Here is a 144,179-nt window from a genome sequence, read left to right on the forward strand (position 1 = left end):
TTCTTTAATACCCACTGTAGATGATTTATCACCTTTTCTGATATTTACAGAAAGTTTTCAACTAATTATCTTCCTTTAAGTTTTTTACACTGTTTCTGTTCAAAACAATTTTTCCTCCTATTTTCTTATATTGTCACATAAAATGTCAACATCAGTAATTGTTTGTTTTTCTATTCCCACATTTTTTTATTTTCATCTTAATTTTTGCAAAACTGAAGAGGAGGAAGGTAAAGATGACTGAACCAACTTCACATTTATTACTCTTCTTTTTCTTTACATTCACACTAATAAGTAAATTGCGTTTCACCCTTAACTTGAAGTCTTTGACCCTGACGCCTGTTATGTTAGCCTGCGCCTGCATCTGTCAGCTTCTCATTTCAGGATTTTCCAGTTAAATTTACAGCATCTTTAGCGTTTTTGAGTTACAGTTCATTACATTTTCTGGCTGTCATCAAAAACTTCCAAGTTGAAGGTGAATCTTGTCTGCTGAGTGATGTTTTGACACATGGTTAAGAAAAACATTAGACCTGTTTCTTTTCTTAACATGTGAAACCTTCACAAAGCCGTCTCTTGTTGCCAGTACTGCTGTCATTGACCTGATTCACACCACGGCCACATTTTAACTGCTGAATGTGGAAAACTACTGGGGAGGAATTTAGAAACCACTGAGGTCAAATTATGAACTGTTTTAACATTTTAAAATTACATTATCAGATGGACCAAAATATTAGCTAAGTGGAAATTTTGTTTTTTAAAAACTGAAAGTGCAATATTTCAAAATATCAAAATCAGGCAAAATAATTTCTTCCAAATCAGTTTCTTACAATAAAAAACTTATAAAACTTGAACAGAAGTGTCTGAATGTGTGTTTAAATCATGTTTGTTTTTCATTCAGTTTTTAAAAAAAAAAACTGAAATTTTACTGAAATAACAGTAGAAATACGAAGAGTACATTTTTGTAAAAAGTTACTCACGTAAATGTAACATAAATGTAACTAAATGTAACATAAATGTAACTAAATGTAACTAAATGTAACTAGTTACTACCGATTCTGATTATACGACACAGATTGCTTTTTTCATCAGTTATATTGTTAATTTGAGTTTGGCAAATACTTCTTCCCATGTATGTGTATTTTTCAGACTTTCTTATGGTTTAATTGCCTCTTTATAATTAATTTTCTTAAAATTTGAGTAATTAAAACTGTAAAGATTGTCTAAGAAAGGTTAGAATCTCTAACTGTGTTAACATTAGAGATAAATGTAATTGAGTAAATGTAACTAGTTACCACCCGACTCTGTTACTGAGTAAAGAGTAACTTTGGACCCGACTCCCAGTTCCTCCAGTAGTCGTACGCATCAACAGTTCAAAATGGCTTCAGGGTGAAAGGTCACAGGAGTTTCTGCCTCCATCACTTGTTTTTCTCTTCGTTCTCCAGCAGCGTCCTCCGCTCACCCATCCGTCCATCCGTCCATCGTTTCTGTAAATTTCGGTTTCCCATTTGGTTTCTAATGGCTCTGTCATGTCTTCCATTAACGGCCTTCTCCGGCACGCCAACTCTGCGGTTTGGTGCATGCTGCGTAGCCCAGGAGAGGTAGTAGAAGTAGAAGTAGCCCTGAGGCGGAGGCCCAGGTAGAGGCAGAGCCAGAAGTAGAGCCTGAACCAGAACCAGAACCAGAACCAGAGCCTCAGGAGGTGGTGCAGCAAGTGGCTCGGGAGGAGGAAGGTACGTTTATGAATCTGCTGCAGGACCGTCGGCACCTAACAGGGTAGTCCTGAGGCTGCGACAGTTAGTCAGACCTGAAAGCTTAAAAATGATCTATATTTTAAGGTTAATTTGCAAAAACAGTAGAAACTGTGTCTTTGCTTTTATTAGTTACTTTAATGATTTTTGTGGGAATTATTTTCAACAGAAGCCAAGAGCAGCCACAACCTTTATGATGTAATATTTATCAGTTATTTTATGATCGCTGAGCTATTATTATTTTGTGGTAAATATATTATTGCCTGGAGAACAAAAAGGTTTATTCAATAAAACTTATTTAGGTCAAACCCTGATCAAAACATTTTCATTACATTCTTCTTAGATAATTAGATTTTAGTCTAAAAATACTAAAAGATGACTTCAATGATGTTATCAGGAAAAGTTTTTGTTATCCTGAAATATGATTATATCCTGTTATTTCTAGAAAATTATTTTCAGCTATTTAAAGAGATCATTTAAAGAGAAGGATGCACTGCATTAATGAGGCCTGCAAAACTGCTTTTTTTTATTTAAGTGGCATTTTTAATGATAATCTAAATATTAATAGTTTTGCAGTTCATTAATCGGTTCCTTTTTAACGTGTTTAGCTTTATGACTGCTTTCTTTTGGCAGTCTTCAAAGAAAATGTGTTCATATTTTGGTACATTTTGGGTAAAACTGTCAATGTTTTCCAGAATATATTCAGAAATGTAATTCTTTGGCTTAAAGTCACACGTTATTTCACATTATTAGATCTTCACTATTTCAGAGTCTGCTGCAAACATTTTCCTTATAAACCCCCACAGCTGTCTCCATCCACAGTTACAAACCGTTTTGTCCTGTTTCCAGCGTTACTGTTCTCTGTCATTTGTGTTTTAAATATGAGCTGTGCATATATGTTAGAAAGGGAGGCGTAATCAGGCAGTTGCCTTTACATGAGTCAGTCGCCCAGGTTATCCTTGGCCTTCTATCCACTTGAATGAATCATTTTGTTGTTATTGACCATCATCATTAGTTGCATTTTGGAAAACTCACCTGTTGTTGTTTTTCAAGGCCAAACCAGAAGGGATGATGGGTAATTTTGTGGTCATGTAAAGCCAATTCTTCACCTCCCTTTAGTACATGTTTAGCTTTCATTTTGGTTGTTTTTCTGTCTGCAACTGAAGAATGAAATTTGCCATTTGCGATAAAGCATTTACGTTTGGGGTGTTTGGCTGATTTCAGCTGATCAAATTCAAGCTAATTTCTTATTCAGATGTGTTTCCAGTTGTCTGCATCTCATGGAGTCACAGCAGAAGTCCCAGGCTTCGCCTGTTCGACTAACGCTTCGCTGCCTCAGCAGCTACAATATAAAACTAATAAAATTAGAATTAAAAAAAAGTCTATTTCTGAGAAAAAAATCATAGTTCTTGAACTAAAGTCAGAATTCTGACTTTTTCTGACTCAAGATTTTGAGGAAAAAATTTGTAATTCAAAACAAGAAGATAAAATTCTTTTTTAAAAAATGTCAACATTCTGAGAAAAAAAATAGTTCTAAAAAAAGTTGAATTCTAAATTTAAAAAGTTAAAATAAAAGATGGATAATTCTGAGGGGAAAAGTCACAATTCTCAATGAAATTCAGAATTGTGGGATTAAATCAGAATAATTTTTTTAGTGCTCCTGACCCTTTTCCACAGCCTGGCTGCTTTTTGGCATTGTAATTATTTTAATGAGTCACTCATATATTCCTGTATTTATTCTCCATTATGGCAGGTTTGGTCCTCCATAGAACCCATCGTTTTCTAAAGTCTTAATGAACAGAAAGTATTGATTATTGTGCAGACAAATTAAACCCAGGTTATCGTCAGGTATGGCGCTGCCTGCAGCGTCATTGCAGGATTAATGCTTGGTAATGTTATGGGACTTCTGCAGCGTCTCCCTATCAATGCCCCAATCCAGTAAATGTGCTTTTTGAGCTCCAGGCTTTGTGAACATGTACGGCGGCTCAGTCGGATCACTAATGGTCTGTGTTCTGCTCTTGCTTTGGACGCTTGCTGCATGCAGAGGCCTATGAAGAGGAAGGTATGTGGACCTGCATTCTTCTCTGTTCTTCTGATTCGACCTTTTATGTCTCCCTGTTGAACACGGGACTCTCCTAAGCCTTAATTATAAATAATGAATCGGTCCTGGGCTCAGGAGGTAGAGGAACAGGCCGGAGGATTCATAAACGGCGAGTCGGCTCATCTCTGCTTCTTCTCTTTTTTGCATGAATGCGCCCTGCCAGGGGAAGATGGAGATCAAGATGGTAGTTTGTATTTCATGCTGAGTCATCGTTGCTTGGCTTGAGATTTCCTCCCCTCTGTTGTCCGTTTCTCTAAATGTTGTCGTAGTCCAAGGGTCACTTAAAACGAAACAAAGTCTAATCACACGCCTCCTGATCCTGAAAACCATTAACAGTAGCTACACAATCCAGTCCCTCCTGTTGTGTAAAGTGTGACTTGATGTCCTGTATGCTTGGAAACTTTAACTATGACACAGTTAAATGTGATGATTTATATGACAGCATACTGATCCTGATTAGCATCTTAGCAATAAAATGGGTTTGATTTACATACTAATTCACAGTAACTTAACACAGATAAACAGAGAAGCTGGTTGTAACTTTATATATGTTGGTAATCAGTGCTGTGAAAAAGTTTCTGCCTTCTTACATATTTCTGCTGCTTTCTTATTTTATCGTTGTTGCGTTTCAGATTATTTAACACATTTTGACACATAACCAGAGCAAAATGCAGCTTTAAACTTATTTTTTTTGTTTATTAAGGGGAAAAAAACTATGTAAACCATTTCATCCATTATGGGGATTTATTTATATCAAGGATATGAAACTTTTGGCTTATTTGTGTTGTTTAAAATAAATTAATGGGATTTCTTTCCATATTTGTATAGAAATTTCTAAATGTAAGATAAAAGCTTCTACTGAAGTGAGCTGCATTAAAATAAAAGAACATGCTATTTGATTTTTTTAGTTCTCTTACTACAAAGCAACTCGATGTAAAGGTGATTTATTTATTTGTTGTTCATTTCCAGGTCTGGTTTGCTCTTGAAAGTTCTCTCAACTTTTAAAATAAATCCTGTTAATCATGGTTATTTTCTGATTTAATCAATCAATCAAGTTGATAAGTAAATCACATTTCAGCAGCAAGGTGGATCAATGAGCTTTTAAAAATGGGGAAGTTTGGATTGAATTAGAAATCTGCAAGAAGGCGAATATTCTTCCTCAGCACAGTTTGGAAAAATGCACAGTAATACTGCTTCAGTTATAGAAATATGCGTTTATAAGGTTGCAGTTGATTAGCTTAGAGTCGCTTTAGCTAATCAGCTGTAGCATTAGCTTAGCCGTGCTATGCTTAGCTTAGCTTAGCAACCGTAAAAAGTCAGTTTGGTTGAAAATAAAACGTGAAAATTCCAAGATATAAAAACAAACTCATCCAAAAGCAGCACTGTGCAGTATATATATTTATATTTATGTAATATTTTGAAAGGAAACTTGTTGGCTTTGTTTTCTTGTAGATTTAACATATAAACTGTTGTTATCTCCAGTATTGCTGTGTGTTTATGTATCTTCAATCAGAGGCTTAATGCACATTAATTAGAACTTGGTTGTTGGAAAGAGTTGCTAAAATTAAAACTCACTCTCGCATTTCAACGTGACGCTTCCCTGAATCCATCGCTTATTTGATTCTAACTTATCAATATTTTCTCTTTTCCATTCCTGTTTTTATTCCAATCAGAGGAAAAGCCAAAGTTCAAGTGAGTAGATATTTATTCTTATTGATCAGTGCTTTTTAAAATGTGTTTTATTTATTACATTTTTATTATTTGCTTGAACAGACCCAGTGCTCCAAAGATCCCTGATGGAGAAAAAGTGGACTTTGATGTAAGTCATCACATTTTAGTAGATAAATACATCTTGTTTTATTAATTATATATTTACATACTTGAATATGTAATTATAAAAAAAATCTTTCTTTTAATATTTACAGGATTTTTAAATATAAAACTAAAAAAGTCTATTGAAGTGAGATGCATTGAATAAATAATAAAATAAATGCTTGTTTTATTTTTTATTTTATTTCCCTTTATATTTCTGTTTGTTTGATTTGATTTGATTATAATAGTTGTTCATTCTTTGTTTTTAAGAAATGTAGGCTTCATCAGGTGTTGTTTGTTATCGGATTTATCACTAATAATGCAAATATAAACAATTCAATCTGAGACAAGACCTTGTTGCAGGCCTGTTGGGGTCATTGGGGATAAAGAAGAGAAAAAAAACTCAGAAATTTTGATATTATTCCCAGAAATTTTGTAGGAAGAAAAACTAGGAAATGAAAAAATGAAAATTTGCTACAAAAACATCTGAAATTTTGAGGTCAATCTCAGAAATGTTCAAGACAAAAACTCACATATTTCTCAGTTTCAAAGTTGACAGGTTTGGAGTTAAATTTTCTAGTTTTTGTCTTGAAAATTTCCAATTTTTTTTTTTACAAATGTTCAACTTTTTAAATTCAAATTAAATTTGTCAGATGTACTTGACCGTTCGGTGACCTTTTGTTGACTTTTCCAGTCTGTTTTTTGGTAAACGACACCCAGCAGCAGGTTCTTATCATTAAAGTCGATCTGTCGTGTTTCTGTCTCAGGACATCCAGAAGAAACGTCAAAACAAAGATCTGGTGGAGCTTCAGTCTCTGATCGACGCTCACTTTGAGTGCAGGAAGAAGGAGGAGGAGGAACTGATCGCTCTCAAAGAAAGAATCGTGAGTTTCCCACGATGTGCAGACATGCACATCGCATTCAGCTCCTGACTCGGAGGCAGGAAGTGAGTCTGCTGCGCTTGTTGCAGGAAAAGCGGCGTGCGGAGCGAGCCGAGCAGCAGAGGATTCGCGCTGAGAAAGATAAAGAGCGACAGGCGCGGCGTGAGGTAAATCTGACCTGAAATATGTCATTTCATCAAAGCAAAGAGACAAAGATGGGCAGGAACGACTTACATTTAGTTGAGTGAAATAATAAAAGAGCAGAAAAGAGTCATTTTATTATGAAGTATTTCTACTCTTACTTGAGTAAAATTTCTGGATTTTCTACCCACTGAATGAGAAACAAACCAAAACTTCACCAGACTCAGACACACATCTGCAGTTTCTGTTCAAGTTTCATCATTTTCCAGAAACTGGAAAAATTTATTTTGTTATTTTTGTTACTTTTGTCATTTTTTGTTGAAATTTTTGTCTGTCTGATGATGTATTTGATCAGTTACTCGTTCTTGAGTACTTTTTCCAAATACTTTATTACTCTTGAGTAATTTCTTTCATTTTGCTTTTACTTGATAAAAGTATGTAGATTTTCTTGCGTCCTCTGTCCAGCTCTGGAAAGAGGACGTATGAAGCATCGGTTTCACTGGCCTCTGCTGGTCTGGAGGTGTTTTTTGCACGTTGCTTAATTTTTGGGGGGTTTCTGGTTTTAATGTTTCCACAGGCTGAGAGGATGAGGAAGGAGGAGGCGGATGCACAGAGGAAGGCTGACGATGACGCCAAGAAGAAGATAGCTCTCACCAACATGGGGTCAGGCTTCAGCAGCCACCTGCAGAGGGTATCTGACCTGCTTCAGTTCCCCTTTTTACATTCAATCTCCATTTTACATTCAATCTCAGTAAATGCAGCCGTGAAATGTAACTTTAATGTTTTTATTTCTCACCAGATTGATGCGAAGAGAGGCAAGAAGCAGACGGAAAGAGAAAAGAAGAAGAAGGTTTTGGCAGAGAGGATCAAACCGCTGAGCATCGACAGCCTCACAGACGACCAGCTGAGGTAAAAACGTTTGGTCCTCTGGGCTTTACTGCAAAAGCACCAAATCTTACCAAGTAATTTTACTCCAGTTTCTAGTACAAATATCTTAATACACTTTAAATAAGTCAAAACTAACTTAAAATATGAGTTATTATTTCTTAATATTGAAGAAAAAGTTCTGGTTCCACTGGCAGATTATATAATATTTTGTTGAATAATATGTTGTTATGAGTGAAAATTTTTATTTCTCTTTTGATTTTCAAGCTCAGTGAAACTTCACAGGCAAACTGCTAAACATTTACAAAATAAAAATTTATATAAACTGGACGAAATATAAAGAAATATGTGACATATATCATTTAAACACCAATAAAACAACACAACCAGATTAAAATCAAATATACTGGTGATGGTGGACTATAAAATTGGTTGTTTGAGAAGAACTTTGATTAAAGATTTGACTGCATTAAGGGGATAACGCTCTGTAAATGAAGTAATAAAACTGTGATAATAAAGTCATAATATAACCAGAATAAAGTCATTATTCGGGTAATATTATGACTTTATTGCTTATATTTTGTATTTTTCTTAGCACAGCCCTTACAGCCTGTTGTAAATAACATAGAACATTTAAAGTGGTGAGAACTGGCAGTGAAAATGGTTCGTGTTGTTTGTCAGGGAAAAGGCCAAAGAGCTTTGGGACTGGCTGACCAACCTGGAGGCAATAAAATACGACCACTGTGAGATGCTCAAGAGACAAAGATATGAGGTGAGCCTCGCAAAAACACCCAGCGCTCCTGGCGCAAAACATTTACAATTAAGTTTAAAAATAAAAAAGTCTTCTCTTCTTTTATATAAATATATTTGTCTTAGCAATGCAGGTTGAAATACTAAAGCATAAAGCATTTAGACTTAATCTGTAACCTGCAATAATTTAGTGACTGATGGAAAAATGGAGTTTGTTTTATAACAGTTTAGGTTTATTTTCTCCTGATGTGATCATGAGAATCGAATCAAAGCAAAATAAGAAGTTCTTTTTTTTTAACTGAGAATTGTTGTTTTTTTTAAGGTCGTCTCTCTCAGAAACCGCATCGATGAGCTGCAGAAACAGTAAGTGACAAAGACAAACAATGCAAACACAAAGCCGCCTAAAATTCACTCAAAATGTCAAAATTCCTGCAGACTGGAAAACTGGAATGTAATTTTCCTCATTTGAATAAGGATCCAAAATAACTAACATGTAAAAACATCAACCATTACCAAGTATTTTTGTCTAGTTTCTAGTTCAAATATCTAAATAAACTTGAAATGAGACTAAATTAACTTAAAAATTACTTTACAGCAAGATTTATAGGTGAATTTTAAGTAGTATAGATACATGATAAAATTAGTACTTTTAAAATTTAATTTAAATTTTTATTTTAATTCAAAAAATATTTACTTATTTGAATATGAATATTTACAGCAAGACATAATCTGCATATCTTGTTTTTACTTTTAAGTTAATTTTGTCCTTGGAAGAAAAACATTTTCTGAGTTTGAAAAGTCAGAAATTTGCTGGAAATAACAAAAATTTTTAGACTAACTTCAGAAAATTTATTGGAAAAAAATGGAAATTTTCTGAATTTCAGAAGTTAAAAATTTTCTGCCTTTGAAACTGAAAATTTCCAAAAGTCAAAAATTTGCAACTTTTTAAATTCAGAAATTTCTTAAAATTTCTGTGATTAATCGCAAAATTTCTTTCTTTTTTTTACTTTTGGAGCTCAGAAACTTCTTTATTTTTTCTAGAATATTTCTGAGATTAATTTTTAAAATGTTTATTTTTTTTGTTTTTACTATCTACATTGGCTCTAACATGCTGTTGTACAAATGCATGTATTGATTTTTTTATTTCTTGTGTGAAGAAATAAAGTAAAATTTTGAGGTTCTCATTCTTTGGTTTTGGTTCAGTTTTCTGATCACTTTGTGTTGAGTTTCTTTGCATCAGCGCCCCCTGTTGTTCACTTTTAATATAGCTGTGACTCAGAACGTTTTGCCATCTGCCACCAGAGGGCGCTGTTCATCTGAAGCTCTTCAGTCGCCTCAGTTTGGGAGTTTCATCTCCCTCCAAGGTTTTTATATCAAAGTATATAAAACATTTCAGTTTTATTTCTGAACTCGTGTTGCTCTCTGCGCCCTGCAGCAGCAAGAAGGGAGCCGCCTCACGCCGCAGGAAGTGAGAAGCCCGGGGAAAAGGTCGGCCAAGGTCGCGACATCAGCACAGACTCTGTGGCGACGGCGACAACTGGATGTCTTAGTTCCTGTTTCTGCTTAAGTGCAATGGCTTCAGAATAAATGTAGCTCCAATAAAAAAGTGTTTTGAAAGAAAATGATATTTTTAAGAAAAACTCTTTGCTTTTGTTTGTGGAATTAAAAGTTGCTTAAATAAAGCCTGATAAAAATTATAATCTTCAAAACAGTCAGAAGATGCTTTTTTGGTTTATTATTATTATTATTTTAAATGTTTGATATTTATGGCTTCAGTATTTATCAATTAGCTATGCATACTGGAAATTCAGTTATTTGTCCTGTAATATTTAATTAAAATAACAGGAATTTCCACTTTTATCCTTTAAGTGGCTACTAAGTGTTTAAATGTTTACCTTTATTCAAAACTGATTTAATTTTTTTAGGTAATGTTAACTGAAGAAATTATTACTTTTAATAAGCATTATCCTCACCAGATGATGCAAATATTTCATTTTTTAAAAACAGCTTCAACACCATTCATCTCACACTGCAAAACAAAATCTTAACAAATATTTTTGTACATTGCAATAAGACAAAACAAACTTGCAAGTAAATTTTAAGCAAAAAAATTGCTTGCTTGAAATCAGTAATTTCTTAATACTAATAAAAATGTGCTTGTCCCGCTGGCAGATTTTAATTTTTATGTGAAAAATGTTTTGTTACAAGAGTAATAATCTGCCAGTGTATCTAGTACTTTTTAAAATCAATATTAAGGAATTATTAACCTATTACAAGCTCCTATGTCTTGAAGAAAGTTCCTTTTAAGTTAATTTTGTCTTTTTCAAGTGTACTAAAATATTTCCACTAGAAACTATACCAAAAATACTTGGTAAGATTTTGTGTTTTTGCAGTGCAGAAGTGAAAACCAGCAAACAGATCATAAATTATGTTGAAATAAAACAAAATACAGTTTTGTTTTTGTTTTTGGCTAATAGCTTAGCCATATTTCAACAACATATGCTGGAAAAATAAAAATAATTCTGGATGTGAGAAGCTGTGGAAAAAAGTGACAATATAAATATGTTTATTAAGATTTCATCAGCTCTTAAATATCATACAGACATTCACTCCAACACTTTAAATGTGTTTTTTGTTTGTTGACATAGCGTGACTAGTCAGATGTGCTAATGGTCCTCAGTTCTTATCAGCAGGAATCACGTGTAAAAGGTCGTCTCCAGGAATCCTGGATGCTTAAAAACAGACAGCAGAATTCATTTTTTCAGCTAAAATGTGAAAAACTTCAGGGAAAACTGTTTCATCCATAAGAAAATGCAGCTATTTCAGTGGCTTACTTCAGAAATCAGGAATAATTTAGAGTTCTCCTCCTTAAAAATGGAGGTAATGGGTCAGTCCGTGCAGCAGGGGGCGCTGCTGGCTCCATCAGGATGAGATTGGCTCGTAGATGCTGCCGAGATCTGCAGGTGAGGAAGAGACGCCCGGGCCGTCGTGAGGGATTCGGCCCCTGAGGGACCACGCTGTCCCCGGCCGGGGCCACGGCCCGGTCGGTGCTGATCCGCTCCACGATGCTGGACAGGCAGTCCAAGCTGGAAATGAGCGACGACTTGCTGCTGCTGCTGCAACCTGCACGCAGGAAATTTGTACAAAATCAGTTTGTTACATTTTCAGTTGATGCAGATCTCTCACACTGCACTGCGTCTAACAAACCAAACTTTTGAAAAATCGGTTCCCCTCCTCGCCTGTGGGGGCGCTGCATCAAGGACCACTGAACAAAACGACACGAAAACCTCTGAACATGTTCATGTCTTTGTCTCTGAAGAAGACACTGAGCGCAACTTCCTTCTTCGCACAATTTAAACAAAAATGGAGCAGCGTCTCCTTTGTCCTGCTAGCGCTGGGCTAACGCATTTGTTTGGTTGCATTTACCCATAATGCCTTGCTCTACAATCCGGGAAAGCAGTCAGTCTTTCTCCACGTCCTTCTACTCACAGGACCAGACACTCATCCTGACCGCTGCACGCTTAGCTTCAGGTCAAAGGTCATGATTTTAAAATAAAACCGCATCACCTCCAAACAGCATCAAAATCAGACAGAAAAAAAATCTTCAGTGAGCTTCAGCAAAGTGAGTCCAGTGTCAGTAATTTATTGTTTTTAATGTTTTGTTATCAAATTAAATTTACTTTTTTTTCTTTGAAATTGGATTTTGTTTGCATTCTAAAATGTCTAAAATGACACTAAATCACTGAAATAACAGATTTATTGAGAAATCTCAGAGGATCTGTTTGTTACAATTACATTGAAGAAAAACCTCATCCAGAAATAACACGAATAAATGAAGAAATGCATAAATGATAAAAAAAAACTTCTGTATGACAAAGGATTTTAAAAACTACAAGTACTCACCATCTGCCCTTTGTTTTCCACAGGAAGTATTTCCGTTTTCACTGCTGGCCGAACACGGAGAGATGAAATCCATCTGGAAACATAAAATCATCTGATAAGGTACTTAAATTTATTTTATTCACTGATAAATTACCACAAAATAAAATGAAAAACAAAAATGAACCAATTTTTAATCTTAAAATGCAATTTGCTGACTCACTTCACATTTCCAACACCTGGAAAAGGTGAAATAATCCCTCTAGACTTTATGTCCATCAACAAAAAATAATTTTAATGAAACCTTAAACTTTTTTTTTTTTAGAACAAGAAATTTTAGCTAAACTGATGAACGTGAGTTAGAGATTATATTTAAAACAACTTGGTGTGCAGAAAAAGTTATTAAAGGTATTTTTGTCCAGGTTCAGGTGTAAATATCTTGATGCATTTTAAATAAGACTAAACTAACTTAGTAGCTTTTCAGAAAGATTGAAGCTTGTTGTAAGTCAATAATTCCTTAATATTGATTTTCAAAAATAATTTGAGTTTTTTTATTATAACAATATTTTGTGAAAAAACTCTGCCAGTGGAACTACTACTTTTTTTCAATCAATATTAATTATTAATATTGTACTATCACAGTGTTTTTCAAAGTGGAGACCGCTGGAGGGCGCTAGTGAGCTTCAGAAAGTTGGAAGATGATTTAAAACAAAAAGGGAAACTAAAAAAAAAATTAAATACATTTTTAAATCATAAATGCAATTCATTTTTACATAAATATGACCTGTTTTTGGACATTATTAAAAAATATAAGTCAAACTAACTAATAATTAGATAGAAATATCCTTTATTTCAGGTAAACCCTGTTAGAGGCAAATTTGATTGGCTGACAATCAAATTTTTAAGCTGCTTCGCTTTTTAAGCCAAAAATGAGCAAATGAATCTCAGCTGTGCAGGACTGTACTAAACAAAACTAAAAACTAACAAGACTAAATAAAACTTAAGAGATTAATTTAAAATCCGACATATTTTCTTATCAAAAGACAGAAAGAGTTTATCTGGTTCACTGCAAAAACACACAAAATCTTACCAAGTATTTTTTTTTTCTATTTTATAATCCAAATACACACTTGGAAGATAAAACTAACCAGCATATAGGAGCTTGTTTAAATAAACAATTCCTTAATATTGATGAAAAAGCACCAGTTCTTATTGTTTCACTTTTAACAATAACTTTTATAAGTGAAATAATCTGGTAATTTAACTAGTGTTTTTTCGTCAATATTAAGGAAACTTTTACCTAAAACAAGCGCCATATTTTGCTGAAAAGTTACTTGAAATAAGAAAAAACTATCTTGCAACTGTACTAAGATATTTGCACTAGAAGTTAAACCTACTTGGTAATATTTTGTTTTTACAGTGTAATACATTCAACATCATTGGCAGCCGAATCAGAAGGTATGAAGCAGCATTTATGCAAAATGAATGTAAGTGAAAAAGTAAAACTCTGTGTTTTTGCATATTTTGGGGCATTATTAATGGTGGGGAAAGCTTGTGACAGACAGTCTCACTTATAATATGGGAAAAATGTCTTTAAGTGAGATATTCAGCCAGTGCTACCAGTACTTTTTAATAAATGTTAAGAAATTGTTCACATAAAACAGGATCCTAAATCTTGCGGAAAAGTTACTTGTAAGTTAGTTTAAAATCAGAAGATATGAAGCAGCATTAAATAAAATCTAAATAAAAGTGAGAAAAAATATAAAAATTCAATGTTTCTTTACATATTACATCTGCATTAGAAAGTGGACCAATAAAAAACACCTTTGTGTTTTTGCAGTGCGTGTTGTTCCATTCTGCAGACACCATTCATCAAAACTAATCACAGGAGCCCAAAATAATCTCTGGTTCCATTCCTCACATTTCATGAGGCAGCACATGGACCGTTCAGCTGTCGCGGCCTCACCGTGCTGTCGGAGCAGCTGGACTGGGGGCTGGAGGAGTCTGACTCGCCGCCATAGCGCTCCAGCTGCGGGTAGAAGCCCTCGCCGCCGTCGCTCTGGCCGGCCCGCAGCAGCGCCTGCAGGGACTCGATGTAGCTGATGGCGTTCCGCAGGATCTCCACCTTGGGCAGCCGCTGGTTGGGGTTGGAGGCCGTGCAGCGCTTCAGCGTCTCGAACGCGTCGTTCACCTTACTGAGGCGCCGTCTCTCCCGCATCGTCGCCGCTTTCCTCCTGTCGGCGTGCGTGGTCTTCCTCTTGCAGGCCTTGCAGGCCCACAGCAGGCAGTGGCCCCCCTGGTGGAGGCCCCCGGGGGCCCTCACGTGCTGGGTCCTCCTCCTCCGCTGTTGGCACGTGGTGATGGAGATGATCCTCCGACTTCAGCAGGCCGCCGTGCGTCAGCCGTGCGTCCAGGTCATCGAAAAAGTTCAGGTCACTGGTGTTGAAGCAGGGGTCATAGAGGTCATCAGCCGACGAGAGAGGGAAGGGAAAGTCTGACAAATCCATTGACGACCGCAGAACAAAACAAAAATCACAAACTCTTCTGAGATCAAAACCTCAAATATCAGACGCAGAGAGAAAATGTCACAGATTGGTCGAATCTGAGCTGACAGGGAGTTTAAAGGGCCAGTCTGTGTAACTTCACTCCTTTGGTGTGGCCTGCCTTTATAAAGCAGACAGTGTGGAGGCGGACCAGCAACACCAGTGACCAATGAGTGTGTGTAGGTGTGTACTGTGTGGCTGTGTGTGATCAATGCAGAAACAGGAAGCAGGTTCAAATTCACAAATCACTGTCGAAACATTTCGCTGAGTGAAAAGACTCTGCAGCTCTGCTGGTCTTTATGCCAGACCTCCAGCATTTTCTTACCAGCTGGTTGCAGAACATTATAGGTGAACCTATTATGTAACAGGTTAGGATGGATCTATGGGCGAAACAAAACATGTTCATTTTGGGTTTTTGCTCAAAATCCACTCAGAATGTTTTAGAGCCTCTGTCACTTTAATTCCAAATGAGCTGGCCACGCATCTTTGAAAAAGCATTAGTAGAGCCTCCTGCACAACAAACAAGAATGCAGCAAGTTGTTTCTGGGTGGAAAGTCAAAAACATAATCAATTACATTTACTTGAGTAACGTTTTGAAACAAAATGTAGGAGTATTCTTACTACACTGTACTTTTTATAATAAAGTATTTCTACTCTTACTTGAGTAAAATTTCAAGATTTTCAACCCAATGAATGAAAAACAACCATGTTTTAAACAAAAGTCCACCAGACACACACACCTGTAGCTTGTAGGAAACGGATTTGGAATTATAATTTTTTTGCCAGATTTCATTTATTTTTTATTTCTGTGAATTATTGACATTTTTGTCCTTAAAATACCTAAATTTCTACTTCACTTTATATTTTGCTCCATCTGATGATGTAATTTTTTTAATATGAAATGATTGATAATTTGATCAGTTACTCACTTGAACAGAATTTTTACCAAATATTTTTTTTACTCTGAAGTAATTTTATATACAATTACTTTTAGTCCTACTTTTATTAGAATACAATTTTTGGGGGTTATTTAATCACCTCTGGAAATAAACAAAACATCTGGTGAGCAAAACCAGCTGACCAAGTGTGCTGGAGCTGAACTTGGGTTGCTATGTAACGTCGCAGTGCCTGTCAAGTGTAACTGAAGGTTTTTGAAACGGCTCATTTCGATGCTGTAAGTCATAAAAATAAACAATCATGATCTAACTTTACGATAGCGATTGATTTCTCAATATAAGTCAGAGAGGAAAATGTGCAGCAGCTTGTTTCGTCCAAAAAAACCCCAAAAAACAAGCAACGGGAAAAATTTGGCATTAAAATCTTGAATGTTTATGAAATGTAATTCTTTTTCCATTCAAATCGTTGCTGCACCAACCATCTCTGAGTTTCTGCGAGTTGCACATTGCTCCGTTTTCCTGTTTGCTGTCAGCAGCTCTAACTTTCCTCTGGAACAGGCCCAGTAACAGGATCCAGATCCTCCATCATCATCAGTGGCTGAAATGAATCTGGAGCAGCATTTCTGGGAAGGTGAGGAACATGCATGTGTTTGTGCATCACGATTCCCCAGTTCAACAATCCTTCATTCATTAGGAAAAACAAACGGCCGGCCAGAAACAACCTGAGAGGGAAACCCTGATAAAACTGTTGATTTTTTCACCAGCATTTTACATTTTGGCAACTTTCTCAGTCGAACTGCAGCCTGGAAAAACTGGAAAACTTTCTGCATTTTTAATTGATAGAATTTTTGTTTTTGTCAGTTAAATGTTGTATCCTTCATGTTTTTTTCTGCAGAAAAAAAAAATGTGCCCCTTTTTAAAAATCAGGGAGTAAATGTATCTCTCAAGTGTTAACAGAGCACTGATGTCCTTGACTTAGATTACATTTTCTGCCTGAATTATTAAAATTTCAAGAAAATGTATGATGTGGCAATTGACAAAAAAATTGTCTAAAATGTAATTCTTTGATATCTAAAGAAAGAAAAAAAATTATTTCACCTGATGTTTATTTATTGTTTCTTATATAAATTAGCATTTTTATTAATAAAATACCTCAATTTTCACATGATTTTATATTTTGCTCCATTTGACTTTTTTAATTTTTAGATATTAAATGATTGATAATTTGATCCATTACTCAGTACTTGAGCGGACATTTTTCCAAATACTTTTTTACTCGAGCAATTTCTTGTACAGCTACTTTTTAGTTTTTCTTGATTGAAAATATGTTGAAGTTGTTCTACTTTTACTTGTAGTTTTTGGGTAAATAGAGCAGATCACTGGTCAGGATCTGACATCTCTCTACTTTGGTGATTCATGGCTCCAGTTTTTTAAATCTGGAAGATGAAAGCATGACAGTAAACAAAAAGCAGTAAATATAACCTGACTTCAGATCAGCGTGAGCATCATTTTCTTGCGCTGCTTGCTTAATGCATCCTCTGCACTTATAATACCAAGAATGTGACTCATTCAGTTACACAACATGCACAGCATTAGCAGGGTGAGGCCGTTAAAAAGAATGACCCACTTGAGCAACTCACGTATTTACAACTGACTGCAACTGTAGCATAACAAAAAACGGCCTATGAAACATTTTCAGGGCAATTTTTCTTAGGCAACCTTCACAATGCAACCGGAAGTGACGCATATTAGATTTTTTATTCTTTTTTCCCCATTGCTTTAATGCGACCCAGGCCACCTGGATAAACGACACGCAGCTGAAGATTTCAAATTAGAAATGTGTGTCGCATTCATCCGACCTGAACGTCATTGACACTCAACAAACGTCACTATTCTGCGTCCTGATAATCGCAAGCGGGAAGAAAAGCAACAATCGTAGCGCCTTTAATGAAGATTAAGTCGCTAATGAGCTAGCTCCTGTCATTAGCATTCATGTTTACTTCCGCAAACACGGAGCGCTTCTTTTCTTTTTCTTCTTCGTTTTCTTATTCTTCTTCTTGTTTGTGGCGGTTAGCTAAACGCTGAGCACGCTCGCTAGGTGTGACGTTTCTGCGCCATCTGCGCATGCGGGACAAATTCAGGTCATTCACTGGAACGTTAGTTCACGTTTGGAAATGTGGACGAACACGCAAAAGAAAAACAAAGAATCTAATTTCACAAAAAATAAATCAGAATTAAGCGTTAAGGCCGACAGTGTAAACTTTACTTTCTTCAGTTAAATGCAACCAATGACAGAGTTAGCTTGGTGTGCTCCTGCTAATGCTAAATATGCTAACAGGTTTAAGCTAATGGTGAAACACCATTAAACCAGTAAAAGTTGGTTTTAAATGATAATGAGTTATCACAGTAACAGGAAGTGTTATTTTTAGGTTAGCTCTGGGAAACAGTTATGCTAACCTATTAACCTCCTTCACTGGAAAAACAAAATGTTTCTGTCTAGTTTCTGGTGCAAATATATTAATTCAGCTGAAATGACACGAAAATAACCTACAAGTAACTTCTCAGCAAAACACTGGAGCTTGTTTTAAGTTATTAAATTCCTTAATATTGATTGTAAAGAAATGAAATAATCTACTGGCAGATTATAATTTGAAGTTTTTCATCAATAGAAAATAATTATTGACTTCAAACAAGCACTTGTGCTGTAAAGTTACTTGTAAGTTAGTTTTGTCTGATTTCAAGTGTTTCATATATTTGCACTGGAGACTAAAAATACCTTACAATGCAGTGTCTCTTCATTGTTCAATTGTTGTCCAATAATCACAGCTGTTGTCAGCAGAATGAAGCAGACTCACCACCTGTGGGTTTCAGTTCTGCTGACGCTGTAGATATAAAAATATTTCAGATGTAAAGCATGTTTATCTGTACAGCACGATTAGGACAAAAATGAAACAAAACGAGCAACAACAAAAACCATTGCAGTGATAAACTAAAGGAAAACACCATAAACTGTAGTCTATGACTTTCCAGTTGTTATTAATCAAAGGAAACTAAACAGTTCTTTGTTTAGTTTTTAAAATGTGTTTTAGGTTCTTCAGTGTTTCAGCATCTTTTCAGTTTTCTAAAAGTTCGTTCCAGAATAGAGGAGCATAAAAAACTGCATCTCCAATTTAAATTAACTTTAGGGTTTCATGACACTGCAAAACCACAAAATATTACCAAGTATATTTAGTCTACTTTTTAGTGCAAATATCTCAGTACACCTGAAATAAAAAAGTGATTTTTCAGCATTATACAGCAGCTTATTTTATGCCGATTATTCATTAAAATGGATGAAAAAGTATTAGTTTCACTGGAATATTATTTCACTAATAATATGGGGAAAAATGTCTTGTAATAAGTGAAATATTGCGCCAGTGGAACTAGTACTTTTTAAACTTAATATCAACAAATTGCTTATTTAAAACAAGCTCTTGTATAAAAAGTTACTTGTAAGTTATTTGTTCCTTATTTCAAGTGTACAGAGATATTTGCACTAGCAAAAATACTAAAAATACTTAGGCTTTTGTTTTTTTGCAGTTCATAATTTGCCTCCAAACAAAAGACAAAAACACTAATAGAAATGTAAATATTTTTTTCCTCACACAAAAAACACTCCGATTAACTTCTGTTCATTTTAATAACTGCGTTTACACCTAAACCTGAACGTTACCAGTATATATCCAAACTTAAGCTGAACATAATTTACGAGAAACAATAATCCTACATCAGTCAATTTGCTCTAAATGAAGTTGCGTAGATACAGTCTGCAATCTGTGTGGGAGCGAATCTTCCCAGATATCACACCCACATGTTTGAGCAGCGTTGTAGAATTAGGGAGAAGTGAGATAATCAGTGACAAACACTAGAAAAAATTACACCAGATTTGACTCACTGAAGTTTTTATAACCCAGAAATGGGATTTCAGGTTTTCTTCCAGAGTCTTGTTTGGTTTTTCAAAGTGACAATAAACATAAAACAAAAGCATTAAGAGTAAAACATCCTTATATAAAGCAAAATCTGGTATTCATTTAACTTAAAGGAACCACAGAAACATGTTTCTTATCAAAATAAAACATTAAGATAGAATTTAACTTTGTTACTTTTGTAGAGATGTTTTTATTTTCCGCTTTTATTTGTCCTAAAACACTAATTTAGTTAATTAATTTAATCTTGAGCTTTAGAAACAAACTGAGATCCATCATTTTATGTTCATCAAAATGGGGTTGCATAGAGTAACTATTAACAGTCAATATCCTACTACAGACCAGATGTTACATGATGGAAAAAGAAATATTGCAGCATCAGATACGAATAGTTAACTAACAGTTTTGTATTTAATTTTCCTTGGTCTTTACTATTATTACTATTATCACTATTATTACTATTATTATTATTATTATTATTATTATTATTATTATTGGCTACTAACGAGTTGACTTGAAACTAATCAAAAATATTTTTTTCTGATTGGTTAAGAGCAGAAGAATTATTGGAATTGAATAAATTTTTGTTTAGCTTTTACTTTATCCAGTTACTATCTAAAAAATTAACTCCCTTTACCTCAGATTAATTTTAAGCATTGTTAAGAAGTTACAATGATGTTCTTAGAAACACATCATGAGCTAACATAAGCAACCAGCTAATGCACTTCAAGCACTTCATACTGCAAAACCAAAAATATCTTATTACACTTTATATGAGATAAAACAAATTTACAAGTAACTTTTCAGCAAGAATAATTCCTTAATATTGATGAAAATGTACTAAGTACTGGCAGATTAGTTCACTTGTAATATATCTTCCCCATGTTATAAATGCATTAAATATAATATAATAATTATTATAATAACCCATAATAATCATGTGCATAATGATGTTAAAAAAGTTCGTCTTTTTCTTGCCCTGCATTCATGTTTGCAGTTGCAGCAAAGTTTGAGAGAGCTTTGCAGATCTGCTGAAATGATACCGCAGCTCGCCCTCTTCCAGAAGGGTACGCATGTCTTACATTTCATGAGCTGCTAAATTTAACGGAAAGCCTCCCCATGAAGCTGCAAGACGTTTCGGGTGTGAGCTATTCGCTTCCATGCTGCAACTTTATCTGTCTGAAACCATTTGAAGTGAAGGAAAAAACTCATCGGTACAAGACAAGAAATTCAAAATTTTTCAAAGTTCAATTTCTCGCATGTTTTTTCAAATGTTTGAAGGAATTATCCCAGACGAAATTCAGAGTTTGAACCAAATTTTACAAAACGATATTGCAATGGGACCACAAATAAATATACCTAACATAATCTAAATAAATGTGTATTTTGGTGCAGCCCACTGCAAAACACAAAGTCTCAACAAGTGTTTTTGTCTAGTTTCTTGTACAAATAGCTTAAAACACTTAATGTAAAACAAACTAACTTTTGAGTAAGTTTTCAGCAGCACATAGGAGATTGTTTTACGTCAATAATTTCTTATTATTGATGGAAAAGTACCATATACATATATCTTAAATATGGCTTTAAAAAAGCTCTCAGTTACACCAGGTGTTTGCTAATTGCTGCCAGCTAGTCTGAAGGAGCTGAGTGGCGGAGGAGCTGCGACTCGAAGGCGGAGCTTGGTCCACCCAGCCGTTTTGTACAGCTGGATGGCTGCCATGGAGATTAAAGGGTTTCTCAAACATAAATGAAAGAATCAAAGCAGGTTTTTGATGAGAGAAAAACATTAAAACATAATTAAAAATAAAGCTAAAAAAAGTTGATTTTACATGATAGAAACTTTCTAGAAATGTTTGAGTAAAGTGCGAGTCTGAGAACAGTTTAGAGTCCAGAATAGCTAAATCAGACCCACTCGCTCCCACCAGCCGAGAGCGCGGGTGGTGTGTGTGTGTGTGTGTGTGCCTTTGTGGGTGTGTGTGTGTGTGTGTTCCTGCAGCTGCTCCAGGCTCATCAAACTGACAGCTGGTTTCCACTGAAGTCACTGAGAGCCTGAACCCACCGGGCATTTCTCACTGGCTCGGTTTACCGAGTTTTCAGAATGCGACCGGTATTAATGGAAATCTCTGCGCTGATGACACAAATCCCAAAATATTTACAGGATCTCAGTTTTCAGAATTATTCAAACAGAAACCAGAGTGAGGTTATTTTCTAAACATCTCTGTTTTCCTTCATTCATTTAAAACATAATGACTTTCTAAACCGTCTCATGTTGGTTGGATCTGAAAAATATGAGAAACTAGAAAATTAAATATCAGATATTTTTGAACAATGTGTCATGCTTCTGAAATGCTTATTTTAATGGACTCAATAGTTGGTTGGGGCTCCTTTGCAAGATACCAGACTTTTTCCATCCATTAAATTGTCAGTTCTTAGATAATCGTCAACATTACAAGAAATAAAAGTATGAAATATTTTACTATATTTTAATCTATGTATGAGTTTTATTTTAAGAAACAAGTGACAAAGAATATTGAAACTTGTAGATGTTAAATTTTTAGATGACCTGTATTTTCTACTGTTCTTGATTGTACGACCAGTGTGATGCAAAAAAAGGAGTATCTATTGCAGTTTTGCGAAATAAACCAATTTTGGTACGGCTGCAAAAAAAGAAAAATTTAAATGGTTTTTCTAAATTGTTGTTTCTGAGTGAATTTTTTTTCTAAATGTCAAATTGTGCAAATAAATGCATCAAGTGTTTCCATACTCATCAAAATTTGTTTATTTCGCAAAACTGAAACGAAAACCTTTTTCTGTATCACAGGAGTCACATGATCAACAACCGGATGTTGCCACTGGAAAAACCACAAAGAAGAAAACAACAGGAAGTAATTGGAGGATTTCCATGTTTTTAATGATTTATCACATGAACAAACTCATTTCACCTCTTATTTTAATTACATTTCTTATTTAACATAACCATCACAATTGAGAAATTGTTTATCTCAACATTGGTCCAGTCAAAGTCCAGATGCTCCAAATTCCTCCACAATGACTTGAGCGACTGATCAGTTTAGTAATCACGCGGAAACAATCTGCGTAACGCCCGACGCAGAGGGACGAACCCAGACGGGTGCCAATCGCTGGTTTGTTGCTCAGCATTAAAAAAAGATTATGACTTCATCCAGAAATCCCAGCAGCACCAGAACGAAGGGGCGACCCAGTCACAGTGGAACCAGTCTGATTCGGATCTTAATGCCTGTAAGAGCCCTTGGGCTTCACATTTGTTTGTTGCAGATGTTGCCGTGGCGTCACTCAGCATGGAGCTTCATGGCTGCTGACGTCAAAGTGCCTGGTTCGGGCCGCGGTCCAAACGGTCAGTTGTCAGCCGTTAAAGCAGCAACTGTGTCACTGCGAACTTCATGGCATCCGTTCGGGTCAGATGATCACTGTGTGCGCACGTCTCTCGGTTCGGGCAGCGGGGTCGGTCTGAGACCAGGACGGAAGCGGCGCCATCTTTAAACTGCTGCTGTATGGCAAGCCGTTTGAACATAAAATGGGTTTCGCCAAAGTTAACTCTCCAGATTATCTGAAATATATGATGGAATTTTAGGGCCACGTCAAGAAATAAAAAAAATTCAACAAGAATAAAGTAATAGTATTGTGGGAATTAAGTCATAAAATTACAAGAATAAAGTCGTAATGTTACGGTCACAAGATTACTGGGATAAAGTCATGTTACAAGAATACAGTCATAAATTAGGAAGAGTTGAAATAATATGAAAAGAAATACTATTTGAAAATAAAGGATAACATGAGAATACATCATAAAATTAAGGAATAAAGTTGTAGAATTGCAATAATAAAGGAATATTACAACTTTATTCCTCTAATACTATCCCTTTATTTTCCAAATGTTATAAACTGGCCTGACATTATGACATTCTTGTACAAATTTGTTCTCATAATTTCTTTTTGTCTAGTTTTTTAGCGTGGCTGTAAAACTCCATCATAGTTTATAACTAGACATCTTAGGAAAATTATCTCAAATTACATTCTGACTGATTTTATGATGTAAGATCTACCATTGAGTTGGATGGAACCTTTAATTCAAGATATCTGTAGTTAATACTGATCATCTGAAACATATTTCAGATTTAGACAAACTATGATTAGTCATTAAGTCCATTTAAGGTATTTCACATTTTGTTCCGACTTATTTATTTATTTATGGAGAACAGATGTTCTCCATAAACTGCAGAATAATCACAACACAAATACTGAGTGTCCAAAAGATTTATTGAAAAGTCAAATGTACATCTGTATGATACAAATCCTCTTTAACTTAAAACTATCCAGGAATCTGTTGGTCACAAACATTTAAAAAACAAATCTTGCTGTTTCTTCTCCTTTTGGGTCGAATGTGTCTTACAGGACAGAACTTCTGCGTTCTAGCAAACTCCAATAAATAAATAAAGTGCTCCACAAACAGCTGGATTTCAGTCAGTTAATGATGATTACAGAAAATAAAATCCACATCACAGAATATACATTTTATCCCAACCTTTCTAAAAGAGAGAGAGAGAGAAATCTAGTTTATGCACTGCAAAGGATTTCAAGAGCACTTAAAATTAGTTATTTACAAAAGACAACAGGCAACATTTTGGGTCAAATTAAAAAATGAAAGATGGTCAAATCTGAGCTGGGAGGAACAAAAACGCCTCTTTTCTCACAGTTCTTATGAAACTATCAGAGACAGAGATGGCAGGATGCTCTTTAAAGATTTTCCTAATTGGCACGTCAGAGAGGTGGGAACAGAGCAACGCAACAGGAACCAACAAGATATTAATCAGATATTTAAATATCTCTGTGTTTTAGTTCCACCAGCAAAATTGGTTATTTGAAAACCGACAGAAAGTGAAGATTTAATAAGTTTTAACTGGTCACAATGAAATAATTCCATGAAATTGAGAATATCAGTTGGAGTTATTTCTCTATTTTCAGTTAATCTTAGAATTTTGATTATTTAGTTTATTTTATTTGCTTATATTCCAGTTGATTTAAAATTTGATTTTTTTTTTAATTTTTGTTATTTAGAGTAAGTCTATGGCTCGTAATTCACTTAACTGGTTAATTAATTTCAGTTTGTGACGTTTTTCCTGGTATGAATATGTAGGTTTTAGCTCATGATGCTGTGGGGGGTCAATGTTTCAGCCAGTCAGTCACAGAACAGGTGCAGGAATCAGAGGAGAAGCAGCAGAATCCTGTGACGCCTGAATGTGGAATAAAGAAACAAATAACTGAATTTTTGACCTTTTTTTTTATCTTTCTGTTCTCAGTAAGCCAGAAACTGACAGTGCATCAGGTGACTATTTGATTTGGATTTTGCTTTAAATCTTACGTTTTTTGACTTTAGGACAAATAGTGGCTACATCAGTGCTATTATTGTGTGGATCCTGGTTGCATCTGCTTCTCTGCTCCACAGCTCCACCTCCCTGCCAGCAGAGGTACTACACATACTTACTGAGACCAGCACAGACAAGCCGCCTTTCGCCTCCTCCCAGCACCTCGCAGTGGTGTTATTCACAGTCCCAACGCCAAGCTGTCCTCTCCATGAGCACCTGCAGGCCTCACACTCCTGGTCCAGGTGAGGCCTGGGCTGCAGAAGGTGAGTGTTTGTGCCTAGGACCACTGGCAGGAGCAGTCGGTGGGCTCCTGGATGCTGTAGCTGACCCAGGTTGCGTTGCTGCTGCAGTAGAGCTGCACGGAGCGCCGCTGCAGCAGTCTCCCTGCAGCACTTGCAGAAGCGAGCGTAGGTGTTGATGTTGTAGTTGTAGATGCTGGCGGAGGGACATTTTCCGTCGCAGGACACGATGTTCACCTGCAGGAAGCGGGCGGAGACGTCGGCATGGATACAGAAAATTATTTAAATCTGAGTAGATATTTACAGTAAACTAAAACAAACGAAATAACAAAAACTGAAAACATTTTTGTTATTTGGACTAAATAGAATGGATGGATGGATGGAATGAAAAAGTAATTTTTGGTCGTATTTCCTGTGTGAACATAGTGTTAGCCTGTTAGTGCCTGTTAGCGCCTGTTAGCCGTTAGCGCTGGTTAGCGCCTGTTAGCCATTAGCGCCGGTTAGCGCCTGTTAGCCGGTTAGCACCAGTTAGCGCTTGTTAGCCGGTTAGCATCTGTTAGCCTGTTAGCCGGTTAGCGCCAGATAGCCGGTTAGCGCCAGTTAGCTATAGCAGCAGATCCTCACCGGCCGGTTGCTGCGGCAGTCGTTCTTCCTGATCGTCATCCTCACCGTCACTTTCTGACACGACTTCCCGTCTTCTTTACCTGTTCAAAGTCAACCGAACAGAAATCTGTTGCAATAAAGATTAAAATAAAATCAGAAGTTAAATCCTCAGATTAAATAGCACAGGAGAGGAGGATTATGGGTAAGAAAAAGGGAAATGAAAAGCTTGATAGTGTAACATTGGTTTGAAAGTCAAATTGGAGGAAAAAAGAAGAAAAATGTTCAGAAGCAGAACTGATCTGTCATGCAGTTATACCAGAAAAAAGATTTAAATGATTTGGATGCAATTTCATCATATTTGACAATAATTAAGTTCAATTTTAAATAAAAAAAAAAACACCAACCCACACATGATGTGCAACTTGAGAGGCTTTGTGTGGCATTTCAGCTTGAAGAGATTTCAGTGACTTTTTCCTTCCAGACAATTTTCCATCATTTTAATGTTTTTTGTTTGACATAAATTAAACTTTACTAAACCTTCAATTACAACAATTCATGTAAAGTTACGCCTAAAATTATTAACTTTGATTCAAATAAGTTGGGAACATCTATGTACATGCAGGAAGCAGGGTAGTTTTTCAAAATAAAATGTCACACACAGCAGCTTTAGTTTCTCACAAAGGTTTTTTTTCTTCCTTTAAACTTTAGCTTGATAATCTGAAACATAACTTAGAAAAAAAAAACAGAAGAAATCTCCCACCATTGTTCCCAAATCGTCACATACTTGTTTTTTTCTCTCAATATTTTTCAATAAATCAGGTAAAACTCCAGATCATGCTGATATTTAAATATTTTGAATAAAAAGACACTTTTTTTTTTCTTGCTGCCTGAAGTTAAATCAGAATAAATGTTTTTTTTATTTTTGCTTGATTGAAATTATCAACATTATTTCTATTCACCAAAAGCCAGAAAACATTTTCAAATTGTCAGTTTGAAATACTGTTTTCTCTGTTACTCACCAAATATACATAAACTTTTACAAACAAAATGATAAAAATAAAGTTCTTGCATATAAAAATAATTCTGGTGATCCTGACTGAAGACGAAAATGATCTGATTTGAGTTCAGACAGTGAGATAAATGTGTTTTTATTCAGCTTTGAATGTAAATGTTTTCAGCTCCGGTCCAATTGGTTGGAAATTGGCTTCCAAGTCCCAGCTGGACTTTATTCACTAATTAACTTACAAATTAATCGCACACTTTTCAGATGTTTATATGCAAAAGTATTTGAGTCCAAGCTGAAGTGGTAAAAACAAGATGCAAAGAGTGGATGGATATTAAATTTCTGTTTTTTAAAGGGGAATTGTTACATAAAATCTATTTTTTTAAAATTCCTCATTAATTTGATTTGATTCTTTCATGCATGTTTGAGAAATATTGTAATCTCCTTGGCAACCATTCAGTTAGCCCCACCTTTGAGGACAAAGCTCCTCCCCCTCTCTGCTCCTTCAGACTAGCCAGCAGCAATTAGCAAACACCTGGTGGAACTGCTGAGTTCATTAAAGGAGCTACTTCCCAGTGAACCGCTGGTAAAACGTTAAAGGGCTAGTAGAGAAGCCATGTTGGGACGATGGTACTACAGAAAGAGCAGGAGCTTCTTAAAGAGACAGAGGCCCAATTTCAACGCTTTAAAGTAGGAAGTTAAAACTTTTTAAAGCCATATGGGATATATGCAGCAGATTTTATAACAACTGATTGTGAAACAAAATGGCACTGTATGTATCATTTTTAATTTAAGCCATAAATTGAAACCCTGTTGCTTTGTGAAGCAAAAAAATAATATTAAACTAAACCAAGAAATGTTAATAAAAAACAAAACAGATAAAATATTAGTGCTATAGAGAGGAAAAAACTTATTTCTATCACTGTAATCATGATGTGGATCTGCATCCTCATTGACGTAGTTACTGACCGTTAGCTTAATGTTTATCTGAGGGAAACGTATTTCGTTTTGTTTTTAGGTCAGTAGTCTAAAATGTCTTGTCATGTTTAAAATGAAGGGCTGCACAAATAAGATGTTAGTAACATGTAAACTGTGAACTGGGATAGGAATGTATCTTTGTATATGTTTGTATAAGAGTTACTGGAAAATAAGAGGTGATAAAACCATAAATGCCATTAACATTAGTTAACAATAAAAATAGTCTGTAAGATGCGGAGCTGCATCTTATGCATAGAAAGGAACTGATTACTAACCTGTATGTGATGAGTTGGGTATGAAAAATGTTTAAGTTTTCCTGAAAAGAACCCAAACACCCAAACTCTGACTCTACGGAAACATGCAGACGTCTACAGGCCACTACCAACAGTACATTGTTGGCAATCAACAATGCACTGCCCAGCCAGTGCTAATGGGGAGGGAGCTCATCTTTTAGGTCCTTTAGGTGCTACACGTTTGTGTCCTCTCAAGTGTGAGTTCATTTCCAGTAAACTATCAATTAAAGGAATTAAATCCACAGTTGATTGGTTTTCTGAAGAGCAAATGTTGGATAAATTAGCATAAAGAGATGAAGTGACAGATGAGAGGACGGTTCTGTAGGTTGCAGTTGCACTTTTTGGGCTCTCTTATCTTTTCTTATCTTTTTTTTTCTTTTTAAAGGGAGTACATTGTTGAATATCAACAATGGCACTAAGAAGCCTTGTTGTTGTGGTACCTTGTTCACAGTTTGTGTTAGCTGTGGGAGTCATTTGGCTAACTGGGAAAGGGAACAGATGAAATCCAGTACCTGGTGGGATCGGTACATGATGGTAAGGTGAAGCACAGAAACCACAAACCCACTTCAACGTCATCAGACGCTTCTCAGTGACGGGTTTTACAGAAACTCACTGAGAAGCGTGGAAATCTGAACTAGCAGCAGACAGACATCTGAAAACAGCAGCTGCGATCCAGGTGTGAGCCAATCCAGGTGAGGTTTTTGGGTTTAACTGAAGTGCAAACGTGTTGTAGACGAGCTGAACGGCAGGTTCAGTGTCAGCTGCAGCCTACAGCGCTACGCTAGCTACAAACTGCTGCTACGCTCAGATCAGATACTCACACGTCTTGCAGCATCCATCCATGTAACTAATGACGGTTCCTCCAATCTGAGAGGAGATGAGAGTCAGCAAGCAGATGAACGTATCACCATCAGTTTACCACAGTGAGGCTTTTCTACAGCAGTGGCTCTAAAGTTATTTCTGCAGACCAAGAGTTAAAACATCTGTAATACTTCCAGATTAGAACAGGTCTCGTTATTTTCAGTCCGTATGAGAAGACTGAAACAATTTTCTGTTAAGCCTCATATTCTTATCCATTTAGTTACGTACTTATATAATTAACTGCTTCTGTAAGCTGCTCACATAGATATTTTCTTTCTTAGCTATTTTCTTACTTCATCATTGACTTATTTAGTTCAGCTAATAAAAGTGGACTTGTTAGCTAGCAGCTAGCAGGTCCGGCTGTGTGTTCTTGCTGACCTTCATGCACTCTGTCTCATTGAAGGGGGGGCAGCTGTAAGAGTAGGAGATGAGCGTCGGTCCGAATGAAGTGTCGGAGCACTCGAACTTCTTGCAGTTTGACACCCAGGACCTTCCAGGCTGAAAACATCATCATCAAGTTTACTTCAAACGTTTAACAACGTTACACAATTTGTTTTAATTTAATTTTAACTGCAGCAAACGCCGGATGCACAGCAAACTGCTGACGAACATTATTGAACCAAATAATCTCTAAAATTATTACTGACATATGCAGCGGAGGCCAGAAACTAGTTACATTTACTCAGTTACATTGACTTGAGTTACTATTTTTCACAATATTCAAATTCTGTACCGACACACACAGTAAAAACTATTCAGAAACTCATATGATAAAGAATGAAGCTTGTCCTACCTTGTAGAGGCCGACCGTCCTGTTCTCGTGTTGATAGATGCAGGAGATGTTTTTACATTCGCCGCAGCAGGTTGACTGGTCTTTAGGAGGAACATAGATCTGATTCTAAAACACAAGAATTCAGTATGATTAAACCCAAGAAACACAACTTTCTCTGTCTCCCTGAATTATACAGCCAATGAGTTCTTGGTGTACCTCAGGAATGAGTCTTTGGTCCTTTCCGTTTTTCAGATACGGTTTGGTTTTCGCTTTAGGTCAGACATTTCATACAGTGACTCAATTTCACTGGGTAAACATGTATTCCACAACATCCAAAGAAAATTCAGCTTTCTGCCCTAAATTCTCGTAGTTTTTTTGCTATTGTGCCTATAAACCTGTCTACCAAAGTAGGATCTCATATTTTGGGGCTAAAGTCAAAATTTCAAGACATTCCTTGCAATCCTTGGTCTACATTTTAGTGAAAATATCTATTTACACCTGAAATAAGAAAAACTGACAAGTAACTTTTAACCAAAATGTAGGCGCCTCTAATAATTAATATTGATAAAAAAGTTCAAGTTCCACTGGCAGATTATTTCACTTCTGAGAAAAATGTCTTCATCAGAAATAATCTTCAAATGGAACCAGAACTTTTCCCTCAATATTAAGAAATTATTGGCTTAAAGCAAATATTCACTACAAGCAGTTTTATGCTAAAAATTCGTCTGAAAAAGCTGCCAAAGCCTTTCAAACTTTGTATGACTTTGTGTTTTGACACCCGGGTGCATCCAGACAGTAATTATTGATGATGGCTGCGTCTCACCGGGTGGCAGTGGGCGGAGCAGTTCACCGTGGAAATCCTCAGCAGGTGAAATCCACTCGTCGGGTCCAGAACATGGCTGCAGTGGCGACTGTAACACAAACCGTCGTCTCCGTGCTCGACGAGCGTCTGACCCGGCCGCAGCAGTCCGTGCTCACCGAACACACACACGGCCTCGCGTACTGAACACACACACACACACGCATACACACACACAGACACACACACACGCCACACACACACACACACACACACGCACACGGGTCATGTTTTATGTGTCGATGTGCAAAAGCTGATCAAAAGCTATAACATTGGGGTAAAAAAATCTGAGTTTATGTTACACTTTTATTTTGAAAAAAATGTATAAATTCAAGAAAACTTTCCCTTTAAGTGGTGAAATTAATCAAATCTAATTGTATGAAAAACAAATAACTGATAAAACAATTATTTAAAAAACAGAATATCTAACTGGTTGCATTATATTAAACTGAAGTATTAAATTGGAATGGAGTGAATTAGATAGATTTTAATTCTATTTACCAAAATGTTGTTTTATTTTATTCAACTGTGATTCTAACTGCAGTAAACTGGATAACAGAATTAAATTTTATTCGACTAGAAAATTATAATTTAACTTAACTGCAATAAACTGAATTCAAATGTGCTGTTATTAAAAGTGCACTTTATGGGAGGATAAATAAACTCTAAAACATTCATTCAGTTTTTCACAACTGAATTAAAGCTGAACTCCAGCATGTTTGGTCAGCCGGTTGTACCGCTGCATGCCCTGTACAATGGCTGCTGGAGAAGAAAAGTGTTTTGTTGTTGGCTCACCACCCAGAAACCACTTTCTGCATTCTTGTTGGTTATGCAGGAAGCTCCACTTCTGCTTTTCAAAGAAGTACAGTTGTATAATTGAGCGTCTGTTTTTTGATGTTTGTTGTTGTTTTTGATTTCTGGTTGTGTTTACAGTTTTGTTGATGTGTTTTGCACTTCAGAACTGGGCAGGCTAAAATCTGATTATCTAAGAATTATTTTGTGGAAAAAATTTAATTAACAGGTTTGGTTTCGCCCATAGATCTATGCTAACCTGTTCAAAGAAGCTCAGCAGATCCGGTTTAGTGGATGGGTTTGTGTTACTGGAATCAAACGGGGTAACCAGTGTTTGGTGTGTTGAATCACAGCCTCAGTGTTTAGTCTGGGCAGAACTCACCACACTTGTATCTCTTGCAGGAGCACTGGTTCTGAGGGTCGGTCAGGAAGGCCCGGTCAAGCTGTGCAGCTTCTCCCTGAATAGAGAGAGATCCGACCTTTCATTCTGATTACTGTACAAACAGAATATTATTCCTCACAGGCAGAACTTACCAGGCTACATTTAGGAGAGACGATCTTTTCACAGCTGCACACTGTAAACAGAAACAAGAGGAATAAAGATTATTTAGGTATTTATTTTAACGCTGAAGCTGATCTGAAACCAAACAGCAGCGTGTTGGAATCGTACCGCATGTTTGGTTGGGACAGCAGAGATTTGGGCTGGAAACGGACACGACTGACATCCCAACGGGACAGCTCAGCTGAGGACACCTGTAGGGCTCACACACTGCACGCGCACACACACACACACACACACACACACATACTCAGAAAAAGTTTCACAAATTTATCAAAAAATACAATAGGAAGCTACTGTTTTTATGTGTCCTAAAACTTATTTCTTCAAGTCTCAATAAACTGTGTGGTTTCCCTCTGGGCTGAAACAATTAATCAGATCAATCATGATTAATGGATTAATGAGATAACCATCAACTAATTTAGCAACTGACTAATTACTAAGTGTGGTACACAGATTCTTAAATATACCATTTGCTGAAATAACATAAGTAATTAAGTCAAAACTGTATTAAAATTTTTTAAATTTTGCTTTAAGGTAAAAAAAGTCTTTGTAAAAATGTTCAGAACTCCTCAAGCAATTTCAAAACTCCTCAATATTAAGCAAAATTTTTCTCCCTAATTATTAACTTGATAATCCAATAAATAATCAGCAAATCATCTGAGCACTATATTGATGTTGCAAAAAGGTCAGACATTTTTTAGCTGCTGATGCTTTCTTTGCATTCACTAAAGGAATGTTGTTGCAATTTAGGCAATAAAATGATTATTTTCTTATTTAAAAAGTAATTGAATCATTTTTTACTTTTATCTTTTAATCTATGTTTAATATTGTATAAAAAAGGCTTAGGTGGTTAAATGGAAAATCTAAAGAATGTGGCAAATGTTTTATATTAATAATCGATTAATCACCAGAAAAATTGATGACTAAAATAACTGTTATCTGCAGACCTGGTCCCACTTTCATTCCAATCATAGTTACTGTATTTGGGTTTGTTTGGATTTATTTTGTCCACTTTGTTAGAAAAACTAACTGTATTTCATTAATGTTGAAAAACACAACATTGCAGTTTAATAAGAAACAGAATTAAAGTCACACATGAGTAAGTTTATTCACGTGATAAGTCAGTAAAAAACATCCTCCTCCTACTACTTCCTGTCATCCTCTTTGTCGTTTCCACCAGTAGCAACATCCATTTCACTTTTGAGGGGAAAAATTTTTTTCCATTGCAGTTTTTCTTTTAATAGACCGATTTAAAAAAAAAAAGCACAAAAACTTTTTATTAAAGAATTTGAGTTTATATATATATATATATATATATATATATATATATATATATATATATATATATATATATATATATATATATATATATATATATATATATATATATATTCAGCAAATTTATTTATGTTTTATGAACCAGCAAAAAAAAAAAAACAGTTTGAAATGACCTTAATAGGAAACATGTTGGGTGCATCAGAGACCAAAAATGCTATTGCTGACATTAAAAATGCATCAATAATTGTAGATTTAAAGATGAAAATATTTAGTTTATACGATGTGGGAATAATTTCAATGTGAGTTTATCTGGTGTGATTTAAATGTTTGTAGGTTAAGGATGGGAAAAACATCTTGTATCTTCTACCCTCTCCGTTTCAAACTAATTATGTAAAATTACATAATAATTTGTTTTATTTTTTTTCTGTTCCGTTTGAAATAAATGAGTGATTCCAATCTGGGTAATTTTAAGGTCAGTGAGTGAACTTGTGTTTCCTCACCGCACTGGTAGGACGGGCAGCATCGATCCGTGCTGTTGCTGTCGACGCTCAGCACCTCGCCGTCCTGGCAGGAAGGAGGCCTCTCCGCACAGGAAGAGCACACTGCAGGAGGAAACCCACCCAGAATCAACAAAATGAGGATCAGTGGAGGAATAATCAGAAATGGAGGCTGGACTGACTGCAGATGTGGGCCAGACAGCAGCTGCCGTCGGCTCTGGTGGCGACCGGCGTTCTGGTCTCTCAGGCGGGAAGACTCACAACGCTCTAGATCGCACTCTAGAAAAAAAACACAAACAGTCGCAGTGAGTGAGCGCTTCTGTCCATTTACATCTCCCGTCAAGCCGTAAAGATAGTGCACAAAACTACGTAATCCTTTTTCTTCATTTTAAAAACTAGACAGAGAAATAAAATTACAACAAATTTCCTTCCAGTAGTTGATATTTGTATTTTAATTTACAGAGAGATTTGCAGGAGTTTGTTTATGCAAAATCAAACATTTCTTAGAAAAACTCTGGAATGTTTATAGAAAAAAAAGAAATTTTTGAGTTTCAAAAGTAAAAAAATGTCAACTTTTGAAACTAAAAATACTTTTTCTCAAAAAATTGCAAGATTATTATCTAAATATTTAAGCTCTCAGAAATCTCCCTATTTTTTTCAAGCTAATTTCTGAGATTAATCTAAAAAAAATTTGGCACAAATTTGCTCTTTTTTTATTTATTTATTTACATTATAGTACAATTTGTGTTTTGAATCATCTTCATTTACCACCGGCGCTTATTTTAGAGATAATTTTATCATCCTTATTTCTGTTTTGGAGGCTAAAACTGAACTGAGGGACAAACAAACACACAACACAACAGAATTATACTTTAACGTTTTTTTGTGTCTCTTTCGGTCTAAAATGACTGATTTTGTGTCATCTTTTCAAAAAGTTGCTTTATTTTACACTTAATTTTTCAGTAATTGGTGTAACAAAAATTGTAAAATAACCTTCCCTTTTGTTTAGGATTAGTCTCAAATTATCTGAGTTTTTGGTGGAAAAATCAACAGCTAATTTCTATCTACTGCGTCCCTAATATGCCGCGTAATTGGTAGGAAACTCACCACAGACGTAGTCCGGACAGCAGGACTCTGGTCTGTAGTACGACACCAGCTTTTCCCCATATTTACACTCAGGAGGGAAGCGATCGCACAGACTCTGGTTACAAACTGCAAAACATGTCAGATCACAGCATGTCAGTGTTTCATGGCTCTTTTAATGATTAAAGCAACCTGAACGAGCGTTTCTTTGGCTCACCACAGACTTTGTGAGGACAGCAGCTCATGTCGTCAGACATGCTGATGATCATCTCCCCGGTTCGGTGGCAGACCGGCGCCGGCGCGCTGGAGCAGTCGTACTCCACGGGAACGATGGTGTCGTTGTCGCAGCGGTACATGCAGCAGCCGTCCTGAGAGGCCTTCCACACCTCGCCGTGCGACCGAGGAACGCCGCCGCTGTCGGTGCAGGCTGCAGACAAACAGAAGAAATAAATGCCTGGATCACAAAGAACCCAAAAGGGAATCGACTTCAGGCAAAATGAAGAGACTTTAAATGATCTAAATCCATTTAAAGGTGTCATTTGTCTTGCAATACTGATGCCTGACCGAGTTTAATTTAGCTGTAATTTAACTTAGCACTACAAAAACACTAAATCTTTCAAATTCTTCACCACAGAAGAAGCAAAAACACTCACTTGTGCTTATAATTCTTTTACTGTTTTATGGTTTTTAATATTTTAAAGTATTGAGAAACAGGCTGATTTGGAATAAAATTATATTCTTTCTTATTTTGATGATGTAAAGTGTAAAGCTGACTCAGGTCACTGTAACCAGATCTACCTAATGGCATAAATAAAGTTGATTGATTAGTTCTTCTTCATCTTTATTAAGGAATTTCTTTACTTAAAACTAATTCTGATATTTTGCTGAAAAGTCACTTGTAACTTACTGCTTATTTTTTCAATTGCTCTAAGATATTTGCACGAGAAATTAGACACCATTTGTGCAGGGGTCTGTATTTTTGTACATTTTGTTTCTAATCCAGTGAGTGTCAGATGGAAGCGGTGAAGTTGTGTCCTTACCGCACTTCTCCGGGCTGATGCAGAGCGCCGAGTACGGCCGGTGGAGCAGCGTTCCCTCGGGGCAGACGCAGCCCTCCGTCAGGCCGGAGCAGTGGTCCGGATCAGAGTCAAAGTCGTGGTTCGGACAGGACTGAGACGTGCAGGCCGGCAGACAGGCCTGGTAGCTCAGAGAGCCGGGACACACGAAGGCTGCAGGGAAAGAAAATACCAGCAATGCACCACCCATCAACTTATCTTGGGAATAAAGCACTGAAAGACAAAAGTTTCTCCATAATCTACCTTCTTCTTTCAGATAAAACACATGCTGGGATAAATTATGTGTGAATTAGGTCGCATAATTATGTGAATTATGCCCAGCCCTGTTACCTTAGGAACCCAAATGGAACTCCAGCAAGTTTGGTCAGCTGGTTTCGACCACTGTGTGCACTATAAACACTCCACAAGCACAAAATCTTAGAGCATTTTTGCTGTGGTTTCTACTTCAAATGTCTTACTGCAAAACTGAGTTAGAAGTAACTTTTCTGCAAGATAGAGAGATAGTTTTGATTCAATAATTTCTAAATATTAATTAAAAAGTTCTTGTTCCACTGGTAAATTATCTCACAACATTGGAAAAATTTCTTGTGACAAGAAGTTAGTATGTTTAGCAATTTTAAAAAATCATCCACTTAAAACAAGTTGCTATATTTTTGATGAAAAGTTACTTTTCAGTTATTTTTTCTTATTTCAAGTACACTAGAAAACTACACAAAAACACTCGGTAAGATGTTTTTTTTGTTGTTGTTTTTGTTTTTTTTTTGCTTTACAATGGCTGCTGGAAAAGAAATTTGTTATGTTGTGGACTTAACATCCAGAGACCACTTGCTGCGTTCTTGTTTGTTGTGCTTCACTAATGTTTTTTAAACATGTAAGGCTGTGTAACTGCTCATCTGTTTGCAGCTACTTTCACATCTGAGTGTAAACATTGAGTTGGGGGGCGTGGCCAGCAGCAGTTTATTTGGATTTAAAGGGACAAGACACCCGGCAACAACTCAATTTGACTCTCATTGTCTAATTATTCTGTGCAAAAAAATTTAATGAACATGTTTTTCATACAGTTTCAGGACTTGGGAACAAGCATGAAAGCAGAAATCTTACGGCAGTAATCCGGCCTCCTCCACTTGATGCAGACACTGAATTTATGGCAAGTTGCCACATAAGCAGCCAGAGCCACACAGTGGTTGTTCACATACTCTGAATCTCTCACCCAAACCTCACAAAAGGTGCTGGGCTGCACCTGGAGACGAAGAAGCAACGATCAAACTACATGCAACACGAGAACTGAGAAAGAACGGGAGCCTGTTGAGGAGTTGGGAGGAAACGTACGAATGCGTGGCACGGCGTGAAGGCGGCGTCGTCCAGCATGGCCAGGCAGCGTGAGCAGTCACTGGTGGAGCAGTTGTGTTCACGCCGACGGCTGTAGCTGATGTAGCTGGTGGTGTTGGGAACCTGCCAGCTGTCGATGAACAGAACCGGGTCCTGGCTCACGGCCAAAACCGAGCCGTTGGGCAGAGTGAGATCATTGGTCAGATCTCCATCGCAGAAACCTGAAGGGGTTAAATATTAAAACCCAGAATGTTTCTTAGTTGTATTACATTTAAATTAGTAACTTTTACTGCGCTGTATCTTTTACTTTTACTTGAGTAATTTTATGATGAAGTATCTCTGCTCTTACTTGAGTAAAATGTCTAGATTTTCTATCACTGAATGAAAAATAAACCCGTTTTAACCAAAAGTTCACCTGATACACACCTGCAGTTTCTGTTCAAGTTTAATAACTTTTTATTGAAAAACTGATTTTGAAAAAAATGCAACTTGATTTAATTTTTTCTGATTACTTATAGTTCAATACAAGTTCATAATTGTATGAATTATTGTCATTTTCGTCCTTAAAATAGCAAAATTTCCACTTTATATTTTGGTCCAGCTGATGATATAATTTTTAAATATTAAATAATTGATCATTTGATCAGTTACTCTGTACTTTTTACTGAGTACAATTTTTGGGTACTCTTCCACCTTTGTCATATTTAAAGAAAAATATCAAACATTACAATTTTACAGACTGAAAATGTCGCTGTAGCTCCAATTTGGTTGGATCCAAAAGAACAAATCCAGACTGATGCAAAGTGCTGCCACCTTTGATAAACCTTCGAACCCCTTGGGGAGCCACTGATCCATGGTGCTTCTCACAACCATCAAGGAAACATGGCTCCTTCCTCAGAGGGAAGGTAGAAACTTCTTCTCTTCTTACCACAGAGCCCCCTGGTGGGGAGTTTGCTGCCTGCGTCGTTGGCGTCGACCACCATCATGCCGGTGCTGTGGTACCACTGCACCTTGAGCCCGGCCGGGCTGCGGATCAGGTACATGTTGCCCGTGTCGTAGATCTCAAAGCCGTACTTTTTAAAACGAGGCTTGGCGTAGCGCGAATTCACGAAGAGCTGGTTAAAGATTCAAAAGTGCAAGATCTCAAATTTCAGCCAGTGCAAGACGTTGCAGTTTAAGGTAAGATGAGCGCCTTACTCTCCTCTGCAGTCTGTCGACGACGACCTGGTTCGATTTGTGCGTGATGTTGAGTGAAACCAGACACAAGTTGGTGAAATTCCAGATGAGCTTTAGAAAGAATAAGGAAAATGTTAATCAGTGACGTTTGGCTGCATTCACACAGCAGGTCAATACGACGTAAATCTGAGTGACGCTTCTATATATGCATTAAATAAGGATGTAAAGAATGACAAAAAATTATAATTATAAACTTGTGAAAGAAATCTGTGTCTCTGATCCCAACACTCCAGACTCTGATTCCTCATCCAAACAGATTTTTCTACAGAAATTAAAGTCAAAAAGCTTTTTTCAGCTTCCTTCGTGATGATACAATCTTGTGATGATCAGCTCTCATTGCTCAATAGACTTTAAAAACTTTAAAACACCTAATTTTACCAAGCATTTTTGTTTAGTTTCTCCTGCAAATATCTCATTACACTTGAAAAAAACAAAACTAACTTACAAGTAACTTTTCTTCAAGAAGTAGGAGTTTATGTTAGGTGGAAATGGGGAAAATCTTGTTACAAGCTTCTATACTTATTTTTGCCTTATTTCAGTGTGCTAAGATATTTGGACAATACAGTAGAAAACTTTCTTTCTAAGGTTTTGTTTCGGCAGTAAAACAGCATCATTACTTCTTCTGCCAACATCAACGTTCTTCTTCTCTTTTTGGGGATCATAGATTATTGACGCAGACACCTGATCGTTGAGTCTAATTACTGGAATGAACAATTAACCGGATTCTGTCTGACGGTGGATTTATGAGATGACGGCGCTCACCGGTAGATCTGAGTCCGCCGGACATTCCTGAATCAGGACGCTGAGGTCTCATTGGGAAGCTGGGCAACGATGTAGGAAGCAGCTTTGAAAATGGCAAAGCTGTCCCCATCAAAAGTGATCACATTCAGATCGGGGAACATCGAGCAGCGACCTACAACATGAAACAATAAAATATCAGGGGAAGTCCTGCTGCAGCACACTTCTGAACAGGAAATGGTGAAAAACTGGACATTTTTGTGGTTCCTTACATGGGCAATCCCATTTCGGGCAGCACTTGTCTCCATTGACCAGAACAGCAAAGCCAAGCAGGCCGCAGTTTGGAGGCTCAGCTGTGAAGGGGCAGCTCTGGGATTTGTTGAACAGGATGAGCTGGTTGTTGACACAGATGTACTTTGTGCATTCGTCGACTATCTCTGCATACGGAGGCTGAAAAAAGTTTAAAAATCAGAGATGCTCGTAAACAGGAAAACAAGTGAACAGTCATTCTTCAATGGCTTTTCTGCGTTATTTTTTCCCTTTGTTGTGATAAACTGCAGTAAGTTAGTAATATCTTCACCTTCAGGTTTCTTTTAATTAGCAGGATTGTTCTATCGATTAAATAGGAACACTCCCTCAGTGAACTTACAGTGCACGTCCTTATAGAAGTCTCTGACATTGATGTTAATCGGTCAACTGAAGAACTGGTTGATTCGCCGGCTGTGTGAGGAGAACTCGAAGCTGTTGTGGATCCTGGACTTGTAGGAGTCTTTTGGAAGGCGGTGGTGGATTCTTGACGTGTTGTAGTTGGAACTGGAATACCAGGCTGCTGGGTTGAGACAAAGACATCAGGTCGGGATGGAGATGTTGTTGTTTCAGCCTCTTTGGTTGAGGTTGACTCTCCGGTGAAGGCGGCCGTCGATGACGGTGAAGAGACTCGAGCAGATGTTGTGGTCAAACGGGAAATTGTTGCAGATGTGGCAACATGATCAACCCTGCTTGCTGTTGTTGCAGTGGTTGGAGATGTAGTAGCCGGTGAACCAACCACAGTCGATCTGGTGGTGGTAGCTGAAGGTCTTGTAACAGTGACCCTTGTGGTCATCGGCCTAACTGCGGGCGATGTGGCTCTGGAAGTAACTCTAGATGTTATAGGAAGTCTGGGTGTTGCTGAAAGGGTGGATGTCCTCACAGCGGTGGGTGTGGCTCTTGAAGAGGACACCAGTCGGGTCGTGATCTTCTCCAGGACTGTAGATACCTCTGGGGCTGTTGTAGAGCTTGTTGTGTGGAGCAAATACAAGGACGGAGAAGACATGCTTGTAGTTGTGGTTGACACTCTGGTTGTAACTGGTTGGGAAGTCTCTGTAATTGACTTAAGAGTGGTGTGAAAACTGGAGGGTTTAGGTCTTCTAGTGGTGGTGGTGAAGGAGGCAGCTGGCGGAGAAATCAGCTTCCTGGTGGTTGTGGCTGCGCTTTTTGGAGCCGACGTCTCTGAGGTGATGGTAGTTGCTCCAGAGGTAGACGTTGTCCTAGATGTTATTGGAAGAAGAGGAACTTCAGGAGATTTAGCAGACATGGTTAGAGAGTCAGATGGCAGCCCAGGCGTTGTCTCCACTGGCGGCCGGTAAGTGGTAGTGGAAGTGGAGGTGACCTCCCAGTGAGGGGGATACCGAGGCTCAGGGGTTCGCTCAGTATATAGAGGATGGGTGGTGCTCTGTGTGGTTGGAGATTGTTGTAAAGTAGTAATTTCTGTTGAAGGTTTTGTGCTGAAATGAACATCTGTGGACATTGTGGTTGTTTCTGGAACAACAAGGGGTCTTGAAGTTAGCTTGCTGGAAGTGGTTTTCCCTGTTACTGGAGCAACAGCGGACCAGGAAGTCCTATCCGAATAGGCAGCTGACGTGTACCAAGAAGGAGCAGTGCTGCCTGTCATCTTAGCAGGTCTGGGTGAAGCTGTCGTTGTGGAGACTGCAGAGATTTTAGATGCAGGAGATTCTGGGACTGTGACTTTCTTTATGGTTGATGTTTTCCACCTTGTAGTAGCTGAAGTGAAGGCAGACGGTGGAGTTGTAGAGTGTTTAACATGGTAGACGGTTGTTGTGGATGGCACAGAAATAGTCGAAGAAGTTGTACGATCAGTTGGAATGACGTGCAAAGTCCTTCCTGTGGTTCCAGTTTGTGTCTTACTGGTAGTGAAAGAGCTAACTAGTTGGAACGGTTCTGTCGTTGCTGTCGATGAATATCCAGTTCCTGCTTCTTTAGTAGGCGAGGTGGGAACAGGAGAAGCTGTTGTAGAGCTTGTGGTTGGTTGTTCTGGCAGGATAAATGGTGCTGTTGTCATTCCCCCTACTGGTGAAGCTTTTGTGTAAGAGGTAGTCGCTGTACTGGAGACACTGGTTCTGCCTCTTACTGCAGATGTTTCTGAGACTCGGGGAGAAACTGAACTCAAAGTTGTTTGAGTAACTGCTGAACTTGTGCTTTCTGATTCGTCTTTATGTGGATGACCAACCGTAGAGGTTGTGATTGTGGTCGGCCTCCCAGCAGACGTTGTAACGGTGGTGAGCGGGGAGGACTGGGAGTCAGTCGGTTTAGTGGAGGAGGAGGAGTCAAAATGACCTCTGGTTGTTCTGGACATGGTGGGGCTGAATGAGCTCAGCCTGGTCGTCCATCTTGTTGCAGCTGATGAAGTTGTAACAGGAGTTTCAGTTACTCTGACTGTGGATGTTGCCTCCACTTTCTCTGGCCTGACAGCAGAGGGCACTGTTGGCCCAGACAGAGTTCTGGACGGCTCAGGAGTTGCAGATGAAACTATGGTTTCCGGGCGGGCTGGCTCATCAGGGGCAGATGGTGCTTTGGATGAGGTGGTGTATTTGCTCTCAGAGGGAGCGCTAGAAGCAGCGCTGGTGGGAAGTTTCACTGTGTGGTGTGTGTGTGGAGGTGTGGACGATGTGGTGACATCATAACGTTCAGCTGCTGTGGACGGCGACGGAGGCACCACTGAATCTGGGAGCCGAATACCTGAGATCACATGAAAACAAGTGTCAGAAATGCAATAATGATTGGAAAATATTCACACCTGAAAACCTTTCATTTTAGTTTTAGTGTTTTTATCTTTTTGTAATCATAATCTGAGGGATTACAGTAGGAAATACAATTCTGCTGCAGAAGGTGCTAGGCTAAACTAGCATGTTTTAAAAACTGAAGCACTCTGCTTTAAGTATAAAGTAGGAAGATAGAAAGAAATTATGAAAATTATTTAAAGTGTTGTGAGCTTCAAGGCTTATTGTTGTTGTTTTTGTTTATTTCAAAGGGCAAAAAGCACATTACATAAAATGACAGAGTTAGCCATAAAGGCTAATTTCATCTGTAGTTCCTGTGCATACAATCAATACAAACACAACACAACATAGGCAAATTAACAAGCTTCCATTATCAAAATAAGGACTAATAATAGCAATTGTTAATAAAACCATCATAAAAATAAAATGTTATTTAGTTGAGTTTCTCTTCTTATTTATCATTTACCACAATTTTTCTTTGTAATTTAACATTTACTTCTGAATCAAAACAAAACTGTTTCCTACCTGCAAAGAAGTTAATTACTCAAGCTGACGTATTTTGATTATTTTCAAAGGGATTGACTTGATCTTGGGCTGAAATTAACACCCAATAATGCACAACAGAAAATTAAAACATCTAATTAAAAGTGAGTAAATTACCAACACTGAGTAAAAACATGCAGAAGTGTTGCTGCTCTTATTTTGGTAGTTTTTCCTGCTCTTCTGTTCTCCAGACTTTGTGCTACTTACAGTCTTCATCATGAACGCATCGACGGGTGATTTCATCCAGGACCATATTTGGGGGGCAGACAAGGCAGCCCTCTACTCTGCACAGGAAACACGTTCACAAAATAAAAGCCTCAACATGTCAGCTCCAATTAAACCAAACTGATCGTTTCGCATCGTGTTAGAAACAGGTAAAGGTCAAAGGTCTCACTGTGGGATGGTGACGCAGGACTCGGCGGACGGGTCGCTGCAGGTCCTGAAGCAGGGGCTGATGCAGGAGTCGTACCGCCACTGGCAGCGAGGACCCGGAGGGCTGTCTGGTCTGGGGCCTGAGCAAAAAACACACATAAAAAAAATAAATTACCACCATAGATTACTTTCTTTCATTAAGATGGCCACCAGGTGGCGCTGTGAAGGCCGTAGAAAGTTAGAGGGAAAAAAAAGAAATTTAACCCATCATATTTTTTATATCTTAAATTTTTCATCATTATTTTTGTTTTCTGTCATTCAATCATATTTTAAAATAAAACAATAGTGAAAATACTTTATTTAAATGTTATTTTTGATGCTAACTTTCTGATTGGCCACCAGTCAAATTTATTGAGCTGATTTGCTCCTCAGGTTAATGAAACTAGCAAAAAAAAAAATTCCTGCAAAAAAAAAAAAAAAAAAAAAAAAAAAAAAAAAACAAGAAAATACCAGCATAAAATAAAATTTTATGCAATTAATGTAAAATATTACAATTTTCTTTAAATTGAAACAGCGGATTGAGATGAAAAATTGTGCAATGAAGTCATAAAATATTATCTGGTCATAATATGTTAAAATAAAATCCTAACTCAGGCTGCATTTATGCTAAATTAATATAATAATTAATTATTATTATTATTAGTTAGTGCGTAAAACACTCTTGCGTCTAAATTCAATTTCTGGTCCTACAGAATCAATCAGGCGTTAAATAGGAGACATGTGTCTAAAATAACTAATGAATTTAAGGTGAACATTTTTTACTCTTTTTAGTCGGAATTACCATCGTCAACCTTACTACCCCAGTTTTTATACACTATTAAAATAGTTTTAAAATGACGACCAAATGTATTTTTTCTCCAGCTTAAGGTGTAAAATATTACAGTAGCAAATCAAAACGTGGCTCTTTGTTTGCTGTATCAGCATATTTTTACTCAAGTAAGAGTAAAAAAGTGTTTGGTAAAAAGTCTTCTCAAGTACTGGGCATCTGATCAAATTATCAATCATATATATTTGAAAATTACATCCTCAAAGGGCCTTTGTTTGAAAACTCTGCTGTGCTGTGACATTTTTGTGACTCTGACCCGTCAGTCTGAACAGCGACGCCTTGCGGAAACCGTAGCTGTGTCTGAACTTGAGCAGGTGGAGGCGGGGCGGCGTGGCGTGCAGGAAGAAGCCGGGTTTGGCGTGCGACTCCAGCGAGTTGTAGCCCGAGATCCAGGTGTTCCTGTGGAGGACGAAGGTGGCTCCGTCCCAGAATGCATCGCTTCCCTCCCACTTGGCCAGCCTCACCTGAGCGCTGGCGCTCGCGTGCAGGAAGTAGTTCGGTCTGTCAACGGCTTCAAAGGAAACCCGCGATGAATCTGTGGAGAGGAAAACGAACGATTGATGTTTCTAATGGTTTTGGAAAACGCCTACACTGCAAAAACAGAAAATCTGACTTTAACGCACTTAAAAAAATCAAAACAACAAAAGACACCTACCTGTTTTTTGGCACTAAGCTAATGTTTGTTAATGTCTGGAAAAGGAGTCGTTTCAAAAACCTCAACCCCAGCTCTGTTACCTAGCAACCCAAATGAAATTCAAATGTGTAATTAGCCGCCGCATGCACCGTTCACACTCCAAAAACACAAAATCTTGGAGCACATAGGTCCAATTTCTCGTGAAAATATCTTAGCACTTGAAATAAGACAAAAACTGACAAGTAACGTTTTAGATACAGCAGCTTAATTTAAGTAAATAATTGTTCAATCTTGACAGGAAAAATGTGCTACTTCCATTGGCAGAATGTTTTCATACATAACCATAGGAAAAAAGTATTTTTATAATTTAAAAACTTTGCCAGTAAAAATGTTTTGGGTTTTTTTAAAATAAATTTTAAGGAATTACTTAAAACTACCTCTTATTTCTTGCTGAAAAGTCACTTATGAGTTTGTTTTTTTTCTTATTTCAAGTGAACTAGGATGTTTACACTAGAAACCAGACCAAAAACACTTGGTAAGATTTTGTGTTTGTGCAATGAAACTCCTTTAAAATGTGTAATATCAGCTATATTTTAAGAGACTGTTATGGTTTTTAAGTAATAGAGCAACTCACTCTCATTTAAAAACCTGCTCCTCCAATTCAAATGACAAATAAAAACAAAAGTAATCCTGAAGACTGAAAACAAAAAACACTTTAAAGATGGAGCGAAAGTTATTATTTTAAGGTAATCAGCATTGAACAAACTAAAATATATAAGCATTAAACTGGTGAAATGAGTGTTTGAAGAAACCAGCAGGAGTTGGAGCAGCTTGTTGCAGGTTTGGCTGACTGTCAAGCCTGCAGCTTGAGTTGCTATATGAGTGTTTGCCAATCTGATCTCTGAACCCTTTTACAATGAGTCCATCGCCTTCATCGGTGTTTTCACAGGAGAGCTCAGATCAACAGGAAAGGAAACGGCAGGAGTGAAGCCTGGCTGGCCGTCAAACGGCTGCACACCGAATCTGGTTCACTGAGAAGTTAAACAGTTTACGAACAGATTCAGGGGTTTTGCATAGAAAAATAGGCTTTTCAATGGAGTTTATTGTGCGCAACGTCTTGATATGTACAAATTAAACTATTTTGTTAGTTTCTTAATAGATTGTTGTTTTCTTTGTGAATGGCCACAACAACATAAATGAACAAGTCTACCTGTTAACTGACAGCTCATAATAATAACTCATCACTTTCCAGTGATGTCAAACACATGGAAATCAAAAAATAAGTTTTTAATTTACTATAAATGTGTGAATTATTAACATTTTAGAGCTATTTTTAATTTAGAAGCACAATAACAGAGAAATAGACCTGAGTTGCTTTGGCAGAAACAAAAATCATCTCCTGCTCTATTAAATATGAAACCATTTCTCATCAAAGGCTGTTACATATTTCTGATAATCCGGTAAACTCGGTTTAGCCCAAAATTACGACATTTGTTTCATTTTCAGCTGCTGCGGCTCATTTTCACACTCCTGTGTCAAACAAATCAAACAGTCTGAAAAAACCTTGTTCCCCTCCTCACCTGTGGGGGCGCTGCACCAGAACTACTAAAGGAAATCACATGAAAACCTCTAAACTCAACTTCTTTCTTAAACTGTAAACAAAAATGGTGTTAGTAGTTGGAGGATTTTTCTTTAGTCTAAAAATAATGAGCCAGTTTTCCCATTGACACAAGACTAGCATGTTTGTTTTGCTTATATTTACCCAGAATTCCTGGTTTTCCTCCAGACTACTACTGTCAGTTCTTCAGAATCATTAAGCTGAAATGAAGTATAATGTTTGCTTCATTTAAACTAAGAACTAAGCTTAAATGAAGCTTAATGTTAGCTTCATTTCAGCTTCTTTGAGCTGCAAAATCTATATATTTCCCACCGATCACAGTATTTCTTCCTTCCCTCTAAGTTCCTGCTTCTCAGTATTAATTCTTCTGGTTAAGAGAAGAAAAGGAGCAGATTCTTGATGGTAAATCATCTTTTTCTGCATGTGATAATAATAAATATGAGCTCACCGTGTGGTCGAGCTCTGCTGAGGCCCGGCGTCATCATAAACTCTGCGAGGATCCCAGGAGCGGCGCCGGCGCTGGTGTTGACCCGCTGCAGGAACACGAAGCCGCTGGACCGGCTGGCTACCAACAGGGACGTCTGATCCCAGAAGGTCAAGAGCCTGAACGGACCTTTACCCAGAACTGCAGGGAGGAGACGCAAATTTTACAAGAAACCAAACAACTGTCAATTTATGCATTATTGTGTTTCTGTTTGCAGCTTCACTTATTTTTGTTCAGAAACAATAAAATGTCTTCCATAGTTCTAAATTACTTTTGTAGAAATTAATGTACATTCAGCATACAAAGGAGAGGTTTGTTTTTTTACCTTTGTTGTAGAATTCACAGTCATATGCTGCAGAAAAGAAAAAGAAACAGGAATTTTGAAAAACATTTTATAAAAACCTTGCAATATGTCACAGTATTATTTGAACAATGATTATGCATGAGGGCCAACGGACTATATACACAGTAAATCTGTGAGAAAATTCCAAAATTAATTTAATAATTTTCCAATTTTTCAAACTCAGAAATTTCCAATTTTTTCCTTTGAAATATTTCTAGATTAATCCCAGAATTTCTATTTTTGTCTCAAACTTTCCCCCATCTATAATTGCCCTATTACACCATCATAAGTAGATCTATTTATTGACTAATTTAGCACCAAATGAGGTTTATGAATTTCAAATATTACTTATTTTATCCATTTGGTTTTCAATTAAAATGCAATTACCCTGAAATGAACTCACTTAATTTCAATCAAGGCTCATCTCTAATTAATATGTTATGCATCAGATTCAAATGTCAAATTTAAGGAACAAAACCGCAAAAAATATTTGAAAGAACTTCAGGGGGAAAAAAACTCTGCTTGGAAAAAAGAAATGACATCAGACATCTGTTGTGTAAAACAAAAAACAACCAATCAGTGTGAGGTTTTCCCTTACGGCAAAGAGAGGGCGAGCGCCAGTCGACAGGAACGCCCTCATGGCAGCAGCGCCCTGCGTACGCCGCCACGCTGGTGCAGAAACACTCGCAGTCGCCGCCGTGGCTGCAGGCGCATGTGTCAGCCAGGCAGTTCATGTAGAACCAGGTGACATCCACCTGAGGACACGTAACAGATCTCAGGTAAAGAAAAAGGTTGTTTTTTCATTTCATGTCATTTATTTGCAATGTTTTTCAAACTTTTAGATTTATTACACACAAAGTGAATCATTTCAGGAGTTTAAGTTGATTATAGCGTAAAATAAAACAGATTTAGTCACCCCAGAAAAATAAAATCTTATTAAGCAATGATCATCAATGAGCAAGAATCTTCCATTGTAGACAGAAAAAACAAAAACATTTTGGGACTTATCTCTGAAATTTTCTATAAAAAATTGGAAATTTCTTAATTTGAAAAATTTTAAATTGTTGAGTTTAAAAAGTTGAAAATTTGAGATTAAGCTCAGAAATGTTCTTTAAAACCCAAAGAAATTTCTGACAATAATAAAAATTTGCTAGAAAAAGATTTGAAAATTTGTCATTAATCTCAGAAATTTCCACATTTTTTCTAGGAAGTTTCTGAGTTTGAAAGTTGACAATTTAATCATAAAATCACTAAAAATGTGAGATTAAGTCCAGACATTTTCTAAAAAAAATTACATTTCTGAGTTTTGAAACTCAGAAATTTACGGTACTTGAAAAACTCATAAGAAAGTAAAAGTTGAAAAATTTTGCCTTTTGAAACTCAACCATCCACATTTTTTCTTGCAAATATTTCACTTTAATGCCCAGAAATTTTGACGTTTTTTCTGGAAAATTTCTGAGATTAATCTTGAAATTAAATAAGAGTTTTCTGGTTAAAAAAGAAACAACAACCCTTTTTTTCTGCCTGCAATGACCCTAAACTGCTGTCATACAAAGGAGATGTTGATCGAAATTGGGTTTGAACCTGGTCACATACAGGAAGACACATGAGTAAAATAGAGATCTGTTGTAGTGCCACTCCTCACCACCGGGTGGCAGGTCTGAAAGACTTCACTGAGCAGGACGCCGCACTGACGCTTTGCAAACGGCTCTCTGAGAGGACTGAGGCTGCAAGGATGTCTGATGTCTGGACTGTTCACACACTGACCACACAAACACACACAGAAAGGGGAAATTAAACCCTGAATATGATAGAAAATTAAGTATCAATGTTAAAACACATATGAAAAGAAACTTGTAGTATTGTCAGAATAAAGTCATATTACAACCTTACTCTCGTAATACTATGACTTCTTTTTCATATTATTTATAACTTTATTTGTTTATTATTGATATTATTACAACTTTATTTATTGTATTATTTTGACTTTAATATCGGAATAGTCATAATAGTATGTCTTCATTCATGACTTTTTACCTATAATAAAATGACTATCTCTATATTATTTGTGACTTTATAAATAATGTCTATTTATTATTTACTACTTTATTCTTATTCTCATTACAAATTATTTATTTACTATATTACTACAACATAACTATGAGAATAAAGTTGTAAAAATACAAAAATAAAGTCACAAAAACACGAGAATGAATTCATCGGAAGAGTAAAGCCGTAGTATTTGGATTTAACGCTAATATAATTTTTTTTTTTTTACTAATTTATTCTCCAAACTTTATTTGGAGGATAAATTATTTGTTTATTTTTTCAGTAGGGCCCTAATACTCCATTGCAGAAAATACAAGAGTGCAGTTTTATCTAAAGTGAAATGTCGTGGTTCATTGTTAAAACATGCAGATGAAATGACTCAGTTTGACTTTTCTACAGTGAAATATAAATGATTTTAGGACGCTCCGCTCACCTCCATGGCCGTCCAGCTGTTTCCAAACTCCTGCGGCGTCGGCGAGTCGATGTTGTCAGGTGTCTGCATTTCGTTGACCGTCTTTAGGTCAAAGTTCCCACACAGGCCGCTGAGTTTCCCCTGAACACGTCACATTATCTCACTTTGCTCTTTCTGCTCATGAATGTTGAGCAGAGTAAAAACAGAGTCCTACCTGCCAGCGCGGTCCAACCTGGATGTGAACCGTTGTCTTGCGGTCCCACAGCACCGTCACGTCTTCTGGGAAGTGAATTATTGTGAAATATCCAGCTGGCCAGATGAACATCTGCTGCTTCTTGTCGATCACACTAGACGGATTCTGAATGGGATTTCGGATCTAGTTACCGTCTTGATTTATACAGGAAACATTTAAAAGACAGTCAAGATGGCGCTTACTGGTTTTCCAGAATCATCATCGAAAGATATGAAGGATCCGCGGATATTGATCAGAAGGGATTTCCTGCAGATGATTCCACTGTCAAAGCAGTCGACGTTCTCCACCAAAACGCTCAGCATCACATCAGCGCTGCTCTGTGGATGACAGGACACAAACGTAAACCGTGTTCACCCCGAGTCCAGCAGCCCGGGACCCAAAACCGAAGCATCTGGTCCACTTTCAGCTGCTGTGGTGCAAAAATCAGTTATAAATCTCTACATTCAAAGAGGAAGTATTATGCTAAATTCACATTTTGCATGTTCTTGTACTTCACATTAAGTTTCTACTGATGCTACAAACAACCCAAGCACTTAGAAAGAACATGCAGACAATTTTAGGCAACAAGTTCATGTTTTTTGGTGTTTTCTGTTTCAAAAACCTCCAGAATGTAACGTCACAAATCGTGAGATTTGTGACCCTAGGGTTGCTCTTACCCAGCAACCCTAGCAAAGCTCCAGCACATTTAGTCAGCTGGTTTCACCATTTTATGTGCTGCACAATGGATGCTGGAAAACATAAGTGCCATCCAGAAACCATTCTGGTTGTATTGAACACGTTTTGTTAGACCTATCCTAACCTGTTTATGGAAGCAGAACAGGTTACCTTAAATGGACGGACAAATGATTGTTAAGTACCTTCACAAGATAGACCTTGCAGGCCCCGATGTAGTCAAACAGCAGTCCGTCGAATGTCCTGTAGTGCCGATCACCGTAAGTTGTGCACATGGAGGGACACGGACGAAACACGCACTGGAACATCCCCTGTTGGCAAACACTACAAAGAAAGAAAAGCTTCAGTGGTTTAACATCAACTTGTTCCCACTTACTGCAGGAACCGCTTTTCACCTCTAACCATCTCCATTTGTAAAGAGCCTTTGGTTTACCGAAGGCAGAAAAGGGCTGGTCAATTGGCCAATTGTGCCATTAAGCTGTCATCTACATCATCTTCCCTGGCTGTGACTTGAAGGAAAAGGACAGGAGAATAACCCAGATCACTGAGAGGTTTCTTTCACCAGCCAGGGACGGTTTGAAGCAGATGGAATCAGAGACATGTACAAGAGGCTGCTCTGTTTCCAAGCCCTATTCTCTGCCTCGTGATAACAAATAATTACACATATCACATGGCAACTTCTGCTGCTCTGACAGACTCACAACTCAGTGGTGTCAGGAAACCTTGCAGCGAACATTGTTGGAGATTTGTCTTCATTCTGAGGTAATTCTTAAATTTGTGATAAGAAACTGTGAGATAATCTTGCCATATACATGTGAACTTACCACTGGTAGCAGGGGGAGGAAACTCGGTCGCCAGGGAAATATTCTTTCCCTTTCCACAAACAAGGGCAGGCATCAGGCTCAAAGCACATCCCCGTGTTTCAGTAACCTAGAGAGGGGAAATATGAGATCAGGAGTTCCTGCTTTAAAACAAATCAAACCGAAATTATGCTCAAGGTGCAACTGGGAGATTGTGTAAGTCAGGTGACGTAGGCAGGGTTCCTACCGTGTTTTTAGTGTTAAAAAATGTTAAAAGTTACTAAATCTGGTCTGTTTGCTGAATTGCCTGTAGCACTGGATCATAGGAACATCAAGTTAAGCAAGTATTTTTGGACTTCCTATATCAGAAATACCTCATCCATCTCACCCAAGAGCTGGATGAGGTAGTCAAAGACTGACAAGTCAAAGTCTCTCCACTGACGAGTGGATCTGGACCAGTTTCTTCTACCCCAAATGGAAGATTTCTAAAATCCTCCTGCTGTGACTCTTGGGATAATGGCAGAGTGATGATATCATTCTGCACTCATTTTGGATATGCAAGGCATCAACCTGAGTCATTATAATCCGATTCTTTCCATCACCAGAGCTCATGCTATCTGAGAGGAATGTCTTTGCCTCTCAGACATCCCCCTATAAATCTCTCCTTCCTTAATTACTCCAAATGACAGTAGCTCAATCCCAGCACTTCACCTGCTGGTTCTAACCTTCATCCTGGTAGTTTCACTTGGGTTTAAACACCTTCAGTCCTTCCAGGTAAAGAGACACAAACAGAACCACATCATCTGCAAACAGAAGCACTAGAGTCTGATTCTCCGAACAAGAAATTCTGTACAAAGAGGCCAACAAAGGGCAACACTGAGTCCAATACTAACTGGAACCAGTTTATTCTCTTTGGAATGAATGACCCTTCATTAGAAGGTCCTAAATTACCACCAAGAATTAGATCAGTAAATAAGTTTCCTGGAGTTTGTTCCTGGTTCATCTTGGACTCTGGCAGAGATCTCTGGGGTGGATCTCAGGGGTAGTTAGTGGAGAAGAGTGGCTGGTTTTGGAAAGTCTGAGTCTTTGATTTATTGCAGGTGATGTATTCCTACTGGCATCTTCAAGACATGTTTTCCAGAATGTGCTAAGATGGGATAAGAGTCAGCTTCTCTAAGGGACAACTACTGAACTTCTCTCCGTAAAGGTCCATGTGTAGCTGAAGCAGACAACGGTCAGGACACTAGCCAGGGAACTTCTTGGCATCCTCCGTAAATGAGCTGGCATCTGTCGCCAGAAGGCTTTCTTCCATGAATGGGAAATCTCTGCAACACATCTCGAATAAAAGGAGAGCAATAAAAGGTCTTTAACCAAACTGTTGGAAAGTAATGGCTAAAAAATTGAGTCCAAAAACATAATGTTGAAGAAACGTTTGGTAAAGGTATGCTATCAACTTCCTGTCATCTGAAGTCTGAGTTTGCCTCTAGCTTGGACTCATTTGTGAGTTCACTGACAGATGTTGGCTTCCAGTGCAGGAACATTCCAGCAAATGAAAAAGAGCTTCAAGAGTGGGCAGCTGTGAATGAAAAGGAATAACACTCGTTCGCGACATGAGAAATCCAGACAATTAGGATTCTCAGAGATAGAGAGAGAAAACCAGTCTTTGTCTGGATGCCTACATTTGCTCTCCTCCACTCTGCAGCACCAGGCTGATAAGTATCTTGTAATATGCTGAACTGAGCTACACTGGCGAGGCAGCAGACAATGACACGACACACTGAATGGTGCCGCCATAAACCCGAGGTTCATCTGAGTAGAGTTACACGACAGATAAAACGCCGCTAACAGCTTCCTTTATCTGCGCGCCAAGCGGCCGTATTGATTACTCTGATCAAAGTTTCTGCAATCACTTATCCTCCCGACCTACCAACATGTCACCCATAAATCCGCACAGCTACAGCCGGTTGGGTGAATTTAATTTCATGGGACAATGTAAAAGCGCAAACTTGAACTTTACAGGGTTAAGAAGTTGCCTCATCTAATTTGTTACCACAAAATCAAAGCAAAGATTTGTACATTTAATTATAATAAAAATATTTTCATCTCTAGTCAATAGCACAGATTCTCAATTGATCTCAGGTCTCCAGCTGCCTCTAACGGGTTTTGTTCCAGGATTGTGATTATTTCCTGAAGAAAAGACCACAGCATGACTCAGTCACCACCGTGCATCAATGTGCCCATGTTCAAAACTACTTCAACAAATTTTTACTCAAGTAAAAATAAAAAGTAGCTGTCAAAGAAATTACTCAAGTAGGAGTAAAAAAGTATTTGGTAAAAGTCTATTCAGGTACCGAGTGACTGATCAAATAATCAATCATTTAATATTTAAAAATTAAATCATCAGACATTTAAAGTTCAGTGGAAATTTTGTTAAGGACCTTTAGGAAGGTCTTTCCTGGATTTTTACCAGTTTTTAGCATCCATTACTAACAGATAATGTTCATCTGGCAGTAATTGTATTTCCTTGCAATCACACACCTTCTCTTCCATAATTTTCCTCACTCTTAAGCAGACGCAGCACAATCTGCTGTCATGCTCTAGCACAGTGCTTCTCAAATAGTGGGGCGGGCCCCCTTTGGGGGGCGCGGTGCGATACCTGGGGGGGGGGTGTGATCTGTGGGAACAGGCTTTTTTTTGGCCGTACTAGTATAAAGTGTAATTGCGCACAGTAGGCGGCAGTGGCGCTCTCATTGTTACTTCTGTCACGTTTGCGACAGTGCAACATTTTACGACTTACAAGACAACAGGTTTGCCTTGGTTAGCAGTGTTAAGTCAACAAAAAGCTCCGACTGCGTTCTGTCTATGGCCTCCGTTATTCAACAACCCCCAACATGAAAAAGTTTTTCACAGGGATGAAAAGAAAAGCGGAGAGAGACAAAGATAATGAGACAACAGAAAGTCAACCGAAAGCTAAGAAGAGGAAATACGACGAAGCGTATTTAGCTTGGCTTCACTGTGACTACAGTTGGAGAAGAGGAAAGACCGGTGTGTTTGCTGTGTCTAAAAATGCTCGCAGCGGACAGCATGAAGCCAAATAAATTACCGCGTCACTTAAATACGTTACATCTCAATCACGCCGATAAGCCGCTAGAGTTTTTTCAGCGAAAAAAATGTTATGCAGAGATGGATAGTCACGGTGGGGAATGGGGGACGCGAATAGTTTTCTTCTTGCTAGGGGGGGCGTAACGGAAAATAATTGAGAAGCACTGCTCTAGCAACAAGAAATCTAGAAATGCCTGGATTTATGAGAGAAACATTGTTCCGAAAATGATCAGGACTAAATCAAAAATCCTGACTGAAAAAGGTGAAGCCAGTGGATGGAGAAACTTTTGAACTGTTGACTAAAACTGGCTGAAAAGTCTAGAAGAAGTCGGGGGGATTTAAGACCTTTGCCCAGCATGATGTGTACATATAAACTGCAAACTGATACCAAATTCCAGGAAACCGCAGGCTTCTGTTTTGGACCTAAAAGTTCAGGTTTATATGAGTTCAGCTGCCACAGAACGAGGGAATGAATGGTCGACATTTTGATCATAAACAAAGTGTTCCTTTGTGAACGAAAAAAACACAATGGAGTCCTCAGTCAACACGGCAGCTAATTATTTCCCATTAGAGGTTTCAAAGTCCTGCTGCAGATAAATACCACACAGACGAGTTGAGGTTGCTTTTCAATTTTTATCTTTGTTTCTTTTTTGACTTCTTAAACTAAAGCCTTGCTTTGTGTTGGTCTATTTTCAGTCCTTTAGCTAAGTAGATAGCGCCAAACTCAGCACAAATCAGCGTTTTCAGCGTTTGTCTGTTCAGACTGACATAAAAACCAACAACTCTGTTGATTTACTGTAACTAACCCAGCTTTTAAACACAATGCATGAACGGGTTGCATAGCAAAAACACAAAGTCTTACAAAATATTTCTGTCTAGTTTCTAGTGCTAATATCTCAGAGTAAAACAAGTTCACTTACAGAAAATGCTTCAGCAAGATATAGGAGCTTTGGAAATCTCAGTTAAGATATAGATAACACACAAACAGATGTTTTAGTAATGCTAGACACCTTGCTTATTAAAACCAGTAAAAGATCATTAGTCTGCAGCACTGTAAAATAAAGAAAATTTACATAAAATAAAAATAAAATCAGGACAGCCAAACCTTAAAGGGGACATGTTATTCAAAATTCACATTATGAACATTTTTATTCTTTTATTTGGGTCATAACTGCTTTTTAAAACAAGTAAAGTTTTTAAAAAGAAACACCCAGCACTTCTTTGGTGGTAAGTTCAGATATTTTGGTGTCTGGAAAACGAACCGTCTAAAAGACCCTCCCAGTTGTTAAGTCATTCAACAGGCACTGCGTTGTAACCTAGCAACCCCAGTCGAGTCCAGCACGTTTGGTCAGCTGGTTTTGCGCTGCTGTATGCTCTGTACAATGGCTGCTGGAAAAATATTTTGTTGTTCACTTAACAGCCACAAATCACTCGATGCATTCTTGTAGGTGGTGCAGGAGGCTCTACTTCTGCTTTTCAAGTGTGTATGGTTGTATAAATGTGCATCTGTTCACAGCTATTTTAACATGCGAATGCAAAGGTTGAGTTTTGGAGGCGTGGCCAGCAGCAGCTTATTACATTTAAAGTGATACAGGCCCAAGAACAGCTGATTCTGCAGAACTCACCAAACTAAAATCTCATTATCTAAGAATCATTTTGTCCAAAAACGTAATAAAACATGTTTTCTTTTCACTCAGACCCATCCTAACCTGTTCAAGGAACCATAATAGGTCACCTTCAACGTCAAAGCAGAAACTAAAACTCAGACTGGTGATTCAGGTTGATGGAACCTCACAACCTTTAGTCTCTTCATCAGAGCTGAATCATCGCTGACCGTCAATGAAACGTCTTTGTGGCCATATTTACCACTAAATAGTTTCCCTCTCAGGTTTCAGGGAGTTATTAACCGCTTTTATCAAGGCCTGAACATCAGGTCCAGAGTCTGATGTCATCGTAAAGGTCGTCTTGTTTAATGTGTTGAACAGAAACGCCAGTCAGCTTTACACACTTTAGATGACTTATGAGGCATCTCTGCACATCTCTGACCTTTTCACAGCATCTTATTGTGTTTCAAATTAACCTGAAAACCTAAAACAATAAGCCAAATCCAAAATTAACAGATGCATCAAAAAAAACAAAACAGGAAGGATTACAGGGATCGTTCAACTGAAACAGACCTAAGGTTGTCTGTCTGCATCATCTACAAGCTTTAAAGACTTTTCTGTCTCCAACGGATGAATCAGAGAATCCTAACCAACACCAGAATAATTAAATACGAGTTAATAACATCCGTGGCACAAACAGTTAGATTTAGGAAGCATTTACTTCTTTTAAAAAGAGGCAGGTTTATTTATTCAGCCAATCAAGTTTATTTCTACAGCAAATTTCAGGAAGAATAGAGGAAGAAATGCTTCACATCATAAAAACACCAAAATAAAAAGTCATATAAACACTATTTTAAATAGATCATAAAAATCATTAATAAACATCATAAGTTGGTCAGTGTTTCTTTCATTATTGATCAAAAGCCACTCCAACCAGGTGGGCTTTTAGCCTTGATTTAAATCAATCAGTGTTTCAGCAGTTTTGCAGATTTCTGATACTTTGTTCCAGATTTTTGGTGCATAGAAGCTGGATGCTGCTTCTCCATCTTTGGTTCTGGATGCAGAGCACAACCAGAACTGTTTATATTAGTACACTTGAAATATAGGAGCGTGTTTTAGGTTAATAATTTCTTTAAATTGATTTAGAAAGTATTAGTTCCACTGCAAATAATTTCATTTATAACAAGACATTTTTAACAAGTCATAAATGAAATAACCCTAACTTTTTAATCAATATTAAGAAATTATTTTCTGAAAACAAACTCATATTGTGCTGTAAAGTTACTTGGAAGTTGGTTTTTTCTTATTTCAAGAGAACTAATATATTTTCAATAGAAACTAAACAGTAAATACTTTGTAAAATGTAGTGTTTTTGCAGTGTAAAAATAAAGAAAGTAATGAACAGTTGTAATCCAGACCAGAATTAATCTGGATTTATGATCCTTTTGTTATTGTTATTACAGGAACCAGATGAATGTTTCCCTTTCCATGTTTGGTTCTGGTTAATCAGAACCAGTTGGTCTCCAAACTGATCCAGTTTGGAGTTTGGTTATTTTCATGAGCTTCCATTCATAATAAATCAAGCTGCTACTCACCCGGGCGGACAGGCACAGCCAGAGATGCAGGGCTCATGCGCAGAGCAGGTGATGTTGAGCAGGTAGGACTCACAGGTGCGCTCACAGGCCACGCCCCTTCCTGCTGATTGGCTGTTCGCCCCATCTGAGCAATTCAGGTGGAGCTGACCCGGCGGGCAAAACCTGTCTGCAGAAAGTCAGGAAGAAAATTACAGAAAAATCTCAGCCAAAAACATCGAAAGCACTAAAAACTGAATCAGGGATCATCTTACCAGTTTCTCCAGTCTGGGGAACCAGTTTACCATTAAGACACACTCTGTAGGGGAACATGAGGGTATGTTACACATTCAAATATTAAAACATTTTAAAGAAGAATGAATGTGGTCAGCAACATGGCTGTAAGCTAGCATAATGAAATGATAGCATTGTGCTAGCATTATAATAGCTAGCACAATGCTATCATTTCATTGGGCTGAAATGCTAAAAGGTCGACAGCTTCTGCAATGTTTCTCTTTCTATCTCTGGGTGGCTCTTCAGCAACACTCAGAAAAATCTCCCTTAAAAATGCTAAAGCACCAAAATTTAAATGAACTGATTTTATTTAATATATAAAAAAGTTTACACAGTTAATACATAAACTAACTGATAAATTAAGCAAACAAAGGACGGATGTTTGATGGATCTACAGCCTGGAAATCATTGTTTTGTTTTTATTCTATGTTTAATTCTCTCAATCTTAAATCTTTTCCAGATTGTCTTAATCCAGAATTATTCTCATTTTGTGGTTTGACTGAAGACAATAAAAACCTGAAGCATCTTGTGAGAAAGAAACATTAGAGAAGATCTTACTGAACACCTGCTGATGTCAAGATCACGTCTCCGGGTTCGTAGTCGGCTCCGAGGAAACTGCAGGGACACTCGGACCTGAGGAGGAACAGGAAGACGTTACGACAACAAAACACTAAAAACATGGAATAAAAGCTCATTATTTCACCTCAGTGAGTTCCAGTTCAGCAATATCACTCAAATTGTTCTCCTGACCCACCTCACAAAACTTACAGGTCCAGTTTGAATATAATTAAAAGGCTCCAGTTGTTCACACAGAATCAGATTCAGTTTCATATATTCTAGTTTAATATGCTTCACATGATAAAAATATAACACAAGTTGGTGTTTTTTGCTTCTCCACTGCAAAAAAAAACACCAAATCCTTCTGAATATCTTTTTATAATTTTTATTGCAAATATCGTAGTACACTTAAAACAAAAACTTTTCAACAAAATGTAAGTTTGTTTTAAGTCAATAATTAATATTGATTCAAATTTATTAGTTTCACTAGCAGATTATTTCACTTGTGACAAGACAAATAGTTCCTGAGGAATCTGCATTTTTTTATTAACACTAAGCAATTATTTACTTAAAACAAACTCTTATGTTTTGCTGAAAAGTTACTTTTAAATTAGGTTAGTCTTATTTCAAGTGTAATAAATATTACTAAATATTCCTAAAGACTAAAAATACTTGGTAAGATTTAGCATTTTTTGAAGTGGAAAAATAAAGAAAGTAATAAAAGCAACTTGTAGGAATTTGTAGCTTTAAGCAAATTCTGGAAAATAGAACAAAAAAAAAAAAACATAATAATACAAGAAAAACCAACAGAGCATTAGGTCCAAAATAAATGTTTAAATAATTACAAGGATTTTTAAATAATTCTTGTAATTTTATGACTGTATTCTCTTAATTTTACTTTTTTGTTTCTTATGGTTCCTACTATGCCCCTAATACTATAGTAAAACAAAAATTGCATAAAAAAAATCTGCTACCGACACGATGAGTCTACCTAAATGTGTGAAGAGTTATGTTATAGTGAGTTTATGTTTCCCTAAACAAACCATTGACTGTAAGTGAAGAGGGCTTAGAATCAGGAAATGTTTGATCAATGAGAAAACCTCCATAAAAAAGAAACTAATAAACGTAATGTTACAGTTTAACGTAATGTAAACCATACATTAAGTTAAAATGCATCCAGTTTAAAGTCAAATCAGCCTCTGTACTACAAACTCTTTCTCACTGGTTATCAGATATCTGTGTCGTCCCGGCCCGAGCGGGAATGAAAAGGGGGTTTCAGGGTGGATTCCTGGGTGTAACTCTATCACATGCTAAGTAAGGCACTGCGCTGCAGTGGGATGTAAAAACCCGGGACATTTAAGAGGAATTAGGCTGCAGGTTTTCCAGGGCGGAGCGCGCTGAAAGCCAGGGCTCAATTATGGGGGTCCTCGCACTCAACCAGGCTTTCCACTTAAGGGCTGACCCCAGATCCAGAGCAGATACAAATATCACTCTGAGACGGTTTGTTTGGTGGAGAGCTTCCAGCTCAGCAGCCGTCTGCATGGAAAACGCTGGAGCTGCTCCAGCAGCCAACACGAAGGCGGAGGTTCAAACTCCTCAGTCGACACCCAGACAATTTTTCAGCAAAACAGATCAGAAAGGCATATAGACCAAGTCAAACAACAAAAATACTAACTCACACCAAATAAAAATATCGTAGTACTCTATTAGACAGACAAGTAACTGTAATGACTGTAGGAACTGCAGGAAAAGCTAAAACTGAATAAATACACTGCAAAAACAAGAAATCTTATTTTTATGTCTAATGCAGATGGAATATGTAAAAAAACACTGAATTTTGAACTTGTTTTAAAAAAAAAAAAAAGTTCATGTTTTTGGAGCCATTTCAAAAACCTCACAATCGCTGAGTCACATTCCACAGGCACTCCGCCGTTACCTAGCAACCCCAGCTAAGCCCAGCCCGCTACCTAGCAACCCGAGCTAAGCCCAGCCCGTTACCTAGCAACCCCAGCTAAGCCCAGCCCGTTACCTAGCAACCCCAGCTAAGCCCAGCCCGTTACCTAGCAACCCCAGCTAAGCCCAGCCCGTTACCTAGCAACCCGAGCTAAGCCCAGCCCGTTACCTAGCAACCCCAGCTAAGCCCAGCCCGTTACCTAGCAACCCGAGCAGAACTCCAGCAGAAAGTTCGGTCCGATGGTTTTACCTCTATAAGCAAAGGCTACTGGAAGAGTCAAGTTCTCTCATTCTGGAGAACTGAGCAGACCTGACGGCCTTACCTGTGCACACAGGTGTGTGTCCGGTGGTTGTAGAAGGAGCCCTGGGGGCAGACGCAGCCCTCCTCGCAGTCGCCCCCGCAGTGCTGCGGGGCGGCCAGGGAGGAGCAGCGCCGCTGGCAGGCCGACACACAGGTGCCATACTGCATGGTGGCAGGACAGGTGACAGCTGGGACAGGACCAAGTTTCATAATAAAGTTAGTTTTATTATGAAAGTAAGAAAAGCAGAAATGAATGATCTTTTCCCTGGATCCTCACCGCAGTCCGATATGTGCGCTCGGAAGTCGACGACGATGGAGAACCTGCGGCAGTGCCGCGCGTAGTGAGCCAGGGCGGAGCAGAGGCAGGGCGTGCCACACCTGCAGGTGTCTGCGCGGCACTGCAGGTGGAACGAAGTTGGGCTGAGGTACTCATGACAGGCGGCGAACAGATCCTGGTTCAGGATGTCACACATCTCCGAGGCGTAGCTCACTGAGCGCCGGGGGAAACACAGGAACGAGGTCTTCATCACATCACTACATTTCCCGTTTTTAAACTTTCCAGTATCGAGTTTTAAGGTTCAGATCTGGAAACGTTGTTGAATTATTACAGTATGTAACTCAATACATAAAGTTGTAGTTTTCGAAGATTTAAGTTTTGAAAAATCTGGATTTTTTTTCCCCACCAATCCTCTCCTTGCGCAGAGTGATGTCAGCACGCCCAGGGCGGCCATCTTGTTTGACAGCTTCTACTTTTCTGGACCTTGAATTCAGGTCATCTCTATGATGGAAAATCAGGAACAAACTAAAATTTCTAAATTTTTATTACGGGAATATAGTAAAAATAATATGAGAACAAAGTAGTAATTTTATAAAAAACAACAAAAGGTAAAATGAGGAAAGTTGAGCACTTCGTTAAATCATACATTTGTATAAGTTTTGCAGATAATACTAAATAATCCAGTGAAATCACAAAAGAGTTTAAACCGGAGTCTATTATAAAATTCGCTTGATTTAAAAATGTTGGGCGCCTTTAGTTAGTCTCAGAGTTGAAGTAGGGAGCTTGAGGTTAAATGCAAATACACACAGTTTTAGCAACACTAGCTTATCACAGCTAGCTTTACTAAACTTCACTCAGTGTTTAATTTCCATGACAACAGACTCAAATCACCAATGTTTATCCTTTTACAGATTAACTTTTCTGAAAAGAAATGACTCTGATTAGAGCTGGTTTAAGATATGAGGCATACAGGCAGTTACCCAGGGCGACATTCAGGGGCGCACAATCAATAAATAGATATAAACACAAACTAACTGCATTTTATTTCATCCCAGAGTATTAGATAAGTTCCTGCATTTCAGTTTGTTGGAAGACCCAGAACAACTTGTGTGAAATTATATTGCATTTTAAAATGGTACAAATTCCATCACAACAATGTTTTAAGAAAATCAGCAAAACCTCTGATGGGAAATGTAAGTATCCCTAAAAATGGGTCAAAGCTGGAACAGAATCAGATATTTAGCACGATTAACCTGTTTGGTCGACAGAAACATGAATTAGAGAAACGAACCGGCCTGTTGGTGGGTGTCACAGGGGTCGAGCGGCGGCGTGCTCAGGCTGAGGGAACAGGCTGACGACACCTTCCAGGCATTTCCAAACAGGTGAGGGGTGCTCTCAATCATTCCTGATGGAGATCTGCAGGAAATCACAGCCTCATCATGGAGCATCATCAGACATTAAAACAATCATCTGGGATCTTCACAGCATAATATTGATTAATATTGATTTTAAAAAACAACATCCCAGTTCCACTGGGAAATTATTTCACTTCTGACATTTTTTCATGTTACAAGTATAAAAATCTACCAGTGGAACCAGTAGCAAGGAATTATTAATTTTATAAAACCTCCTGTATCTTTTTGAAAACTTACTTATAAGTTATTTAATTTTTTTAAAGTGCACCAAGATATTTAAACTAAAAACTTGACAAAAAATAATGGGTAAGAATTTGTTTTTGCAGTGCAGTTCCCATTTAGCGCATTAGTATTTTTGCTAACTTTGAAAATATTTAGCATTTAGCTTCCCCTGAACATAGTGCCAGGGCTGGATAATAAAAAAAATGCACCACAACATCGGTATTTCTAATCAGTGGATTCTGATAATTATTGATTATTTTTTTGATTTAGATATCTGAAATACTGCCAGACTGTTTCCTGTTGTATCCAGTGTTCATTCCATCCCATTGTTTAAATTTTCAGGCAGTTAAGAATCAGTGATGAAACATTAAACTGCTGCAGCGCCAGTTCCTCAGCAAGTTGTTGCTCGGTAACCAAAGAGTGAATGAGTTGCTAGGTAACCAAAGAGTGAATGAGTTGCTCGGTAACCAAAGTGAATGAGTTGCTAGGCAACCAAGGAACGAATGAGTTGCTAGGTAACCAAGGAACGAATGAGTTGCTAGGTAACCAAGGAATGAATGAGTTGCTAGGTAACCAAAGAATAACAGAGTTAGTTGTTGCCACCAAACTAACTGAACTAAAGTATTAAAGGATTGAAGGATTTATTATTGTTATTCCAGGTCCCAGAAAAGAAATGTATTACATAAATAAAATAAATTTGTGTAATAAATAAATAAAGTAATATTACAGTAAAATTAAAATATTAGTAAAGTATTAAAGCCTTTCCTCTGCCTACATGTCCCAGAATGCCAAGCGGTTCTATATCGGAGTTCCAATTCTATATATTGAATATTCTATATGTATTTTCTATAGATATTGATTAAGTGTTTATCGCAATATATATTGTTACTGATCAAATCTACTAAGCAGTTTTATAAACTTTCAGCTGAATAAAATTTGACGTCTGTGTTAAAAGTTCTGACCCTTTTCTGATGTCAGCCATACGACAGTGATACTAGCAACACTACGTCCCATTTTCCCATAATTCATGGCATTTTTCTGTTTAAAATGAGATTAGCAGAGGGCAGGTGGCAACAAAAACAACTAATTCGGTCGTATAAGTCATGATTTCCTTATGCTAATGAAACCATCTTCACAACCACGTACCAGCACAATAAAATTAAATCGACACTTTACAATGTTTGTTATTCTACATATCTTGGTAATAATTAATAATAATAAAAAAAACCAATTCAAACCATTGCACTTCAAAATGCATCGAAAAGGCAGGTACATTAAACAGCTATTTAATGTAAAGGGATGGCTGCAGTTTCCCTATGACTGCCACTTCAGCCATCAGCGGTGATGTATATCCACTTAAAGCTGTCAGACAACATCCGGCACATTATGGTCGGCACAGTGGAGCCCTTTTCCACTAACAGTAAATTCCTTGTTGGAGCGGCGTGCCCAGTCGGGCGCTAATCTGGTCGGCCTAAAAGAGCTGATCAGAGAGCGCGTCTTTTGATGCCGACGTGTGCATTACAGAGGGGAAGAGCACTTCACCTCCCTCCTGTCACCTGAAACAGGATGTGCGCTCCATCGCTCTTAATCGTCGAAAGGGGAGGAGGGAAAGGTCAGCAGAGGGCGCAAGAGGGGTCAAAGGGCAGCCGTCACACACTTACAGGAAGTCATCTTGAGTGTTGCCGTTGAAGGTGCCGCACAGCCCCACCGTGTCGTCTTTCCACGTCTCGTCGGCCTGCAGGTAGAGACGAAACTCCGTCCAGCTGTACTGCAGATGCAGGCCGAACGCCGTCCTCACCTGGAGGAACATGGACGACAGTTCCTGGATGTGGACGATGTCTGTGGGAAGAAGAACGAGGACATCAAGGCTGTTTCCAGACCTCACAGTCCGGTAGACTCAGTTCAGTTACAAAACAAAACTGCAACATTTATTACATTTCAGCTGTGGCAGTTCTTCACATCATCGAACAATTCAATCTAATTCACAAACCTGTTCCCCTCCTCACCTGTGGTGGCGCTGGAGACAAAAACTTCTGAAGGAGACACTGAACGCTATGATGAAACGTAAACAAAAAAATTTAGGATTTCTCTTTTGTTTTTGGCTAAAAACTGTGAACCATTTGTATTTACCCAGAATGCCCTGCTTTTGGAGCGGTCAGTAATCATGCCACTGTTGCCGACTTACAGGCAACTGAAATCAGAAGCTACACTGCAAAAACAAAATCCTACCAAGCATTTTTTGTCTTGTCAAGTGCAAAAATCTTGGTATACTTGAAATAAGACAAAACTAACTTAAAAGTACATTTTCAGAAAGATATAGCAACTTGTTGTAAGTACATAAGACATTTCTCTTCGTATAAGTAATATAATCTGCCTATGGAACTAAGGTTGTACTTTTTCATCAATATTAAGGAATTATTGACTTAAAATATCTTGCTGAAAAGCTATATTTAAGTTAGTACTGTTTTACTAAATAGTTGCACCAGAAAACTAGACCAAACATAAGATTTTGTGTTTTGCAGTGTAACTCTCTGAGCTTCACTACATGGAAAAATCTTTCCATCCTGAGTAAAATATAATCTGAGTTTCCTTAACTGTATTGAACTCGATTCGTTTTGTAATTCAATATGTCATTTATTTTCTTGTATTTATTTGATGAAATTAAAAAAATCTATTTTTATTAATCTAATGGAGTTATAATTTTTGGTTACTCAGACAGAGGATGTTATCGAGAACATAAAGTATAAAAGTTGATGTTTTCATTGACGTATCAAGTATCACACAGTTTCACATAAATCAGAAAAGAGCATTGATTTGACTACCAAGATGAGAAACTCAGAGGGGACGGCATTTTCTGCACACAATGCAGGAACTGAACACCTCTGCATTGGGAAAATATTTCCTCAATAGCACAGCTGTCATTCAATCTGCCTCTCGTATGAGTGCTGAAAGAGTCCTGGACGAGACAATGGCGGACTGCGATGAAAGACGGGACAGTACCGTCAGAATAGGGCAGCGAGACTCGGTACTGGCCGGCGATGAAGACCTCGCCGACGTGACTCAGTGTGATCTCAGTCCTTGGATCCTCGTCAATGATCAGGTTAACTGATTGGATGCAGGCCCCGTCTAGATTCTGCAATCGAGACAAGATTGACGTTTTCCCAAACAGAAGAAGATTCAGGAGACACAAAGAAAGCAAAAATACAAAAGTAGTCAGGATGAAAAACTCTGTCCTACAAAAGGAGATGGTGTGGGTATGGATCTTTAATAGAAAACTGACACATTTACCAACAATAAATACTCTTTTCTTCTGGAATAAAACAGAAATCCAGGTTGCGGCTGTTGGAATCGGGTCCATGCAAACTGTGGCGTTTGCAATAATTTTCGGTCTAGTTTCTGGTCCAACTATCTTAGTGCGCTTGAAATCAGACAAAGCTAATTTATAATAACCTTAGTCACCTACCAACCCAGCATGTTTGGTCAGCTGGTTTTAATGCTTACTGCGCTGTACAATGGCTGGAAAAGACCAGTGTTTTGGTGTTGACCTACCATCCAGAAACCACTTGCTGCATTCTTGTTGGTTGGGCAGGATGCTCTACTAGTGCTTCTCAAGATGTATGTATCTGTTCATAGCCATTTTCATTTAAATTTGGATTTAAAGTGACAAGCACTCCTAGAACGGCTCATTCTCAACATAGATAGAACTGAGCAGACTAAAATCTCATTATTTAAGAATAATTACATGAAATATTTTAAATAAAAATGTTCTGTATAGCAAATAAACCTTTCCTAACATGTTTAAGGAAACATAACGGGTCACCTTTCATGTCAAATCTGCTGATTTAAATGATAAAAGCTGCTTCACTCTGATGTTTACAGATGAATCGTTTCTTTCAAAAGTGGCTCCACAGCCGAGAGGTTTTAGCGCCCACCTCTTCCCTCCCCACTTTTACCTTCCCTTCCCATCATTCACCTCCTGCTTCTCTTGCATAAGCTTCTCTCTGTCCAGAGCTGCTGCCTCTCCGTCTCCCACGGCTCTGTCAGTCGGGCCAGATAAGCTAATCCTGTTGGCTGTTAGAGGTCTCTGCTCTGATGACTGGGACATCTTATATCTCACCTCTCCCTCTCCCTCTGCTGGGTTTCCCAGCAGAGAGATAGGAGAAGAAACCCTCCGTCTTTTGTCACTTTTCTTGCTCATTATCTACTCCCGCAGTCGCAGTCAAAACCCTCTACTCAGCCGGGATTATTGAGCACTTAAATTCTGATATGATCTACATTATGGACAAATTGAAACCTGAGCCAACAGGAGACACAGCAAAAGAAATATCAGGTTAGGAGTGACTCACGGCTCCGCAGGGGGCGTTCTGAATGGTGACGGCGAATTTTCCTGAGTTGCGACTTTTGGCGAGGACGTACTGACATGTCGCAGGGAAGGTGAAGATCCTCCCGTCAAACGACCGGAAGTACATATCGCCTGTAACCGAGCATTCCCCTGAAAAAAAGCAACATATTTTTCAACTTATGCAAAACATATGCAACATCTTACTAAGTATTTTTGTCTAGTTTCTGGTGCAAATAGACAGTAAGACTCTCCTGATGGATGACTAATAAAAGTTCTTAGAATTCATATAGGAGCACTTTTTAAATCATTAATAACTGTTTATTATCCATTAAGTATGGTTGAGAAAGAGGCTATATGCTAAAATACCTATTTTAGCATATTTAGAGTTGTCAGTGCAACAACTCTAAATAAAATATACATTATTTGGCAAGACACTGTCAGATTTTGCCTCCTTCTCCCCCTTCACAGTGAAATGCTTAGAGATTAATTACTAACATACTTATTAGCATTTATAAGAAGAGAATTATTGTAAAGTAGAACCCAAATATCTCAGTACACTTGAAATAAAACCAAACTAACTTACAAGTAATTTTTCAGCAATGTGAGTTTATTTTAAGAAAGTAATTCCCTTGACGAAAGAAAACTAGTTATAAGTTACATAATCTGGCAGTGGAACCAGTACTTTTTAATCAATACTAAGGAATTATTTTCTTAAAACGCACTCCTATATCTTGTTGAAAAGTTATTTTGAAGTCTGTTTAGTCTTATGTCAAGTGTAATAAGATATTTGCATTAGAAACTAGATCAAAAATACTTGCTAAAATTTGTTTTTTTGTGTATTTTTTTTTAATATGATTTGAATTTAATCAATTAATCGTCAGAATAATCAAAAGAATATTCGACTCTAAAACGATTGTTAGCTGCAGCCTTACTGTAAAGCATTTACAAACTATGAAAATCAGTTAAGACGTTTAATATTTTTTTAAAAATCATTATTGCATGCAGTTGGAGGAAAAGCATAAACCTGGGCAGGTGTGGTCGGTGCAGTTCCACACGCCACCCACACATGTGCTGCAACAGAGAGCAGAGAAATCCACAGGTGGCTGCATGAAAGGCTGAGCTAATGGCAGGATTACTGACAGAAACTGGACACACAGGCGGTCAGATCCCAGCAGATTAAAGGGACCGAATGCAGCTGTTAGCAAAAGAGCAGATTCTGTTTGCAGGAATAAAACAATTAAACCCATAGATAAAAATGTACAACTTAAACATTGACTTATTTGTTAAATATAATCAAATTAAGTTTGTCAAATTGAATTCATTTACTTTTTTTAACTTAACAAATTTAATACATCTACTTGAATAAACTTAATTTGATAACTTATAACAAATGAACTAATTTATTTTTTTCTTGGATCACATGTTTTCTGGCTTTAGTTGCTCAACCTCTAAGCCAGCTGAGCTCGGCTGAACTCATTCACTCACTCTTTGGTAACCTAGCAACAAATTGCGAGTGACTTCTGGTTACCTGGCAACAACCTGCTGAGTAGCAGTTTACGGTCTGGAAGTAAAACTGTGGATAAAACAGGAACGTTTTGGATATTTAAAACAAAAAACTAATCAATAACTATCAATATTCTGCAAAAACAAAATCTTACCTTCTATTGTTTCTGTCAAATTTTTAGTGCAAATATTTTTGAACACTTGAAATAAGACAAACTAAGTTACAAGTAACTTTTCATCAAGATATGAGTTTAAGTCATTAATTCCTTAATATTTATACAAAATAAGTTTTCACCTGTAACAAGACATTTTTCCCATATTATAAGTGAAACAGCCAGAAGAACTAGAACTTTTTCATCAATATTAAGTAATTATTGACTTAAAACAAGCTTCTTTATGTTGCTGAAAAGCTACTTCTAAGATACTTTTGTCTTATTTCAAGTGTACTAAGATATTTGCACCAGAAACTAGACCAAAAATACTGGGTAAGATTTGATGTTTTTGCAGTGTATGGACTGATATGAAACCCTAATATGGTGACACGTTTTTTTAGGCATATCGTCCAACATTGAAACTAATGTTGTTAAAGGATTTACAAATTCTTTGAAACAGTAAAAACCGAACTATTTAAACCAAATCAGCAGGGAGAAGTTATTTGATGCGCACCAGTTGTTGCATTCTTCCTGCAGAGTTTGTCCAGAGGGATAAAACATGCCATGGTATTCACAGGGACAGTCAGCCGGGGCCACGCAACTCCCTTCCTCATAAATCAGACCTGGGGACACAGAAAACTTGGGAATTAAAAAAACATAAAAAGTGACTGTAAAAACATTCATCGGAAAAACTTGCATTGAATAATACATACAACAGTTTACCTTCAGGACAGTAGCATCCATCTAAGCAGGCCAGCTTGCTGTCTATGCAAGTCTGCTCCAGGTTGCATGTCTGTGGACAGCAGCTGATGCATTCCCTGTACTGCAGCCCCAGAGGACACTGCTTCACTGGTCACAGAAAGAGTTTTAAAACATTTTAACTTGAAACAGTCACAAATGGTCTGACTCTGAGTGTTTTTCTTAAAAAAAATACCTGCAGGGCATTAAGAACTAGCGATGTCCCGATCCGATCACGTGATCGGAAATCGTGGTCACATCGAGGCGTACATCCGGATCAGGAATCAGTTTGATATATATATAATTATATTAAACCCCAATAAGAATAACAACAGCTAGTATCGACCTTTGTGTGGTGGAAAGGAGTCAGACTCTGGAAAGATCACATGCGCAGCACTTTGCAGCAGTGACTGCAGTAAAAGTGTAGCAAAATACGGCATTGGCTTGAAGTGGGAGCACAGCTGCTAACTTAGCTACGTCTTAGCCGAATTTAGCGACTTTTCCGAACCCTCAAACGACTGTATTAAAAAAAGACTAGTCACAAATCTAGAAACGTTTTCTGGTTTATTGGAGATTTAAGCAATAAAACAGCCAAAAAAACTGCCGTTACAGCGAGCAGTGATGGTCGCGCGATCTTCGTGCCTCAGGCTGTGGTAGAGCAGAGAGGATGTAAACACGCATGCGCAAACATGCTAGCGATCGTTCCCTTTTAAATGGCGGTTGGGAAGCAATGGGAAGTTTTTAACAACCGAAACCAAAATCAATTTTCATTTCATGCACGCAGACTCAGTGTCCTGCTAAATGATAAATACGGTGGATAAAAAAAATAAGTTACTTTGTGGATCTTTTTCTTATCCCTTATTTTTTATGTACTTTTTTTAAGTTTTGGATAATCAAAATCGACTTGGATTCGGAATCGGTGGTAAAAAAAAAAAACAAAACATACAAAAGCCCTCATTGGGATATAAGATGTTTCTAAATCACTACTAGATAGGGGTTGATATTGATTTTGATTTACGTTGTCACAATAAATTCCAATTAATAACATTTAATCCCTTTACTTCCCCCCACTATGTCCATATCCTCAGCATTTTAATTTTACAATTTGCCCCACAGTTTTTTTTATTGAGAACATCAATAAATTTAAAACAGGATTAAATGCAGTTACTGTGTGCAGTTTAGTGATATAAATCACAGTTCTGTGTATATGACTGGTGTCCGAATTAAGCATATTACATATTTTCGCAAGAGTAATATTTTTGAGCTATGATTGTTGTGTCATGCAGTCACAGCCATAATAACCAAAGCTACCCACAAAAATGTAATAGTAAATCGCTCTTCTTATCGTTGTCAATTCAATAACAATGAACTGACATTTATAGTCAGTTTATTAATGTGATAAACCTTAACGCCCATATTCCCAGGGCCAGCAGAAGCCATTTTGGGGCCCTAGAGAGATTAAAATTTTGGGGCCCCCATACCAAAATGTCAACACCAGATGTCTATCATTCCTCTACTACTCTATTTGTGTAATGTGCCTACTCTCATTAGAATCTTTTCTAGCCATGTTGATTCATAGCAGTGTTGTTATGGCAATTGAATTTAGCTGTGCAATAGTAACAAAATTAAAAAATCTATTAGAATTTTGAAATTCGGATAATATTTCAGTGTGTCACATTATTGTCGCCATTACTGATGGTCAGATGTGAACCTTCTTTATAATGCAGGATTTGATCTGTTATCATATTTATTTATAAACTATATGAACATTGTAAAATGTATTCGTTTCAAATCCGTGATTACACTGATGGCTGCCCACTATCACCACTGCGTGTCTTTCCTCATCAAAAGTTATAAAAATAAAATGAGAAGTTTGGTTTGCATTCTTGTCTATTTGTGCAGCTGACCGCAGAGCATCTTGTGACCATTTTAATGTGAAATCAACTAAATAAAAGCTATACTTGGCAACCACATGCTTTAGCCCCAGATGGTTGGTAATTTTGACAGAAAGTCAAATCTTGCTAGCTACAAAGCTGCACTTGAGAGCATAATTAGCAGAGTTTTGTTGTTTCTTGACTAAATGTGAGTGAAAGCGTACCACACTGAGGAACGCGCTGCCTCCAGTTGTGCAGTGGGTGGTCAGCATGGGCGCAGGCTCGAGCGTATTCGCTGAACACCTGGCATACCACATCGCCACTGGGATCCGACCTTCAACAGAGTGAAAAGACAGAAAAGGACTGTTCGAGCGGAGCCAGGAGAGGTGTGGTTACACAACCCCGTTCACTGGGCTGATCCGACTCAAAATAGCAACCCAAAGTCTGCGCTGCCGTAAACAAAAAGACAAATCACTGAGTTTGTGGGGTAGATTCCCGGGGCTGAATGCATTTCAAAAACACACAAATGGGTGTAAATATAACACAAACAGGCATTCCCTGGGTTGGATGCTTATAGAAAACAGCAAAAAGTTAAAAAATGTCATAGTAAAATTGAAAAAATGAAATTTAAGTGTAATCCACATATTTTTTAAAGAAGTGAAACCATTTCAGATGCTCCGTATTGACCAATTTTATCTATTCCAACACCAAACTGCGAAAATATAAAACCCTACCATACAATTTTGGTCCACTTTTTAGTGCAAATATCTTTGTACACTTGAAATAAGAAAAACACTAACTTGTAAGTAACCTTTCAGCAAGATGTAGGAGCTTGATTTATGTTAGAAATTCTTCATTTTTAAATTTTTAAATTTCAAAATTGTTAGTTCCACTGGTGGATTATTTTACTTGTAACATGGGAAAATTGGCATAAGTGAAATAATATGCTAGTGGAACTAGAACGTTTTATCAATATTGAGAAATTATTTACCTATTTCTTAAAACAAGCTCTGATATCTTGCTGAAAAGATACTTTTAATTTATTTTAAGTTTTTGATGTTAAAATGACAGAAATTTTCTTCTCATTTCTCAGAATTTACAGAAAAATGCTCCATTGTTAAATTTTAATTTGTATTTAAAATTTTAATTTGTATTTAAAAATGATCAAACTGGTAAAACAAAAACCAAAAAAAATCTGCATTTTGGTTTTCCTTATCTTTCTTGGGGATTTTGGCCCTTGTGACAAAAATATTGGACACTTGTGGTATAGTCAAAGTCTTGTGTTTCCTGGAGGATAAAATAACTGGACCTCTACCAAGAGTAGAGATTGCAATCAGTTGTTCTTACATGCAGAGGTCGTTGGAGCAGCTGGCCATGTAGGACAGCGGACTCACAAAGTCATGGCAGCTCTGGAAAGGCGGTCCAGCAGCGCCGCACAAACTTCCTCCACTTTCTGCAGCCAAAACAAACCAAACAGAAAACTTCTCCAGACGAAACTGTAAAATACGTCAGGCTTTACTTTGTTTCAGGGTTGGATGTGGGAATTATTCTTCCTTGTTTTCCTGTCTCACCAGAAGGATTTGAGTATCAACACCAGTGCAGGGCGACGGGAACGCAGAGGGAACATGGGGACATGGGTCCTGGTGGGCTCCATCTCCATCCAGCTGTTCCCAAACATCTCTACGTCTGGAGTCAGCACACCTGAGAGGCAGGAAACACTCACTCAGCCATTCTTTGTAGCAATAAGTTAAAAGTGACCTATTATATTTCCTTAAACAGGTGAGGATGGGTCTGTAATTTTGAACAAAGTTGTTCTTAGACGATAAAATTTTAGTCTAATTTAGAGCTTCTGTCACTTTAAATCAAAATAAGCTGCTGCTGACCACGACCCCAACTCAACCTCAATTGAGCATCTGTTTGCAACCATTTTCACATGCGAGTGTAAACATTGAGTTGGGGGCGTGGTCAGCAGCAGCTTATTGATATTTCAGGTGACAAGATGCCCAAAATTAGACTAAAATTTCATTACCTAAGAATGATTGAATCTATCCTAACCGCTTCAAGAAAACATAATTGGTCACCTTTAAGTTTTTATTTACCGTAGCTCGTCTTAAGGTCGTCCTGAATGTCTGCGTTGAAGTTTCCACACAGGCCGCAGGTTCGGCCCACGAACTCCGGGCTGAGTTTAATGTAGACCGATCCGCTCCGCCCCTCCCAGGCCAGCGTGAAGCCCTGCTGCTGCGTCACCAGCACATACTGGGAAATCTGCTCTAGCTGCAGCTCATGGATATGATGAGGAAGCTGCAGACTAAACAGAGAGATTTTCATATATAAAGACGTAAAGTGAGGCACACGGACTGTAAGCATTGTTAGGTCTCTAACCTTTGACCTTTGAAGGTAACGCTGGTGGCGTAGAGTCGTATCTCGCCATCCCACGGCAGGAAGAGGCTAACGGACCGCTGGCAGGTGTAGGGAGTCGAGCCGCAGTTTGGGTCATTATGGACCTGCAAATCCAGATCCAGGGACATAAAAGTCTCATCACATAAATGCTGTCAGGTTGGCTTTAGAAACTACTGCGATGCTGCTGCAAGCATTATTTAAAAACCTAAACACCGTCCTATGCTCCTTTAAACAGCAGTAGTAAGCAGTATTGTGCACAAAGCCATTGAAATATTCACTCTAAAACCAAACTTAATTTTCTGTTTTTTACATGACCGAGCACAAGATCCCCTGACAACATGCAATGGCTAACTAAACATTTAGGTACCAAGCTAAACATTTAGTTTACAAGCTAAATATTCAACTTCAAACTGAAGATTTAGCTCAAAACAAAACATTTAGTTAGGAAGCTAAATATTTAGTTTCCAGCAAAATGTAACGTGTAGAAACTAAAACAAATTTGAAGGATTTTGAAAAATCCACCGTTTTAAGATTAAACTTAAAACGGTCTGTAATTTTATGTCGTCTTTGAAAAGCATTGGTTTGTTTACCTGGAAGAAAATAGAATCTAAAGTTTTGCCTTCATGTTCTCCGTTGTGATAAAATTCTGATTGAAAAAAAAATCAATCAGTAATCAAAATGTGTGTTCTGGTTTTTCCAGGCAGAGATAAAGTATCTCCTGCCTTTTCATGGAAACAAAGCACTGGTCTGTTTCAGGTACTTTCAAGGCATTCTGGGAAATTGCAGTATTTAAAGGTAATTGACTCTAATTCTCCTCTGAATGAACTTAAGAACAAACTTTCCTTAGGCTGGGATTGATACTAAGAGGGTAAATAGAGAAACTTCTGAGCTTGTCAAAGTCGTGAGGATTTGTTTAGTGTGAGCCAACCTGGACAACAACGCTGGCCTGGGTGGTTTCCTCGCAGTCCCGCAGCAGCGTGTACGTGCATCGGCCAGGGAAGTGGAAGTAGAGACCGTCAAAGGTCTCAAAGTTGTACTGACCCCACGTCCTGCAGGTCATCTCCCTCTCAAACCCGAGATTTGGAACTGGGCAAGCAACGAAAAAAAAAAGAAAATATCTGTTGAAATGTTTCCAATCATTAAAACAACATGATCACGATGCATTTGCCAGAATGAAAAATGGTAGCAGATTAATCAAAGCATTTTGATGGCTGCTGAACACAAATAGATCAATAACTAATCATTCATGTATGTCTGCCTTAAAGGACCTTCTTAAACCTTAAAGGATTATTTACTTAAAGCAAGCTCCAATATTGTGCTAAAAAGTTACTTGTAAGTTAGTTTTGTCTGATTTCTAGTGTATTAAGATATTTGGCAAGATATACTTGGCAAGATTCAGTTTTTGCTGTGTTGTCAGGACATTCTGGATGCTAAAGGTTAGCATTAGCATCAATTCTAGAAAATGTTTGTGTTTTTGATTATTGTCCTATTGGAATATCCCATATTGTGCAATTTTAATGTAGAAAATTTAATGCCATAGAAATAAGTAGAGTTAATATCCATTTATAAGGTTCTTTAACTGAGCTAAATTCTGATAAAAAAAATAAATAAATGTGTGGCTTATGCATCGATGCTAAGTTTGTAAATAATTTTGTGCAACTAATTCTTGTTTGTGTTAATTATTGCATTTTTTATTGTAAACATATCTACTTTCTTCTTGATGTTAAAAACAAAGCAAAAATAAATATTTTGTTTCAACATTAATATTACCATATTTTTAAAGACAAAGTCCCACGAGCAAAGCAGTGAGAAAAATCACTTTTGCAGATGACATTTTGATAATATCATAAAACTGAAAAAGTGAAAATATGCTAAATTTATGAGTTTAAACTGGGATTTATGTGAGTATTTGCTATGAAACGGAGAAAAGACAAAGCAAACTGACTCTAATTTTCTGTTTTAAGATGAATTTATGTGAATTTGGAGTCGTTTTGTGAAGTTACCTGTCTGACATCTGTGTCCAGTGGCCTGAAACAAGCTGCAGTCACATGACTCAGACAAATAGCACTGTCCTCCATTAAGGCAGGGATGCTCACACGGCTCCCCTGAGAGAAACCAGTAAAACCAGTAATTACCAGGCAGCCAGTTGGAACTGAAACATTTAAAAAGGACTATTTCTCCTTTCATTTTATTTCAGCATTCTAGATTCAGCTATATGTGTGCTGTGGCGGTAACAGATTACCTATTTTAATAATTTGCTTAAATTGACCACCAACGTTGGTTCCCTCAACTTGCATTAATGGCAGCTGCTAGGTGGGCTTTAGGTTTCTCTGGCCAGTCAAGCGCATCATGCACAAAAGCACATGTATGGTAAAAGGGACAGTGGAGATTGCACAAGCTTGATAAATTGTTCATCGACACCAGAGAGTCTTTAAATAATAATAAAAAGTCTTCACAGAAACAAAACATTAAAATGGACCTTCATCACAAACCATAAAACTGGCCACAGTTTGATTATATCAATGGCAATAAACATCTGTATTCAAAAAATTTTGAAAATTTTTTAAAGGAGAATAAGAAAAAAGTAAAACAAAATGAAGAGAACTGAAGGAACTGCATTTCTCTTGCATTCTATCTGATCACCAGCAGGGGGCAGTGTCATTTGTCATAAAAAGAGATGACATCCATTTCTGCCTTTGAGGCAAAATGGAGCCATGACGGTCCTTCCAAATTGGCTACACATCAACTCAAACCAATCTGAGAGACTTTTTACATGCTCTAAGTAACTTTATGTTTATACTCGGCTGTAAAAACTTACATAAATAGTAAATAGTAGGAGGTCATTGGGAGTTGTTTTGGTTTGAAAATCTAAATATGGAAAATCTGTATTTTCCACAAAAGTTGGAAACAACTACTTATTACTTTTCTATATTTCTTTGAAACTGTCTTGTCCTGACAGTATGAAACAGATAATCTATGACAAAAATCAGCTCCTCTGCCTTCTTCCAGTTCTAACCTTCTCTGATTGGTTAGAAACAACCAATCAGAGAAAGGAGGAGGGTCTTAGCACTATTGATCATGCTCCATGCAGCGCTGCTCATCTGCCTTCCCCTCCACCTTCCTCTCTGGGAGCAGACCCTGTCATGAATGCTAATGCTAGTTAACATGGCCACCAGTGATGGCACATAAGTGGTTTCTTCATAACAATGACTTGTTTCTCTACTATTAGCACATTTAGCAACGCATACACCAGATTGACTGACAGCGGTAATATCCTGGTCCTTGTTTTTGGGTCCCTGCCTTCTGCATTTCTTTAGAAGGCCGGGAGACGGTGGAGGATATAGATTTTTTCACAGATTATTTGTCTCATATGTTGTCTCAGAGTTATGTTAGATGGTTTTAATAAATATTTAATAAACATATTTGGCATCAAAGACACCTGATAAATGATCAAATGTCTGAAGAAAACCAGCGAAACTGGTTCAGTTCAGGCACTTTAGAAAATATTCAATCATTCTTTCTTTTAAACCTCACCTGGTATTCTGCGTTTCGAAGACTTTAGAGTCTCTTTTGCCTGCCTGGTGAGCTGCGAGTCATTAACCGGCCGATCATCTGGTGAAAAGGAGCCCCTGATTGGGTTTCCTGCCGTTGTTGAACTAGTTGCCAATTGGTTTAGCAGTAAAGACCCATTCAGTGACTGGTCTGAGTTTACCAACTTCACCAGAGTTTGATTATTCGACCTCCGGTTGTGAGATGTGTATGCTAAAGCCACTGAAGTTGTCACTGACTGATCAGCTGAGAGCTGAAGTAGCTGGAGATTGGTTAGAAAATGTGTGAGATCAGACTGACTCATTGGTTGTGATGAAGTAGCCGAGGGACTCGGTGATGTTCGGCTGGATGACAGCTGAACTGATTTTGTTGTGCTGCCATCTGGATATGAGATCCTGGGAGGTGATCTACTGACTGGTGATTGGCTCAAGGGGTCTGTTCCTTCCAGTGATTGTCCAGATTTGCTGTGATTATTGGTGAATGGTTTGATCCTGTCTTTTTAGATGAAGATTTTCTGGATGGTGCTTTAGCATTTATTTGTTTTTCGGATGACTTTCTGGCTGATGTTGTACTCTTTACTTGTTGGATGGGGTGTTTTGTCTTTCTTGCAGGTTGAACTGGTGCGGTAGGAGTGTATTGTAATTGGGACTGTTCGGGATCTGTTGGTTTGGTTGGTTCTAGACTTCCAGCTGATTTGGACATTGCCAATGTGGTTGAAGACTGAGTGGTTTGTGTTAGTCTATTTAGGGACTGGTTTTCTGATGAGGTGATGCTTGGCGTTGGTCTAGTAGGTCTTATTTCCTTATTGGCCGTTGCAATGTTGGTTGACAACTGGTTTTCTGGTTCTCTGGAAGTTGCTGATTTGTTGTTTTGTGTCTTTGAGATGGGACTGATTGGTTTGGAAGTCACTTTGGTAGTTGATGGTGGGCTAGATGGTTCTATAGTTGATTGTCTGATAGATGTGTCGATGGCTTTTGGGTGAATGGCATGACGTTGACATCTGATTTGCTGGTTTTCACAGTCTTAGCTGCGCTGCTTGTTGATTTATTTATTTCTGTTGCTATGCCTGATGATTGACTGGTCAGCCCCATATTTACTGTTGACTGGCTGGTTGTTTGAGATTGGATACGTGAAACTAGATCAGCTTGGGTTTCGTCTGACTGAGTTGTCTCTGTTGTTTGGCTAGTTGATGTTGCTGTTAACTGTTGTTGGTATTTGTTACTGGGCTGGCGTCTGAATGGCTTGATGCTTCTGTAGTTGATTGACTGGTAGATTCTGTGGTTGTTTGGTTTTTGGGTTGAATGCACGACGTTGATCTGTGTTTGGCTGATTTTCACAATCTTGGTTGAGGTGTCAGCAGACAAAGTTGTACTTTTTGTTGATTTACTAGTTTCTGTTGCTATGCCTGATGATTGACTGGTCAGTCCAGTACTTATTGTTGACTGGCTGGTTGTTTGAGATTGGAAATGTGAAGATAGATTGGTTTGGGTTTTGCCTGACTGAGTTGTCTCTGTTGCTTGGTTGGTTGATATTGCTGTTGACTGTTGTTTGAACGGCGGTTCTGGGCTGACTCGAGTTGTTGTTGAGGATAGACCAGCTGAAACTGTGCTGCTTGATGAGTGATTGATATTCTGTGTGCTGTGTCCTGATTGACTGGCTTGTTTAATGTCTTGGGACTGATTGGTCGTTGGTTTAGGTTGGGATTGGACTGGGTCAGGTGTTTGGTTCATTGATGCTGTTGCGAACCTTTGCTGAGTGTGTGGCACTGGGCTAAAGTCTGACTGGTTAAACTGCGTAGTCACAGCAGTAAGCGGTCCAGATTTGGCCTGGAATTGGTTTGATAATCTGTTCTCAGTTAAAGATTGTTTGGTTGGTGTAATAATTTTTGTTGATTGACTAGTTGTTGGTGGTTGATTGGTTGACAAATTGGTTTGGGATTGGTTTAGTTCTGCCGTCTTAGTTGGTGACCAATTAGGTGAGGCAGTGCTGGCCGGTAATTGACCGTTGGTTGGGGGTTTAGTCTCAGTTACTGACTGAAGGGATGGATGGGGGTTATTTTCTGTATCACTCTCCACATCTTGGCTGCCAGATGAGGATGATTGACTCATCAACGGTACAGATGATTGGTCAACGCTTCGGCTCCTCAAGTCGTTTTTTGTCCTCTCTGTCCTGGCAGACGTCAGGTTGGATGCAACAGTCCCACTAACCAGTGATCGCCTGGAGGCTGAAGTGTTTGTTTCTAAAGCAGAAGTGGCTGAGTGGAGAATCTGGAAGGAGAGAAACTGAGTCATTAAGTGTTAAAGCAACTTTCAATTGAACTATTTTTTTTTCTTTTATTCCTTAAAAAGTTGAACTGTGTGGACAGTGCTGGCTAAAACACACATTAAAATTAAGATCTACTGAATAATTTACACTAGGCCTGTCGCAATAAGAATAATTAATTGAAACGAGCTCAGAAATTTCCATTTGTATAATTATTGTTTCTCTTTTCACCAGAAACTGGATAATAAAAGTCTTCAGTCTGATGTTTTGGTCTCAACCTGAATTTCTTTTAAGGATAATTTTGTTGTCTTCATAATTCATTTTATCTGTCATTTCTATTATTTTATTGATATATTTTGTACATTTAAAATGTCTTCCAGTTCCAGTTTTAAATGTTAATTTAATTTAAAGAATGCCATTGTCATTATATTACTTGAAAATGGTCTCAAAACAACAATATAATCATTTATTACAATAATTTGTGGGACAATTTATTGTCTGTCAAAATGTGTTATTATGACAGACATGTAGACCTTTTACAATACGGTATCTCAGTGCAGAAAATACATGTCCAGTGTTATTTAACTGTAACTTTTGTACAGTTTTGGCTTAATTACTGCTCTAAATGTCTTACAGCAAATGGCCTATTTCAGAGTCTGTACACTTCAGTTAACAATCAATTGATCACTAGATTAGTGGACAATCATTTTAATAATGGATTAATTTGATTAATTGTTTCCGCCTTGCGATTAAAATAGCTCCTCTACTTTTTTACATTTGGGGAAATGTTCCTGTTTTGAAATATGTTGCAGAATAAAAGCGACACAAAAGCAGAACAGGAGAAAAAAAAAGCCTTAAAAGAAGGAGAAGTCTTTGTTGATTCTCTTTTTCATCCAGGTCATCTGAGCCTCGCTCTCCATTTTGATGCATAATCAGGTGTGTGATCATCTGAAATTTCGAATCATGACATGTTTTCAGTTGCAGGGAATCGTTCTTTCAGAATTGCCATTGATTTCATAATTGAGTATGAAATGTGTCAAAATTGTAATCGAAATCATCATCAGATTTGTTTTGGAAAGATTTTCAGCTTTCGTTGACAGCCTTGTTCCAACAGTTTGAGCTTCCCTCGATACCTGAGCCCTAAAACTGGTCTTTCATCTCGATGAGCTCGTACAAAGCAGGGCAGGGGGCCGCGGTGGGAGCGTGACCACGAATTATTAATCACTGATCAGCATCAGGTCTGGAAACAGAACACACAGTTCGGCTCAGAGATCCAGAAGAGCTTTTGACCTATGACCCGTTGCTGCTAATTGCATTGTTCATGAAGGAGCTCCCATGGCTTGGACCGGATTCTCACGCCTCCTGGTACCGAAGGGAGGTCAAACAAAAGGGAGACCAGATAGCGGCTCGGGCGGAGGAAGAGCGAGACAACAGAGCAGCTACTGAATATTCCTGCTGGGACGCGCTGACATGTCTACCGCTGAGGAGCAAATGTCACCGCACTGCAAAAACCATCAAATCCAACACACTATTTTTGGTCTAATTATACTGCAAATATCTTAGTACACTTGAAATAAGATAAAACTAACTTACAAGTAACTTTTCTTCAACAAATGTGAGCTTGTTTCACATAAATAATTTCTTAATATTGATGGAAAAGTACTGGACATGGCCATGTTTCCTTTTAGTGATAGGAATTGCTATAAAATGATTTTAAATATAAAATGAGAGCACATTTTAAAGCTGCTTCTACTTTTCACAAGTTTAATGTAAGAAGTTTTTTTTTTGAGTTTACTGAAAAAAATCTAAATTTAATAAAATGTACATGTTTCTAAATTTTCAAGGAACTTTTCAGCAAGAAATAGGAGTAAACAATTCTTTAATATTACTAAGAATAAGGTACCAGATAATTTCCTTTACAATAGGGCATTATCCCATGTTACCAGTGAAATAATTTCCCAGAGCTCCCAGTAGTAACTGCTGAAATACAGCACTCATTCAGAATTGCCAATCAGAGTCCAGTCTGAACAATGTGAATCATGCTTGTGTACACGCCTTGCTCTTTGCTAAGCTAAAGCTGGTCACCTACAACATAGCCTAACACGAATGCTAACACTAGTTAGCATGTCATAAACAGAAAAACAGCTTCCTGGTAAAAGTAACTTGTTTTTCTGCCATTACATTACGCAGGATACACAAGCTTGATTGGCAGCGCTAAGACTCTCCTCCTGCCTCTGATTGCTTGTTTATAACCTGGAGCAGCACATTTCTCAGACTGCTTAGAAAGAACGCATAGCGGATTAATCTTGTTTTATCAGTTTCATACTGTGATGACATAGTGGCAGTTTTAACAAATATGGAAAAAACAGTTTTGTAACCTTTAACCTCTAAATATTGTGTCACCTTAGCCGAGTGTTTATGATTCGCATTCTTATATGTATTTTAGGGCTGAAAAATGTATCATGATATAAGCGTTTCATATCAGTCGGCATTGATAATTATTGATCAGTTATTTAGTTTTAAATATCTGAAATACTGTCAAACTGGTGACGTTACCTTTCCTGTTCTATCCTCAGTTTTCACTCCACGCTGGTTTTTTAAAGCAGTTATGAAGAATGGTGGCGAAACATTAAACTGCTGCTGCGCAAGCTAACTCAGCTGACTCAGTTGCTAAGTAACCAGAGAGAGAGAGTGAGGTGAGGTTTGGATCGGAGTTCAGTGAATATGTCCTTTCAGATCTATTATTTATTGATACTGATCACATGTCTGTTGTGATAGGTATTGTTGGTTTATTGATTGATTGTTATTTAAAACAGCTCATGTGTCAGCGAACGCTGCACTACAAAAACATAAAATTTTAGCAAGGATTTTTGTCTGGCTTCTAGAACAAATATGTCAGAACCCTTGGAAAGAGACTAAACTAACTGCTTTTCAGCAGGAAAAATTAGCTTGTTTTGAGTTAATGATTTATTAATATTGATGGAAAAGTATTTGTTCAACTGGCAGATTGTTTCACTTGTTTTGTTAAAAGTGAAAGTATCGGCCAGTGGAACTTGTACTTTTCCTCAATATTAAGGAATTATTGTCCTATATTTTGCTTAAAAGTCGTTCATGCGAAAATGCTAGTAACACTTATTACAAGACTTTTTTCCCATGATACAAGGAAGCCAGCGCATTTTCATCAAATAAATTATTGACTTAAAAAAGTCTTTATTTTGCAGAAAAGTTACTACTATAGTAAGTTTGTTTAGTCTTATTTCAAGATATTTGCAGTAGGACCATAAGTAGCCGGTAATATTTTGTGTTTTTGCAGTGAAGGGAGAGTTTCGCCTCTGAAGATACGAGCCGGCTGATTTCTCTGTGATCTGTGACCGTGTGTTCGCCACTCCAAGCATCAGCATCAGTGATCAATGCAGCGGCCTACCTGCTCTCCTTGGGAAGCGGTGTCCCATTTCTGATGCTTTATCCTGCTGCTCCCGCTGCAGGGACAGAGAGAACAACGAGACGTTTGTTCCTGCTGATGAAGCATTCACTCACCGATCCCCCCCAACTGGACAGTGGAAACCCACCACCGACCCAGGAACCATCCCCGCCACGCAGCAAACAGCAAAACAAAACAACTAATGCCACAGATACACTCAAAATACGCATAATTAACATACTGAAAATACGCAGGATTTTACGCATACTTGATAGGACAAAACTAACTTACAAGTGAGATTGATACTTATAAAATATAATACTCTTCCATCAATATTAAGGAATTATTTACTTAAAATAAGCCCCTCTATCGTGCTTAAAAGTTACTTGTAAGTTCATTTTGTCTTATTTAAAGACAAATGTGTACTCTAAGAGATTTGCACTAGAAACTAGACCAAAAATACTTAAAAGTTTTTGCAGTGCGATATCTGAAAATGTTGATATCTTTAAAAAATTGGTTAAAACTGGTTAAAATGCAAGTTTTGTTGATACACAAATTGTTTTTGGTCTAGTTTTTATTGAAAATATCTTAGTACACATTTGAAATAAGTATCTAACAAGTAACTTTTCAGGAGCTTGTTTTGAGTAATAGTTCCTTAATATTGAAGAAAAATTGCTATTATCACTTAGACATTTCCCTATCTTACAAATGATAGAATCTGGCAGTGGAGCTAAAACTTTTTCTTCAACATTAAGGAATTATTTACTTAAAGAAGCTTTATATCTTGCTGAAAGTTGCTTATAATTTAATTTTAAATCTTATTTAAAATGTGTACTTGGATATTTGGACTAAATATACTACATTTTAATCATTAAAATCACCTAAATGTGAGTTTTTAAAACTCAACAACAAACTAAGAACAAACTATTTTAATTGAAAAAAAAAATATATATATATATATAATAAGATTTTCTTTATAAGTTAATTTGGACTTATTTCAAGTCTCCTAAGATATTTGTGCTAGAACTAGACAACAATTTTATAAGATTTTGTAGTTTTGCAGTGCATAACACAAAAAAGGAAGAGTACACTTTCAAATTCACATTTCAGCATTTACTAACACACATCAACAAACACTGGCTCTGGTTTCTCATTCATATCAAATGTCATGCTGCATCTTACACTGCAAAAACAAAATCTTAAGTATTTTTTTTTTGTCTAATTTCTAATGCAAAATTGTCAGTATGCTTGAAATAAGACAAAACTAGCTTACATGGAACTTTATAGCAAGAAATAGGAGCTTATTTTAAGTCAAACTTAATTAAATTTTAGTTAATGTTTCATAGTTAAATATTTGTCATCAAGACAACTGTTTTTTTTTTTTTTCGCAATAATGTTACATTTCCTAATGGCTGTGAGTAAATTTAAGGTTTGATGTCACAAAGTAAAAAAAAAAACATGGTCCAAGAACAGAGCCTTGTGGTTTCCTGGCTTGGTAAAATATTTCATTTTTCAAGATTTTCTTTGTGACCATCAAATCGTTTCAATAAAAAGGACAATAATCCTCAGTTAATTTGATCAAAAATGTCAGCCTTATCCTTATTACATAACCGCATTCACAACCATTTCCCACTGATAAACAAATGTTCAGTTTAAGATCTTTTTTGGAATAAATCACGTTGAAAGGCAGAAGTTGGTAGTGACTAAATTTACTCAATTACAATTACTTGAGTAATATTTTGGAAAAATAAGCTCTTCTCTTTTGTAGTACTTCTCTTATTTCAGTAAAATATCTGGGCGTAACGTCAACAAATGCAGAAAAACATGATTCAACCAGAAATGCATCAGACATAAATATGAACCTACATTTTACATCAAAGTGAGACTTCCTGTTTTTAATCAATCTTTGTTTCTCTAACGTTTTGCTCACAATTAGGAAAAGATGTTGCCTTCTATAGTAATAGTTTAATATGTTTTATTCTTTAAAAAGTGATTCACTAATGATTTTTCTCCCTAAATTTCTCATTCTATAATGTATTAAATATTTGTATGACATAAAATACCAGAATTTATCCATAACTTTGTACTTTTATATCTGATTACATCATTTTAAAATATTAAATGAGATGTTATGATGATTTTTATTATTATTTTTTTAAATAGTGAAGTAGTACTACTGCATTTGAGCATCGTTTGTTCTCTGTTTAACAGCAATGCTTATATAAATATATTAATTAACTCACTTATTTAATGGATCCCAGTTTGAATCGTTTGATCTTTCAACACCTCTGGAAAGATTTGCTGAAATAAAACAAAAATAAATAGCAATAACAAATGATGCATAAATTCAGTAATAAAAACAGTAAAACTAGGTAAAGTAAGTTATGAGAATGAAAACGTGAAGCTGCGTCTTCAAATTATCTCCGGTCGCTGCACGTGAGGCTCACCTTGATAAATGAGGATGACGTAAACAGTGATTAAAGAGTGAAGCGGCCTTCCAGCTGCGCGTGAATAAATCGGGATCCATTCGTGATCCGGTCAGGGAACCAGTCGGGATCACCTGGTGAAAACCCTCCGGCTGGCCTCCACGCGGCGCTCCATCGGCTCAGCCTCCGGCGGCCCGCCGCGCGCCTTAAGAACCGCTGCACCTGCTCATTAGCATAAAATATGCGCCGGTAGGCGGTCTAATCTGGGCCGCACTCATTATCGGACAGAGGAAAGACTCCTTTAACTTGAAAGCACGCAGGGCCACAAAAATGTTGAAAATAATATTTCATAATGAAGTTTTTGTGTTTTATTATATTGTTGTTTTTGTTGTTATTATTTTAGAAATTACAATTTTATCAAAATGGTCAGATTTTTATAGAAAATGGATGAGGACATGCAAAACGTGAAAAAGGCTCCAAGTCTCTAAATTGTAAGAAATGCAAATATTTATCCTCAGAAATGATCTGTTTCATTTAAAATGTGTTTGTTTCTATAACCGTAGAAACAAAATGACCATGCTGCGCTTTTAGCAGCAGACAGCGCCTCCTACTGGATATTATGTTGTTAAATCACATAAAAATTACAACATTCAGAAAAGCTTTTTACTTTAAGTAAAAACTTTTGATTTAATTAAATAAATGTAAATAAAAGTGTTAAATAGAAATTAATTAAATCATTGGTTAAAATATTTTGGTTTTATAAATAATGTTTCCTATGTTGAATAAATCCAAATCAATTTTATAGCAAAAACTGATATTTAACAAGTATCTAAAAAAAATAAATTGATATTACTATCTAGATCAAATAAAATTTGGTTTGCTAATTGCATCTATAATATTAATTTAGATTTGCAGTTTCAGAAATCTAAACATTTTGCTTTTCAAATTCAGAAGTTTCCAAATTTTTCTAGAAAAATTCTGATTAATCTCAAAATGTCAGTTTTTATTTTAGAAATCTTTTGACTTTTCAAGCTCAGACATTTGTTTTTTTTTTTCCATATCTAATATGTCATCTTAACATTTGTACTTTTATGATCAGCAACAGAAACTTCAGAGATAATATCACCAGCGTGACCCTGGTCTCAGTGACCTGCATTTGCATGTGAAAGCGTGTTTTTCAGCAGAGGAAACACTTCCTGTGTCCGTCAGTCAGCCAGTCCGGGTAAAAAGGCCAGACTGACGCCTCAGAGACCTCTCATGCTTTGTGTGGCCAAACCAGGAAGAATCTGATTTCATAAAGTCGACCTGCAGAGTGCAGCCAGACTGCAGAAGAACAAGAAAATCAAAAATACTCACTGTGCAGCTCTACGATTTATGCAAAAGTAAAGGACATTTGGACTTAATTTCCTTCCATATGCTTCAACTAATATCTTAGCATTTAGAGTCTAAATGCTTTTGAATAAATCCAAATTTATTTACTGAAATGAGCTACTTAACTCACATATTAGTACACTGCAAACACTAAATATTATCATGTATTTTTGTCTAGTTTCTTCTGCAAATATCTCAGTGCACCTGTATTAAAACAAAACTTACAAATAAAAAATAAGAGCTTGTTTCACTAAATCCTTATCATTTATGTAAAAGTTCTAGTACATTATTTCAGTTTATGCAAACCAGAAACCTTTTATTTAAATCAAGAACAAAAAATTATGAAACAAATTTTTTTTAACATAACTAAATTTATTATTGCCGGTCTGTACCCATCAGGTTTTCCACCTGCACAATTTTCTGATTTGCTTGCAGACTAAAACCAGCTAAACATGCATGATCTGCATGTTTATCCAGCTTCCATCTTATTTACGTTACACATTCAATTTTTACAAACTGCACATAAAAAAAATAAATCAACATAAAATCAGGTGCAAAAGAAAAACTGAACATTCAGTGTGAGGAACTTGACACAAACTCAAAGAAAAAAAAAAAAATAAGAGTAGATGAATGTCGACTCATCTTCTCATTGAGGGAACACCTTTATAGAAAAGTTCATAATCAGCTGAAAAAAAATCTCCAGATTCAACTTCAAGCTAAAATAAAAAAAAAAAAAATGGAGGAAGTGAACCAGCAACTCCAAGCTAGTAAAACTGGATTAGTTAAAACATATAAATACCAACCATGTGTTCATCTCAGTTCCAACAGAATCATTATTTTCAGAAATGTTTCCTTATATACACGAGTTTTCCACATGGATCGCTACACATTTAGTCGGTTTTCACACATCTGGCACATGACGTCTTCGGAGTCGTTCATTTGAGCAGAACCTAAATGATTTTACAAAGTTTTTCTACAGAATCAGCAGGAAAAAAAGCAGAAACTGACCTGAGATGCACTGCAAAAACACAAAACTGAGCCAAGTATTTTTGGTCTAGTTTATGGTGAAAATATCTTGGTGCACTTGAATTAACTTTTCAGCAAGATATGAGAGCTTGTTCTAAATCAATAATTTATTTATTAATATGGTAATATTATTTCACTTATAAGAAGTTAGTTTTAAAAAATCTGCCAGTGGAACAAGAACCTTTTAATTAATACTATCAAATATGGACTTAAAATAAGCTCCTGTATCTGTATTTTGTTTTAAATAAAGCATACTGAAACATTTGCACTAAAAACCAGACAAAGACTTGGTTATATTTTGTTTTGGCAGTTAAGTCAACTGTAATGCCTAGATAGTTTACACTGTGCATACACTTCAAAAATACATCGTTTTGCCAATTATTTTTGGTCTACTTTCTTGCGCAAACATCCAAGTACACAAGTGAAATAATATAAAAACTAAAAAGAAATTTCTCAGCAAGATATAAGATCTGATTTAAGTAAATGCTTATTTAATATTGAAGAAAAAGATCTAGCTCCACTGTCAGATTATTTCACTTAGAGAAAAAAATGTTTCAGTGAGATAATCTTTGTCAATATGAAGGAATTGATTGAAAACAAGCACCTATATGTTGCTGAAAAATTACTTGTAAGTTAGTTTCAAATGTACAAAGATATTTGCACTAGAAATTAGACAAAATACTTTGTAAAAGGTTGTGTTTTTGCAGTGTAACTCACCTGTTTCTCCTGAAAAATTTACGTTTTGACAGACTAAACATAGTAAGTAAGCGGCCATGTGAAACAACAAATTCAAAAGGTTCATAGTGTGTGTGTAGATCTTTGGATTGAGTCCTGTAAACTGACGAGCTCGCGGCGTTATCTGGGCCGGTGGTTGGCCAGCAGGAAGTCCTTGTCTTTGCAGGTGAGGCAGAGTTTGAGGTTCCTCAGGGAGCCGCCCGCGGTGTAAAACGCCCAGATGCCCATGAAGAACATGACGATGTAGGTGGGAACCAGGCTGGAGACGTACTGCGGGTTCTGGAAGGTCTGCAGGGGAAAAATGTACAAACTATTCATCATTTCTCATTAAACTTCTTAAAATTCTCATTTTAATTCAACTCTGAAATATTAAAATGTTGAAAACTGACGTAAAAAAATTTATCTGCACACAAATAAAAGGGAAAAGAATATTGGTAAGTGATAAACAATTTTTCCATTTAGCTCTACAGAGGCCTGGTAACAAGCAATTCATTTGATTCAAGTCTATGGAACTAAATTGGTGCCATTAAGTTCGTTTAAATTCTTGTTCTGAAACTCACAATTTTGAAAAACAGAAAAGGGCTAAGCAACAACAAAAAAAGTTCAGAACTACGGCAACATATTAGGTCCACTGTACATAGAAAATAAATGCATACTTTTCTGCCCAAAAAAAAAGAAAAAAAAAAAGGAAGCATTAAGCAGGACAGAAGTTCTGGAAAACTGGGCCAACATGTAAAATGGGTCATTTTGCATGACTACTTAACTTCTAGTTGAATGTCTTCATACTATGACAATAACTACTAAAATCACAAACAAGAATCATAATACAAAATGAGAAATTTAGTGGTCATGTTGGAAACGTGTCTTTGTGTAAAAATCTAACAAATTTCAACAATAAAGTAACTATCCAAAAACAGTCACCGCATAAATCTGATTGGACATAATTATTGATTTGGAGAGAGGATTACTCACCAAGGAGGAAACCAGGAGGTGAGTGGCGACGACCGCAGCTACGGCTAACCAGCGCTGCTTCTCACAGCCGTCGAAAAAGATGATGCCCCAGAACATGTGAAGCAGGATGATGGCCATGGTCATAAAGGCTGAGGAATTTAAAAACAAACGTGAGGGATATTTTAAAAATCCTTTGTTTTGTTGGGAGTCTAACATTAAAAAAAAACACAAAAGTAAAGCATTTGGTCTATCTTCTTCTGCAAATATCTTAATACACTTGAAATATGACAAAACTTAGTGACAAGTAACTGTTCTTGAAGATATAGGAGATTGATTCAAGTAAATAATAATTTCTTATTGTTGTTGAGAAAGTTCTAGTTCCACTGGCAGATTATTTCACTTTCAACAAGAAATTTCTCCATGTTATAAGTGAATTATTCAGACGGACTGGGATGAGCGGGGGTTGCTAGGTAACGGACTGGGATGAGCTGGGGTTGCTAGGTAACGGACTGGGCTGAGCGGGGGTTGCTAGGTAACGGACTGGGATGAGCGGGGGTTGCTAGGTAACCCGTGCAATGTGACCTAACAAACGACTAATTTTCCTGTAAGACATGAGAAAAATGTTGGAAGTGAAATAAGCTGACAGTGGGACTTGCACTTTTTCATCAATAACAGGGAATTATTGATTAAAATAAAGCTCCTATATCTTGCTGATATAAACTATTAAATGAGTTTTATTTTATCTCAAATATACTAAGATATTTGCACTAGAAACTAATTAACATTGCTTGGTAAGAATGTGTGTTTTTACAGTGTGAGCATCAAACCTACATTCTCTACAAACTGAGGTTATTAAGTATAAATTGCTTTAGTTAAACTTCTGGTTTAGTTTTCAATGGCATTTTTAATGTTACGTTTATATAAAATTACGATAAATTCTGTAATAAAACAGAAAAAGATCAAGTCAGAAAAATAAGCCTGAATGTCTCAATTTGAACTCAGGTTTTCTATGAGATGAACATCTCTAGGCATTAATATCAGAGTTTAAAATGCGGAGCATTCAGGAAGTGGTACCTGATGACAGGAAGTAGTGTTGAGAGTCGCCGTGGATGCCCACAGTGCCTGGACCCACAGAGTCGGCCAGGATGTTGACCACAGAGAACGCTCCGCTCATAAAGCCGAAGCCGAGGCCAGACACTGTCACAGAACCAAAACAAAGCGTAAAAAGTTCCCTCTGGAAACCTAATATAGCCAAAACCTCTCTCTGTAAAAATGTTTTATTTACACAAAAGAATCCTAGACGCAACTTTTCTATTGTGTTTCTGGTACGCACATCAATCTGATGAAAATTAACCAAAACTGGTTTGGTTAATTTTCTCTCTGGGGATAATTTCTGCTAAAAAAAAAAACAGTCTGATTGGAGGCTGAAAAAACTGTTATTACATTCAAGTTGTGCTAAAAGGAATTCGCCTATCAACAAACCTAATTAAACCTAAAACAGCGTCTCAATGCTAGACAAATAGCAGCTAGCAAAGACGCTGACATTAACGTCATTAATTTTCATTTCTAAAGAAGCTCCATCAACGCTGGAAAGCTAAATATCTAAAAAAAAAAAAGCACTGTGCACCAATTTGATGGTGAAATAATCAAAGATTAAAAACAATAAATATCTTTGATGTTTATATATTTAATCGTTTTTGAATCACAAGTGTTACTTATGTTGTCACTCATGGTTTCTATTAAAACTAAATTAATTACAGACAATCAGTAATTCTAATTAAGATTCACCACTAATTATTATTTAAATGAAAGGCCAGCTGATCCGTACCGTAGGCGAGCTGTCGTATAGATATTGGCATCGTTTCCTCTTGACTCAAAGCAAGTAGGCCTTCATTTGCTTTCCTGTAGAAAAAAATACATTTGACATTTTCTCTCACTTTTGTCAAGAATATGTTTAAAAACAAGCTGCAAAACAAGTGGAGATGTTCCATTTTGTTTAACAGATAATGGAGTCGGTGTGGTAGAAAGACGCTGGAGCAGCTTACTTGAGCAGTTTGTAGTAGGCGAAGCGGAAAGTTTCCTGCAGCAGGACGGACAGCACCACACCGAAGATGAGCAGACCCTTCTGCTGTGACGCGCTCTCCTTGTTACTGATCTGAACCGAGATGAACCACACCAGGGAGGCCAGCAGCAGCGACACCAGCCAGAAGAATGCCCTGGGAGGAAAAAACAAACACAAAACGACGAGAAAAATCTCAGTTATAATCTCCAACATGAAAACATTAAAGAATGCATATGAGTTATTTTAGCAGAAAAAAAAATTATAAGCTTTTCAAGCAGAGAGGTAGATGGCTAATAAGGTAGGATCTCAATCGCTGCATTTATTTAATTCAAGTGAAAATATTGGTATTTTAGGAACAAGAATGGCAATAATTCCTAAAAGTAAAAAAATTCACAAAATCAGGCAAAAGAAAATGTTTCCAAATCAGTTTAATACAATACAAAACATGTTAGTTTTTTTTATTCAGTGGGTAGACAATCCAGAAACTTGCTCAACCAAGAGAAGCGATGTTTCATAATACAATTACTCAATTAAACGTAAAACATGCAGAGTAATGTAATGTATTCTGGGTGTTTCGCGATGCCAGTTTTCTAGTAAAGCTTTTGCAATTAGATCAATAAGTCAAACTTTGGTATTATATAATGAGATTACTTCCCAATATTTTCTACATTTTCCTCGTGATTAGAAACATTAAAAACATGCAAGACACTGAATATCAAGGATTGACAAGCAGTTAGGTATAGGCTTGTACTTGAATAAAGGAGATGCTGTCTGAGGCGTATTTCCAATATCGGACAAACTGTTAGCCTGCCTCTTTCTTCTAAATAAATCAAATTAATTAGTCTCTCTCTGATTGCAAATATATTGTTTTGAGTATAATCATGACAAACGTATGTCTTCTAATAGTGGTGAATGCATCCATGCACTTCAAAAGGGAAGTAAACAAAAGCTATCATTAGCAGCCCAAGACAATTAGCTAGCCGGTTAGCAGCGATAGTTAGCACGTTTTTATTTTATTTTGTTCAGTGACCTGACAGAAAAATACTCCATAAACTATTTTAGCACCAACAAAACCGTCAAATGAAGCTGCTTTCTGACCCCGCGATAAGGAAGATGACCCTCAGCGGCTCCCGGGCGATGGTGAACAGGAACAGGGAGACGGCTGGGCCGAAGGCGATGAACGTGCAGCCGAAAAACACCGCCGCCGTCATGTTGGCTCGGTAGCTCGAAGGCCTAGTGGCTCCAAAACCCGGTTCGGTTCTGTTCACAGCGAAACCGCAGGGGTTTGTCTTTATTTTTGACCAAGTAACCCCGAGTCTGAGCGCTGATTCTCCTTCCTAATTTCACTTCGGTATCACAGGATTCACAGGACGTCACGTCGCACTCTGTCACGTGACTCGCTGTGGAGGCGGGGGGAGGGAAGGGGGTAATTCATTTGGCCCAAGCAGCAAAGCGCTGCGAAGGCCTGTGGTTTTTGTACTGTTTATTACGGTTCTCCCTCCAAATGAATTTGCTTTTTGGAGCCTTTATCATACTCAAAAACTCACCAAACTTGGCGGAGGCCTTAAGCCTGTATAAAAATAAGACAGGGACCTGATCATTGAGCCCGCCCCCTCACGCAAAAGTGACGCAAAGGGGGTCGAATTTTCACGGACTCGTGAATGGAGGGTGGTTCGCATTTTAGCGTGTAATTGTAGTTCATAGGTTTGAAATTGTTTATCTCAAGGAATCTAAGGCGGGTCGCGAACCAGCGACCCACAGGGTCGCGCCGGTCCTCCGCAATATGTACCTGTACAGTAATATGAACTTATAAGAACTTAAGCCTTCTGACGCCTCAGTGTAACTGAACTGTTAGGCTGCTCTTTGACCTTTCAAAGACTAGCCTGAAATCCCACAGGAGTCAAAGTTCAAGGGATGAGCCCCTGCTATTCAGTAAACGTTGCATGCTTCAGATCAAAACAACTAAAAGCAGCACAACAAACTGATTCTGTGAACAGGATTTAAAAAGAACACACTTCCACTTATAATCAATGGTATCTTGTACTATAAATTGGAGGAAAAAAAATCACAATAAAAAATGCACAAGTATACTGTAAAATGTAATAGTATATCTTACTCTGAAAGAAAAGTGACTTTAATTCATTCTAGCTTACTCTGTTGACTATACTAACTTACACTTAGCAAAGACAACTTTCTACTGTGGCAAGTAATCAAACTCATCAGCAGCAAGTAACCCGAACCTGGAGTCATGAGTGAGCAAGACGCACCTGCATGACCAGCAGAAAACTCGGCATCATTCGGCAGCTCTCATTGAACGCACATGCGCAATTGGCCACTGACGAGTGACGACGTGTTTGAAAGAAGCGCCAAACTGTCAAAAAGACGGCGGTTGCTGCACCTAAATTTTGTCACGGTAAGTTCCACTGGTTTTTAGCAAACTTATATTCGTTATCTCGGCCGTATAATTCATCCGTATCTCCAGGTTTTGAGTTTAACTTTAAGTGTAATGATTTAGCGATGCCGGGGACTAACGTTAGTCGAAAATATGTTTTATTTAGTAGCAACAAGATGGCAGAGAAAAAAATTGTCCAGGGCGCAAAAAAAAAAAAAAAAAAAAAAAAAAAAAAGGATAAAGATGTTGGCGGGATTAAAAAAATCCTTTCAGTGTGGTTGAAAGTTAGTAGGCAAGCTAACATGGAAACAAAGTTTTCCATAGACTTTTACAGAAAAAAGAGAAATGACATGACTTTTTTTTCTAGGGTAGCCTTCAATCTAATATTGAATCCTTCAAATGGCCCTGAGTCTTTAAAACTTTGAGAATCCCTGCTTAAATGTCTTTGTTGACTGGCGTGAAACAAAAACTCAATTCTCAATAATAGAGCCTAAGATTTATCATAACATCAATTAAGTGAATAGTGAAGTAATGTTTCTCCTCATTAACATAAAAACATTTAGTAGTCTGCAAGTGCAATGAGGCTCCCACCGACAAAAAAGAATCAAACAGGAAATAAAAATCACTTTTCCACTAAGGGTAAAGGAATCAACGTTGATCCATAATGTCACATCACATTCACTCATTGCATCAGAAGATTTTTGAGTGACTATATTTTTGGTTTTAGGGATTTATGTCCAAGTGAGAGAAGCACCCTTTGGATGAAGTCAAAAGTGTACTTCAGTTGTTGAGGGTACTCCAAATTCAGAGCAGAAATAAGTCTACTGCCATCATTTTGGAAAGAAGTTTTGTCATGAATGACCTTGGAAATCTTCCACATGCCACGTGCTTGCTCTTTGGACTTATTTTAAATATTAAGACTACCACTTGTAGTGAACTTGACAAGAAAGAAAAAAGCCTTTCAGTGTGGTTGAAAGTTAGTAAACATGGGTTAGCTTGCAAGCTAACGTGGGTTAGTGTGTATGTAACCGCACTTGAGTTTAAGGTAAACTTGTTTAATTATTTAAAAAAATTTCCATTCAAAATGTTGTCTGTTGGCTCTTCGTTTCAATAACTTAACACTTTAGGTTCATCTTACTTGAACATATCAAGGCAATCGGTTTTCTAATATTTTGCAAGTAATGTGAACGCTTAAACGTGTAAGCATAACTTATTTTTATGAGTACTGCTTAATTGACATAACTCACAAATTGAAGTAGTCATAATTGACATTTTATAAGTATAAATAAGTTAAAACTCAACCTTACTAATGATTTTGAGTTACCTATACTCAGGTTTACTGCCATTATCTGAGTGGTCTAAACATAGTTATTTATAGCTATAACACCTTAACATGAATTAGTTACTTTACTTGGAGATTTTTAGGCAATCGGTTTCCTAACTTTTTACATTTTACAGTGCAAAATCCTGGTGGACAATGAGACTCAATCTGCCAGAGAACTATAGAAACAGAGAACATTTAGTTTTCAGCAAGTCAATGACCTGAAGAAGTGGCCGTGGAGGAGGAGGATGCAGTGACGGTGGGCAGGAGACGGAGCTTGTCTCTTCTGCACGTATGCTTTGAAAATGGCCATGTTGGTGTCTGGCTTGGCGTTGGCCTTTGTTGGTTGTTCTGCAGCGGATATCCCATTATTCCCCGTGGAATCACTGGGTTCTTCTGTACCGTGTGAATACATCTTTGCAGATGTATTAACTTACTTATGTAAAGATAAGAGACAGGAGACATTATTAATATTAACCAGCAACCAGACTGCCCTGCTCTGCCCAAACACTCAGAGAAAGAAGGGAGGAGGCTCCGCCTTTATTACCTTTTATAAGTGCGTAATCTTCCGCTTCACAAAATAGTGACAACATAAATACAATAGTGGCAAACATCATATTCAACAGCCTTCTTCAGGTAGCTGATGAGAGCTTGGGCCTTCCTGCTTGGGTCCTCATACACCTCCTTCGTGGACCTGCCTGGGTGTCTGTCACCATCAGACACCCAGAGTCACCGGTCTACTGGGCCTCCAGGAGCACGGCCTGGTTCTTCTGGAACACCTCCACAGCTTCCCCCACCTCCCTGATCTGGGAGGTGTACTTGAGGAAAAGGTGCTTATTGGCCAACAGCGGGCTGTCCTTCTCCTCTTCTCTCATCATGCTCCTGACCAGATACACTGCATAGCCCAGCGAGTTTTCAAGAAGTCACTGGAACCTCTGGCCCTGGTACTTCCCAAACTGAATCTTGCAGTGGGCCAGAACCAAGAACTGGTCAGTAGGATCCCCTCCACTGTGCCTCACAAAAGCAGTGGCCTCAGCCAGAACCTCCTTATGGCAGGCCCTCCCTGCCACAGCACCTTCACTCCGGTTTGCCTCCTCAGTTGGGCCCATAAGGAGTCGACCCTGAGGAGTTCTACGGAGAACTGGATATGCATGCATGTTCTGACAGGGAAAAAGCATAAATAAGTATTAAAAATTAAATATAAATACCGTTTTAATTAATAACACAATCATTACACTGGATTTATGTCACTTTTTCACTCAGCATGCTCTGAAGCAATACCACATAGCAGTATGATTTATTATAAAATAATGTAGGATATTGTCATTTGTAGCACTATTATGTTGCCCACATTATCTGGACAGCAGGACCTGGCAAAACAACGCTTTACTATAGGCGGACAAAATTCATTGTAATACATTTATTGATGACAAGAAATAACACATATTGGTGTAATCGTCTTACAGAATTATGTGCAATTTATGTTTTCTTTTTTTTTGGTGGTGGTGGACAAAATCACACACGAAGCCCCTAATATCGTTCTCCTCCCCACAATAACATGTTTATCTAACTTCGGGTAGATAAACACGAAATCTGATACACACTTAGCTGTTGCAAAGAAAAACATATTTAAACTTACCGATCGCCAAAGTATTTCAAGGAATTATCGATTAAATGATTCTAACTCTTCATCGTCAATGCGCCAGGACGTGGAAGGTGATTGGTTAAAGACTGAGCCACAAGCTCGGGATGTGATTGGCCCACCCGGATATAAAGGGTTAGGGTCAGGGTTATTTATATATATATGATCTTATGTTTGAATGAGGCACAATGCTGCAGCAGAAAGCTCATAGTTAAATCACAACATCCAGTACAACAAGGACACAGAGTCAGGTGTGAAGCACCACTCTGCCCACTTCGTGCCTGTGGTTATGTCTGCAGCACTGCAGAGATAATCATCACTTCCATCCATCACTTTGGATGGAATAAAAAGCTGCCTGTGGGTACTTTTACACAACACGATGAAAAAAGCAAGCTAAAAATTCTTAAATGCAAAACAGAAAGGTAACAGCAAGTCAGTCCTTTTTTTGAGGTAAAAGGAGAACAGAAACATTTTAGCTATTTAAGAAAACAGACGACAAAACTGGGACATGTCTAAACTAATAACAACCGCAAACAAACCGCAAAAAGAACTAAGAAAAGTGACAATATTAAGTATTGATCCTTTGCACGTAATGTCACGCTCTCAGAAACTTGGCCACGACCAACGTCAAAACAACCAATGCCCTCCACTTTATCATATTCAAAACCTCACCAAACTTGACCCAAAAAACTCACTGAAATCGATCCTTGTCCACCCCCCAACAGGAATGTGGTTCCATATTTGGTGTGTGTGTGGCCCAATTCCTCCACAGCACACCCTAGAATATCCTTAAAAATCAGCCTCAAGCCACAATTTATCAAAAAATTATGAAACTTGGCACACATTTGAAAGAGGAGTTTGATTTAGGTCAAAATCCTAGTGGCCAAAACTACTTTAAGCAAACGAGAGGGGAGAAGACTTGGGGAAAAGGTAAACTGGAAAAGCCAAGTAAACCAACGATCATCTTTTTGGACCGAACCAGAGAGAATCCACTGATTGGAGAACATGCAAACCCATGAAGGCAGAAGAACCCCGGCAGGGATTCAAACCCAGACAATTGTTCTATTCACAATTCTACAGTTTTATAGTTTTGAACTCCCCAGAGGACTCTAAGTGGAAACTAGAAGCCTGGAAAGTAGATTTAGGTGTGAACCTAACAATGGCAGAATGGCAACGTGTTTATATAAGAGCTTAGAAACAAACAATTAATTGACGTTTAAGGTTACTACAATATAAATGGTTAATGCGAACATATATTACACCAACTAAATTACATCAGTTCAACTCTAATATACCAGACATATATGCATAAAATGTTTGGAAGACAAAGGAACTTGGTTTCATTGTATATGGCAGTGCTTCTCAAATAGTGGGGCGGGCCCCCTTTGGGGGGCGTGTTGCGATACCTGGGGGGGCGTGTGATCCTGGGGAACAGGCTTTTTTTTGGCCGTACTAGTATAAAGTGTAATTGCGCACAGTAGGCGGCAATGGCGCTCTCATTGTTACTTCTGTCACGTTTGCGACAGTGCAACATTTTACGACTTACAAGACAACAGGTTTGCCTTGGTTAGCAGTGTTAAGTCAAAAAAGCTCCGACTGCGTTCTGTCTATGGCCTCCGTTATTCAAACAACCCCCAACATGATAAAGTTTTTCACAGGGATGAAAAGAAAAGCGGAGAGAGACAAGATAATGAAACACAGAAAGTCAACCGAAAGCTAAGAAGAGGAAACGACGAAGCGTATTTAGCGCTTGGCTTCACTGTGACTACAGTTGGAGAAGAGGAAAGACCGGTGTTTGCTGTGTCTAAAAATGCTCGCAGCGGACAGCATGAAGCCAAATAAATTAGCGTCACTTAAATACGTTACATCCCAATCACGCCGATAAGCTGCTAGAGTTTTTTCAGCGAAAAAAATGTTAATAAGGAAAAAATGTTATGCAGAGATGGATAGTCACGGTGGGGAGTGGGGGGCGCGAATAGTTCTTCTTGCTAGGGGGGGGGGGTAACGGAAAATAATTGAGAAGCACTGGTATATGGGAATGTAGGGAAATTCAAAAATTTTGGAAAGAAATAATCAATATCATAAAAGTTCTTATCTCAAAGGATGTCGCACTAGATCCGTGTTTTCTAATTTTAGGTTTGTATCCAAAAAATAATGTGTTTACCAAATGTGAACAGTTGTTAATTGATGTATGTTTACTTCAAGCTAAAAGACTGATAGCACTTTTCTGGAAGAACACATCAAGGCCAGGGACAATCCAATGGACCAGACAAATGCTGAAAACTTTACCACTGGAACGGATTACGTATCTCCAAAAAGGGAAAAGTGAACTCTTTGAAAACGCTTGGAGATCCTTCTGGAATGTTGTTGAAAGAATGGACTTGTCACAAGATGGAAATGTCAGTTAAAGTCGAGTTTAACGTTGAAATGGAATGTCAAACAAAGGAGCTTCAACAGTGGACTACGCTTCATGTAGACTTAAAAAAAGATATATGCAGATACATATGTAACCAAGAGGGTGTTTGTTAGTCTTGTTTGTATTTGTTTAAGGCAGTTGTATTTGTAAAAAGAAAAAAAAATTAAAACAATAAAAATATTGTTGGAAAAAATTGTTCTATTCACAAAAATAAATGTTTTAATCACATTAAGCAAAATTTAGAGCCAAATTAACTAAACAGTCGTGATTTCAGACTGTGGCAGAAAGCCGGAGCGCCCGGAGAGAAACCTGCAAACAGAAAACCTGTCTAATCTTTTTATTACATGAATTAGATAAGACCCGGTCAGATTTCTCCAGCCTCCAAATGGTCACTAATTGTGTCTTTTGCAATTTTCTCATATTCCAAGTTATTTATGTTTGGCTCCTCTCCAAAAGCGCCTTGGTCGTCTGGAAGAGGAGGGGCTGGAGAACCTGTAACATCAGGTGTAACCAACTAATGTTTCCTTACCTTTTCTTAAATGTTCAAAAATCCCATTTGATTCATGTCTTCACTGCAGTGGTTATCTGCAGTGAAGACATGATTGTTTTCTGCCTTCACAATTTGCTGTTCTCCCATCAGATAGGTGTAAAACTGGGTCGACTCTGGACCCTCGCAGATTACGGAGGGCAGACAGTACTGCTCCGTCCCGCAGGCAGACTGTGCGGGCACATCCACAGTCTAGATGGCTGTCTGGATGTATTCTGGTCCGCCTCGGGAGAAAAAACACCAGAACGTTGTTATCCGCCAAATGGTGTTCTTCTCCAAGGCAGACTCGCAGCCTGAGCAATGGCGTCTGCCTCCCAATTCCAACCAATTGTTAAAAAGCGTAACCATATCAATTGGAAAGGTTGCCGATGGCAGGGCAACCAAGGGGCCATTGCTCAGGAGCTCCAGGAAGTTGGCATCACAGACAGAGCAATTGTTGGCGCTGTACAATTCTCTGTCTGTGTCCCCGCCAAGTGAGTCCAACCAAACTAACAAGGACTCCAGCAAACATTTGACAGTGTGATCCCTTCCCATATCTGAAAACAGATTTTTCTCCTTCAGCTCTAGCAGAGCTGGGGAGAGGTCTGTTTCTGAGAAATGTCTGCCTGGATGGCGGACGGCTGCATGGATCAGACTTGCGCAGCAAGGAATATTTTGCTGGGCTCAAGCACAGATGACATCCGGAGTTGTCTTTGCGAATTACAAAAAAAGTTTTATTTACCTTTATACAAAAAGTCCGCCTGTCAACACTCAGTGCCTAACGCTACCCAGCGGAATGGAAAAAACGGTATACTGCCGAGCAAACGGCACGTTCCAGGAACACACCTCACAGCAACGCATTCACTAACAAAGAAAATATGAGTGCCAAAGATCAATACACAAGACAGACACAAAACCAAGTTCAGAAGGAATTAAGAAACTACAATGAACAATGAATGAACTTATCATAAACAAAACAAATTGGGTGGGGTACCTAATAAATTAATAAATTCGGTGTCTCTCACAAATAGATGATGCCTCCAGAAATACCCGTTCCTGGGCAAGACACCGTCCGGTGACACCCAGGTTCAGGAGGCTCTGGAAAGCGGCATTCATCCAACGACTGTTCAGTTCATTGGAGAACTTAAAGCAAGCCCGACTGGGTTTGTGTGAAAACAAACCCTGCTGACAGTGGAGAAGAAGAACTCTCCTCTATTAGGAAGAAACCTCCAGCAGAACCGGGCTCAGCACCAGCTGCCATCTGCCACAATCAACTGGAGGAGAGGGAAGACGGAGCAGAGACACAACAGCAGGTCAGCTGATTGGGAGAACTGTCCATGTTCGTGAACTCAGGTCAGCCAATGCCCTCCTCCATGAAGCAACCACAGCCAATCAGAATGCCAGACCAGGTGTAGCTTCTACAGAGAGAAAACAAAAAGTTTAGTTTCTAACTAAGCTTCTTGGTTAGTTAGAAACACCAGAGAGTCACCTTCTGGCCTCTCCAGATCAGTTCAGGTCAGAGAAGGGAACTGTTTGTCTTTCTTTTTCCCCTTATCAGCCTGGTGCGCCACTGGGTTTTATTTTCCCCCCCATCAGGCTGTGGGTTGTTATTTTAAATAGGGATACACCGGTACGCCTGTCACAATAATAATTGTTGCTGAGCAATTAATTGTCTCAAAAATTATTACGATAAACGATAGTATTGTTTGGAGAACTTTTTACACTGAGTTAATGGAAATTAGGTAATAATACATGTGATTTCCTGCCAAAGATGGATACTTTATTTTCAAAAGAACGCTTAATGCTGGAACTGATAAAAACAAAACAACCAAAAATAAAATGGATTCTCAGTCTCCATTTACAAAAAATGTACTTGAATAAAATCTAAACAACATAAAGCCAAAGTGGAAATAAATACTGCATTCAACCAAAAGAGTGCAGATTATGAAGTCTGTATACTATGTCGCCCTTCAGTAATCATTAGATTTAAATATAGAAGACAGGCATATTCGACTGCCTGATGCAATAGCTCACACTACACGATTTTTAGCCCCAATCTTCATCTTCATGACAACCTTCGAACGTTGGTCATTCAAAGGTTGTCGCTTGCGATTTTGTAATCGATCATCATGTAGTGTGTGGTGTGTTATGGTAGGTCGTTGTGGCCGCACCTATCTAAATCGAGTTTTTCCCGACTGTTAACACCATTAATGTTTATTCAACATTTCGTGGAAAAAATATAGAAATTACAATATGGCATATAGAGTTGGAGCGAAGTTGATAAACCGGAAACTTCTCAGCTGTTCATCGTTAACGTGACATAAATAGTTTATAATGATTTTCCTTCAGTCAGGGCTTTACGCTGACAGTAGCCACTTGCATTGCAGGCAATGATTAATTGATTAATGGTTTTAAAATTGGTTAACTGGACTTGTAGCCATTATTTTGTGCCCATTGTTGGACACCACATGACGGGATCAAACCATTATGCCTAGGATCTCTGTCTGCTAGCCTGTGGTCTCGCAGGTTTTGAACATGGGCAGACAACTGTGGTCTTGTAGTGTGCGCTGGGAATTTCACTAAGGAAATGAGGAAGGGAGGGTCGGTGGACCCTGAATGGGAGAAAAAGGCCTGAAGAAATGATTAAGCCAATAATTAAAATAAGGTTGATAGTTTTAATTTATTTTGCGATTAATTGATTTATTGTTTATTGCGACAAACCTATACGCCAGGGACAGTAAAGACAGATTAAGCTAAAGGTTTAGAGTTTAATGAATGTCAAATAAAAAAATTATGTAAATTAAATGGCAACAGTAATGATTAGAACCAGAGTACTTAATCAGATAAAGCCCCTGCACTGCAGTATTTTATAATAATGTAACATCAAATATTACAGATTATAATAATAGGAGGGAGTTGTGTTAATTGTAATATCTGATACCAGAATTTTCTTTACAGAACTCATAGCCATCGGACATCAGACAATATGGGGCAGCACAGTGAAAATATTTAACTGTTCTAATCTTCCTTCACCTCCCAGGTTGCAGTTTGAGCAGCTGCTTAATGTGAGAACCAGAAACAGGAAAAAGATCCTCCAAGTTTAGACATGACAGCTGCTTGGAGGCTTTTTCTGGTCCACCAGCAGCCAGCCTCTCCAAAAGAAACGCTTTCAAATAGTCAGGATCACTAAAGGTCAGGAAAAAAATGACAGGAAATTCTCACCAACTGGAAGGAAAACATGCATAAAAATCATGGATAACTGAGGACTCATTCTGCATGTTTAGTCATCAAGCAGTTTTTCTTAAACTTTGCCCAGATTATTTAACTAAACTGAGCTAAATCAGTCAATGCTTCACTATTGAGCAGAGAAGAAATTCCTCAAATGTTTGTTTCAGGCTCAGCTGCTGCAGTCAAACTTTGGGCCTTAATTTCAGACAACTGGCCCTGTCTCACACACACACACACACACCCACACACACACACACACACACACTGAACCCAACGTCTATAAAGACACCAGAAACCCGTGGAGGTTCAATTCATCTCTTTTCACCCACAGACAGCAGGAAGGAATCAGCTGCAGGGAAGATGGCTGAGTAAGTCTCTGTTTAACGTTGACTGTCTTTGATTTAAAATAAACCCCCGAAAATCTGTTCCAAAGCTTCACATTATCCGTTTTGTTTGGAAAGGAAGAAGATGTCGCTGAGCCGCAGAAATCATCTCAAGGTATTTCTAATGTTGGTGTTAATCTGCCTGGACTTCTGAGGTTTTAAATTATTTTACTTCTTGGATGCAAATAGTGAATCAAATCAACATTTAATAAAGTTTCCTTGCAGAATTCTGGTTTTTACCTTTTTCAATTCATAATTAAATGTTTCTACCACAGTGTATTATGGCCATTGCAGGGAAAGAAAAAGGAGTAGTACATTTTCAGAAATTCACACATTTTTCACATAACATATCTGAGACTAATCTAAAAAAATTCTGATTTCTGACTCACGCATTTTCTTCCTTTGAAACTCAGAAATGTCTTAAGTTTCTCCTAAAAAAATTCTGAGACTGATCTCAAAATATATATTTTTCAACAAACTTACCACTTTTAAAACTCAGACATTTCAGAAATTTTGTCCTATAAAATTTCAAAAATTAATCTGAAACATTCTGAGTTTGTTCTCACAATGTTTTACTTAGGTTAAACCCTCAATGACCATCATTTTAATTGATAGATGAAATCATTAAAATTTCTCAGGATGTCTGAGACTAATTTTTTTAATGATCTAAAACCTTCCAGTTCGACATTAAAGCATATGGAGAACAAATCTAAATGGGAGTTTTTGATCAGGCGTTTGGACAGTTTTAGCTGCACGTTTCCATTTCTCCTGTCAGAGTCTGCTGCTCCAGATCGGCAAAGAAATGCTGGAGGAGGAGGCCCGGCGCGCTGAGGAGGAGAAAATGGCGTACATGAGGGAGAACTGCCCCACCCTCTCCTTCCCACAATGCACCCTGGACCTACAGGTAAACAAACTGAACGTGTTATTTTGCTTACAGGTGGAGTCATTAACATAGTTGCACAAACCTTGTAATCCAGATAGGATTTCTACATTTCTTGAAACTGATGACAGATTTTTTGTGTAATTTTTCAAAGTGGTCCAGGATTCCTGATGCTCTTTAAGTATTTTTTTGTGAATTTGATTGCGTTTTTAGCCCCTTAACTCTGAATAAATGCTGAAAAAGAATAAAAACATTTAAAAAGTTTAGGCAATTTGCCTTTTTTCTCAAGATGAATTGAAATTATTTTTTTCAAAATAAAAGTTTGAAATACCTGTGCCTTTTTCTTTTGTCTGTATCTTTAAGTAATTTCAAACTTTCCACACATCATGCATTAGCTATATAAGCTAATGCAAGTTTAATTAGCTGGTTATGCTAATTTAACTTGCCTAAGCAGCTTATTAGCCAAATCGGTCAATGCAACTGGTATAAATCTAAATTCTCAACATGCTGTGAATGTCAAAATAAAGATAATTGTTAAATCTTGCTAAAAAGTTTGATTTGGGCATTAAAAATACCTAACCTGTGACAATTAAATAATCAGCACATTTTTCATTAATTTAACACCAAATGGTTGAAGACAACTCTAATCCTGTTTGTGCTTTTTAACCAATATTTGGGTTGGCTGCTGTTATATATATCCAAACAAGCCGAGGCATAAATTATCCAGAGGATTGAGCTTCTTTTGGACCATAAAGCTCAGTGTTGCTGTGTTTCACCAGGAGCTGTGTCGGCAGCTTCACAAGCAGATCGATTTGGTGGATGACGAACGATATGACATGGAAATGAAAGTGAAGAAATGCAACAAAGAGGTTTTTCTATTTCATAAATAATTTTTTATATATTAATGTTTCTTCAATAATTTTGAAAAAAAATTTTTTTTTAATCATTTATATTGTTAGATTTAACATCATAATGCAATAAAATGGTCAAACCGGATAATTTAGATGCCTACAATTTGGTTTAAAATGCCATCTGGACTGATCGTCATCACCTGACTGAGTATTATCTGTGCCAGATCGACGACCTGAAGATGAAGGTCCAGGATCTGAACGGCAGGTTTAAGAAGCCCACTCTGAGGAGGGTGAGGATGTCTGCTGACGCCATGCTGGCTGCCCTGCTGGGCTCCAAACATAAAGTGTCCCTAGACCTGAGAGCCAACCTGAAGCAGGTGAAAAAGGAGCTGAAAGAGGAGGTGAGAGCAGCACATGCTGTAAACTTCAACAGAAAGACTGTTTATGACAGAACTATGAAAGCTGTGTTTATGTTGCTGTCAGGGGAAGCAGACGGGCGACTGGAGGAAGAATATTGAAGATAAATCTGGGATGGGCGGGAGAAAGAAGATGTTTGAGGCAGAGGCTTAAATGATATTGACTTCTATGTTTTTTAAAAAGGTAATGCATTACAATAAATACTTAATTGTACAAGTAATTTGATCTTTTTGTTGTTTTTTTAAATTAAATAATAAATTACTGTTCCTTCCTTCCTCTTTTACTTCTTTCCTCTTTTCTTTGAGTTCTTTTTCCTTTCCTCTCTCTTGTCCTCACACTTGTCCCTAACTTTTTGCTCTTATTTTTTTTATTAAATATGAATATTTTATTTGATGACAAATTGAAATAACTAGATTTGATTGAATTATCTGGTTGTTTTTCCCAGTTTAACAAACGAAAGTTACTACTGTAACTACGGTTCTATGAATCCCGGAAGACCGCCAGAGGCGCTGCTTCAAGCACTGAATGATCATTCTTGCGCATGCGCAGGTCGAGTACTAATGACAACAAAGTCACCTGTGACCTGCCGGGGACCCACGTGACTCTATATAGTCACATGACACCCAGCATTCAATCCCTCCATCTTCTCGCGAAGAGCAAGAATTCCGAGGGACCAAGCACTCTGGCGGTCATCCGGGATTCATAGAACCGTAGTTACAGTAGTAACTTTCGTTCTATTTCATCCCTACTGACCGCCAGAGGCAGCGCTTCAAGCACTGGATGACTCATAACAACAAGGTCACAAGGAATTGGCAACATCCAAGGGATAACCACCACACTACCCACCTCAATGTGATGTAGGGTATGCTGCTCCAAATTCCTTGAAGGGGATGGGGCGCAGCCACATTCACCCTGTAAAAACCGAGTAAAGGTACTAGGCGACTTCCAGGAGGCTGCACGGCATATAACGTCCAACGGCACCCAGTCATGGCTGCAAACGAGGTCGACATTCCCCTTGTAGTGTGGCACCTCACACCTGCCGGCAGCCTCTGGTCCTGCAAGGCATAAGCCTTGGAGATCAAATCCACCACCCAGTGTGCAAGACGTTGTTTAGAAAGCGCTTGACCCCTCCGTGAGCCAGCATAGCAAACAAAAAGGCTATCTGTCTTTCAAGGATGCCGTGGCATCGATATATGCCTCAAGGGCCGAACAGGGCACAGTGGCTCAGAGGAGCCCCCGGTGCGAAACCGAGCAAGATGGAGCGCCTGGGTACTGCCTGCCGCCTGTGACACCTTAGGAACAAATGTTACATCCGGCCACAGTGTAACACCTGAGCCATCCGAATTCCACCGGCAACAGGGCTCAGCAATCGAGAGAGCCTGTAATTCCCCCACACACTTTGCGGAAACCATCGCTAAAAGGAACGCTGTCTTCATTGAGAGCCATTTGAGGTCCGCAGATGCCAAGGGCTCAAATGGGTGGGACTGAAGAGCATCAAGCACCAGGGAAAGGTCCCATGCCGGTGCCACAGGACGATTGGGTGGGTGCAAACGTCGAGCACCTCTCAAAAATAGCACAACGTCCTTGTTCCAGCCCACTGAACAACCATTCAGACCGGCATGCCAGCAGGAAATGGCAGCCACGTACACTTCAAGGTAGATGGAGACCTTCCCCGATCCAGTAATTCCTGCAGGAAGGTCAGTATGTCAGAGACCGAACACTGCACCGGATCTTGCCCCTTTTCATGGCACCAGGTTGCAAAGGTCGCCCACTTGTTGGCATAGACAGTTCGCGTGGATGGCGCCCATGCATTAGCCATTGTACGTCCTACCGACCCAGTGTATCTGGAGAAAGTGGATCCCGGCCTTGCAGGGGCCAAATCCAGAGTTGGAGCTGGTCCGGTTTGGGGTGCAAAATCCGACCCCCATCTGGGAAAGAAGATCCCTCCTGGAGGGGAGACGCATTGGTGAGCCTGAGCTGAGCTCGCGAAGGAGAGGAAACCAAGTCCTCGCTGGCCAGAAGGGGGCCACCAGCAGAACCCTGTGCCCTTCCTGACGAATCCTCAGGAGAGTCTGGAAAAGTAGGCTGAACGGTGGAAAGGCATAAAGGAGGGTCCGGGGCCAGTCGTGTGCCAGCACATCGTGGCCCGGAGGACCGCTGTCGTCCAAGGAGAACCCAAGGGGACAGTGAAATGCGTCCCTCGAGGCAAAAACAGGTCCACGTCCGCCCTGCCGAAGGCCTTCCAAATGAACTCCACCACCTCTCTGTGAAGTTTCCATTCGCCTGGAAACGGCTTCTGGCGGGATAGAAAATCGGCCGACATGTTCTGTGGCCCGGGGATGTAGGCTGCCCTGAGGCTGGCCAAGCATGGGGCTGCCCAGATCAGGAGCTGCTGAGTCAAGTAAAAACAGTTTCCTGGACCTGGTCCCCCCCTGGTGATTGATGTGAAAAACCACCGAGGTGTTGTCTGACCTCACCAGCACATGCTTCCTCCGCAAGCCTGGAAGAAAGCTCCGGAGAGCCAAAAACACAGCCTGCAACTCCAGGAAGTTGATGTGTTCCCAGCTCTGCCGCTGGGACCATGTTCCCTGTGTCATTTGACCCTGCCATGTTGCACCCCAGCCCATGGAGGATGCACCCGTGAACACAACTTCTTGACGACACGGGAGGGACCCCTTGTGTCATAAACAACCTCACCCTCCACTGGCCAGAGACTGAAGACACTGAGGGCCACCCGAAGTCTCCTGCGACGATGAGCGTACCTTGTGGAGTCCAGATTCAAAGTGTTCAACCACATCTGGAGGGACGCAATGACAGCAGCCCCAAGGGCACCACGGCGGATGCCGCCGTAAGCATGCCCAGGAGTCGAAGATACCGCACAATATAGAGTCACGTGGGTCCCCGGCAGGTCACAGGTGACTTTGTTGTCATTAGTACTCGACCTGCGCATGCGCAAGAATGATCATTCAGTGCTTTATGGCAAAACGGCTTGCCATAGAAGCACCGCCTCTGGTGGTCAGGAGGGATGAAATAGAACTGATTTTAAGGAAACATGAAAATGGAAAATATGTGCAGTTTAAAACATGAACAGCAGGTGGCAGCACTCAATTCAGACCTGAGGAATTCATCCTTTTTTTCTCCCCAACTTATCAATTTGAAAACTGTGGAAGTTGACAGTGATTATCCCTTCTCTATTTATTTTTCTCTAAAATAAAAATTTTGGGTTTATCCTGCGAATTAGAGTCACGTCTGAATGTTTGAATTAAAATAATGTATTTCCTATAAAGAGTTCAAAATGTGTTTTGTAGTTTCTGTGCTGTACTTGAATGTACCATCTGTTGCTCATACAAGGTTTAATAAGAGAAACATTTGAATCAGAAAAATCATTGATTTCTAGTGAGCTAATAAACAAATTATTTTAGTTTCTCCCAAATTAAAAAAATTTAGGAGAAGCATTTTCTACTAAAAACGTGTTATTTTTACGGACCAAAAATCATGGTGTCCTGAGGAGGAAGACGTTTTTGACCAATAAATGCTCATAGGTTAACTGTCAACCAACGGCTAACTGCTGCAGAGTTAACAGTTTGTTTCACCTTAGAAAATTTTGAAAATTTAAATTTGTAAATTAATTTACATCTACATGGGGATTTAAAAATATGTGCCAATAAAACCCTGAATAATACATTTTTATTGCATTTTCAAAATCGGCACGCAAATTTGGTAATGCACATTTACGCTGGTTTAACAAATGACATACAGTTCCATTTTTATGTCTACCTCTTAAATTTTGCACTAGGAATTGATCTTTAATGCGAGTGATCTTCAACTTTTTATTTAAAAAAGTGAAAAAGTCCTAAATGAAGAACAAAGTTTGGTAAACAACAGTCCCACAGAGTGCAGAATAAGTTTGGAGCCACAATAAAAAAGCGACATAGATAAAATGAACTTTAAACTTTAACATTTCTTTATTAAAAGTCCATGATTATTATTTATTATTTTGTTTCCTCATCTGAATATTTTACATTCTAAAGCAGAGAAGAAAAGGTTCCCTATAAGTAATGAACACAGGTAGATAGTATCTGTTTTATAGGTCACAGCTGAGCTGAGATTAAATAAAAACATTTTATTTTTCTGGACTCCACTGGGAAGTGGTTTTACATCATTTTTCCTCGCTCAGCTGTTTGTTAAACCCCGGGTTTGGACCCAGACCTTGCTCCATGGCTCTGGACGTTGGTGTCGCGCACGCCCCCTGTAAGACAAGCTGCATGCACACTCTGAGTTACTGGAAGCTCTCCTCACTCATATTGATTGCAAACAGCGGGGTTCGCAACAGTTAGCGTGACTTGGAAGAGATATATAAGCTTTTCCAAACGATCCCTTCACTGCAGCAAACCTCCTCTGTGTGCATTAGAGGTCGGGAGGAAGTGAACCGACTTCTTTAGACCATCACTTTCTAAAAACGTTTGTGGAGGGAAAACTCCATAACATTCATGTTAAAATACTTTCAGTTTTATTGATTGTATATTCAAAACAATATACAATTTAGGAAGATGGAGGAGAAGCAGAGTTGGTTGGTAAATAGTTACATTTACTTGAGAAACATTAAAACAAAAAAAAACTTTTAAGAGTATTTTTTTTCTAAGCTGTACTTTTAACTATTACTTGATTAAAGTTTCTGAATTTTCTAACCACTGAATAAAAAACATGTTTTGACAAAAATTTCACCTGACAGACACATGCACCTGTAGTTTTTGTTTCAGTTCAAGTTTTTTATTGAAAGAAATTGATTTGGAAAACATTTCTTTCTTTTTTTTTACTTGTATGAATTATAGTAATTTTGAAATACCTACATTTTCACTTAACTTTATATTTTGGACCATCTGAGGATGTAATTTTTAAATATTAAATAATAATCTGATGAGTTACTCAGTACTTGAGTAAACTTTTTACTGAATACCTTTTTACTGTTACAAGCGATCATTTAAAATGATCAGTTTCTCTGACTTTACTTTTTATAGGTATGTGTTTGAACAACTTTTATGAACAACTGACGACATGTCTCTGAAATTCTACACACGATTTTAGTATTTACTGTCAAAAAATAATAAATGGACAAAATAACAAAAAACATGTAATGTAAAATCCGCTTTTTTTATCTGTTAGATAAATTTTATTGTGTACTTGTAGTCTTCAAAATGCATAAAAGTTTAATTTTCTTCTGGTCCTGTGTAAATACTTTTTCGATATTATTAATTGAAGTAATCAACTAATTCAAAAAAGGTTGTTTGCTGAAAAAACCCAAACATGTTTTTAAAATTTGTTTTCATTTAATTCACCCAGTGTGACGTTAATGAGTCATAACTAATCTTTTCCTGTGTGGTATTGATTTATTGACTTTAAGCAGTAATAAGGAGAAATCATATTTTCCTCTGCAGTCCCATCCTCCTCATGTTGCTCAGAGTATTGATTCAGAAACTCTGCTCTCATGTTGGAGGCTTTGTACCTTCAGCTGATTCACTTCCTGCTGCTTTCACAATACATACCAATACATTTATTCATTTACACTATAAATACATCTATTTATTTATCATAGAAATAAAGCTTTACAATTAGGTACATTTGACTACCGTATTTTCCGGACTATGAGTTGCTCCGGAGTACAAGGCGCACCAGCCATAAAATGTATAATAAAGAAGGAAAATACATATATAAGTCGCAAAGGAGAATAAGTTGCATTTTTAAGGGAAATTTATTTGATATAATTCAACACCAAGAACAAACATGTCATCTTGAAAGGCAATTTAAAATAAAATAGGCAACAACAGGCTGAATAATTGTACGGTATGTAACGTTACATGACACGTGAACAACGAACTGAGAACCTGGTATGTTAACATAGCATATTACAGTTATTCAGATACCTGTAGCATAAATAACATGCAAACAAGTTTACCAAACCATCCGTGTCACTACAAATCACTAAATCCAATGAAATCTTCATCCTCAATGTCGCTTTTAAACAACTCTGTTAACACGGAAGGTAGAATAACACAGCCCTAGAGCGCCCTCTTGTGGATTAGTTTGAAAAAACATGTGATATGATATAATGATGTGTTAATTTCCACACACAAGTCGCTCTGGGGTATAAGGCGCACTCCTGGCCAAACTATGAAAAAAACTGCGACTTATAGTCCGGAAAATAAAGTATTTATTGGACAAAAAATAATATAGTATATTTTAGTATTTTATTTTTGATGTGTTATTAAGCTGCGTATTTGAAAAGAAAAAGTATTTACTTTCTTGTTCAAATAGTTATTGAGATTTAAGTTATTACTTGATCAGTTTTCACTGTTGGCTTTTTAGTGTTTCAATGGGTCTGCTTGACTAAATTAAACAAATGCTGATTGACCATTAAATACTTAAATTGATACATTTTAATATTTAAATATAATTCATTCTATTTATGTGATTTTAATTTATGAGTACAATTTATGCAATGATCTAATATAAGATTTTTTTGTAAGTTTGACATTAATATTTTTTTATTCATTTTAATTATTTTGTGTTATACTTACCTCATTTCCATATAAAACAAATTCCTGAGATTTATCTAAAAGTTTTTTTTCTCACAATTTCTTCACTTTTGGAACTCAGATTTCTAAATTTTTTGTCAAATATTTCTGAGATCTCAAATATGACTTTTTTACTCACAAATTTTTGAGATTTTTGGTAGAAATTCAATCCCTTTTTCATCTACCTATCTTACATAAGATACTTATGGGTTTTTCTTTGCTCTTTTTGTGGCATTTTCTTTGTTTTTAGTGCATGGACTCTTCCCATTTAAGAGCATCTCTAGGTAAATGCATGCATATTCACTGTACTTGCTTAGATATATAGGGTACACTGAAACCCGGTGTGCGTTGAGCCGCAGGGCTTAGGTTACGCTCTCGCTAATAAGGAGCAGCACAGAAACCTCGGCCGATGTGCCTTAGTTGCGGGAAGCTGGCCGGCTGCAGGCATAAATAAATTTCCCCAGAGGAAAGTCGATACGGCAGCTCGCATGTCTGCAGCCGATGAATATCCAGGCCAGTCTGCATCCTAATGGCTTCAAAGCATTGATACACAAGCACATGTAAGCAGAAATAGAAATATGACAGCACTGCTGCACGGACACTCATTTCGTAGAAACACAGCAAAAACACAAAATCTTACCAAGTATTTTCTAGAGAAAATATCTTTTCAAATAAGTCAAAACTAACTTACAAATAACTTCTGCAAAATATAGGAGTTTGTTTTAAATCAATATGTTTTTATATTGATCGGAAAAGGAACTAGTTCCATTAGTGGATTATTTCACTTATAACAAGACATTTTCCCATCTAATAAGTTTAGTAATCTGCCAGTTAAACCATAACTTTTTCCTCAATATTAAAGAATTATTGACTTATATCTTACTGGGAAGCTAGATTTCATTTTATTTGCAAAATAAACTAGACAAGTTTTACACTTGTGCATATGTATTAATTGGTTTTGTTCTGTAACCAGGATGCTGTGTATTGCAGACTTTTGCCTCTTGAAAACGAGATCCAGATCTGAACAGGGAAAGGAAAAAACTTGGCAATATTTAGTGATTTAACAGGGTGCACCAAATGAAGAGTCTTTTATTTCTGACTGTTAAATAAGACGGTACATTTTCTAAATTTTCTTGTTTTAGATAAGTTATAATTACAAAACTCATTTATCTTTGATTAATACCAGGAAACTTAATAAGCACATTTTTTTTTAGATTTCGGTTATGTACTTTATTTGTAAATTACACCGGAAACCAAAAAGTATTTTTAGTCTCGTTTCTAGTTCACATAGGTTTGTACACTTTAAATAAATCAGACATGTAACTTTTCAGTGAAATCTAGGACCTTGTTTAGGTCAATAATTCCTTAATATTAATGATTATTTTACTTATAGCTAATGGGAAACAATCTTTTTATAAGTGAAACAATCTGCCAGAGGAACTGGTCATTTTTAACTGATATTGTTTATTTAAAATAAGTTAGTACTAATGTATTTAAACTAGAAACTATGGAAAATTATGGTTTTACAGAGTAATATGTGTAAAAACATATGAAGCTATCTGTGATAATCCAACTGCCGCTGTAAATAAGTAATGGAGGACAGAGATAAGGCAGCATAAAATATCAGGTTTTATCCAGTTGTGGTTTGCAAAACTCGCCTGCAAAGCTTTTTACCCATTTCCTGTGTTTGCATAGGAAACGCGTTTAGAAGATTATTGGCCTGTGCATTTATGTCCTGAGAAAGGAAACGGTTATAGCTCTGGTCAGAAATGTTAACTCCACTCATCATGGACATGAATCCTCTATTTATTTTGGTGTTTTAGAGCGATGAATTTCAACAATTTTCCTCAGTGAAGTATTTCTCAATATCTGAAGTTAAATTAGACTAAACTCTTCTCGTTTTAAGTCAGGCCACCTAAATAATTTATATGTATTAAATTCCAGAAAATTATTTTTTTAAATATGTATTTCTTTTTTTTACTTTCTTTGTTGATTGTTGAAATTGAGCAGAAAGGCATAATGGCATTTTAGGGCCATTGTCAGACAAAAGTAGTACATTTTTAGCAAAAAAGCATTTTTATATCCAGCTCAAAAATTGTCTAGAATATAAAGGACATGGAAATTTCTAAGATCCCAAAGTTGAATTTTTTTTTTTTTACTTTTTAGGGTTTTTTGACAGAAATGTAGGAAGTAGTAAAGTCATTTACATTAGTAAGATTTGTTTGGTTGTAATGAGTATTTAATTCTGATTTCTCAACTGACTTATTGATGTGTGTTACTAAAATACTTTAAACAAAGTCTGTGAAATTGGGAATTTTCTTTTTAAATTAGTATTTTCTAACTAGTCAGGTGTGTTGGATATATGTGAGAGACATTTCAAAAGATAAAATTTAGTTTTATTTAACTTTGTCCTTGCTGTAGAATACTATCACAACTATTGGTAACAGTAACAAATGATATAAGTGAATTGAAATGTTTTCTTTCTTTTTTTTTTTTTTTACTATTATTGTTTGTGTTATTTTTATCTCCAAAATGTGATGCTGGAATAGTTTGAAAACTTGCCTTGAAAATTTTGGAAATTATTTGAATCTCACTGTTGGAAAAGTGTTTAATTAACAAATAACAGCAAATAGAGGGAATTAAAAAGTCTAAGTAAAATTAGGGAACCGTGAGAGATCCTGCTCACTCTTATGAACCAGTTTGGGTTTGTTTGGACGAGGTTAGGTGATCATCGTTTGCAGTGTAATCATGTTTGGGGGCGACAGCGGCTGCAAACCCACCATGTTAGTGATGTTAAAGGAGCGATGCAGTTCCTGCTGTTCAGTCGAGTCTTTGATAGAGATCAATGGAAACAACAGAGATCAGTGGAGCCATACAGACTCACTGCTGATTCAATTTACTGTCTCTATCATTCACATGATGCTCTGCTCTGAATGTATGCATACAAACACACACACACACACACACACACACACACACACACACACACACACACACACACGCACACACACACACACGTTGTGAAACTTCAAGATTGAATGCATTTTAGAGCACAGACAGAAACAAAATGATGTGAAAATAAAAACTTCCAAATTACTTATGTTTTTATTGCAACAGCATAATTTATTCTGAAAAGAAAATAAAACTTCCAAATTTGGGTAAATTTATTGACAAGAACGTGCAACAGGCTGGTGACCTGTCCAGGGTGACCCCGCTTCTCGCCCGGAACGAAGCTGGAGATGGGCACCAGCAACTCCCGACCCCACTAGGGTCAAGGGTGAACAGAAAATGGATGGACGGATGGATGGATATTCACAAGAAAAAGAAAATCCAGTGTGAAACGATGACAAGGAAGTTCAAAGTGCTTTACATCAATAGTCATAAAAATAAGTCTTAACTTCTCTGCATAAACTGTTTGTGGAATCAATTAATTCACTCAGGCTATGTAATGTTATTTGAAATAAAGTTTTAATAAAGAAAACTAACTCACTTTACTGTTACCTGGCAACTCACTCATTCCTTGGTTACCTAGCAACAAGCTGTTGAGTAACTGGCGCAGCAGCAGTTTACAGTTTGCCGCTTTATCCAGCCCGACTACTTATAGGTCTTGCTAAGGTATTGTTTATTAGCCTTGTTATTAAGCTGATAATACTGAAAATTGTTACAATAAATTTGGTTTTGTAATTTTTAGACATTTAAAAATGTTAATTTTTTAGACAATTTTGGCCCCTGAGGCAAAAACGATTGAACACCTCTGCATTAAACCTTATCTTGTTTCACGATGATATCAAGAAAATGTCTTTTTCTGTGCACAAAAATAAACTTACCTGTCAAGTTGTTTGTCAGTCGCCTGAGCTTGTGGCGCTCTCTAAATACTTCTGTTTGTCCTGTAAACAGACACAAAGACAGATTGGTTTTATTTTTGTGTATAAAGGCGCATGCAGAGTAGCATCTCTGTTCATTCATAGCTGAATGAATTATTCATTGGTGCTCCTGCAGACTGTTCAAGGATCAATGTCTCCGTGTTTTGAACTGATATGGTTCTCTGCAGGAGGTTAATGGGGCCATCACGACTTAATCCAATGTTGGAGGCACTTCCTGAATAAAACGCTGCGCCACGCCCTCTTGACACACTTTCTGCATGGCAGAACAAACAAGAGGAGAGAAAATCACTGCCACTTTCTCAGCTATCACAAAGGTCAAGGGTTACCAGCTGATTCAGTGACCTCTCTGGTAGATTCAGTTTTTATGGGGACATTTCAGCTTCTGTGGTTCTCAAACAAACCAAACTCTTTAAAAAACAAAACAAAAAAACTGTTCCCCTCCTCGCCTGTGGGGGCGCTGCACAAATAATCACTGAAGGAAATAACAAAAACATTTCTCTGTCGTCCGCTTGGTTTGGGTTGTGTGAATGTGTTTGGGTGAAGTGAAATCTGGTTCGGTTTGAATGCACACCTGATCGCCAAGCGGACACCAGGACTGCTCCAAAAGCAGGAAGTGGACTACAGCGCAGAGCATTCTGGGTAAATACAACCAAAACAAATGCATGAGCCTAGCGATAGCGGGAGAAATGGTTCATCGTCTTTTATCAAAGACAAAACAGAAATCCTGCAGGCGCTAAAATCTGATGCTACTCCAGTTTTGTTTAGATTTCATGAAGAAAGCAAGTTGTGCTCAGTGTTTTCTTCTGAGATGTTTGTGTCCTTTCCTTCAATGGTTCTTGGTGCAGCGCCCCCACAGGCAAGGAGGGGAACAGGTTTGTCTTTGAAGTTTGTTTTTTTTTTTGCTCAACTTGGCTACCTTTAGATATTATTTCAACACAAAAATATGATCTAATTTGATAAGACAATGTAAAATGTCTTCTGATGTTCATTCTTTTGTCTTTGTGTACATATTTTTCAAATGAAGTCCAATTTTGCTCGTAGGGACTTTTCCAACATTTCTGATCAGTTGTATGACTCAAACTTTACTGTTTAATCCTCATTGTTTTGTCGTTCCCTTATTAATCAGTGGTGGAGTTAACATGATCCTTTTAAGCGAAACTTTTTGGAGTTCACTTTTTGCAACTCGCATCCCAAGAGTTTGCAGTTGAATAAATTGAGTTGCTTCTTTTCCAGAGCGAGTGGCATCCATCATTCTGTCGGTCGGAGTATTAATGTGAACGGCATTAAATATTCAGCTAAGAGGAAGCTGAGTGTCACTATATTGTGTTTGATGATAGGAGTTTATTGATGACTCCAGCAGAAGGAGTTCATTGAAGTAGATCCAAGAACACCCCAAAAACCACTGGGAGTAATAATATTTGTCTGATATGAATCATGAATTATACATCCTCCAAAATCCTCAGAGCTCAAAGGAGTGCCTGCATGACCTCATGTTGACTGATGACTTCGTTCAGCTGCACTTTCTGGAAGTTTAAACCGGGAGAGACTGCAAGGTCGTTGGGTCAATAATCGAAGCTTTGTCGTTTCCTGTGCTGGGCTCAATCGTTAATTTGAGCGAAGAAGCAGTTGATCTTCAGGATCAATCTGTTTTTGCTCCACAGTCATGCTTAAACAGATTTAAAGCTCCTCAAGAAATGCACTTTGATGTTCCAAGCTCTAATGAAGTTGAAACGACTCAAACAAGCAGAAATAATTCACTTTGAAGCACTTTCTGGCCGCTCTGCTTCTTTTATCTTAATTCCAGTTTTTTTGTGTGTAAAAGTGGAAGTGGGGCTGAGTGGTGGATGCTGTGCTCCCATTAACCTGACACCAGTCCTCCCACCCCGCCCCGCTCTGCCCATTCGACCCATTCATTCAGGCTGCTGGAGAGGAAACTGCTGCTCCCTCCGGGACTCGGCATTATTATTATATAGGAAGCAGAGCAGGCGGCCGTCTGTTAGAGGGCAGAAAGGCTCAACATGGACGTTTACTTCTGCTGCTGATACTTTTTAGGAGGTAAGAAAACCATTTTTTGCTTATAATAATGATTTACTAACGGGTTTAAAAAACTTTTATCTTTCTACAACTTAAGACATTTCATTAAAACTGCAAATAACCAAAATGTTAAGTGGAGGTATCCAAATTATACTCAAGTAAAAGTAAAACTACTAAGACATATTTTTACTCAAAAGTGAAAAGTTCCTGGTTTTATTCAGGTCTGGAATCAGCAAAGTGACCCTGATACTATATCATATGTGATTGTTGGTAGGATGTTCTTTTCTAAAATGCTGATATAAATGTACACAAATGTTCCAAAAAGTTAGTCTAGAATATTTCACTAAAACTCTTGGGGATTAATAAGATACGTTTTGAGAAATGTTTTGGTTCAGGTGTGGTTTTGGCTTCAGAACTCCATTTTTTTCTCCAATCTAGTTGTTGAATCATAAACTTTAACTGAGGTAGTGAGTCCGTTAGCATACTAGCTTCTGTTCTGATTCTTTTGTGACTTTCTGTATGCGTTTTCAATGTGTTTTCAGAGTAGTTTGGTGGGGTATATATCTCCTGGGAAGGTGAAAGAGAGACCTGTTTTAATTAAACAAAATTACAACATATGCAATTAAGAAATTTCACTCAACTAAATAAGCTCATATAATCTGATCTTAAAACAAGAGCAAGCTTCATAATAAGATTTTTAATCTGTAGTGTTGCTAAGTGTTGAAACTGAGCCACAAATGTGTTGAAATTTGGGTGATCAACTTCTTGGAACTTTAAAAAGTTGTCATTTTTGTAGCAGTTTTTTTCTGATTTTTAAAGCGTTGACATTAATTTCACATAAATGGGAAGTTTTCCTGTCTTTCCTATTTTAATGATGGCTGGCCTGTGTGATACATTGAATACTGAAAAGTTACCTATGCTTCCTTGAACAAGTTAGCATAGGGCTATGCTGCAAACAGATGCACGATTGTACAACTGTACATTGAAAAGCAGAAGTGGAGCCTCCTGCACAACCAACAAGAATGCAGCCAGTGTTTTCTGGACAGCAAGTCAACAGAAGACTTGTCTTTTCCAGCAGCCATTGAACAGCAGTAAAAACAGCTGATCCAACGTTTTGGAGCTCCACTTGGGTTACTAGGTAACAGCACTGTCAGATTGTTGAGGATTTTGAAACAGTGCAAAAAAACACTGCCCCAAAAAAGGCCAAGTCTGCTTTTGCAAGCACTGGTGTTGTTTTTGGAAGTAGTTGAGACACAAATTTCAATACAAAAATGTGCAAAATATTTTAAGATCAACTTATACAAGCAAAGTCAAACGTAGTGACATTTGTTTTATTAAAAGCTGAGAAGTGTGGCCTGATATTTTCTGATGTTTTGCAGGAAGACAACAAACAGCGGCCATGTCAGAGAAGAAGCCTCGGGGAGCGGACACTCGACCCAAATCTGGCCTCCGCAGCTGGAGCGCCGACAGACAGCTACATCTGGCGGGGTAAGAAGCGTTCCCGCAGCTCCCGCAATGGATCCAGTCCGGTGGGTCAGAGGCCGACGGTTCCGAAGAGCTCGGCATGCGGTCCACTTCTTTTTCCAGGCGGCGCAGAGAGCGGAAGTGCAGCTGCAGCGCTCTTGGTGACTCCCTGATGGCTGGAGATGTGGACGGCGTGTGCAGGAAGGCGCTCCACCGGCGGTCTCTGAGGCAGAAGTTTCAGGACGCCGTGGGTCAGTGTCTCCCTCTACGCCATCACCACCACCACCATTACCACCACCCGCCCGGCTCGTCTCGCCCTTTCTCTGTACTGTTCTGGTCCAAAAGGAAGATCCACGTCTCAGAACTCATGCAGGACAAATGCCCGTTCTCTCCCAAGTCTGAACTGGCCAAATGTTGGCACCTTATTAAAAACCAGGTGGCTCATCCAGGTTCCCTGAAGGACATGGAGACCGCTGAAGCCCCCGCGTGTCGTCTTCCTCTTCGCCGCCGCAGACTCCGCTTTCCTGGGAGGACATCTGCTGCTCGCCCGCGCCGCTGGAGGACTGGGAGCCGTCCTGCCTTCACGGCAGGCCGGATGGCGCCTGTGGCAACACTGACTACATCCTGGTCCCCGATCTGCTCCAGATCAATAACAACCCGTGCTACTGGGCGTCCTGAACCGCTTCGAGGCCGAGGAGCTGCTGGCTGGCCAGCCGGAAGGGACGTTCCTCCTGAGGGACTCTGCCCAGGACGAGTTCCTGTTCTCCGTCAGCTTCCGCCGCTACAGCCGCTCTTTGCACGCACGCATCGAGCAAAACGGCAAGCGATTCAGCTTCGACGTGCGCGACCCGTGCATGTACCGGGATGCCAGCGTGACGGGCCTGCTGAGGCACTACAGTGACCCGGCCACCTGCCTCTTCTTTGAGCCGCTGCTCTCCAGGCCGCTGCCCAGGACCTTCCCTTTCCCTCTGCAGCACCTGTGCAGGGCGGTGATCTGCAGCTGCACCACCTACCAGGGCGTGGAGGGGCTGCCACTGCCGCCTCAGCTCAGGGAATACCTCAGACAGTACCACATCAAGTGTGACGGGGCCTGCGCCGCGTCGATGCCCACAGCAGCCAACACGCAGAATCTGCACTGACTATAAGTTAGGGATGCTAACAACCAATCTACTTATGATTAATTGTTGATTTATTGGATTCAAACTAGTTCTAGTGAATTAACCAATTAGATCTTTTTTTAGTGTTGTAGTTTGGTCACCATCCAGCAGAGGGCGCCGTTGATACAGAAACAAAGATGGCAGGCAAACCAGAACAGTCTGGAGTCTGGGTTAGGGTTAGGGTTAGGGTGTGGGTGTGGAATGGAAAATGCACTTTATGCTGTTCTGTTTTGAAATATAAACACTTGGCAACCTCTAAGTTTTCAGCAACTTAAGAGGTTCATGTTTGGTTATATTTTATAAATATGTCTAAGTTTAATAATGTGAGAGAACCACATTATTCTGTTTATTCATTTATATTTAATACAGGTGACAAAAAATAAGTTTTCAATTAAAAGATGGTTTGTTTTGCTTTACTTACATCTGCATAAATGTTGCCTTTTTATAATGCAAAGACGGTCTGCCGTTGAGAAAACTCAGGCTTTTAAGAAGATGGCCTTGTCAATTTGTCATCAGTCAATCAACTTCAGATTTACTGACTATTGCATCCCAATTAAGTCCATTCTGTGGGACAATTTTATCACCGTCTCAACAAAAATTGACTCTATAATTATCTAATGAAAAAGCTACAGTACAGCTGACATAATAAATGATTGATTTTGTAAATATAAGCTCCAAAATAGCCACTTTAATAAACTGAAGCACATTGGAAAAGTATTCATAACTTAACTGATTATAGACTTCATAATGTATTTATGTGACAGATTAACACAAAATAGTGTTTAATCATAAAGTGTAAAAAATAAGCTACATGGTTGTCAACTTTTCTTTTTTTCCAACTTCTGATGTTTATTTCTATTAACATGGTGGCCACCATCAATTTATATAAAATATATATCAATATTGGCCACGCTTTTACTAATAGCAGAGCAAATTTTTCGTCAAGCTTGCTAAGTTTGTTAACTTTTTGTGCACTTGCTTTCTCCCAAATTCATTTTTCTGGATCAATTTCAAAGCGCCGGTTTACCTGTTTGTTTTGTAAACTTTCAGCTGAATAAATGTAAGTTTTTGGTTATGGACTTTAAGGATTCTTCATGTAGTTCTATTTGTGCTTATTCTGAAGTGTGAGGAGACGGTTTCTCTCGTTTCTTTTTTTCCCTCTGGTTACAATTTAAAATGAGTACACAACAAAACACGGACAGTAGAGAACAAGATACATAAATACAATATCTAAAGGCATATAATATATAACGTGTAAAACATAAACCCAAAATTTAATTACTGCCCGACAGCTGCATTTGCTTCTTCTTCTTACTGTCACATTAAAATAAAGGAAAAATAGGGCTACTAAAAGAAAAATACTTTGTGTACCAAATATTTTACATTCAAGAAAACACTTGGAAGATTTGAGACTAATTAAAAGCAAAAAGTTCAGATTTTAATCTCTAAAAATCTAGAAAACCATGCGTCCTTCTGTCCACTTATTTACTTTAATACTTATTTATTTTAAAAAGGTCAGGGGTAATTAATACTTTTTAATCACACCTTATGCCTTATTCAAGCTGCACCTTTCATCACTCCTTTCTGATCAAACTTCCCTCGTCGCTCCACGGATTGTTAAATTGTTGGACATTTTTGGTCATTTGGACCGTTATATCTCCAGATAAGGGACAAGTTGCGTTTGTTTCACATGGATAGTTAGTTTTCTAGACTGTGGCAGGCTTTCATTTTGATGCCCAATATTTATGAATCCAGTCTGCCTGAAACTAGCTTTGCATCTCAAACAGATTTCCTCCCATCGCCCCCAGAAAATGGCGTCTTTCCTCCACTTTCACTTGAGTAGATTGTCATAAAAATAGTGCAAAAACATTCCTTTGTCATTTAACTGTCAAATAAAAATAAAAATGTGTTCTTTGTAGATCATCTGATTCTTTTGGGAAGAATTTGGAATTAAATCAAATGTAATTCTGTCTTCTGGCCACAAGATGGCGACAGAACTTAGACATCATGCACTGAAACATAAGTTAGTAGCTTTGGTTTACACACAGTTGTATGTTTACTGCATTAACAGTTTTATTTTTGGGCATATTCACCTCAATGATAAACAAACCAATGAAAATACTTTCCACTGTCTCTGTGCTGTTATTGTTTTTCAGGATTTCTCTCATCTGTGGAGCGTTTTAGGTTCAGCAGCTTGAATCAGGCTTTGTTTTTGTTTCTGCTGTCATCTTTAGACAAGCTAATGATATGGAAAATGTTACTTAGAAGCACCTAGCTGTGAAAACACAACAAAGAAACAATTCATCCACCCTTCTTTGCAAAGGACGGCTTAAATGCCAAAGCAAATTGAAAGATAAGGGCATGAAAGATTTGCTTTTGATGGGATTCACTTTTTTTGTGAATGTATGTATGAGTCACACACACACACACACACACACACACACACACACACACACACACACACACACACACACACACACACACACACACACACACACACACACACACACACACACACAACAAACTCATAGTAGGAAAATGACCTCCAGGGATTTTATTTGTCCCCTTTTATTGAAGAGCATAGCTTGATGTTTAAACGTTTTCGGAACCTCAATCCATTAAATCAAAACAATTATTTATCCTCTATCCTTTTGTCGGACTTTATGCTGTTTATATTGTCGTTTTACAAAAAAACCTAACTTCTGTTTTACACAATTAATACCTTTAAAACTTCTTAATTTATTCATGTTTCAAAAGCTTCTATGTGGAATAGGATAAATGAAACGATTATCCTCCTAATGCCTCTTATGGTTTTCACAGGCGTATTTTATGACAGTGCTGTCCTCGACATAAATTTTGATTTTCCACCAGCTAGACAGATAACGACTAAATAACCAAACTTATCGTTCTTTTTGGTTGCTTATTGAATAATGGCCTCCAACCTCTGTCTTCACTTTGGCCATCGTTAACTGAAATTAGCAATTAAAAAAAAATAAAAAATTCATAATTAAATGACTTAAACATACAAATTATTTACACCACGTTAACACATAACAAAGAGACAATTATTTTCACCATTAACCAATACTCATGAACAAATCTTGTCTGAAACCCTCAACGTATCAATAATTGGCTTAACTTAGGAACTTGTCTGTGTTACGTTCCACCATCTTGGTGAAATATTAATGACACCTTGTGTGATCTGGAATCAATTCTTCACATTTCTAAGCTAATTTTTATTACCAGATACATGATGGATTTGTTTTCTTTTTTTTTTAGCTTCACCAAACAATGTAACAAAATATCGACCAGGGGAGCCCCAGTGTGGTTTTGAAAAATTTGCTGGTCCAGTTTAATTTACAAAAGGCACCATAAAGCCTGAAAGAGACATTTATGCCACTAGATGTCACTCTTTCATCTTTTTGAGATTATGTAGACAAATAAGGCAAATAGAAATCGCTTGTTTACAAAAACTAATACATATTTAAGGGAAAATAGTAAAGCTCGTAAAACTCTACTGTTTTAAGTTGCACTTTGTTGTAATGAGATAAATATATGATCATGAAATGAAGAAGCCTTTCTTTTTGGGATTCCTTTAAGTGCCAGCAGGAACTTGGACACTGAGGAGCCTTTTGTATTGATTTTCCAGAACCGCTATATTAAATATTAATGACACCTAATATGATCTGGAATCAATTTTTCACATTTCAAAGTTGATTTTTATTACCAGATGCATGATGGATTTGAAATCCATGTGGAAAGAATGACAATTTAATCAAACTTTGTGATAGAGTAGACATGCTTTTTATATTTTTGCATTTTTATGAGCCATCTTTAAGTCTGGAAATACTGGACAGATTGAAATTCAGTTCTAACTAATTAAGACTATACCAGCTAAATAAATAAAGATATTCTGTATTTCATGCCTAAATTACAAATATATAATAACTGCATTCATTTTCAATCAATGAACTGTATTTCTTATTACCATATGAAGATTTATTTATCAATTAAATGTGTGTTTAATAAGTGTTTTTTTTTTCTCTATGAATGCATTAATAAAAAAGTAAGCAGCAAAATCAAAATAATAAGAAAAGACAAAACATTTCATATATTTCTGACAAAAATATCGTTTTAACTCTGGGGTTTTCAATGTTTCGTTGAGTTTAAATTAACTTTAAATGTTTGAGTTTCTGTTTAATATAAAAAATTTTCGCTGGAAGTTAGTGTGAAAAGAAAGTAATAAAATTAGCAAAATTCTTTGGTGGGAGGGGCTTATGCTGTTACGTCATGACGTCTCCGGCGGGAGTTGTGACGCACGGCTTCCTTGTTTTTAATTCGGCGCGGGAGTTCCATTGAAGGAAGGTCAGAGCGTTTTTGCTAACTTCTGTTTTAAACCGTGTTCAAGCTGTCAGGACAACCGCTTTGAGTAGTTTGAGTTCAATATCTGCCGTTTGTGGACCTCACCGTTCAGTTTAAAGAAGTTTTAAACATATATATTTAAAACTTAGCGTTAGCTTCGCTGCTGTTAGCTGAACTCAAAAATAGCATTGGCAGCTACCATAACTGTGTTCTACAGAGCTGTGTAACGTATTAAAGTTTATATTTTTAGTGATTTCTTTTATTTGTGTGTTCAGTCCGGTTGGTTAAAATGCCCTGCGAAAGGAAGCCGATGCGCTACGGCCACTCGGAGGGACACACGGAGGTCTGCTTCGATGACACCGGGAGGCAAGTTTATCCATTTCCTGTAAATATGAGGAGATTAAAACCATAAATACTATGACTTGGATCAGTTTAGCTGCTGGACTGGTTTTCTGCTGGACATGTGCGCCGTCAAATCCCCTCTGAGTCCACAGATCTGCAAACAAGATCCAACGGAAAGTTGAAAATGGATGTAGTAGGTTGTTCTTGCAACCTTATTTATATATTTCTTATATATATATATATATATATATATATATATATATATATATATATATATATATATATATATATATATAAATAAGTAATGTTTTGGATTTTATTTAGGTCAATCAGAGTAAAGGGGGCAGGTTTTTCATTTTGTGAGACTGTTAAAAACACATTCATTTTTAATATGAATGTTTAAAAAAAAAAAAGGTAAATTATGGATTTCTAGAATCTTAATGTCATTTAAGGACAAAATTAAATTATTTTCCAGGTATATCGTAACATGTGGAAACGACGGCGATGTTCGGATTTGGGAAAGCCTGGATGATGACGATCCAAAGTTCATCACTGTCGGGGAAAAGGCTTATTCCCTGGCACTCAAGGTTCGCCACATCTGTCAGATTACAGCCTTCAGGTTCTCATTAAAACTGATAAATCTGAGTGTGTGATTGTGGAAAACTTTTGTTTCCCTGCAGAAAGGCAAGTTGGTGACGGCGAGCTCCAGCAACACAGTGCAGATCCACACGTTTCCCGACGGCGATCCGGATGGCATCCTGACACGGTTCACCACCACGCCACTCACGTCACCTTCAACCGCAACGGCACCAGAGTCGCCGCCGGGTCCAGGTGACCAACACCAGAAATGACCGAGGGATAATTTTATTATGAATGTTTTGTTCCCAAACGGCTGGCTACTTCTCCAGTTAGTGTTAGAAATCAACTGATGTGGGTTCTGGTTTAAGACGTTCCAATGGCTTAAATTACATGACAATTATTTTTGATTTTTGTTGTATTGGTTATGAAGTGGGGACTAAATTTTCATAATTTATTTAACTCTTTGGGGATAATAATCTTTTTCTTTCTTTTTTCTTTTTCTTTGGAACTACGGTCCAAAAGTCCAAATTTTGTTTCATTCGACCATCAAAACTACAAATAAACATTAATCGTTTATTAAATCAACTAGTAATATGTTTATGTTAATATCTCTTCTTGAGAAATTAAGTCAGTATTTCACATATTTTATTTTTCTATTCAACAACTTAAGAAGTTCCTCTAATATTTATGATGTGACAAAATCACATTTATTCAGTCACTATTTAGTACAGCAGATACAAATAATGGAAAATTTAAATTATGTAGCCGCTATGTGATATGGACATATCGGCCATATTGACAAGAGAAAACTAAGGTTTTTACAAAATGGCAGTTTATCAAATTTTTGGGATCATTTCAAATTCAAAAATGTTGTATTGAATCCTGTTATAACACCTATACATTCAAATTCTTCAAATTGTTATTAGAAATGGTGACGGCTAACATCAGTCATCTTTAGATTAACTCATCGACAGTTTACACAAATTAATCAAATTTTAAAAAATGAAAATGAGTTTTCTCTTCTTGTGTGGATAATTTAATCTGATGGGCATGAGAAACCTTATATTTCTGCTCCAGAGACTTTTCCACATGTCGGTTTTACTTTGTGAATCCGTGCGTGTCTGCTCCGCTGTGATTTGATTTCATGCTGCTGCTGCTGCTGCTGCAGCTGAAACCCACCTGGCAGACAGAGAGCGCCTCTTCGGGTTGATTGGCTGTGATTGGAGCAGGATGTGCGTTTCCTGCATGAATTGATTTGTTTTGAGCAGCTTGATCACAACAATCGAAGCTCAGGACATGAAGCTGCATCTATGTTGCTGTTTTCCAGCTAATGAGGCCTGTTGTGTTATCGATCCATCAAATTCTGGCTTCGCCGCCGCCAGAGGAGGAAGTCTGGATTCTTTTTCCTGTTTTCTCTCACTGTGACGTCATAAAGTTATTATTCTCCTGCTTTTATTTTTTTCTACTCAGTGACTTCATGGTGAAGGTGGTGGAGGTGTCGGACAGCAGCCAGCAGAAAACACTGCGGGGTCACGAAGCGCCCGTCCTCAGTGTGACCTTTGACCCAAAAGATGAATACTTGGTGAGAAAAACCAGAACTATATTCTTCATTAGATTTTTACTCAGACATTAGCTGCATATTTTCTTATTTTAATGATAATTATTTCATTTGTTTGCTATATTTTATTTTAGTACATCTATTAATAGAAATGGTACAAATGCATTATAATTTTTAAAAACCTTTTTTTATATTACCAGGAATAAGATTAAATTATTAAACTTCTTTTCAAAGTTTTATTTTAGTACATGTAGTAATAAAAATGGTAACAATTATCTCTAATTATTTTAAAATATTTTTTATAGTATTATTACGAGGAATAACGATAATAATCCAAGTGCAATAAATATATTACAATGCTTTTATTACAGATTAATCATCATAATGATACTTTCTACAATTATATTCCGATATTTTATTGTTATATTACACCTGAAATAAGATAAAACTAACTTAAAATAACTTTTAAAATATCTTTTTGTGAGAAAAACAATCTGCCAACAGAACCAGTCATTTTTAAATCAATTTGAATGAATTATTTACTTTAAAAAAGCTGCTATATCCTGCTGAGCAAAGTTATATTTGCACTAAATATTTCCACTAGAAAACAGGAAAAATATTTAGTAAAATTTTGTGTTTTGCAGTGTTGATGTTTTGGAGATCAAATTAGGAAGTAATTTTTTGGACATAAATTTAGAGCCATGTTCTGAAGTGATTCTTATACTTGAGGGGTAAAGATAAAGTTGTTTTTTTTATTAATCAAATCTCGTCTCTGTCAGGCGTCTTCCAGCTGCGACGGCTCGGTGGTCGTGTGGAGCATCGAGCAGCAGGTACGTCTGATTCCTGACGATCCAAAACAACTAAAAGTTGTGACTTTTTTATGCTTCTCAACAATAAACCAGGTTGGATACTTTAAGTAAAAGAGTAATATGGTAAAAATAATAAGTATAAATTATTGTAGATCCTCATTAAAGAAAGGAAATGTTTCCACTGAAAATAATGAAACATTCGTTGTATAGTTTGGCCAATAAAAATTATATTTAGGTCATTTTGTTGAAAAGTATGCAGCTAAGTTCAATAAAATCATTAAAAACAGAGTCTGGGTATTGAACATTTTCAATTCTAAGATTTGTATTGCTCTGTAATAATTTTACCCTGATTAAAAATAAAAAATATGAAAATCTGCTGTGATTTGAGGCAATTTGTACTATTTTGAATTGGACTTAGGCCTGTCATGGTAGTAAATTTTGCTTTAATTTATCCCAGAAGTTGTTGTGATAAACAATAATATTGTTGTTCTGAGATCATTTTCCAGTAATCTAATCAATTGTAATCCATTTGCAGTTTTCAATAAACTTTAAATTGTAATGAATATTCAAAACTGGAGCTGGAAAACATTTTAAATATCCAGAATAAAGAAACAAAACAACAAATAAAATGAATCATAAAGTTTCTGTAAACAAAATTGTCCTTCAAAAAATGGTTTAGTTGAGGCCAAAAGACCAGACCGAAAACTTTTTATCATCCAGAGAGAAATGAGAAAAACAATGCTTTAATTTATCACATTATTGATTGTTTATTGTGACAGGTCTGATTTTAGTTGTGGATCCCGTTCCTTCAGTTTTTGTCATTTATAATTTCCCCGTCTCCTCGCAGACTCAGGTGATCAGCTGGCCGCTGCTGCACAAAACGAACGACGTCAGCAACGCCACGTCTCTGTGCCGTTTGGCGTTCCAGCCTGCAGCTGGGAAGGTCGGTCGGCCGGGATTCGCCGCGCGGGCCAGTTAAAAAGAGACAAATGATCTGAAAAATGTTTTCCATGTCAGTTTTTAGCTGTTCCAGTAGAATCCAGAGTTCACCTGTACGAGCGGGGATCATGGGATCACGTTGGCTCGCTGTCCGACGAGCTGCTCACTCAGGTCAGAGCAAAACCTGCTGCACTGTACAAAATTATTTACTTTTAGTTTGGGGTTTTTGGAAAGTGCTTGATACTGAAACTGCAGAGTTTTGTAATAAAGTCAAATATTTGATTAAAAGCCTAAATTTGGGAAACGTTATTTACAGTTAATACCAGATATTTTAATACACTGCCAAAACCCAACAGAGCTGAGTTTCTTTGGTCCAGTTTCTAGTGCAAATATCTTAGTGCACATGAAATAAAACAAAACTAACTTACAAAAAACTTTTTAACAAGAAGTAGCAAATAAAAAATAATTGGTAAGACTTTGTGTTTTTGTAGTAGAGGTTGAATCAGACTAAGTATTCTTGTTTTAGGTCAGTTACACTCACTAAAATTATTTCTATTTATCAGAGAACAAATCCTAAAAAGTGTTTTAATTTCTTGTGAAAATATCTCAAATTTAAAAATCGGATTTTACGTCGTTATTGAACTTGAGAGATTTTTTTTTTGTTTTATTTCCAAACTAATCAGATGGAGACAAAACAAAATGTACAAAACTATCACAAGATGTTATAACTACTACTAATAATTGATCTCAATTAATAGTGAATTGAAACTGTCGTTTATCTTGTTTTTATCTCCAAAGTGATGCTGGAAAATTTTGAAAACTTACCTTGAAAGTGCTTGAATTTCATGTCGGGAAAAGTGTCTGAATGGGAACACTGGTTCAGCTGGAAAGTTGCGTTCTGGTGGTTTATTCCTCTTTAATAGTTATTTTTCTCTCTGCAGCCCGTGAACGTGGCGGCCTGGTCCCCTTGCGGCCGCTTCCTTGCAGCCGGCGCCGTCGGAGGTTTGCTGACGATCTGGGACGTGAGCAGCCGGCTGGTAGTGGAACGGTGCGGCCCAGTCTCTCTCTTAGGAACCGTGTTTATCGTCGTCGTTCTTAGAGGCAGAATGTGTTTCCTGCAGGCAGAAGCACGAGAAAGGATTCACGGTGTGCAGCTTGGCCTGGCATCCATCCGGCAGCCAGATCGCCTACACGGACACAGAGGGCTGCCTGGGCCTGCTGGACGGACTCGGCACCTCCGGTACCGGTACCGGCTCCGGCCACCAAGGTACCGCCCACCTTCCACCTCCACTCTAACACTCACTGCTGTCTCCCTCACCATGCAGGAAGCTCTTCCTGAACTCGTTAACCAATTTTTTATAACATATTTGTTGGTACTTTCAGGTTTATTCATTTAAATAATATTTCTAAATAAATTTGTGCAGTTTTACTAATTTTATGTAACATTTCTGATGGTTTTGCACAAGTTTGACTGATTTTCAAATAAAATGTATCATTGTATTTGCATGACTCCAGTCATTTTAAATCACATTTCTGTTGGTATTTGCACATCTTTTATGTTTGCACAAAAAATATTTTTTAATATACTTAAGGAATATATTACATTTTTAAAAATATATAATTGCATATATATAATTTTGATATATATATATTTTGTAAATTTTTAAAAGTTGTCCCCACCATCCCATTCTGCAGATTCTTTTGGATTTAGGGTATATTATTCTTGATAACTGCACAAGTTTTTTAATTTAGTTTTCATATATTTTTGTCTATGTAATCCCTCAATTTTTTTTGTTGCATTTTTAGCCAAATCTATCAGGCTCCTGCTTTGCTCAGTTTGTTCCACCAATTAATTCAAGACGGTGAGATTAATTTCCGTCCAACAGATTGACTGCATGTAATTTCTGTTTGGTCTTCAGGCTCCAGCTGCGAAACCTGCTAAAGGCTTCGACGACCTGTTTGACGAGGATGATGACAGACCGATGGATGAAGGACTCAGTGACGCCAATTCACCGGTAAAGAAGGCGGCGGAGGAAGAGGACGATGACGACTTCCTGATCCCGTCCACGGGTCGAGTGAGGAACAGAGGCGCCATCCTGGACGATGAGAACTCGCTGGGTGAGGAAGAGTCGGATCGTTTCAGATGCCGTTTAACTACAAGAGCAGAAAACACGACTCTGAGACGCAACTGTGAAACAGGAGCAAATATCTGAAACAACTTCCTGGACTTTGAGGTTATATTTCACATTTTGCACGTTTTATTCCAGTATTTATATCTAATGTAGCTGGAACTTACACGTTACATCCAGAAACTGACATGTCACGATGTTTATATTGCAGGATTCATTTCAGGAATTGCAAACTAATATCTGTGTTTCCTTAGAAAACTCAGGCTCCAAACGCTCAGCTTGTGTTTAATTAGCTGGTTACGTCCCTTAATTTCATGTTTTTGTCTGAAGGTTAATATTTGTTAATTAAAGCTAACATGATTGAATTTACTTGCATGCTACTTTCTAAAACTTTACCCTGCTTTATTGACATTTAGGCCACTTTTCAGAACTTGATTAAAATTTTTCAGAACTTTGTTGCAGCTTTTTAAAAGTAGCTCTAAGCTTAATAAGAACTTAATACTACATTTTAGATTTTGTATGCTACTTTTTACAGTGTGCAGCCTACTTTCAGCTACTTGCCTGCTACTTTCTGATTGTGAATTTTTCAGCTTTTCTTTTAACTGGTGCAGATTGTTTAAATTCCTAAGGGGGAGAACTGGCCTGCAAGTTCCAGAAACTGATCTGCGTTCTGCTTTTTAGAACTTGCACATCAATGAAAAAAGTCAAACAGGTTGTTTGATTTGAAAATGTAATTTTTGGAGTAGCATGGAAAGTACCAGATCACAAGTCACTTTATGATCCCGACTGGCTCCGTGTTCAGCGCAGTAAACACGACGGTTTGGCGAAGGATCGGCTGCTTACTGTATCTTTAATCACAATGTTTTAAATGCAACACATTCGATTCTAAATGAGTTTCAAATTGCTGTTTCAGCATAGACATGTCTGAAGTTTGTTTTGATCTTATGCTCTAATTTCAGACACAGGATCCCTAAAACTCGGTCAGGATAAGTTTGGGGACGATGATGATGACGACGCCGGCAGTTCCGTGGCCCAGGCGGCGGCGGCGCCACTGCGCCCCGTCTACGACGGCCCGGTGCCACTCCTCCCCAGAAGGCCTTTCAGCCCGGATCCACGCCAGCTCACCTCACTCACCGCTTCATGGTAGGACGCCCGACTCACGTCTCCATTTTCCCGCTGTGGGTTTCCTCCCTCATGCAGCCTAAACTGTCCAGATGTGGAACTCTGTGGGGATCGTGCGAGGCTACAACGACGAGCAGGACAACGCCATCGACGTGGAGTTTCATGACACCGCCGTCCACCACGCCATGCACCTCACCAACTCCCTGGGTCACACCATGGCCGACCTTTCCCAGGAGGCCGTGCTGCTGGCCTGTCCAAGCACCGACGACCTCGCCAGGTGAGGCTGGATTGGACGATGCGGCTGAAAAACTTATCGTGATAAAAGCGTTTCACATGAGTTGATATCAATAATTAGAGGTTTTTTGTTTCAATTATCTGAAAAACTCACTTCCAGTTTTTACTTCACGCCGTTGTTTTGTTTTTGAGCAGCTCAGAGTCGCAGTGGTGAAACCTGAAACTGCTGCTGCGCAAGTTTCTCAGCAGGTTGTTCTAACCAGAGTGTGCGATAGACGAAGCCTGTCAGTGCCAGAGTCTGACAGGTGGGTTCTACCGAGATATTTTCACCTTTTCTTTTTGTGTTTCGTTTTAATCATAAAATTAGCGTATAATTTACAGAGTATGAAATATGTAAAATTAAATTATATTTCAGTATTAGGGAGAAATTTGTTCATTTCTCTTCTGCATCTTGGCAGAAAACAAAATGTCATTAGATTTATATCCAGGGAGGACACAATATCTCAGCTTTAATTTAAAACCATATTTTATAAAAGTTCAGAAATAAAGACGCTGAGCATTATTTTGAAAGATTCCTTCTTATCCACATTGGAGCAGTTTTGCGTCGAAAACAATCGTAATAATTTCCATTTGCATGACTTATCACTTTTGTCTTTTTTTTTTTTTTTACCAAAATTTGTCTTCAATCTGCTGCTTTTGTTTCAATTAATTGTTTTTTGGAAGGACAGATTTGTTTACAGTGTCTTCATAATTCATTTTATTTATTGTGTCTGTTTTGTTAATTTATGTAGCCTTTTTGAAAATGAGTTTCGGTGTTAAATTTTTGTTAGAAATCAAAGTTTATTGATATTTGTCAATGTTCTGGTGTTACTATGGACGATGCGGCTGAAATCGCACACTCTGGTTACCTAGCAACACCCTGCTGAGTAACTGCTGGTTACCTAGCAACAATCTGTTGAGAAACTTGCGCAGCAGCAGTTTCAGGTTTCACCACTGTGCCTAATATTATTGTTTATTGCAATAATTAGTTGTCTGTCAGGATAACAGCGACATGTTATCGTGGCAGGTCTAGTAATGGCGCCTCACTAGCTTTAGCGGCTAATGGCCGCTGTTCTGCCCAGTGATGTGTGTTAACGTATTCTTCCAGTTCCAGTGAACGTCTCCAGCTTCTCCTGTTTGTTCCCAGTAAGCTGCAGTGCCTCCACTTCTCCTGCTGGGACACCAACAAGGAGTGGATGGTGGACCTGCCGCAGGGCGAGGACGTGAAGGCGCTGTGTCTGGGCAGGGCTGGGCGGCCGTCGCCACCAGCGCGCTGCTGCTGCGGCTGTTCTCCGTCGGCGGCGTCCAGAGGGAGATCCTCAGCCTGCCGGGGCCGGTGGTGTGCATGGCCGGTCACGGGGAGCAGCTGCTGGTGGTTTACCACCGAGGTACGACCCAAATACTCCAATACGGAGGTTTCCCTGAGTCCAAAGCCGCAGGATGGACTTTTCTGCAGAACATAGTTTATTTTTTCTTGTTTCTGTGTTTATTTGCCTCAATAAAATCCGTCTGAAATGTCCTGAGTTCGGTTCTTTTGCAGATTTTGTATTTACAATATCCTGATAGTTCAGATTTCATGCGAGCTCTAAGTTTTCTCTACAATGTTCCGAGAGGCTTTGGAAGAAAAACAGGCCCGCAGCATCACACGTCTTCTGCCGTACCAAACAGATTTGTTGTTGAAAATTTCAGTTTGTCTCATCTAACTAAAGTTCACAACTCCTAATTAACTTCCTGGACGTATTTGGGAAACTCCACTTGTTCGTGTTTGTGATGGTAGGATGGAAAAATCCTTTTCTGAGCTTCATTTCTGATCCACTTTCCATGTAAATGGCATCAAGTGGTTGACATGGAGACTCAGTATGTTAGAGATCTGAAAATGGCTGGGTTTTTTTGTTCCTCTTTCCCTCCTTATCCTCCTCCTCTGTGGGTTTTGGTCAGTACAAACTGTTACCTCTATCAAGATGTACAGGCTTTCAAAATGGCCGCCCTTCAATTGTTTTGTCGCTTCACCCTCAGCGACGGGTTTCGACGGAGAACAAGCTCTCGGCGTTCAGCTGCTGCAGTTGGGTCGCAGAAAGAGGCAGCTGATGAACGGCGAACCGCTGCCTCTCTCCCCCAAGTCGTACCTTTCCTGGGCCGGATTCACCGCCGAAGGTCAGAACCTGGACCAAGTTTCCCACATCTGAATGTGAGGTTTGGTTCCAGAGCCGCTTTCTGGTGTTTTCAGGCACGCCGTGCTACGTGGATTCAAACGGGCCGGTGCGGATGCTGAACCGCGCGCTGGGCAACACGTGGACGCCGGTTTGTAACACCAGAGAAACCTGCAAGAGCAAATCGGATCACTACTGGGTGGTTGGGGCGCACGAGAACCCCCAGCAGCTCAGGTGAGCCTCAAAAACTCACAGGCTGAGCGTGGAGCGTGATGAAGAAGCTTCTGCATATTACTGCTGAGGAAAAGATGATTGTATGGAGAATAAAACGTTTTATATTGAAAATAATAACAGTGCAGCTCAAAGTATTAGAATATCCCAGAAAGATTTTTTCAAAAAGTTAAACTTTTAGATTCATTACATATGGAGTGAAATATTAAAACATTTTCTTGTGAATTTTATTATTTTGGTTTAAAGACGATAAAAATTAATATTACATAAGATCAATTAAAAACAAAGTATGTTTTAAACAGCAACTAAAAAAGTATGTTCCAGTCTATCCTGACTAGCAATTATTTTAGTTATTGATTACTCTATTTATTAATCAAAAAATCAGATTAAATAAAATGTGTCACATTAAAAATAAAAAATCTACAATAATCAAACATCTATAGAAGATGAGGGTCGCATAAAATTGTTTTTTCTTAAAATATAATGTTTTTAAATCTTAATCAATTTTTTGTCACAGATTTCTGCCCTTCATCAGATTTAATGATTTTCTCCTCTGAATTATGACAATTTTTTCAGAACTTTTTTTTTTTAAATCTGAATTGTGACTTCAGTCTTATGAAAATGAAAAAATCAATTATAAAAACATTTCAGATTTTTTTTTTTAATTCTCAGTGGCACCATCCTTCTTCTACAAACTCCTGTTCCAAGTTTTATAACCTTCAATTGGAGTATTAGGCTGCAAAAAATCATTCCAGTGGCAGAAAATGGCCCCTGCGCCACACTTTGAAATCGGTCCATTTCACTCATAGTGAACCTATAAAATTCACTTTTACATAATTCATGAGCTTCTTGTTTACGGTTTAAATTTTGACGTCAAGTTGATTGTTATTTTTATGTGGATGCATACAGGTGTATCCCTTGCAAAGGCTCCCGGTATCCTCCCACTCTGCCTCGGCCGGCCGTCGCCATCCTGCCGTTTAAGCTGCCGCTGTGTCAGACCGGCACGGAAAAGGGACAGATGGAGGTGAACTCAAACACGAAAACCCAACACACGTTGGCAAACGGCTTCACTCATTTCGTTCCTGAGGCATGCTGGTTTCAGGAAGTAGAACGGTTTCAGGAAGTAATTGCTGAATTGTTTGTCCTCCATTTTGTTTCCAGGAGCAGTACTGGCGTTCCGTCCTCTTCCATAATCACTACAGCTTCCTGTCCGCCAGCGGCTACGAAGTGGACGAGGCTGCGCAGACGCAGTCGGACAAGGAGCAGCAGGAGCTTCTCATGAAGATGTTTGCTGTGAGTAACATGAACCTTTACAAAAATACACATTTTATTCTTCTATTTGGGTTTTTACTGCTTCTAAAACAATAAAAACACTTTAAAAAAACATCCAGCTGTTTTTCAGCAATAAGTTTTTAATATTTTTTGTTTTGTGGTGTCTGGAAAATGAGCCATTTTAAAAACCTTCCTGATGTAACGTTGAGCAGACACTGACCTTTCACCCCGGCAAAGCCCAGCCTCGTTACCTAGCAACCCAAGCTGAGCTCTACCCGTTGCCTAGCAACCCAAGCTGAGCTCTGCCCGTTACCTAGCAACCCAAGCTGAGCTCTGCCCGTTGCCTAGCAACCCAAGCTGAGCTCCACCACTTCTGGTCAGTTTGGACAGAAATGAAAGCCAGAATAATTTAAACAGCAACAAGCAATAAATCAGTTAATTGAACGTTAAATTAAAACAATCAATAATTTCTATTTGCATAATTGATCATTTTTCTCTCTTTCTGCTAAAACTTGGATGATAAGTCTTCAGTCTGGTGATTTTTCTGAAGGATGACTTTGTTTTCAGAGATTTCATAATTCACCTTTTTAGTTGTCAGTTGTTTCATTGATTTTTGTAAATGTTCAGTAGAATTTAAAGTTTATTGATTTTTGGGAATCTGTTCTTGAATTATCACTGTAGCTGAAAATGGCCTCAAAACAAAATTATTGTTTATCGCAACAACTGCTGGGACAGTTTATCCATCCAGCAATTTATCATGACAGTCTCTTATGGCTGAATATACTGCTGTACAATGGCTGCTGGAAAAGAAAAGTGTTTTGTTGCCTTTAGGCAGAAACCTCTTGCTGCGTTTTTGTTGTTTGTGCGGGAGGCTCCACTTCTCCTTTTCAAAGATTGTATAATTTGAAGCCATTTTTATTAAAGTGTAAACGTTGAGTTGGAGTTTGAAGTGACAGAAATCAGCAGACTAAAATCTGCTGAAGGATTTTGTGAAAAAGATTAATAGACATGTTTTGTACCGACCCAACCGGCTCTTTGACTCGATGTTTGTTCCAGTTGTCCTGTAAACTGGAGCGGGAGTTTCGCTGCGTGGAGCTGGCGGAGCTCATGACCCAGAACGTGGTGACTCTGGCGATCCGGTACGCGTCCCGATCCAGGCGGATGAACCTGGCGCAGCGGCTCAGCGAGGTCGCGCTGGAGAAGTCGACCCAGCTTCAGGAAGACGAGGAGCCCGAAGAGGAGCCGGAGTTCTCCAGCGACAGACGGACCTCTGGGTAAACCGGAACACATCGCTCCCTTTCATTTAACCGCTCAATCCTTTCTATTAGATTTATTTAACAAAATTAATGATTGATCGGATTAATTGCACTGATTTAGTAACTCATTAATCGTTAACTCGACTATACTGACAAAAAATAATATTCAGAACAATAATCAAACCAAAACTATAAATAATATAGATACATTTCTCAATTAAGACAAAAACACCTTTGTCTGTAAAAATGTTTTTCCCAAAACTATTTAAGTGGAGGTTTAACTTCATTACTGTTTTGGAAACAAAATGTTTATTTTCATTATAAAAAATTAATTAAATTATTTTCTAAAATGCATCTTTAATGTATTTAAAATAGAATGTAAATAAATGAAAAATCTGCAGAATTTGGCCATTTATCAGATTAATCACCAGAACAATCGATTAATCAAATAATCATTAGTTGCAGCTCTGGATTAAATGGTCTGTAATCTGGAATTGAACAAATGTTTCCAGATTTTCTATATCCATGAACGTCCTTTAACTTTATTTGTCCAGGTATCAGCAGAGAGAAGCCTGCAACACGAGGCGGGACGAGGAGGAGGACGATGAAGAAGAGGAAGAGGACGGGAGGCAAACGGAGACCGAGGAAACTAAAAGACGTGAGTTTTCAGCTCCTTTCCTCTGTTGGCTCTTCCCAAACCGTGGATGAGTCCGGCTGACGGTTCCCTTTTGATTCTCAGGTTTGGATCCTTTCGCTAAAAAGTCGGGTTTGCCTGCGAAGCCGTCGCTGACGCCAAGTGAGTCCAGGATGCAGCCGACCGCCAGCGTGTCGTCGCTGCTTCTGCATCGTCTGTCTGGACTTCAGACATGTTGAAGTTAAACTCTGGTTAAAATAAAGATGTATCAGTTTATTAAGGGTCTTATCAAAGTTTTACTTCTGCATTGCATCAGGAAAACTAAAAAATTAAACTTCACCCATTTATATATTCATTTATTCATCCATTCATTCATTTATCTGATCAAAGCTCCTGAATCTTTTGCTTCTTTCTGATCCAGTTGGTCGAGTTGGAAGATCAAACCCCTTCAAGGTGAGAACCGCAGCGCGTTTCTGCACCAGGCTACGTTTGGGAGCGTAAACGCTAACTGTGGGTTGAATGCGATGCGTTCAGGTCGCCGATTCTGGCAAGTCGTCGTCCGGACGACCTCGAGCGTCAAACATCCTGGACAACATGAGGTCCAGCAGGAAGCTGGGTCCGCTCAGCGGGTCAGCAGGCAAAGGCCCCGTCCTCAAGCCACTGGCTCCCAGAACCAAAGCCAAGGTAACGATTGCTGAAACGATTAATCGCGATTAATCGATTGTTGTTCGATTTATTCAGCCGTTTCTAATATTGTTTAAAAAAAACTTGGAACAGTTTGTCAGATTCATCCACAAATAACTTGGTGACATCATCGTCTTTAAAACAAATTATATCCACACATAACTAACTTTAAGTAATATGGATCATATTTCCGTGTTATGACATTTTTGATCTGTTTGAGCAAAGCGGAAGGTCTTTAATTTTTATTTTTTGTGCTTTTGTCCGACAGGCTCAGTCAACTTTGCTGCAGATCTCCAGCAACAAGTCGGCCAATAAGAAAAACTCCAGAGGTGGTGGAGCCGGCCACAGATCTGCAGAAACAGCCTGACGCTGCAGCGCCACCTGCAGAAAACACAGAAAATAAGAGGTGGAGTATATTAAAGGAAGAGCAGATCAGTGAAACTTTGGCGTCTAAAAAAAGAAATTAAAAAACTCTTTTTGTTTAAAGGCCAAAAACGGGCTTCCAGTTGTGGCTGGATGAGAACCGGAAAATTATAATCGCCGATAATCCGGACCTGGATGAGGCGGACGTCATCAAAGAGGCGATGGGACGATTCAGGACGCTGTCAGCAGACGAGAGACTGGTACAAAAATATTAATTAAATTCATCCATATAGAGAAATGGTGACTGAAATCCCCAGAGAGCGTATTGCCTCTGTACGAAAGTGGAACTCAATATTCCCAGCATGGAAAGCCTGGTGGAGTTATTGTCATGATATGGGCTTACATCGTTTCTGAATGTTTTTATTTGGCATCAGTGATTTCTGTCATTTGCAGAACAAAAAGCAGTTCCCCATTTTAGTGACTCAAACTATACTTTAGCTAAGGTTAGCTAAAATGTTGCCAGTAGCTTTCGCTAACGTTTTGACTAACATTGACTCTTCATTTAGAATGCTAAACTTGGCTGTTTTATCAATACTAACTAAAATGCTAATTATAGCCACAAAGCAAATGCTGTTGGCTAACACTAGCATGTTGAATGTGAGCTCACGCCATTCAGTATGCTAACTGTAACTTTCATTAAAATTTGTTAAAATACTAATTCTAGCTATAATGCTAACATTGCATGAGGGTTATCAAAAGCATGTTGATTCATTATTGGCCCCAAAAAGTTTGGACGAAGGTCCATCTGCATTTGCTTTTGAATTAAAATTACTGGAAACTTGTCTTACTTTTTACTGTTGACTCCTTAAGAGCCACCCTCAAAATGCTTACATACAAGTCAAAGTATTTTAAGTCAAAACTTGTAAGTCACTGCCATCATGACAGCTAAGGGGTTAAAAAAAAGTGAAAATCATGATGATTAACATGATTTGTATACTATTAACCAGAGAAAGAAATGGAGAAATATGCACCATTCTTCTGAGGGCCACAAAAAGTCTGTCTGAACCACATTTGGCCCTCGCGCCTCACTTTGAACATCCCTGGTTTAGCTTTTCTACAATTTATCCCCTCCAGGTAAAACATGTAAAAATCAGTTTTAGACATGAATTAATTGGTTGTGAAAAGCAAATATTGACTGTTTTAAACCCCAGGAGCATCTGTCAGTTTTAAATGAGCAGAGCTAACGAACATTTCCAAACTAAATTTGTTCAAATGTTGGTTTTTTGGACGGTATCGCCGTCGGTCAGTGAGGAGGAAAAACGAGGGCAGCTGTGTCACAATTGAGTCGCTTCACCTTTTCATCTTCCTGCTCCTGATCTTGCATACATCACGTCCGTCAGCGGGAAACCGGATCATTCAGAACAGAAAGCGAAGAGGAGGATGAGGAGGATGAAGAGGGTCGTTGCCTGGGAACCCGATCATCCTGTGATGATGCTGTCAGCTGTTGATGTTCAGGAGAGGAAACGACATTTCTTTTCATCCGCTGTTTTGTATTTTAGGGTTTCTTGGATTAGATACTTTAAATTTAATATATTTATTGATACAAAAAAATGAACAAACACTTGCATTGGGTTCCCTTCACCAACAGGGGGCGCACAGTGTAGCAGTGCACTATTATCCTACAAACCTTTACAAATTTATCTAAATATAAAAATAAAGATTGCGACTTTAAAGAAAGATAAATATTTCTCATATTTATCTTTCTTTAAATATGAGAAATATTTATCTTTATTTAAAGAAAGTAAGAGAAAAACAAGAAAGAGCCTCAAAAAGTCTGGAAGCTAAATAAATACATTTGCGTTAAAACTTTTCTATATTTACTGAATTTACAGCCATAAGTATAATTTTTATTTCTGGCTGTGTATTTTCTGGGTTTCCATGTTTTTGTCTGGAAAATTATAGAATCTGGTGTCAGTTCCAGATCTGGATGAATATTTTAACTCCAGACTTTATTCCTGATCTATTTATTCTGAAGGTTTGCAATCAATCGATTTATCCGTTCGGCCGTCCGTACCTGAGCTTCTTTTACTTTCATTGAACTTTTACCAGGGAAATGTTTAAAATTATTTAAAATTAAAATCTGAATTCAATAAAATTACGTTTTAGCTCAAAGTTTTATTGAAAATCAACCAAGAAGTGAAAAAATGACATTTGATGTTTGATACAGACATCTGTGACCCTGAGGTCAGATTAGCAACAAGCCGCTGCTTCTCACGTCAGACTGGTTTGTTACCGTTAACGACCGCTGCTGGTGGTGTGTGTGTGTGTGTGTGTGTGTGTGTGTGTGTGTGTGTGTGTGTGTGTGTGTGTGCGTGTGCGTGTGTGTGTGTGTGTCTCCACTCAGCGGCCCGATGATTCATCCCAGATCTATTACGTCTAGGAAATGCTTCCTTTTGTCTCTGAGAGGAGAGAGAAAAATAAAATCACGAGGGGGAAGAGAGACGCCGCCTGTCAATAGTGATTAAACATGACAGGATGTAATTTCCAGCCTGAGTGTCCGTGTGCGCCGTTAGTCATCGCCGTGCAGGTGTTCGCCGCCTGCGTTGGACGATGAGTAGAAATCTCTGGGTTTTTGTCCCGAACTGCAATTAACGTCTTGGCGTCTTCTGTTTCAGTCGTGGACAGAAAGAGCGAAAGGACAAAGCGGAGACGCTGCGGACGTGAAGAAAAGAAAGAGAGCAGAAAACGACGCGGCGGAGAGCGATGAAAGTAACGCCAGGAAGAAGCCGTCGGGCCTGGACCCGTCCTCCAAGCTGTCTGCGTTCGCATTCAGCAAAAACTGAATGTTTTACCCATGAAACATGTGGAAAAAGATGTTTTGAGACGAGTTACCCGTTTCTGTGTTGGATCAAAGATTGATGGCAATCTGGTTCTTTTTTACATTCAATTTGTTAAAACTTTTCTGTATTTTAGCAATTTAATAAATATTAAAATTCAGATTCAGTGTGAATTAATTTTGTTTCTTTGCAAATTAACAATGCCTTTTGAAAAATACCCAACATTTTTAATTTTGCTCCTTTTTGTACTTTGACTTGCGTCTTAACTGCTTCTGAAAACAAGAAGATAAAAACCAAACGCACACAAGCCGGGTTTTGGAAATACCTGACGGTTTTATGGTGTCTGGAATATGAGCCGCTTGAAAAACATTTGGAAAGAAACGTCACATATCTGCAAGCACTGTTACCGGGCAAGTTTGTCAGGGTGTGAACTGCATCTGGGAAAAAATTATAATTTGCAAAAAAAAATTAAAATTTTTTTTTACATTTTAGTTTGAAAATTTGCTTGAAAAAACAAACATTTTGAGATTAATCTCCCAATATTTACTATAAAAAACAAATTGGTTTTAAGTTATGAAAATTGTTAGAAAAAACATGAAAATTTGTGAGTTTCACAAAGAAAAGTTTTGACTTTTGAAACTGAAATGTGTTTATTTTCCTCAGACCCTCGGTGTTTGTGATGCTTTAGCCCCGCCCCCTCCGCAGCCAATAGGATCGCTCCCCGGATAATCCGGCCCTTATAAAGCCGGTGCTGAAGCTGAGCGCTTCACTTTCTCAGAAACGCGCATCTGCTGAAGTCCTGATCTGATCCGGACCGGTTCGTCAGGCTCTGAACTCGCGTCTGGTCCAAAGAAAAGAGAAACTGGTTGAACCGGCGGATCTGACGGAGCAGGAAGCGGGATGGAGCAGAAGGCAGCGTTCAGCCCGGGGGACCGGAAGGATTCCCCCGCGGACAGCGCCGTCCTCAACGGACACTTTGACGGGATGGGGAAGCGGCCGGCGGGCGCCTCGCCGGCGGCGGAGCACGGGTCCCAGCCCGAGTCCCAGCCCGGATCCCAACGGGCCACCGGGTCCCAGCGGGCCACCGGCTCGGTGATGGAGAGCTGGAAGGAGGAGCGGACCCGCAGCCTGGAGGACAACGAGATGAGCCTGCCGTCGCTGGCCGCCGCCTACACCACCATCCTGCGGGGGCTGGGAGAGGACCCGCAGCGCCAGGGGCTCCTGAAGACCCCCTGGAGGGCCGCCACCGCCATGCAGTTCTTCACCAAGGGATACCAGGAGAAAATTATCGGTGAGTTTGTTTTCACAGCCGGAGCAGCTCAGAGGAGCAACAGGTGGAAAATCTGAACTCCTGAAAAAAACTGCTTCATTTACTGGATACTTTCTCATTGTGTCTTTGCTGATCACAATGAGAATCAGCAAATTTCATCAAATTGACCCATTTGATGAAAGAGTTGAGCCGAACTCTATCCTATAGAGCGCCTCTATGGCAGGCCGTTATCACATAAAATCCACTGCACTTCAGGTGTTAATTGATTTATTATACGGCAGACCGTTTTGACATATAATTGATTTCACATATCTTAAATTGGTTTATGACTTGACAGATTAGTAATACAAGGCATCTGTAATTACGCTTTGACTACTCTAAATGACGTCAGATTCATACGGAAGTATGGCAGGCCGTTTTAACATAAAATCGGTTTCACTGCACCTGCAATCCATAAGATTTCTGAAATAGCGTTATGACTAGACTTATTAGTAAATTAAAGTACCTCTAATTATATTTTGACTTGACAAAATACTTTTTTGAGAGATCATAATTTATTCCGACTCATATTTATTTATTTGTATGGAGACTTCAGTTCAAGATATCTGAAATATATATTTAAAAAATATACCATTAAAGTATGATGAGTCATGAAGTAAATTTAGGATCTCACTTTTTGTTCATTTATAATTGTAATTAAAAAAATCTAAATGTATTTTCAGACAGAAGATTCAGAGATCAGACTAGAGCCAATTAAATTCTAGTTATCTTA

At 38.1% G+C, this 144,179-nt stretch overlaps 6 protein-coding genes and 2 pseudogenes across 6 annotated transcripts in view; 5 read left to right on the forward strand and 3 right to left on the reverse strand.

Moving 5' to 3' along the window:
- The first annotated feature begins 1,423 nt into the window (after window positions 1–1,423).
- LOC129354117 (troponin T, fast skeletal muscle isoforms-like) lies at window positions 1,424–9,940 on the forward strand (annotated as a pseudogene).
- A 924-nt stretch (window positions 9,941–10,864) lies between these two features.
- LOC129354118 (myoblast determination protein 1 homolog) lies at window positions 10,865–14,877 on the reverse strand. Its single transcript, XM_055023606.1, is given in 5 exon segments — window positions 10,865–11,310; window positions 11,312–11,438; window positions 12,219–12,291; window positions 14,161–14,524; window positions 14,526–14,877. Coding segments are annotated over 5 exon segments (813 nt in total). The 5' UTR covers window positions 14,702–14,877; the 3' UTR covers window positions 10,865–11,237.
- A 10,310-nt stretch (window positions 14,878–25,187) lies between these two features.
- LOC129354081 (otogelin-like protein) lies at window positions 25,188–83,025 on the reverse strand. Its single transcript, XM_055023570.1, is given in 61 exon segments — window positions 25,188–25,377; window positions 25,379–25,476; window positions 25,864–25,943; window positions 28,938–28,983; window positions 29,356–29,475; window positions 29,771–29,875; window positions 30,573–30,751; window positions 31,783–31,858; window positions 31,935–31,975; window positions 32,071–32,169; window positions 33,741–33,842; window positions 33,920–33,993; window positions 33,995–34,016; window positions 34,845–34,949; window positions 35,038–35,247; window positions 35,861–36,049; window positions 36,998–37,136; window positions 37,226–37,446; window positions 38,154–38,340; window positions 38,423–38,512; window positions 39,224–39,267; window positions 39,270–39,374; window positions 39,472–39,649; window positions 39,849–42,214; window positions 43,006–43,082; window positions 43,193–43,310; window positions 44,313–44,591; window positions 46,757–46,933; window positions 47,118–47,144; window positions 47,734–47,890; window positions 48,781–48,897; window positions 49,618–49,737; window positions 49,811–49,954; window positions 50,032–50,166; window positions 50,707–50,845; window positions 51,346–51,432; window positions 51,434–51,451; window positions 57,623–57,788; window positions 57,874–57,917; window positions 58,451–58,525; window positions 60,727–60,892; window positions 60,982–61,194; window positions 62,273–62,414; window positions 64,276–64,457; window positions 65,619–65,751; window positions 66,965–67,110; window positions 67,985–68,031; window positions 69,130–69,238; window positions 69,339–69,464; window positions 71,452–71,561; window positions 72,575–72,647; window positions 72,650–72,680; window positions 72,799–72,875; window positions 72,878–72,928; window positions 73,327–73,535; window positions 73,610–73,731; window positions 74,556–74,713; window positions 75,631–75,732; window positions 77,162–77,269; window positions 82,863–82,917; window positions 83,008–83,025. Coding segments are annotated over 61 exon segments (9,234 nt in total). The 3' UTR covers window positions 25,188–25,277.
- A 3,982-nt stretch (window positions 83,026–87,007) lies between these two features.
- Window positions 87,008–92,801, reverse strand: LOC129354054 (gamma-secretase subunit Aph-1b). Its single transcript, XM_055023530.1, has 6 exons — window positions 92,529–92,801; window positions 91,414–91,584; window positions 91,197–91,270; window positions 90,443–90,565; window positions 89,390–89,517; window positions 87,008–88,705 (listed from the first exon to the last, which is right to left on the reverse strand). Exons 1-6 carry the CDS (start codon window positions 92,639–92,641, stop codon window positions 88,538–88,540), a joined length of 777 nt encoding a protein of 258 aa, XP_054879505.1. The 5' UTR covers window positions 92,642–92,801; the 3' UTR covers window positions 87,008–88,537.
- A 1,020-nt stretch (window positions 92,802–93,821) lies between these two features.
- On the forward strand, window positions 93,822–105,706 carry LOC129354085 (troponin I, fast skeletal muscle-like). The gene is made up of 7 exons (XM_055023574.1): window positions 93,822–93,843; window positions 103,287–103,323; window positions 103,417–103,453; window positions 104,114–104,242; window positions 104,998–105,087; window positions 105,294–105,470; window positions 105,553–105,706. The coding sequence occupies exons 2-7, from the start codon at window positions 103,316–103,318 to the stop codon at window positions 105,637–105,639; spliced, it is 528 nt and encodes a 175-aa protein (XP_054879549.1). The 5' UTR covers window positions 93,822–93,843; window positions 103,287–103,315; the 3' UTR covers window positions 105,640–105,706.
- A 9,911-nt stretch (window positions 105,707–115,617) lies between these two features.
- On the forward strand, window positions 115,618–120,927 carry LOC129354094 (suppressor of cytokine signaling 4-like; annotated as a pseudogene).
- A 4,000-nt stretch (window positions 120,928–124,927) lies between these two features.
- On the forward strand, window positions 124,928–142,297 carry LOC129354124 (WD repeat and HMG-box DNA-binding protein 1-like). Its single transcript, XM_055023613.1, is given in 30 exon segments — window positions 124,928–124,962; window positions 125,235–125,325; window positions 125,777–125,888; window positions 125,982–126,075; window positions 126,078–126,132; window positions 127,351–127,462; window positions 128,218–128,268; window positions 129,095–129,190; window positions 129,265–129,357; window positions 130,128–130,234; window positions 130,308–130,458; window positions 131,106–131,304; window positions 132,275–132,394; window positions 132,397–132,458; window positions 132,530–132,714; window positions 133,858–133,946; window positions 133,949–134,098; window positions 134,727–134,864; window positions 134,938–135,094; window positions 136,001–136,115; window positions 136,253–136,384; window positions 137,420–137,637; window positions 138,174–138,277; window positions 138,359–138,415; window positions 138,675–138,706; window positions 138,788–138,937; window positions 139,206–139,253; window positions 139,255–139,343; window positions 139,425–139,560; window positions 141,976–142,297. Coding segments are annotated over 29 exon segments (3,297 nt in total). The 5' UTR covers window positions 124,928–124,962; window positions 125,235–125,248; the 3' UTR covers window positions 142,144–142,297.
- A 603-nt stretch (window positions 142,298–142,900) lies between these two features.
- LOC129354114 (GTP cyclohydrolase 1-like) overlaps window positions 142,901–144,179 on the forward strand; it is a 17,146-nt gene continuing 15,867 nt past the window's right edge. Inside the window, 1 exon segment of the mRNA XM_055023603.1 lies at window positions 142,901–143,428. Coding sequence (XP_054879578.1) covers window positions 143,038–143,428 — 391 coding nt within the window. The 5' untranslated portion in view covers window positions 142,901–143,037.

This window comes from Poeciliopsis prolifica, unplaced genomic scaffold, assembly GCF_027474105.1.
Source record: "Poeciliopsis prolifica strain line A6 unplaced genomic scaffold, Auburn_PproV2 SCAFFOLD103, whole genome shotgun sequence".
NCBI classification, from domain to species: Eukaryota; Metazoa; Chordata; class Actinopteri; order Cyprinodontiformes; family Poeciliidae; genus Poeciliopsis; species Poeciliopsis prolifica.

Bases quoted from the DNA above. Each gene is read 5' to 3' on its own strand.
- LOC129354054 (XM_055023530.1), bottom strand. From the start codon at position 92,641: ATGACGGCGGCGGTGTTTTTCGGCTGCACGTTCATCGCCTTCGGCCCA. The intron at 89,518-90,442 runs GTACCACTTCCT...TAAATTCCTCAG, and splicing joins ACACTACTTCCTGTCATCAG to CCTTTATGACCATGGCCATC. The intron at 88,706-89,389 runs GTGAGTAATCCT...TTTCCCCTGCAG, and splicing joins ACCTCCTGGTTTCCTCCTTG to ACCTTCCAGAACCCGCAGTA.
- LOC129354085 (XM_055023574.1), top strand. The intron at 103,454-104,113 runs GTATTTCTAATG...TTCTCCTGTCAG, and splicing joins GCCGCAGAAATCATCTCAAG to AGTCTGCTGCTCCAGATCGG. The intron at 104,243-104,997 runs GTAAACAAACTG...GTGTTTCACCAG, and splicing joins AATGCACCCTGGACCTACAG to GAGCTGTGTCGGCAGCTTCA.